Raw genomic sequence first — 127,149 nt, forward strand, 5'->3', positions numbered from 1 at the left:
ATAGATCTAGAAGCACATATATATATATATACTAACTCTTGTTCCTCTTTTACCTTCCCATATTAAGTGATCAATTTAATATGAGAAAATCATTTGGTAAAGTTAGATATTATATTTTATGACATGAGGTCACAATAAGGGAGCTTCAGAAGGACACTTTGTGCCTAAGAAAGAACACCACAATTGGTATACATGTCTACAAGAGAAATACATAGCACTATACTATGCTCCAACAACTTCATGCCTTAAAATCTTAAGTGAATTCAGTTTTTCATATTGATGGCTTCAATCATAGTGCATGCTTTTAGAATGCACATGTAGAACACTTCATATGGAGGCATGTCAAATACTAGAGCCTGTTTACCTTGCCCCTATGAATACAAATTGCAATCAATATATTCCATGAGACAATGTTGGGAGAAGAGAGCTTTGACGAAGACTACCACACTTGGCTCTACAAGAGCACCACCCAATACTATACTGAGACTATACTATGCTAGAACAATCCTTGCCTTGAAATCTCATCATAACTTTGCTACCCCTTCTCAACGGCCCCAATCGCAACACCCACTTTTAGGATGCTTGTTATAGGTCATTGCATTTGGAATGATGCCTTATGTCATATTTCTTCAACTCATTCTAGACCTTGTTTGCATTGCCTCTTTTGAGCATATCTTGTAATCAATGCACTCTAGCAAATAGCGTTGCGAGAAGGGATCTTCTTTAGAACACTTTATGCCTGGTAAGAGCACCACCCAATACAATATCATGTTTGAGCTACCCCTGCCTTGAGACCTCATCATGGGTTTGCTTGCTCTTGTAAATGGCTCGAACTATAACAATGCTTTTAAGATGCACACTAGATCATTGCATATGGGAAGATGCCGTCTTGCTTGCATTGAAAACAACCAGAGATTTTGGGCTCTACCGTCAATCTCCCTTTTATTTTCCTTGGTGGTAACCATTTTGAAATATAGGAGAAAATCCGTCACCATTAGAGTGTGCAAGATGAGCCTATGATTGCTTGTTTCCACTCTTATTGTAATCTTGGTTCATTCGGTACATGTAGAGGTTTCAATTCCATGTGCCCATGTAATTGTTTGGAATTTATGTCAAGAAGCAATGCGGAGGCTCTTTTCTTGGAAGTTAAGAAAAGTTATTGATGTCAGTTTTTATGAAAGTGCAAGAAGGTGATCATATGGATCTTCATCCCTCCAATTCTAAACTAGTAAAAGCTCTAGCATGTGACCATGCCAAGTTTACATCCAATGTGACCAACCAGAAGAAGAAAAACTACAACTTCTTCCTTTGATTGTTACAATTTTTTTCATCCCTTCGATGCCGGTCTTTGGGGAAGAGTAGGAAGATTTTCTTCATCTATATCCTTGATATAATCTTGCAATTTTTTTTGTTAAGTTTGATGCATCATTGCGTATCTTATGCATGTATACAACTTAAAGTGCACGAGTGTGTCACATGCATGTGGATGCATGTACTCTCTTGCCTTTTGGTCTACCTAGCCAAGGTGTAGGTAGGAAGGCTCTTATGAGTTTCTCCCAAGGTCTTAACATTGTTTGCAAGTCTTGTAGGTACCCCCCATTTATTTTTAATGAGGTTTTGGGGATAACCAATGCACATTTTCCTCATCCCCCATTCAAAACAAAATGCAACTCCCTCCCTTCCCTCTCATCTCTCAATGATGGTCTCTCTCTCTCTCTCTCTCTCTCTCTCTCTCTCTCTCTCTCTCTCTCTCTCTCTCTCTCTCTCTCTCTCTCGGAAAGAGCATCTTCCTAATCTTCCCCAAAGACCGACATTGAGAGAGAGAGAGAGAGAGGAGAGAATATCTTCCTACCCTTCTCCAAAGATCCACACACACACACACACACACACACACACACACACTAACCCACCATTTTGTGAGTCTATTAGAATAAGGGGGCCACTAAAGTGACGACACAAGTAAGCTTCTTCCTCAATGATGTTACACTCCACACTTGAAATCATGAGCGCCATCTCAGCTTAATGATTGATGTGATGCCCAGAAGGTGCTGGGCTCGCAATCGTGCCTATACTTATGCCTACATGTTCCTATCTCCTTTTACACCATAAATCCCTGCGGCCTTCAAGTTGCGAAAACAAGAGCTACTATATTTTTTTGAGCATTGACATTTCATCCTTGTGAAGAAGATGACTTGGGCAAAAATTCAACTCCACCTCATAGCATGAAAAGCGACGGCCTCAGTTATGCATTGGAAGTTGGCCCATTTACACTGTAAGGTGTGAGCTTTGTCCTCCTATGTTGGTGTGTATCTTAGTGGGATGCATATGTGGCACAAAACCATGTGGTAGCATGTGGAAAAGGTACTCAAGGGTATGGGTCATTACTAGAGGGTGTGGACTCACCTAGAGTTAGTTAATGGACCTCTAAAGTGTCATATAAGGTCACCCACGAGATTAAAACTTGTATAGACTGATTTGGAAGCCTTGTATGATGTCATAAGTGATGCCAGATGAGATGCCTCAGCCAGCTCTATATAATGAGCCCTTTGTACACACTTTCAGTTGAACCCATCAATCTAGTTTTTCCTACACTTTACTCTCTCCATTGTGTATTTAACATTTTCATTGGCATGTATTAACACCATGAATGCTAGTCTCAACGATCCACCTTGATCCTACAAGTGGTATCAGAGCAACTTTGGTGAGTTTAGCATTCCATAATCTCTCTTATTGCATACTTAATCACTCTTTTTCATCAAGTGTTATTAGTAAATAAGCTACACAATTAGGATGCAACTCTCATGGATTTTGGGTATCTTTATTGCGAGCCACTACCCTCATCCATGAGAGGAACATGTGATGTACTAGTCCGCATTTTCACTTAGGCTAATTAGCATTAAGGATCATTAGAAACACAATCTAGACCTTGCTTAGCATTTAGCCTAGATTTTGCACGTTTTCATCCCTCAATTAATCCCACTCAAAGCTTTAGGTTATTGCATTAGCTTTGCATGGAGTTAATACTCCTTGAGTTCTCTCCAATGAGTTCTCAAGCTCCCCGAACAGACACTTCCACCGTATGCAATTCATTTTCCATAAATAGGTGTGTGTGAGTTTTTTATGTGTGTGTGTGTGTGTGTGTGTGTGTGTGTGTCACTTCCAAGCTGGACAAAAGGGCCATTAAGGTTTGGAGTTAAAAAGGTTGACTTTTTTCCTCCTTTTGAAGGCTTCAAAATCGAAGGCCATCTTTGGGACATTGTTCTTTTGAAAATTGCAAAGGCCAAAATTATTTTCTTGAGTATTCAGCCAAGGTTCATCTGCACCTCATCAATTGCTCAAGCATATTTTGTTCGACGTCCCGGGCGCATCTTCGTGAGCCGCTTTCCTTAACCCTTTGCTTCGGCATATGCACCCGCTCTCCCTTACATTCTCTAGCTTGCTTCAACAAAGCCCTCTATACCCTCCCTCTCACGGCTCTGCTCGCTCAACCACAACCCATCACCCGCCCAATATATGCTCTCTTGCACCGTTCACCATCAACACCCTGCCCACCCGAGAGCTAAGCCCTGCAAAAGCAAAACATTGTTGTTCAATTCCTCGCCCTGATCATGGCCTTGAGTTCAATGAGCTATGCCATGGTCTACTAAATATTTGATGCACCCTGTCGTGGCACCCAATAGCCAAATCGCCCAGCTCGATTGTGAGTAGACGACTTGCACCTTGATCTTCTATAGTTCTCTTCCTTCGACGTGTAGTGCCTTGACCTGCATCCCCTCATCCCGTCTCAGTGCGCTGCTATCACACGTTTATTTAATGGTGGTATGCTTAAAGATTATTCTCACGGGCCAACTGCTTGAGGTCTTTAAACCCACCACAAACAAGGGCTCATTCCCATAGAGACAACAAACAGCTCGCCCCATCATAAAAAGGAGCATTCCCACATGCAGAGGCAATGAGCTTACCACCCATTGGTGGCCTGTTACACCCGTCAGAGCCTCGATGAGCTTCAAGGATTCTCAAAACCAAAGCATAGGAGGACTCTCTCTTTCACTTTGGAAGCAACAATAGAGCACTAGACAAGTTCCAAACCTATCAAAGCATTAAAAGAAACCTTTCTCTCACATATTCTCACTAAAATTCTTGTATTTCCAAAGCTTTAATTTTTTTTCATTTAAGCACAATCTTGTTATGTACGTTTACACATCCATCACTAAGGATATTGGCGTGTGTGCTTGTAAGGAGTTAGACATTGGCCTTGGGCTAAGCCTTGGGCTAAGACCACTCCATTGCACCATGATGGATTGGGAGATTAGAAATCTCTTTTCAAGGGGAGGAGCATTAGCATCAGCTTTTTGTTTGCATTAGTATTACTTAGCTTTGCATTTTCATTCAATAAAGCTCTTGAGCAAGCTACAACATCAACCACGGCAGCAACACCAAGATGGTGCGGATAGCAGAGTCGAAAGACGAAGATGTAGGAGTGGAGGAGGACAAACAATGAAGCTGTGGCAATGAAAGTTTTTGCAGACTCTTGGACTAGAGTTGTTTGTTGGACTCATGGATTGGAATGTTTATCATCATTGGTCTCCTGGATTGGAGAAGGTCCTCTAGATTGGGGATGATGGTCAACCTAGATTGGCGTAGCTATTTTCTATTGTCATAGTCCAAACCTCAAAGGGAGGATTGTAAGGTGTGAGCTTTGTCCTATGTTGGTGTGTATTTCCTCTATCCTATTGGGATGCATATGTGGCACAAAACCATGTGGTAGCATGTGAAAAAGGTACTCAAGGGTGTGGGTACCCATGGGGGTCATTACTAGAGGGTGTGGACTTACCTAGAGTTGGTTAATGGACCTCTAAAGTGTCGTGAAAGGTCACCCACGAGATTGTAACTTATATGGGTTGATTTGGAAGCCTTGTAGGATGTCATCAGTGATGCCAGATGAGATGCCTTAGCCAGCTCTATATAATGAGCCCTTTGTACACACATTTCTGTTGAACCAATCAATCTAGTTTTGCCTACACTCTACTCTATCTCCATTGCGTACTCTATTGTGTATTTAACATTGTCATTGGCATGTATTAACACCATGAATGCTGGCCTCAACTATCCAGCTTGATCCTACATATACTGCTCAATTCGAAAGGGCAGACAAAAAGTCAAATTTAAAAAAGTTTTGGGGGAGTAAGGGGGTACCCAAAGATGAAAAAGGTTTAAAAAAAGCGAATCTAAGCTAATCCGTCTCACAGCGAAGAGTGAAGCAGAGGCTTGAGGCAGCAGAGTATGTAAAAAAAAAAGGTGAATCTGAGCTGATCCGTCTCGCAGCGAAGAGCGAGGCAGTGATGATGGTGCTCAGAAGTTGATGTGAGGCGTCAATGAGGCTCGGGGCAGCAGAGTGCAGACCAAGAAGCTATAGGGCACGAGGGTCACACGCAAGCCTTCAGGACGCTTGTGCAAGATACACGCATGTGTTCATCCTTTTTTTTATTTTATGTTTCATTGCACCTGCAACATGCGTGTGCATGTTGGGTTTGGTTACAACAATGATCTGTAATGATGTCGCTGCAGCCCGTGTGAGTTCAAAACTTATAGTACATTTTAAACGGTTAATAGGACATCAAGGCTGCAACCCTTGCAAGAGGGAGGAATCTTCCCTACAAATGAATATAATAGCGAACCTACCAGTATGTGCCTACGGTTTAAAATAAATGTATGCTAGTAAGAATCATTAGCGGATGCTCTCTTTAAGCAATCCGTGAGGTTTAGACTAGTAAAAATTAATCACTCTTTGGGAAATTTAGACCAGCGGAACTGCAATTAATTGCATGAACCATTTTTGAGTACAGTGAAACCTCTCAAATAATCTCCTCATGAACACGCATGTGCATGGCCTGTGCTAGGTCGCAGAAAGCAAAGATGGGATAGTGGTTTCTTGTGTAGGGCTGCGGGCTGCAGGCTATTATGTGCAAATATGCTACCTCATGCACTCTATGAACGAGGGCTGCAGGCTATCAAATGCAAATGCGCTCCTTCTATGCTTGGAGGGAGGGAAGAGGCAAGGGGAAAAGAGGATTGAAGAAGCTTTGATAGGAAGGAAGTAGCAGGTGGAAGGGAGGATGGGATGGAAGCACGGAGGCATAGGGAGGGACGGACAGGTTCATAGAGGGGTAGGGGGGAATCTTTCGAGTATTGAATTTATTTAACTTCACACCAGTAGGCACCAGTAAAAGGGATCTACATAACGATATTTTTGGCTTTCTAAAAGAAATCCTTAGTGTTGTGTTGGGTTAGGGAGACTTTCATTGTTTTTAGTGCATGATACAGACTTACCTTCCATTTCACATCCTCACATGTCTTTACTTTTCTTGCATTCTATTGTTTTAGAATGTTAAAGTGAAGCTTCACCTTGCATAATTTTAGTAAGTTTTACACGCACACGCGCACACACACACACACATATATGTTTTTTTTTACATTCTATTGTTTTAGAATGCTAAAGTGAAGTTTCACCTTGCATAATTCTAATAAACTCTATACACACACACACACACATATATTAATTAGTTCTTTTTATTTCACCTTTATTTCACAACTTCACATGGCTTTACATTTCTTGTATTTTATAGTTTGATTTCAGTCAATGTTAATGTTTGAGAAAGTCTCTTTTATTAAGCGGCTAATGATCGAGTTTCCTCCTCACAAAGAAGAACGCCGAAAATACTAGCAAAATTTTTGAGATTTGCAGAATTTTTGGACAACTTTCTCACATATTTCATCGATTTTTCTTTAGTTTACCATGGTTTGCAGCTAGCTGGTCTCGATTTTCAATCAGCTCATGACTAAGCTGAGGCAATCCTTTTCCAAACACCGATACCAGTTTAATTCAACCAAACAATTTTATCACTTTCTTATTGTTTTTGAAAGCCTTCGTGACCCTTTCACTTGTTTTTCTAGTGACTACCCTAGAGCACGCATTGGTTATCAATCACATGGCTGCCTTCATGCCCCTCTCGTCTGCAAAATTTGTATCCACGAAGATCGCCATAGAAGCTCGAAGGAACTGCTCAGGTCAATGTGCTATTACAAACCCCCCCCCCCCCTCGCCTTCGCGGCGCGAAATATACACACTCCCTCAAAACCGACCCAACTTACCCAAACACACGTACGTTCTGACAGACAACGCGTATCTTCTTTCTTACATCTCATCGCTTCTGCAGGTTTCCTATTAACTTCTCTTGCCTTCCAGCGGTCCACCAGCCACACACATTTGCACCCAATCGCATGCAGCGCTGATAAGAAAGGTAAGTTTGTCTGAACGGGAGATTTCCTCATTGTGGTAATGCTGGTAGTATTCATTTAGTGTTCAAAAAATTTGACTTGATGTTTATTATCTCGATTAATAAATTGGTATTGCTAGAGATGTTCATTCTTGTCTGTGGGTCCATTTTGTGCTCAGCAGAATTGGCCACAGGGTTGATAGCCTAGTTGATCGAACTATGGGTTCTGCATATTGTTAATCTTGTTTGCTATTGTTTTTCCTTTGCAGTACATTTATATAGAGCGGGCAGCGCGCGCGCGCACACACACACACACAAGGAAAAAAGCAGACACACTCACATTGTAGTTAGTGTCCGTCTCTATATGTTTCTGTGCAAAAATTATTCAATGCCTATATATGCTTGCAATTTGATGCCTAGGTTTTGGAATGATGGCTTGGATGCAGAACAAACGTTCATCGATGTTTTTTACAAGTCGCTAGTTTCCCACAGAATTTTGGAAGAGGGGCTTCTTGTAGGCTACATTTCTGATAATATTGTGTAAGCTAAAAGAGATTAGGTGGGCTCTACAATCTGTCATGCGGTTGTTGCTTCTTGGCCTGCATTTTAACACGCTTATATATCTCGATTCCCCATAGTTTTACTCCTCATTGTTTGTTTTATTGCAGAGAGAGTTGAGACGGCAAGGAAGTTGCAGGTAAGTGCAACGGATCTTTTGGCCCAATTAATGAAAGCTGAGAATGCGGAGGAGTTTGCTAGAGAACATGTTGAGTCTCTAGACCAGCAGTTCTTTATGATTGCGTCAACATATTTATCGATGGTAATATTTTCCTTTTTCTCATGAGCTTGATCTTGGAATTGTAAAAAGGGAATTAGAACTGTGAAAAGGGTGCGACTGAGTGAGGAGATAGGTGAGGAAAGTGTCGTTCAACAAAACATTTCATTTTACTCGTCTTGCATTTGGGATCACTTTTTTTAGTTAAATCATTGAATCTTCGCTTAAAAAAACTCCTCGGTATTCAATGAGAAGCATGAAGAGGGTTATTGAAAATCTGAGATAGTATGTTTGTGGATCGGTGGTTTGGTTTTCATAAGTACTCACATACTACAATAACTTAGTAACTCAAGAGAAAACTGGATTTTGAGAATTAGGGGCACATGATCACTATGAAGTTGGGCTGGCCCCATTTAGGTCTGACATATCTTACGAAAGTACAACCTCATTAGATGTGGCAAAAAAGCTAATCAATGTGCCACTGTCCACATCAATTAAAAATATTGCACATCAGCTGCTATAAAAGCTAGTAGAGGGTAAAATGGACTAGAGATGCCATATGCAGGGCCATTGTGGCTGTGACAGGTTTTAGGGTTAGGTTTTTGCGTCAAGGTCATAGACGCAACTGATCATTGCATGTGTGTGTGTGTGTGTGTGTGTGTGTGTGTGTGTGTGTGTGTGTGTGTGTCTCTCTCTCTCTCTCTCTCTCTCTCTCTCTCTCTCTCTCTAGAAAGGTGGTCCATACCAATCTCTTTGTCAGAGCCAGAATCCTCTACGTCGCGCATTGATTTTCTCTCTCTAAACTTGAATTTTTGAATTTCTTTAATGCAAATTCTCTCTCTAGAACCTACGATTTTCTCTCAAACTGGATGTGATCGTCTCTCTAAAAGAACCAAGTTTCTCTCTCTTAAAATGTTATTTTTAAGGCTGCATCCCAAACTTATGTAAACGTATGCTTTTGGCTTGGGAATCGTAGAAAAGGGGATAGCCAGAATATGGTGCTCTTTGCTTTTCTTGCAGCCCCTCCTTCCTTTTTTTCACCACACTCAAAGATTGCTTGTAGAATTGACGCGTCTTTGCACAAGTACCAACTCTCGAATTTCAGCCCTCTGGCTCCTTGTACAAGAAGAGCTCAACTAACAAAGAAATACTTGATCGGGGGCGTTGACAGTGGCGGTTCAGGGCCACCAACTGTTTATAGGGGCATCCCGTTGCGACATTTGTAGCAGGCTTGGACACTCCAAGCAGGAAATCAATAGCAACACACAAACAGAAACTTCAAAATCACTGAACTTTACTAGAGAGAGAGAGTCTCGACACGGCACGGCGGAGTTCCGTGCCTAGAAGCACTGGCCCCAAAAACTGGCGCTCCTTTCGGTACTTCTTTATTATTGATCAATGCAAAGTACTACTCCCAAGGGTCCTCTGCTCTTAGACTTTGCATCCAGATGCTCTATGGAGTGTGAGGCCCAAGGGCTCTTTTATTCTTACAAGGGATACCCAAAAGCAAAGCCCCAAAAGCATCAGATGATAGATCAAAAGTAGTGTAAACCCAAAAGTATCAGCACCCAAAAGCTCCCCACGTAAAACAGTCAAAATAAGTCAACGCAATTTACGAAAATTCGTACAGGCTGCCATGTCAGCACAACAACACAAAATCTGGACGTTTGTAGAGTCTGCCATGTCAACATGTTAGTGCGTTTTACGGAAAACAGTCCCCGGGGTCAAGCTCTGGTTATTTTTGGGTTAGGCCACTCGGGAAGTGCTCCATAAGTTCTTGAAGTTGGTCGGTTCAGTTTCTCTTGTCCACTCAGCCACGTCATCATTTTGTGACATCTGTTCTCTCTCTCTCTCTCTCTCACTCTCTCTCTCTCTCTCTCTCTCTCTCTCTCCCCCCCCCCTCACTCTCTGTCTCAGTTCAATTATTCAAGTTGTTTTGAAGTGATAAAGTGTTCCAGAGTTTTCTAGATTCTAGTTGCCTATATGTTTTCGTCCGATCCTTGTTGGAAGTGATTATGGTGGTATCAGAGCTTAGCTTGCTTCCTTGCCCTATGCAAATCGAAGCACGATCCTAACAACATGGACGGAGAACATGGAGATCACCACGGAGAAGGCGGAAATCCATCGAGTCCTACCACCTAGAGTCATCCAAAGGAGACATGCTCACTACGTGGTTCTACAATTGGTGTATCTTGCCGAGCAATGAAAGTAGACCCTGACGGATGATCCGATTGATTTGGAGGCTTTGCACCATTATTTGGACTCTCTTAATCCTCATGTTATCCCTTCTATCCGTCAACAAGCTTCTTAGATTTACTCCTCTTCCTCGTGCACTCTCTCACAATCCCTTTGTTACCTCTTTATGTCAGCACTCGGGAGAAGTTTCTCAGTATTAGGAGGTATCTTCAAGCATATGGCTTTGGGAGAATGCCCACATGTGTAACAAACTTGGACACTCCAAGTCAAGATTCTACCGCGACACAATAGACATTCACTTCAAAACAGTTCACAAGTTTACAATTGATGCGACACGACCTGGTGGAGTTCCGTGCCAAAAAGTCTTTGGCCCCAAAGACTGGTGCCCCTTTCGGTGTTTCTTTTTATATTAATCTTTGAGCAAAGTACAACTCCCGTGGGTGCTCGCTCTCAGACTCTTCGTCCAGATGCTCTGCAGAGGGAGCCCCCTTGGGTTTCTTATAAAGGTTACATGGGATGCTAAAAGCAAAGCCCCCAAAAGCTTCAAAATCAAAAGCTTCTCTTAAAAAGTTCTTAAAATAAAGCAATGCCCAAAAAGCTTTTATTTTCAGTTTGCGTAGGATTTTGTTGCTTTATTTCCATACAACATTCAGTGCAAAAAGTGGGGTCCGTACGGCTTGCCATGTCAGCACCTTCTCCACAATTCTCGGATTTTCGTATAGTGTGCCATGTCAGCAGTTTCAACGCGTTTTCTGGGATTGCTTGCTAGAGAGAGAGTGTATCTGCAGCCACGCGACATACCCCCCCCTTGAAAGCATTGTAATCGCCCTCGATTACGCCTGCAAAACAGACAGAGGCCATAAAGCGCTAAGCGTAGATAACGTTGGATTAGGAACACACTGACTGTTAGTACCGATGCACTAGGAACACACATATAGCACGTACCAATCGACAGTCACATCACAGGACATCAGTTGACATCACATGACAAATCACATTTAAAATTCATTCGGATCTCAGACCATGATTAATTGGCAACGTATTTAGCAATCGCATCTAGATCCACTGGGGACCTCATAGATGCCCGATTAACTAATCCTTATTGCAATCACGTCTATCGAGATCTTTCAGATCGAAATGCTGCAGTCACTTCTTCTATCAGTTCCTGCACTTAAACAAGTCAATATCGGGAATTCCATTTCATAAAGTGATACAGTAGAATATTGTCAGCTCACAGTATTCCTAAAACTCAAAAGAGACATCAGTGACTGTAGTATCAAAATCGGGGCAATTTGTTGACAAAGGAGTGGAGCAACTCCCCTCTTGTGCATACCCACTGCACCAAATTCCGCGCAGCTGAGTTCGGGGTTCAATTTGGAATAGACTATGCTAAACCAAAAGCTTCAAGGTAAAGGTTCACAATCTCAGGAGTATCTGCAAGGTCCTCCTGCTCCATCCACTTCGCATCCAATGCGGGATAGTTCTTGAATTTAACCAAGAATCGCCTTATCAATTTACCTTTTACCTTTCTTTCTTTATGTGTCAAAATCTGTTCTGGAACGAGTATCTCCTCGTTTTCCTCCACTTCGGGTTGCTCATTAGGCTCCCCATCATCGGGCACATCGCCTTTAAAAGGCTTCAAGAGACTCACATGAAAAGCATTGTGAATCCTCCAAGTATCAGGCAGCTTCAGTCGAAAGGAGACAATCATTTATCTTTTCGACAATCTGGAAAGGTCCATAGTATCTCATGCTAAGCTTTGGAAAAAGCCGCTCCTTTCCCTTTTTCTTTCTCAGGCGTGCCTTCTCCAAACGTAAGAGCACCCAATCCTTCTCCTTTAATTTCAAATCGCGACGATGTCAATCTAGTGTCTTTTTCTGTCTTTCTTGAGATTTCTCCAAAGCCTTCGTGACCAAGTCCAAGTCCCTCGTGAACTGGTCGGCTTCAAAAGAAAATCTTATCTTTCGTGCTAAGGAAGGGTGGAGCCTTCATAGCAAATTCAATAATCTCAAATGGCGCCTTCCCCATTGAAGAGTGTATTTGTAAGGTGTAGCGGGATGAATGTTTGCGCTTTGCTCAAGATGAGTGCTCCGAACTGTGCTCAAGGTTCCTTTTGTTCTTATGAAAGATAGAGCCTTCGGTTCTTAATGAGAGAATGCTATGATCACAAACAAAGTAAATGGACACTGTGCGTGAAAGTGTATGAGACTGAGAGATAGAGAGATACGACACCAGAGACGTTGTAAAACCCTCCTCCGAAGGCCCCACTCTCGTCGACGAGAGTGGTCTACTTATGATTGCACAATCTGGTACAAATGCAATGCATGGATTGATGCAAGTCTAGGCTATGTCGACGATGACGACGAGACCGACCTAAGGGCTGAAATCTGCAATCTTTCTACTGTTGTCCAAAAACGCTATGGGCTGAAATCTGCGGCTAGTCGTAAAACTCTGATTCTGGGACTGTTTCTGTGGGTCTTTGATGCTGAAAATCTGCAGGTTTAGGGCCGAAAACTGAGGTTTCTTTAGGCTGAAAACTGATGGTCTTTCCGGCCCGAATCTGCTACCTCTTTTAGGGCTGAATCTACAAGTTGTTCATTGCTAAAAAACGCTGCAAGCTGTGGTCCTAAAAGCTGCAAATCTGCAATTGTTGGGACATTCAAAAACGCTAGGCTGATGTGTTTCAAAAACGATAGGGAAGGTCTTCAGAAAACGCTAGCTGATGGGGGGTTCCTGTGGCGATGGATGCTGATGCAAAAACGCCAGGCTTGGGCTTACTTGCGGTGAGGATCTGCTGATGCAAAAAACGCTAGCTTGTTGTGGATGAAGGAAACGCTAGGGGATGCTGCTTCTTCTTGCTTGGTGGGGAAAACCGCCAAGGTCTTGTTGAGAAGTTGCCTGTTGAGCTTGGCTCCTGTTGCCTCTTCTGCCAAATAGTGCTAGCCCTAGTTTGCTTATACAAACTTAGCAAAATTGCCCTACCTACTTTCCAACAAAAGTCACTTAAAAATAATAAGTGAAAAATGTCAAAAATAGGTAAATAGGCTAAATGCACAGGAAAATTCCCGTGAAGGATTCTGATGGGAATGCTTATAATCATGCTGTGTGCAACCAGAGGATATGCATCTACACTAAGTGATTGGGCATGCACGGTCTACGAATAGACTCACAAAAGTGCCAGATCACTTCTAAATCTAGACTGACTGGACTAACTGAACCCTTGCTATGCTGTAGCTTGTCCACTGACACATAGGGTTGGACGTGTCACGTGACATCCCCGCCTTTTCAAAGTGAGGTACTGGTACCGAACTGTATGGCGTCGAGGCAGATTGCCAATAGCATCCGGAATCCTGGAAGGGACTTTGTCGGCCCACTCTGATGTGTGGGTCGTGCGGTACTTGAACTTCAGAAAGGTCTGCAACGCTTGCTTCTTTGGGTCGTGCCGAAAGCGACAAAGTCTGTTGTGGCTCCTTTAACACTTCAACTTCGTCGAGAGTCATGCTTCTTTCTTCTTCAAGAATCTCCATGGCTGAAAATTCTTGAAACCATTTCCAACACAAAAACATGAATATACCCATTCCATGTAAAGTGAGTGGAAAAAATCTCGTCTTCCTCAAAGAGTGTGCATGCAATGTAGATGAACAATTAGACAGAGTGCCAAACCTTTCACCACACACAGGCAAACAATGAGATCGAATCTTTCTCTTATGATCTGAATCAATCCACTGTGGCAAAACACAATGGAAATGACCATGCTCGGTGCTCATACTTTCATGTGCTCTTTCTACAATTGTGTCGTGCCAAGGAAGAGACATGGAATGTGACTTCCTTGAATGCATACTTTTCAGCTTTTCATGAAAAATCCGCATACATTCGTGCTCATTCATGAGTGAAACGTGCTCAACGTACAATATGTCATGCCTAGTAAAAGGGATCACATAAAGACGCTGACTAAAATACAGGAAACGATCACGGATGAAACACTCGAACAATGCGTGCGTATCAATCATGCGAACAAATAATACTTCCTGTGAGGGTTCTATGGACCTAGGCTCGAGAGCCAAGGTCGGTTCTTCCTGAATGATCGAATCGTCCTGTGGGGGTTCTTTGGACCTTGACTCGAAAGCCAAGATCGGTTCTTCGTGATTGATCGAATCTACAACGAGGTTAGCTTCGCTAGAAAAAGTCCACTAACACATTATCCTTGTGAACAATCTCATCATCTTCGTGCAACTCATCATGCTTGTGAGAAATCACATCTTGATCATGCAAATCATCATGCTTATCATTGACATCCAAATCATCATGCTCATCGTTATCATTCAAATCATCATGCTTATCATTGTCATTCAAATCATCATGCTTCTTATAATCATGCAAATCCTGTGTGTCATGCTTGGGAGAAGAAGAGACTGAGAGAGTCTCCGTTCCCCAAATCTCTTGCATCTGTGCCTGAACTTGAGAAAGAGTCGCTAGAACTCTTTGTTGTGTCGGTCGCTCTGTTCTTGTCTTGCTTTGGCTTCCTTTCTTGCTGCTCCTCTTTCTGCTCTTCTTTCTGCGTGTCTGCGTTCCATTTCTGCCATTCTTTCTACATATCTTGCTTCGTGTTCTAACTTCCTTTTCATAAACATCTGATCCAACTCCTCCATAGGAGTTAGTGCAATCCTTGACGTAGATGGGGAGGGGGGAGGGTCGGAAAAATCTCTTGGTGGGGAGAACTCTTAGTCGCCTCTCTCATGCTCACTACCTGTATGCGAAGTATCCATTCCGCTTCGGGTGATGACCATGCACTATGATCTTTGGTTCCTAAGTTCATGAGGAACTTGGGTTCTTGAGGGTCTTGAGGTTCTTGAGGTTTCCTTTACCTTGCAAACCGTGTTCGAGAAGGATCTTCTCTTCACCCGAGTTCTGCTCTTTTCTGCGGGTGCACCCCTTGGTGGCCTTGCGCTCACACCAAGGTTGCTTTTTCCCACCTCATGTTGATTGGCCGGCCGTTAAGTGCACGGTCCGCTCTCAATGAGTGAAAAGAGACACAAGGGAAGGCTGGACAAACCCTTCTTTCTTGGGATTCCTATCACTCTTCAAAAACACAATTAGGAATCGACACGCCCAAGCGAACTTGGGTTGGTGCGACCGCAACAAGCAAAAAAAATTCTTGTGATTCTTGTGGTTCTTTCCTTGAGTGATACAGAACACTGCCAAAGCTCTGATACCAATGTAAGGTGCAGCGGAATGAATGTTTGCGCTTTGCTCAAGATAAGTGCTCCGAACTGTGCTCAAGGTTCCTTTTGTTCTTATGGAAGGTAGAGCCTTCCGTTCTTAATGAGAGAATGCTATGATCACAAACAAAGTGAATGGACACTGTGCGTGAGTGTATGAGACTGAGAGAGAGAGAGAGAAGAGAGATACGACACCAGAGACGTAAAACCCTCCTCTGAAGGCCCCACTCTCGTCGGCGAGAGTGGTCTACTTATGATTGCACAATCTGGTACAAATGGAATGCATGGACTGATGCAAGTCTAGGCTATGTCGGCGAGACCGACCTAAGGGTTGAAATCTGCAATCTTTCTACTGCTGTCCAAAAACGCTATGGGCTGAAATCTGCAGCTAGTCGTAAAACGCTGATTCTGGGACTGTTTCTTTGGGTCTTTGGCGCTGAAAATCTGCAGGTTTAGGGCTGAAAACCGATGGTCTTTCCGGCCCGAATCTGCTACTTCTTTTAGGGCTGAATCTGCAAGTTGTTCATTGCTGAAAAACCTGCAGGCTGAAGTCCTAAATGCTGCAAATCTGCAATCGTTGGGACATTCAAAAACGCTAGGCTGATGTGTTCCAAAAACGCTAGGGAAGGTCTTCAGAAAACGCTAGCTGATGGGGGGTTCCTGTGGCGATGGATGCTGATGCAAAAACGCCAGGCTTGGGCTTACTTGCGTGAGGATCTGCTGATGCAAAAAACGCTAGCTTGTTGTGGATGAAGGAAACGCTAGGGGATGCTGCTTCTTCTTGCTTGGTGGGGGAAACCGCCAAGGTCCTGTTGAGAAGTTGCCTGCTAAGTGACTAGGCATGCACGGTCTATGAATAGACTCACAAAAGTGCCAGATCACTTCTAAATCTAGACTGACTGGACTGATTGAACCCTTGCTATGCTGCAGCTTGTCCACGGTCACATAGGGTTGGATGTGTCATGTGATAGTATTGTGTTATTGTAGGCAAATTCCACCAAAAGTAAAGTACTGCAAACTTTCTAATGAAGCGCCTGTAGTAAGAACATAAGCCGAAGAAGCTTCTAACTTCATGGACATTCTTCAAATCGAGCCAATCACGGATAGTCTCTATCTTGGCCAGGTCCATCTGCACGCCTGTTGCTGCTGTTGAGACGATGTGTCCCAAAAAGTGTATCTTGGGTAGAAAAAAATCACGTTTTTTTCATTAATCACCAACTTGTGATCTTGTAATGCCTGCAAGACGTGTAGCAGGTGTTCTCTATGTTCTGTCTCATCCTTGGAGAAGACAATAATGTCATCGAAGAAAGTGCCCACATAAGATCTGTACTCTCTGAAAGTCCTGTCCATCATTCGGTTAAAGGTCATTGGAGCTTTGGTAAGCCCAAAAGGCAGAACCAAATACTTGAATAAATCGAAGGTCGTCCGAAAAGCTGTCTTGTAGACGTCTCCCGACGCGATTCGGATCTAATGATATCCGCTGTTCAAATCGATCATGCTGCAACAAGAGAATCCCTGTAGTCGGTCTAGAATATCATCGATCCTAGGAATAGGAAATCTGTTCTTGTTCTATAATCGATGCACATTCTCCAAGATCCGTCTTTCTTCAAAACCAATAACACTGGAGAGAAGTACGGTGAAATACTCGGCTGGACAAGACCCTTTTTCAAGAGGTCTTTCACTTTGTTCATAAATTCCTCATTTTGGGCTCGGTTCACACGGTAAGGTGGCCGGTTCGGTGGTGTGCTTCTAGGTATCAGATCAATGGTATGATCCTCAGGACAAGCTGGTGGCAACTCGCCTGGCAGGTCCTCTAAAAAGCAATCGCCATGAGTGTGGAGAAAATCTTGGTCAAAACATCTTCGACCTTCAATCATCATTCAGTTCTTTCCAGAAAAATCGAGTAGAGAAACTGAATTTCATCAAGCACAATCTCTGTGCCCTTCATTTGTCAAGGTTGCTTTCTTGACCCGGTAGTCAACCACGGCGTTGTTCTTGTGGTACCAATTTTCGAGTAGGACGTGACAATCTCCCAACGGCATTACGTTGAAGTTCTCTTGCCCTAAACACCCCTAACATTGCAAGCGAAGTTTGCCAATGATCGGTGTAATGGCATCATCCCGTTCGGGTGCCGCTAGAACTACCTCCGCCTGTGGCTTGCCTGTCGGGCGTAATTACTAATTCCAAATCGAGCTGCCCATTCAAGTGAAAAGAAGTGGGTCTTGGCTCCTCCATTAAAGAAAATGAGGGCTTCTTGATCTCTCACTTTGCCCTAAATGCGGCAAAGTTTTGTACTTTCATTCATCTGATTCGGTTCGGGCCCCACGCAATGTGGTACCAGTTCTGTTTTCATCTGCCTTTTCTGCCACATTCCTCTGCTGCTCTTGAACTCTCTTACCTGTCTTCAGTCTGTTCTTGCTGTGCCTTTGTGGGGCACTTTGCGGAGATGTTTCTATGTTCTCCGTATGCAAAACACTTCCCCTCTTTGAGATAGATAACCCTTTCTCTAAGAGTCTGTCGGAAACGTGTATCATTCTTTTCTTTGTTCTGGAACTCTTTCTCTTTCTACTTACATTGTGAGAGGTCTGTTGGGTTCTCTGAGTCAAGATCTCATCAGTGGGGTAAGTCAAATTTTTTTTTTTCCGAGAAAAAGATCCTTCTTTTTGTTAATGAAACTGCCCATAGGGCTACAACCACCTCTTCGAGAGAGGGCTACAACAACCATGATCGGGAGACTCTCCAAGTGAAAAAACAGCATATGTACAATGAGGCTTAATAAAGAAATGGGGGGAGGGAAAAGCCACAGGTGGACGGTAGTGCCATCTGAGTACACCTTGGACCATGGTGAAAAAAGACCCAGGACGCCAACGTCGAAGGAAGGCCTCTCTGCGCTTCCTCATGCGGTCGGAGCTGCCCTGAAGTCTCTCGAGCTGTCCTCTGAGGGTGTGGATCAGCTTTAACCAAAGATCGCGAACAGTCTCTGCTGGTGGTACAGGGATGCGGAAGCAGCGGGCCCGCCAGATGAACCAGAGTGTCAGGCCATTGATGAGCTCCCAACACTCCTCTCTCTCACTGCACCACTCCTGTGGAGTAAGCTCTGTGGGGCAGGGTGGAGTGTAGGTCGCCCCCCCTGCATCACTATCATCTTGCTGGTGGAAATAGCTCAAACTGAAGTGCCGGGTCCGTGAGAGTGGACCAAGCAGCTGCCTCCCAAGTGTATTGCCGAGCCGTGGAAAGAGCAGGCATCAGCCGAAGAACACGAAGCCACACCTGCTGTGCCAAGGGACAGTCCCAAAGACAGTGACGCTGACTTTCCACAAGATGGTCACAAGCTGCGCATGCGGCCGAGAGACCACTATGCACCAACCAGCTCCCAATTGCTGTAGCTTTGTGTGCGACCAGCCACTGAAACAAAGTGACTCACCTCGGCTGTCTGGAGTCCCACAACCTCTCCCAAAAAGCTGCCAAGAACTCAGCTGTGAGACCCTCCTCCTGTAACAGACTTGGACACTCCAAGTCAAGAATCAACCGTGAGAGCACCAAATAACCACTTCAAAACAATTCACAGATCACAATAGATTTGCATTGGCCCGGCGGAGTTCCGTGCCTAGAGATATTGGCCCCAAAGACTGGCGCCCCTTTCGGTATTTCTTTTTATATTAATCAATCATCAAAGTACAAGAGAGCGGTTAGGGTTTCACTCTCAGACTCTGCGTCCAAATGCTCTGAGAAGTGAGGCCCTCACCACTAATTTAAAGGTTACAAGGGATGCCCAAAAGCAGAGCCCCAAAAGCTTTTAAAATCAAAAGCATCAGTTCTCTCTCTCTCTTAGAGAGTCTTTTCTCTTTTTTTTATAAAAAAGAAAGCAAAAGCAAAATTCTCGTCGCTCATCATTTTCCAAATTAAAAAAAAAAAAGCCTCCGCGATTTTCGGAAATTAGGGTTTTTGGCAGAAATTAGGATTTGCAGGAATTTTAGGGTTTCTATCCGCCACGTCATCACTTTGTGACATACCCCCCGCTTGAAAGCATTGTAATCGACCGCGATTACGCCTGCAAAACAGACAAAAGCCATAAACCGTCTTAGCAGACACTGACTGTTAGTACCTACGTACTAGGAACACACATCTAGCACATGTACAAAATCGACAGTCACATCATAGGACATCACCAGACATCACAGGACATCACATGACATTCAACATTCATTCGGATCCTAGACCATGATTTATCGGCAATGTAGCTAGCAATCACATCTAGGTCCAATCGGGACCTCATCGATGTCCAATTGATTAACCCCTATTGCAACCATGTCTATTCGAGATCAAGTAGACCAAAATGCTGCAGTCATTTCGTCTATCAGTTCTTGCACTCACAAGAAGTCAAGAACAAATCAGTATCATAATCAGGAATTCCATTTCATAAAGTCATCCAGCAGAATACTGTCAGCTCTCAGTATCCCTGAAGCTCAAAGAGACATCAGTGACTTTAGTATCAAAATCGAGGCATCTGTTGACAAGGTAGCGGAGTAACTCCCCTCTTGTGCATCCCACTGCACCAGATCTTCGGCCAAGCTGAGTTTCTGGGTTCCGTTTGGAGTAGACTATGCTAAACCAAAACATCGAGGTAAAGTTTCACAATCCGAGGAGTATCTGCTAGGTCCTCCTCCATCCACTTCGCATTAAATGCAGGAAAGTTCTTGAACTTAACCAAGAACCCGCCTTCAGACTTTACCTTTCTTCGTATCATTATGTGCCAAAATCTGTTCAGGAACAAGGATCTCCTCGTTTTCTTCCACTTTGGGTTGCTCATCAGGCTTCCCATCATCAGGCACATCACCCTTAACAGAGTTCAAGAGACTCACATGCAATGCATTATGAATCCTCCAAGTATATGGCAGTTTCAATCAGAAATAGACATCATTTATCTTGTCAGTGATCTGGAAAGGTCCGTAGTATCACATACTAAGCTTTGGAAAAAGCCTCTCCTTTCTCTTTTTCTTTCTTAGGCGTGCCTTCTCAAAAGTAAGCACCCAATCATCCTCCTTCAATTTCAAGTCGCGACAATGGCGATCCGCTGTCTTTTTCTGTCGTTCTTGAGACTCCTGCAAAGTCTCGCGAACCTTGGCAAAAGCCGTATCCAAATCTCGCGAATATTCATCCGCTTCAAATATCTAATCTTTCGTGCTCAGGAAGGATGGAACCTTGGCAGCACTTTCAACAATCTCACATGGCGTCTTCCCCGTGGAAGAGTGTATCGTGTTATTGTAGGCAAATTCCACCAAAGGTAAGTTCTTTTCCCATTGAGTCTTCTGATCCGAGATACAAGACTTCAATAAATCTAAAATCACTGAATTGGCAATCTCAAATTGCCCGTCAGTCTGCAAGTGGAACGATGACAAGAACTGCAACTGCGTGCCAATGTTTTCCCAAATTGCCTTCCAAAACCAACTCATAAATCTGGGGTCTCTTTCGGAGAGAATCGTCTCAGACGTGCCATGTAATCGGAAAATCATCGTGATCATTCTGTATTCTCGGGAGATCAAAAAAATGAAATCCATTTCAATATTTTCCCAAGGGTGGGTGGGTATGGGTAAAGGATGTAACAATCCCTATGCTTTATGCCTGTCAAACATGACCTTCTGGCATACCAAGCAACTGCGCACAAACTCTTCCACATCCTTCTTGAGTCACGACCAAAAGAAGTATCTCTCTACCCCTTTCATGGTGGTAGCAATGCCACGGTGACCCGTAAAAGGTGGACAGTGGCAATCAGTCATAACCTTTTCCCTCAACGGCTGTGTAACGCACAACATAGTCTTTTTCATCAAGTAGCCTTTCCGAAGGGAGTGTCCAGCTATTGTCTCCCCATCCCGTGTCCGTGTGAAAATATCTGCAAAATTTGTATCTGTGGCACACTGATTGACCATATCCTCGAAGCTCCTATGATGTATCGCGGAAATAGCCAGAACCAACGGTTTCCGAGACAAAGCATCTGCCACCACATTCTTCTGTCCCTGCACATGGACAATCTCGAAGTGGAACTGTGACAAGATGTTCGCCCACCGCATCTGCTTTTCCGAAAGCTGCTTCTGTGACAAGAAGTAGTGCAAACTCTGATGGTCTGTAAAGACAAAAAAATCCGCTCCGAGTAGGTAATGCCGCCAGTGAGTAAGAGCATGGATTACCGCCAAAAGCTCTTTCTCATAGATCTGTGTTGTCATCTCCGGCCTAGAGAACAAACGGCTCTCGTAAGCTATGACATGGCCTTCTTGCATCAAGACCGCACCCAGACTATGACCACAAGCATCACAATATACTTCAAATGACTTCTGCAAGTCCGGCAAAGTCAAAATAGGTCCCGTAGTCAATTTCTCTTTCAATGTCTGAAAGGCAGTCACCTTTGTGGGTCCCCACGAGAAAGGGACTCCTTTCTGTGTCAAGATATGCAAAGGGGAAGCAACCTCTGCAAACTTTCGTATGAACCCCCTGTAGTACGAACACAGTCCCAAGAAGCTTCTAACTTCATGGACATTCCTCAAATCGGGCCAATCACGGATAGTCTCTATCTTGGCCGGGTCCATTTGCACTCCTACTGCTGACACAATGTGTCCCAAAAAGTGTATCTCTGGTAGGAAAAATTCACTTTTCTTTGCATTAATCACTAGCGTGTGATCTCGTAATGCCTGAAAGACTTGAAGCAGATGATCTTTGTGTTCTGCCTCATTCTTCGAGAAAACAAAGATGTCGTCAAAGAAAGTGCCAACAAATAGCCTGTACTCTCGAAAAATCTTGTCCATCATCCGGTTAAATGTCGCAGGAGCATTGGTTAAGCCAAAAGGCATCACCAAAAACTCAAATAACCCAAAAGTCGCCCGAAAAGCAGTCTTGTAGACATCTCTTGGCGCTATCCTGATCTGATGATACCCACTCTTCAAGTCAATCCTGCTGAAGCACGAGGATCCCTATAACTTGTCGAGTGTATCATCGCTCCTAGGAATCAGAAATCTGTTCTTGATGGTGATTTCGTTGAGAGTGCTATAATCGATGCACATTCTCCAAGATCCGTCTTTCTTCAAAAACCAACAACACTGGAGAGCAATACGGTGAAGTACTAGGTTGGACAAGACCCTTTTCCAAGAGGTCTTTCATTGGGTTCATAATCTTTTCATTCTGTACTCGGCTCACACGATAAGGTGGCCGATTCGGTGGCGTGCTTCCAGATATCAGATCAATGGTATGATCTTCAGCCCCTCTCAAAAGCAATCGGCATGAGCGTGGAGAAAAAATCTTGGCGTTCTTTTCTTCAGGTCAAAACATATTCAACCTTTATCCATCGTTCAGTTCTCCCAAAAGAATGAGTAAGAAAACTGAAGTTCATCAAGTACAATCTCTAAGCCCTTCATTTATCAAAATCGCTTTCTCGGCCCGGTAGTCAACCACGGCGTAGTTCTTGTGGTACCAAGGGATCCCGAGTAGAACGTCACTTGCGTGCCCTGAACACCCCTGTCATTGCAAACAAAGTTTGCCAATGCTCGGTGTAATGGCAACATCCCATCCGGGTGCCAGTCGAACTACCTCCGCCTGTGGCGTCAGTCTATCGGGCGTAGTTCCAAATCGAGCCGCCAATTCCAAGTGAAAAGAAGTTGGCTTGGCTCCTTCAAAAGAGCTTCCTGATCCTTCACTTTGCCCCCAAAAAAGCGGCAAAGTTTGTACTTTCATTCATTTGATTCGGTGCAAGTCCCACGCCATGTGGTACCAGTTCTGCTTTTCTATCTGCCTTTTCTGCCACATTCCTCAGCTGCTCTCAAACTCTTAGGCCTGTCGTCGTCTTTATCATTCTGTTCTTTCTGTGCCTTATCAGGGCACTTCGCGGAGATATGTCCATGTTCCCCGCATCCAAAGCACTTCCCCTCTCTGATGAAGCGAGCTCTCTCCTCAGGAGTAAGCTTGGGTTGTGCATCCTTTTTTTTCTCTGGGTTGCTCTTTTTCATTCTACTTTCATTCCCAGAAGTCTGTTCGGCTTGTTGTGTCATGGCCTCATCTGTGGGGTAGGTGAGACTGCCAGAGTGAATGGCAAAGCCCCGCTTCGCATGACTCATCAACTCCTGAATAGAAGCTGACTTTTGTTCCAAGCAGTGATCTCGGATCTCTGTAGGTAGACCCAAGGTAAACCGCTCAATCTGTTCTCTGAACGAGATCTTCTTGAATGAAGAGGCGGGTAGAAAAGAGTTCCAGAATCTTTCACAATAAGCATTGATTGTATCTTTCTTGGTCTTCCGAAGATGGTTCCAAGCAGCTCGTACATCTCGTTCATATTCTTGCGTCAACCAAGAAGAAATAAAAAGCTTCTTAAATTTCAGCCATTTAACTGGCGCACTCTTGTTAAAAGAAGCATGGACCACCAAGTACGAGCATTCCCCTTACGGTAATAGGTAGCTCTCTGAATCTTGGAGTGCTCTGAATAGCGTCCTTCGGCGAAAGCGATGTCAAACTGCTGAATAAAAGACAAAGCCTTCGAAGCATCTGAGTATCCTGAAAAGTATCAAACTTGATCGAGTGGCCACCTTCCTTAAACTCTCGGACTTTCTTGCTTTTTTCTTCGAGAAAGTCATACTGGTTGGTTTTGTAAAAATTCTTCTTGTTCGCATAAAACTTTCCGTCATTGGAATCTGAGCTGTCTGTAGACGAGTCTTTAGTAGAACTGTCAGTCTCTAGGCGAGATGTAGCCTTCTTCTTGACCTTTCCGAAGCTTTGTTTCTTGCTTCGCTTTTTACCTTTTCTGTCTTCTTCGCTCGAATCTGAAGAGCTAGAAGAACTGTCAGAAGAAGAAGAAGAAGAAGAAGAACTGGGAACTCCTTCAAATCGAACACGCTTCTTCTATTTCTTTGCCTTGTCAAATGTCGACCGATGACCCAAATATCCCGGGAAGTCAGTACCTTTCTTCTGCTTTTTGCCATGCTTTTTGTCTTTCTTTTGCACGTCGAAAAGCTGAGCAATCCGTGCATCAACCACGTTCTCCAGTTCCTTCTCCGTATATTTCTTGGAGGCAAAAAGGTTTCTTGAGAGCGGGTTTAGGGAGTGGTGTTGTGGTTCTCTGCCACTCCATCTGTACCTCTTCCAAAGAGGTTTGGTTCATATATTTTGCAATCTTCGGGTCCTTGGCAAAATTGAGCATCATCTTTGTTGCATCGCCGATCAACTGGCGACACTCGATCTCTCGCCGCTCCGCCTAAGTAGGCCAAGGCGGGCCGTACTCTCTGCCAGAATCTTCCTTGTGATCCCTGCCCGCATCTCCAAATGCAGAGGGAGTCGACTGATCATTGCCTGAAGCCATAGGTGCCGCGGAAAAAAAAATTTCGAGGATCGGATTTCCCATAGAAGAGAAATCGGCCGTGCTCTGATACCACTGTAACAGACTTGGACACTCCAAGTCAAGAATCAACCGTGACAGCACCAAATAACCACTTCAAAACAATTCACAGATCACAATAGATTTGCATTGGCCCGGCGGAGTTCCGTGCCTAGAGATATTGGCCCCAAAGACTGGGGCCCCTTTCGATATTTCTTTTTATATTAATCAATCATCAAAGTACAAGAGAGCGGTTAGGGTTTCACTCTCAGACTCTGCGTCCAAATGCTCTGAGAAGTGAGGCCCTCACCACTAATTTAAAGGTTACAAGGGATGCCCAAAAGCAGAGCCCCAAAAGCTTTTAAAATCAAAAGCATCAGTTCTCTCTCTCTCTTAGAGAGTCTTTTCTCTTTTTTTTATAAAAAAGAAAGCAAAAGCAAAATTCGCGTCGCTCATCATTTTCCAAAAAAAAAAAAAAAAAAAGCCTCCGCGATTTCCGGAAATTAGGGTTTTTGGCAGAAATTAGGGTTTGCAGGAATTTTAGGGTTTCCATCCGTCACGTCATCACTTTGTGACACCTCCTGCTAATGAGGTGTTGCAGCAGGGCAAGCCTCTCTCTGTGCTGCCCGTATGTGACGTCCCAATCGAACAGTGTTCTGAAAGAAAGGGACACCTGGGTGGTCTGCAGAAGAGAAAGGATCCCTCCAAAGCCACTCTCCAGGATCCCACTGTACTTGTGCCAGTGGACAGCACTCCCAAGCCCATAGTCTCCAATGTCCAGTCTCAAGAGCAGCTGGGTCAGGATCGATGACACAAGTCCTCCCACAAATGCCCACCACTCGGATCCTCTGAAAACAGCACTCTACCACGTGCGGGGCCTCTACTGTAACTCGCTGTAAACATCCCTCACCGTGTAACTCGAAAAATAGGGAGGGAACAGTCTCTGAGCAAGCCCGAACTGAGATGAGAACCTCTAGTCGCGTGAAGGCTCCCATCCATGTGGGCGCTGTTGACTCGAGAGTTGTGAGCCACTCAGCTGGGACTGCCTCTGAGATGTCTTGGCACATGCTGTGCACCCCTCTCATGCCCTGCAGAGCTGAAAGCCCTGCAGCTCCTCTGACAAGCCTGAAAACTGTAACCAGTCACCTAAAGAGCGTGCTGGACCCGCTGCCATGGGACCCTAGGAAACATGAGGCTGACTACCAACCAAGTGGCCTCTTTGAGTGATAACCATGGGGTTCCAAACAAGGGGCTGTCGCAGGCGCTCCTCCGTGCAAGTAGGCTGCCGCTGCTCCAAGCCTCGCTCCAGGTGCTCCGAAGATCGAAGCAAACCCAGAGGTAAGTGGCCCTCCAGTCTCCTGCTCAAACCAACTCTACGCATCTCTGTGAAGATTCATCTGGTCGAAGGTTGCCAGGGGCCTCTTGCCTGAGGCACCCTAGCACGAAGCCACTGTAGCAAGAACTCCTTCCAAGGCTCCTCACCTAGAAGTCCTCGGACGATAAACTTCCCAAGAAGGGCTCTGCTCTACTGTGTTGGGTCGATGATCCCAAGCCCTCCCTGTAAATAAGGAAGAGTGATGACCTGCCAAGCCACTTTGGCCCGGGCTGTCTGAGTGTCATGCCCTGACCAAAGGAAGTTCCTGATCAACCTCTCTACTTGGCTGATACAAGAACTCAAGAAGATCCAGCAAGAAGTGATGTACCACATAGTAGCCAACAACACCTGGTTGGCCACTACAACTCTACCAGCCAAAGACAGTCGTGCGGAGCTCCAATGTAGCAACTTCCTCCCGATAGACAGGAGGAGGGGAGCAATCTGCTGCTCGGGAGACAAGTCCAAACCAACTTGACAGCCCAAGTACCGAACTGCAGTCCCTGGGGAATCCACTTGAAACCCTCACCTGGCATCCGATCGGGTACAGGAGCACTACCAACCGAGAAAGCCACTGTCTTTCTCTAGTTGATCAGTGTGCCAGATGCACAACAAAAGGTCTCAAGAGCCTGCTCACAGCTATGAAGGTTGGCCTCGTGGCCATCCAAGTACAAGGGTGAGTCGTCAGCAAACTTAGTGTCCAGTAGCTCATCTCCCCGAATAGGGAGTGCTAAGCCCCGTAGACCAACCTGCTGCGACACCAAAACCTGCTCATTGCCTCAGCATAGAACAGAAAGAGGAATGGGGCAAGAGGGCAGCCCTGTCTGACCGAATGTGTGAGCATGAAACGATCACCTCTACCTCCTGACAAAAGTACCTGACTGTGTGCCCGTCTGTACAACGCTGACACCCTATGATCGAAGCATTTGAGAAGCCCATCCTGCGTAGAGTGCCCTCCAGAAAGTCCCAGTCAACTCTCTCGTAGGCCTTCTCAAAATCGAGAAGAAGAATCACCAGATCCTCACCACGGAGCCGCGCTAGGGCAGAAGCCTCCCAAAAAGTAAAGATGTTGTCAAGGATACTGCGCTCCTTGACAAAACTTGTCTTGAGTCCCATGTAAAAGGCTCTCTAGAAGTGGCTGGATCCTCAAACTCAGAGCCTTGGCAAGAATTTTGTAGGCTGAGTTGAGGATGGTGATGGGGCGCCAGTGTCGAATCTCATCCAAGGAGCCACCCTCCTTGGGAATGAGGTAGATGAGACCCTCACTCATGCTGTCAGGCATCTCTCCCGTGTGCGAAATGTACTGAAAAGCACTACAGAGATATGGGCCAGGCAAGTCCCAGTACTCCAAGAAAAAACTGGGAGTCAAGCCATCCTCACCTGGACAGCTACCACGGGGGAGTGCACTATGAGCCGTGTGCAACTCCTCAAGTTGAAGTGGCAGCTCAAGCCTGTGACGCATCTCTTCAATCACAAGGCAAGGCATTTGAATTTTGTGCCCACACCTGCTCTCTGCATGCATCCTGACGCTCTGACTGAGGCTCTGCAGATAGTAACTCATGGTAAAAGTCAGTAGCAACTGCACGCATGTCCTTTGGCTCAGAAGCAATTGACCCGTCGGGCCTCCTCTACTGACTGACCTTTGCATGCGTATGCCGAGGTCTCACTGCCTCGAAAAAAGCACCAGTCACTCCGTCACCCGCCTGTGTCCATTGAGATGCTTGTCGATGGAAAGCAAACTCATGGCACCCTCCTTTGTGCTAACAAGCTCCTAGCGAGCTTGCTTTAACTGCTGCTACAACCAAGGACTGTCCAACGTAACCGCGAAACGTTTCAGACCCAAAACGTTTCACCCCGAAACGTGGCGTTTCACCCCGAAACGTTTCACTCTAGGCTAAGGCCTCACTGAACGTTTGACCGAAACGCCAGTTTTGTGTATGTATAGAGTTATGTACTGACAAAATAGGTGTTCATAGTGTAGTGAGTAGAAACACATGCTATGTTAACATTGAAATAGCATATACATAATAAATAAATAACTATTTAATGGCCAAATTCTCTAAAGGAAATTTTTTATCTCAGGCGTTTCACTCTGGGCGTTTCACCTTGCAGGTGAAACGTTTCTGCCGTTTCACCCGTTTTGCGTTTCAGGCCTGCTGAAACGCGTTTCGCGGTTACGCTGGGACTGTCTGGATGCTGCTTCTGCATCCTCTGCAAGGAAGCAACGCCCCGTCTGAGACGCTACTGCTCCTCTCTCGCTGCAGCCAGGCGAGCCAACGACTCCTGGAGAAAGAAACGACTAAGCTGAGTTAGTCCTGAGGCCACTCTGTCAGCAAGAGAATCCTGCATCTCCAAGCTCTCTGTCCAGAGAGCCTCTACTTGCTCTCTGAGTGCAAAGTCCAGCAAGACCCTCTCAAGGATGCGAAACATCGTGCTCCCCCTCCTCTGTCTATCTGCCACTGTGAGGATCACTGGTGCATGGTCCGAGAAGGAAGTCCCTGCCAAAATGCCAATTGTCCCACCCAAGTCACAGAAATGGTCACTAGTGTAGAAGCGATCTATCCGCGATGGATTCACTCCTCCCACTCCGCGGTCCGAACGAGAGAAGGCCAGGCTGTCTGGGGGACCTCACAAAGCTAGAGTGCTGCCACACATCCGAAACCCTCAGAGTCATACAAAACCTCTCCCAAGCTTCCAACTCAACTCCATGCACAGTAGCATGGCTACCATCGATCCTATCAGAAGGTTCCTCCAACATGTTAAATTCACCCCCTATGCACCACTGCTCTGCCTGCGGCAGAGACTCAACAATCTGTGACCAAAACTCTGCTTGTGCACTCGCCACATTGGACGCATATATGTTCAGGAAGCTCACAAGGAAACCCTGAACCTGCATAGTGATCCACTGAGCCCTGTCTAGCACAATAATCCCTCTGCCCACAATGGCCTGCTGCAAAGAATCCGCAATAGTCATACATACCCTACCCTGGATTCCTCCAGGTCCAAAAGCAGCTGACCAAAAAGTATCATACCGTCCACGCAAGAGCTGACCACAACGTCTAATGCGGCTCTCACACAGATGATGCTCCTGTAGCATAAGGATATCAATCTCGCCTCCCACAAGGCAACGCTGAAGCTCCTGAGGCAGTCGGCCCCTCTGACGTTGAAACTGGGGCCCACCAAGACCCTGCACGTTCCATGAGACGATCCTCATGGGGAGCGAGAGAGAACAGATGCTGCCGCAACAGCTAAATGTGCTATCTTCGAGGCTGGCTTGGATGGGGAGTAATCTGCATCTTAGCATCCTCTAGATAGGCGTGACCGCAGAGAGTGCTTGGCCCAAGCCCAAGTAGACCAAGCTGTATGTAAAGCAACCTCCTCTATCCAGGAGTCCTCATGAATGTGTACATAGCATGGCGAGCATTGCGTATCAACAAAGAAGTGAACCACAATGTGTCTACATCCTGTTGCATCTGGGGGGGTCACCGCAAACTTGACCAATGGCCACAAAGTTTGAAGCATGTATGTAACTCCTAGGTCTCCCATGTGGTGAGAGAACTCTAGGGCCTGTGTATCCAGCCACTCCAACACTGAGTCGAGAGTCCACTCAGTCTGGTCCCTGTCGAAAAGGGGAAAAGAAAAGCCAACCACTGAGTCCAAGGCCTCTATCCCCATAGCTGCAAGGAATAGAACATGAACTCTGAAGCAGGCTGCCTCATGGTCTGCTGAAGAGTCGCCGAGAAAGTGTGTAAATTCGTACTCAAAGAAGTCCCATCGGCGCCGAATGTCAAAGCTCGTCAGACCACGAGGGATTGTTGCAAAGGGAGACGTCTGTACCTGTAAAGGGGGTCACAATAAAGACTGTCCCTCTCTCGCCAAGCGACTCGTGGCAAAGGCGCTGCCAAGAGATCTCCTAGCAGCCGGGGATGGCCATGCCCTCTAGGGTGACTGTGGAACTGGAGCGGGGGGGGGGGGGGGGGGGGGGGGGGGGGGGGGTTTGATGAGGAGGGGGGAAACTCGGGGGGAGGGGGGGTTGTCGAGGGTGAAGTTGAGGTGGGGGCTGGAGCAAGGACCTCGTCCTGCTCAAGAGGACCGAATCGGTTCCCCGTAGGAACCCACTGCTGCTGGGCAGGCGCCTGAGGACCACCCTTGTGGGGGAGCAGGAGAGAGAGCCCACTTGCTACTCTATGCAATGAGAGTGAAGGAGAAGAGGAGAGTGGCGCAGAAGAAGCACACGCAGAGAAAAATACGTGAGAGAGAGAACTCGTAGAAGTTTGGGAAAAGTCACGATAGTTACATTTTGGGCTTGACCTTTGAGTATATGAGTAAGTGACTAGGGGGCCATTCACACTTGGGCCCCCTCACTTATAAGTCTTTTAACTTATAAGTTAATAAGTACAAGGCACTTAGGCCTTTATTCCCTAACAACCTCCCACCTAAAGGCAATGTACCCTAACAACCTCCCACCTAAAGGCAATGTACCTTGGGAGATCAAAGAATCAGCTAACTATGATATATCAGCTGATCATGCACTTACTCATCCAACACCCTTCATCTGACGGCAATATGCAAATCGCTCTGCTGGAAGACTCTTGGTCAAAAGATCTGCAAGATTGTCATCTGTGTGCACCTTGACAAGTGTAATGCTCTTGTCATCAAGCACACTCCTGATAAAATGATACTTCACCTCTATGTGCTTTGTCTTGGCATGAAAAACAGGATTCCTTGCAAGCATAATAGCACTCTGACTATCACAGTGTAGCACAGGAACCGGTGACTTAATGCCAAGCTCTTCTACCAAACGCATGAGCCACAAAGCTTCTTTGCATGCCTCAGTGGCAGCCACATACTCAGCCTCAGTGGTAGACAAAGCAACACATTTTTGCAGTCTAGAAATCCAAGAAACTGCACCTCCTGTGAATGTAAACACATATCCAGAGGTAGACTTCCTGCAATCTGGATGTCCAGCAAAATCTGCATCTGTAAAGCCATGCACAGATGTCTCACTCTTCCCAAAACAAATGCACAAGTCTTTAGTGTCTTTCAAGTATCTCAAGATACACTTCACTGCTTCCCAATGCTTTTTGCCAGGATTGCTCATGTACCTGCTTACTACTCCCACCGCAAATGCAATGTCCGGACGTGTAGCAACCATAGCATACATCAAACTGCCAACGGCTGATGCATAAGGAATCTTGGCCATTTCAGCCCGCATATCATCTGTGTTTGGGCAGTCATGTGCAGTTAGTTTTACATATGGAGGCAGCGGAGTACCAAGTGCCTTTCCCCCATCCATATGAAAACGATGTAGCACCTTATTAACATAATCTCGTTGAGATAGATACAGACGCCTGTTAGGTCTATCTCGAGAGATACGCATGCCCAAAATATGATTAGCATCACCAAGATCCTTCATGTCAAAGCGATTCTTTAAGCTTTGCTGTAATGCATCCAACTCCGTGACATTTTTACCCGCAATAAGCATGTCATCAACATACAAAATCAGCAATAGAAGAGATCCATCACTTGCCGTTTTGATATACAAACAGTGATCAGAATTACTTCTTTTGTAGCCTTGAGACCTCATGAATGTATCAAACTTGTGATACCATGCACGGGGAGACTGTTTCAAACCATACAAGCTTTTCAAGAGTCTACATACTTTCTTCTCTTGCCCCTTTGACACAAAACCTTCTGGCTGCATCATATAGATCATCTCAAGCAAATCGCCATGCAAAAACGCTGTTTTGACATCCATTTGCTTTAACTCCATATCTTCAGAAGCAACCAGGCCTAAAACAAGACGTAATGTGGCAAGCTTTACAACAGGAGAAAAAATCTCATCAAAATCAACACCATGCTTTTGCTTGTACCCTTTAGCAACCAAACGTGCCTTGTACTTAGAAGAAGCATCAGAGGTGACCTTGGTCTTGTAAACCCATTTACATGGCAGAGCCTTATGCCCTTTAGGCAAATCAACCAAGTCCCATGTATGGTTTTTCTCCAAAGACTGCATTTCCGAAACCATTGCTTTGAACCATTTCTTACTGTCTTCCCGTTGCATAGCCTCTCTATAGCAAGACGGCTCACCACAATCAGTAAGCATGACATAGTCCAAAGACGGTTCATATCTATCGGGGGGCCTTGTCACCTGAGTAGACCTACGCACCCAATGATCCATAACAGGTGGATTTTCAGCCTGTAAACCATCAAAAACAGCAGGCTGTTCAGCCGGTTGCATCGCAACAATGGGCGGTCTAGGAGCATCAACCTGTTCCCCTACCTGTGGTGCATCAATGGCAACTTGTTGGGGCTGATTTTCAGCAGCTAATGGCTGATTTTCAGCACCATTTTCAGCATGTAAAGGCTGCTGAACATTGGGCCTTCTTGGCTGTCCATATGTAACATCTTCACGAAAAACAACCCGGCGCACTTCCTCGACCTTTGTGGGCTGTTTGTGCATGCAATTCTCATTGAAGATGACATCATTGCTGCGTATGATTTTCCGTAATGCGGGATCCCATAATCTATACCCCATTTCACCATCCTCACCATATCCTAGGAAAATGCATTTATGAGACTTTGGCTCTAGTTTGGTGCGCAGTTCACTCCGGATGTGAACATAGGCCTCACAACCAAACACTCTTAAATGTGCATATGAGGGTGGCTTGCCAGACCACACCTCCTCAGGCACCTTTCCACCCAAAGCCTTGCTAGGTGAGCGATTAATCAAGTGAATAGCTGTTTGCACAGCTTCTGTCCAAAAACCATGAGGTAATGCAGCATGTGACAGCATACTCCGAACTTTCTCTTGGATAGTCCGGTTCAATCTCTCTGCAACTCCATTCTGAGAGGGATTAAAAGGAGCCGTGAGCTCTCTTTTAATATCTTTAGTAGCACAAAAGTCAATAAATGCTTTTGATACATACTCCCCCCCATTGTCTGAGCGCAAAGACCTAAGCTTCTTGTCAGTTTGATTCTCAACAAACGCAAGAAACTTCTTGAAAGTATCCAAAACATCGCTTTTAGCACGTATTGGATACACCCACACCTTACGTGTAGCATCATCGATAAACGAGACAAAATATTTCTTTCCCCCTAAGGACAACTGTGGCATTTCACATACATCGGAATGCACTAAGTCTAACCTGTCAGACTTCAAAGAGAGAGACCTTTTGTGCGGTGTTTTACTGTGCTTACCATAAATACAGTGCTCACAATGAGAAAAATCAGCATACCTCAAACACGGCAAATAACCACAACGAGACAGAGTTTCCATTCCTCTTTTACTCATGTGTCCCAACCGGCCATGCCACAAAGAAACACTTGGCTGCTCGGTTACGGCGACAACATGGTCACGCACACTAGATACATGCAAAGGATGCAAAGTGTTCGATTTACAACCCTTGGCTACAATCCGGGCCCCTTTACAAATTTTCCACTTGCTATCACCAAAAGTGGTGTGATAGCCTGCATCATCTAGCTGCCCTGTACTAATCAAACTCTTCTTGAGTTGTGGCACATGGCGCACTTTGTGCAAAACAAAAGTCATACCATCAGCAAAGGAAAACTGGACACTGCCAATACCTGCAATGTCACATGCATAGTTGTCTCCCAAATAAACAGTGCCCTGCACCTCACCTGAGTACTGTGTAAACCAATCCCTATGAGGTGTTACATGAAAGGAGGCACCTGAATCAAGAATCCAAGTATGCATGTCCACATCAGAACCCATAGCAAGGGTATGTGCATCCACAGAAGAGGCATTGAGTACATCAGTGCTGCTGTCACTGTCACAACTACTAGCAACATTGATTTCCTCAATCAACACAGTGCTCTTCTTGGCATTTCCCTTGTCCTTTGCATCAGTTTCAGTGCCCTTGTTCTTCTCTTTCTTCCACTCATAGCATTCCCGTTTATAATGCCCTTTCTTTCCACAATGATGACACACAACATCTTTCCTACGAGATTTGCTGCGTGCCCTGTCCTTACTGTCAGATTTCTCCCTTTGTTGAGACCTGCCTCTCAAGTGCAATGCATTAGAAGACCCACCTGTGGTGTTCTTCCTGTTCATCTCTTCCATCAAGAGAGAACTCTCTACATCTGCATACTTAAGTGACGCACTTGAGTTACTAAGAGCTGTCCGGAATACATCCCAACTCTCGGGCAATGTGCATAGCAGAAAAGTAGCTTTGAACTCCTCATCAATCGTGAATTTCAGCTCTGTCAGTTGGCTGAAAATAGAATTGAATTCATTGAGGTGCACTGACATGTGCGTGCCCTCCTTCATGCGGAGATCCATAAGCTTCTTAAGCCAATACACTTTACTGGCAGCACTCTGCTGTGCATACAACTCGTCTAAACGCTTCCACATGCCCCATGCTGTCTGCTCATTCTCTACATTGAAGAGTAAATTGTCAGACACCGAAAGCATGATCGTGGAGCGAGCCAACTCGTCCACTTCTTCCCATTCTTCAACCTCCATATCAACCGGTTTCACACCCTGTAACTTAATAGGTTTCGCCTGTTTCTTCTGCAACATCACATTATAACATTGCTTCTTCCATATAGCAAAGTTATGGGCACCTTCAAGCTTGCGAATGTGCAACAAATTGCCACTTTCACTGCTAGAAGCCATTCTGAGTGATTGCAAACACTGAAACCCTGTTTTGCCGACCTAAACACGCCCAAATGTGCGCAATCGGGCAAAAAACAGCTTGCTGTTACAGAAAAACAGCGAGCAAATTTCACGCGAAATCACCCCAAAACGGCGTACATTCACTGCCAAACCCTTACCAAAGGTTTCCACAAGGTGTATACATCATTTGCTTGCTGAAATTCCCTGTTTTAGGGCAAAAATCAGACCTGTAAACACCTGTTTTGGTGAATTTTCAGAACCTCGTTGGTGGAAACACCTGTAAGATTGACCTGTGAGACTTGCCCTAATGAAATTGCATCAAATTGACCCCGAAATTGGTCAATTTCAGCAGAAATAGGCTGCTGTTCGCCAGTTTTTGAAACCCTAATTTTGGGGAAACTGTCACCGGAGGTCGATTCTACACGGTGAGAGGATCCCTTCGCGACACAGTTGATCGAAAACGGTTGAATATCCTTCCCGCAGCGAGCAAGAACAGAATTCTGATCTGTGTTGCGAAAATGGCTCTCTTGGAAACCCTAAAGCTCTGATACCATGTGTGGGGGAGCAGGAGAGAGAGCCCACTTGCTACTCTATGCAATGAGAGTGAAGGAGAAGAGGAGAGTGGCGCAGAAGAAGCACACGCAGAGAAAAATACGTGAGAGAGAGAGAACTCGTAGAAGTTTGGGAAAAGTCACGATAGTTACATTTTGGGCTTGACCTTTGAGTATATGAGTAAGTGACTAGGGGGCCATTCACACTCGGGCCCCCTCACTTATAAGTCTTTTAACTTATAAGTTAATAAGTACAAGGCACTTAGGCCTTTATTCCCTAACAACCCTGAGTGCCAGGCTGTCGCTGTGGCCAGGCTGTCGTCGTCGACCACGAACCTGCTGCCATCCCTCCTCTTCTGGAGCCCCAGTCTCGGAGGGTCTCTTTGCCTGTGGCTGCTGGCCAGCCCTTGCAGGCTAGGGCTAAGTCTGTGGTGTAGGTCGGGGCCTCCTCGAGGACAGGCCTTCGCAAGATGGCCCATTTGTCGACAAATGAAGCACTGGTTTGGGAGGCCCGAATACTCCACGCTCTGTCTAAACCAACCTCCACTCAACCGAGGAAGGAGGATGACCTTCGGGAGAGTGTGAGTGTCCCTAACCAGAACGCGAACTGAGGGAATGCCGGCCGCCTTGGCAGCTACTGAGGCTGCCGTGCAAGGTGTCTCCAGGACAGTCCCAATCACTGAGCCTATCCTGGACAAAAGTGGTAGGTACTCCCTCTGCAAACCAGAAAAGCAGACGGAGATGGGAATGTCTGCCTCCTCTACCAAAACATTTGAAGTAGGGTCAAAACCATGTCTCCACTGTCGAAACTCGAAAGTGGGCTTGAGCTGCTCGGATGGTCAAGGGGCTCATGGCGATGACCTTGGACACCATCTCGGAGGTCTTAAACTCGATCTGATAGTAGCCTCGTCCGAGGATCTGAACGTCCAAGATCTTGCCCACCTCTGCAAGAAGGCGGGCCTGGAGAAGGTCACGCAACTCTCCTCTGCTAGGTTTGGTGCCGAGAATCTTGCAGATGACAGAAGTCGCCTGCAAGCGCTCTACCTCTGCGGCTAGGCTCGCTTGCTCTGTCGGTGAAAGAGCAAGTAGAATGGTGGGCTCAGCGGGGTCGGGCGAGGGGACTTAAGTGGAGTTCCTCTGTGGCGAAGCTTGAGCCTCCATTTGTGTGTGTGCTGCTGCGGAGAAGAGGCGAAGGAATGAAGACGAGGGGGGCAGCTCCCGCTGGACCAAACACGCCAAGGTTATTAGTGAGGCTCGACAAGCAGGAACGGCTAAAAACTGAAGATGCAGGCGGGCGGGGTAAGGAGCCAAAGGCTGTAGGCAGGTAGGCGGGCGAGCAAAAGGAAGGCAGGAGGATAGGGCAGCGGCGGGGGTGGCTGGACGGGCAGCGAGAAGCTGGCAGGGCGCTCGATAGCCCGCAGAGAGAGGGGGGGGGGGGGGGGGGGCGCAAACGGGTAGTGGGTTGGGTTGAGCGAAACGGGGGCAGCCAGGTGCCTGCGCGCAGGTGGCAGCAGGGAGTGCACGAGGGCCGGGGGGGGGGGGGGGGGGAACAGGCGACGGGCAGCGGGTTGGGTTGAGCGAAACGGAGGCAGCGAGGAGGGGAGGAGGGGGGGGGGGAGCAGCGATGGCGAGGTGGAAGGTGCGGGCAGCAGCAGCGAGCGAATTCAGATTCCGTGTAAGTCAAATTTCCCGAATGTATCGCAAAAACCCCGTTTCACATGACCCATCAATTCTTCAAAAGAATTCAACTTCTGTTCCAAGCAGAAGTCTTGGATCTCTGTAGGAAGTCCGCAGCAAAACCGCTCAATCTGTTCCTTAAACAAGACCTTCGTAAATGAGAGGCTGGTAGAAAAGAGTTCCAAAATCTCTCGCAATAAGCGTCCAAAGAATCTCCCCTGGTCATTTGAAGATAATTCCAAGCAGTTCGTATATCTCTTTCGTACTCCCGAGTCAGCCAAGAAGAAATAGAAAGCCTTTCAACCATTTAACCGGAGCTTCCTTTCTCAGTAGAAGAGTGAACCACCATGTTTGAGCATCTCGGAAAGGATTCAAATTGAGTGTCTACCTTCTTTAAGTTCTTTTACTTTCTTGCTTTTATCTTCGAGGAAGTCATACTGGTTGGTTTTTAGAAATGCTTCTTCTTTGCATAAAATCTGTGATCGTCTGAGTCCGAACTGTCTGAGGATGACTCCTTTGTAGAACTGTCAGAAACTGGGCGAAAACTAGGCTTCTTTGCCTTCTTCTTGCCCTTTCCGAAGCTTTGCTTTTTGCTTCGCTTGTCCATGTCTTTCTGTGAGTACAGGTTCTGCTTTTTTGCACTCGTATGCCTTTTCAGCTTACTCCCTACGTGAGAGGAGAAGCAATGGCCATACACCGTCTCGAGTAAATCTTATCAATCCGGTAATTCTAATCTTTGGTCCTTGGAGCACTTAATCAATCTGTTCACACATATGCCAATCTGCATTTTGTACTCCTTTTCTTGTAAACTTGTCCGAAAAAAAAATTGCCCAAATCTTCATTCTTATCTTCAGTTCCCGCACCGGATCTTCAACTTTTCTTTGCCTTCCCATTGAGAGGTGTCGTCTCTGTCAGATTCTTCACCAGAACCCATGTGTAATTTGGGATTTTTAATGGCTGTATGCTTTGTAAGACAGAGCGATGAAGACGGGAGCGCGTCCGATGTGCGATGTATGAAGGGTTGGAGTGGCTAATAAGTCCGGGGTCGGGGGCCGAAGATTCTTTCCCAAAGCTGTGTGCGTTGTAAAAGGGATCGGATCCTCTGTAGAAGAAGAATCTTTCTGCGCTCTGATACCACTGTAATAAACTTGGACACTCCAAGTCAAGATTCTACCGCGACACAACAGACATTCACTTCAAAACGTTCACAAATTTACACGATGCGACACAGCTTGGCGGAGTTCCGTCCCAAGAGGTATTGGCCCCAAAGACTGGCGCCCCTTTCAGTATTTCTTTTTATATTAATCTTTGAGCAAAGTACAACTCCCGCGGGTGCTCGCTCTCAGACTCTGCGTCTAGATGCTCAGCAGAGGGAGCCCCCTTGGGTTTCTTATAAAGGTTACATGGGATGCTAAAAGCAGAGCCCCCAAAAGCTTCAAAATCAAAAGCTTCTTTTAAAAAGTTCTTAAAATAAAGCAATGCCCAAAAAGCTTTATTTTCAGCTTGCGTAGTACTTTGTTGCTTTATTTCCGTACAACATTCAATGCAAAAAGCGGGGTCTGTACGGCCTGCCACGTCAGCACAATTCTCGGATTTTAGAACAGTGCACCACATCAGCAGTTTCAACGCGTTTTCCGGGATTGGCTGCCAGAGAGGGAGAGTGTGTGTATCTCATAGTCTCATGGGGACGTGACGGGTCTCGGGGACGGGGACATGCCAAAACAGGGGACGGGGGACTGGCCAGGGGACGCGCATAAAAAAAAACTTGTTCATTCCACCATGCCTAGGTGAAGTTGGGGGAGGAAGGGGATTGAGAAGCCATGGTGGGGCAGAAGGGAGGAGAAGGAGAAGGGCTTAGAGAAGCTCTGGATCCATCTTGAGATGCCATAGAGATTAGAGAAAAATTAAAATGGAAGTTCGGAGATCCAGAGAGGAGGAGAGAGGGGTAGGCTTCAAGGCTTCAAATCTTGACTTCAAGAGGAGGAGAGATGGGAAAGAGAGGGGAAGGGGAGACTCGAGAGGGGAGGGCAAGGCTCAAGGCTCAAGAGTCAAGCTTGAAGCCCTTGGGTATGTAGTATGTAGTACGAGGCCTTAGCAAGTTAGCTTGAAAATGTGTCCTCCTTGGGCCTATTATATAGAAAGACCCCCCTAGTGAAACGGCCGCAAAACGGCTCCGTTTTTTACTTATATCTCCTAGTTTCCACCCTTAGAGACATTACTTTTGCATATCAGATTGAGAAGTACACTGTGTGTTTACCTTTTCGTTGCGGGATTACGACATAGGAAAGGTAGCTTCAAATATGCGTGAACTTATGTCACGTGCAAGAGTGGATTATCACATCATGAAGAAAGAGCTAATCTCTACAGACATTGCTATGATGTCACAAACTGTTGATGTGTCAAGCACTAAAGACCCGGTGGGTTAGGGTTTCCAAGACCTAACCCAAGCCAAATAATCCTATCCCAAGGGTTAGGATTAATAATCCTAACCCCATCAACTACCTATAGGACCCTGCCCGATGGGGCCTTAAATACTCACACAAACAAATTGCATAGACAAGCTAATGACATGGCACACTGTACGGAACCGCCATAAATCACGTTGACTGGCTGATGATGTGGCAGTTGTACAGACTTCCCCGTTTTACGTTGCTGATGTGGTAGGTTGTATAGAATTTCGCGAATTCTGTTGGCAGCTTTTGGACCAGATGCTTTTGGGACTTGAAGCTTTTCATGTAAACTGTTTTTCATGGCCAAGGCTCATTCGTTGGCATGCTCCTGTGTGGAGATTCAGAGCAGAGAGTACCTTGTATTGAGTTGAAACAATATAAAGACATACTGAAAGGGACGCTGAGGTCTGGGGCGAGTGCTCTCTTGGGGTAGAACTACGTCAATCCACGTCTTGTGTGTCGTGCATCTCTTTCAATTCAGTTGTCTTTCAGTTCAATTGTTTTGAAGGGTCTAAAGTCTATTCTTTTCTGTTGGCTTGTGGTACCCCTCTCGTTATTGTTCTGAAAGCATACCGGTCGTCTGAAGAGCAGATAGAGCAAGATGGCTTGTCCAAATTTCACAAGACATTTTTCTCGCTTTTCGGGCGAGAGAGATTCAAGGAAAGCTTTACAATTTCTGAAGTATTTCTATGCCATGGGGAATTACTTAGAAGACTCAAAGATTTTTTGAGCCATTGCTTTTCTCAAAGACATTGCCATACAGTGGTGGATGTTTATAGCTGGCAAGCCGCACACTCCAAGGACTTGGCAAGCTTTCAAGAAAAGTTTTACCCGAAGCTACATGCCATTTGACATCGTTCTTTGAAGTGCAGCTTCTGGTAGAGTGGGTATCCTAAAATGCTTGCCACGAAAATCCTAGCAGATTACAACTTGAAATTTCTCAACATCTCTCATCAGGTGTCTCTTCTCGAAACCATGACCTTGGAGGCCCAATGCGATTTCTATATCATTGGACGACCATCGCCGCTACGGGCACACTTTATGTCCAAGCGAGTTTCGACTATTCAAGAGCCTATGGAGCATGCTACGGTCGGCTACAACCTTTTGGAAGCAACCTAACCCTAATTTTGATGCAAGTCACAGGATGGAAAGCTAGTTGTCTTTTCAAGCTCGATTGACACCGAGAATGCTTTTCAAGTTGATTGCGACACTACTTGACTTTTGTTTGGGAATTTGTTTGAGAACTCTCTTTGGAATTTGTTTGAATCGGATGGTATCTGTTTTAAACCTGTCTTGGTGCCGATTTGAGAATGGTTCGACTCTGGTTTTAATATTGGTTTCAATGATTGGTGATTTACTGTTGGGTGGAGTATTGAAGAGAAGAATTGATGTTTGATACTGCCTGAACCTCGGAACAATGGGTGTATGGGGACTGTTTCGTTGTATGCTGGAAAACCTCGAAACGATGCAGACTGGGTGTTTAGGGAGCGTTTTGTTATATGCTAGAAAACCTCTAAACGACGCAGACTGTGTGTCTGGAGAGTTTGTTGTATGCTTGAAACCTCTAAGCGACGCAGACTGAGGTCTAGGGAGCGTTTGGTTGTATCAGTCCTTTGAGCTCATGGCTTGGACCTTTTTAGGTTATTTGCGGCGGGGGGGAGGGGGACGAAGTAGTCGTTGAGTAGCTTCATGCCGAAGACCATCTGTTTGGGAGGAGTGCTCAGCGGCACTGTTCGTTGTGTCTTGTAACATGGATATGTGAGCATTTGTGTTGCATTGATGTGCCAACCTGTGAATATTCCTAATTGGATGAGATTGCTTGGGTATGTAATTTTAGTGCATCGAGACACGCGTTCAAGTTCAACGCAATTTGGATGTGATGGCTAATTTTGCTATGTTGGAATATTAAGAGCTTTGATATCGAATGAGAAAACTAAATGTCCCTCGGAATGACCTTTGGATATTTTTGAGCTAACTTAGTTGTTTTGCAGGTATACTGTTATTGCGGACGATTACCCTTCTTTCAAAAAGGGGGGATGTCACAAACTGCTGAGGTGTCAAGCCACTAAAGACCTGGTGGGTTAGGGTTTCCTAGACCTAATCCAGCCAACTTGGAGATCCCGATCAAGGGGCCTAAACCCTAGAAGAAGCAACAACAGAAAAAGAAGTCTCTACCAACTTATCGATCCTCGTCGAGTGGCCCAAATAAAACGATGGGTTAGGATGAATAATTCTAACCCTAGCAACTTATAGGACCCCGTTCGATGGGGCCTAAAATAAAGCAGACTCACACATTAACAAATTGCGTAGATGGGCTAATGACGTGGCATATTGTACGGAACCGCCATAAATCACACTGACCTGTTGATGATGTGGCAGTTGTATGGACGTCTGCGTTGTATGCTGTTGATGTGGCAAGCTACACGGAGTTGCGTGAATTGTGCTGGCAAATTTTGGGGGCTAGCTTTTGGACCAGATGCTTTTGGGACTTGAAGCTTCTCATGCAAATTTCTTTTCATGGCCAAGGGGCCTTTAAATATGTGCCAAGGGCTCATTCTTTGGTGCTCCCGTGTGGAGATGCAGAGCAAAGAGTACCGGCGTTATACTGAGTTGAAGCAATATAAAGAAATACCAAAAGGGACGCCAGGGTTTGGGGCCAGTGCTTTCTTGGGGTGGAACTACACCACTCCCCGTCTTGTGTGTCGTGCATTTCTTCCAGTTTAGTTGTTTTGAAGTTGAGTACTTGTTTTAAGTTTTAGCCAAGTAAGCTACGTCAACTTCTTTTGTGCATGCCTTTTCTAAAAATATTTTTAAGTTAATAAAGTTTTGTTTTGTAGCAAATAAAGTGATTTAGTTTTTCTTTTCCCTTTTCTTGTGTCCCTTGCTTTTTTAGTTTTATGAGTGCTTTATCCCCTCTTATAATTCGTGAGTTCAGATGTCACGTGACACATCCAACCCTATGTGTCCGTGGACAAGCTACAGCACGACAAGGGTTCAATTCTGTTAAGTCAGTCTAGAATAGGAAGTGATCTGGCACTTTTGTGAGTCTGTTCGCAGACCGTGCATGTCCAGACACTTAGTGTAGATGCATATCCTCTGGTTGCACACAACATGATCATAAGCATTCCCATCAGAATCCATCAGAATCCTTTAGGGAATTTTACAGTGCATTTAGCCTATTTTTGACATTTTTCACTTATTATTTTTAAGTGACTTTTGTTGGAAAGTAGGTGGGGCAAATTGAGTAAGTTTGTATATAAGCAAACCTAGATTAGCACTAATTGGCAGAAGAGGCAGCAGGAGCACCTTGCTCAACAGGCAACTTCTCAGCAAGACCAACCCCCTCGACTACTCTGGCGTTTTTTCCACAGAAGACCGAGCGTTTTTGCATCAGATCAGCCTTGGTGATTTGGGCAAGCAGATCAGCCCCGGCGTCGTCAAGACACAACAGATCAGCCTAGCGTTTTGCATTGCAGACCAACCCGGCGACAGCAAGACACTATAGAAGCCTAGCGTTTTTGCAGAAGCACAAAATTCAGCCCTAGCGTTTTTGGTTTGCAGATTAACCTCAGCGTTTTTGCAGATCTTCACGACGGAATCTGTCCTAGACTCAGCGTTTTCAGTTTTTCAGCAGTCAGTACCCGCATCGCAGATCTCACCTTCCCGCAACAGATCCTCGTCGCACGGTCAGATCCAACGCAGTTTGCAGATTCAGCCCGGAAAACACAGATTTCAGCATCTGCGTTTTCAGCGCGTCGTCGTCGGATCGTCGTCATTGACATCGTCATCGACATAGAGTCAGAATTCAACAGATAAAGATTTGCAGATTTTAGCCCTTACCGTTTTCAGATTTCAGCCCGTCTCGTCGTCGTCCTCGTCGTTGTCGACATCGTCGTCAAGTCCAAGCATTGTAGAGATTTGTGCAATCATAAGTAGACTGCTCTCGCCATAGAGAGTAGGGCCTTCGGAGGAGGGCTTTACAACGTCTTTGGTGTCGTATTCTCTTCTCTCTCTATTTCTCAGTCTCATGTACCTTCATTCACAGTGTTCACCACTTTGTTTGTGTCCATTGCACTCTCTCACTAAAGGAACGGAAGGCTCTCCCTTCCATAAGAACAAAAGGAACCTTGAGCACGTTCAGAGCACTCATCTTGAGCAAAGTTCAAACATTCATTCCGCTGCACCTAACATTGGTATCAGAGCTTTGGCAGTGTTCTGTATCACCCAAGGAAAGAACCACATAATTTTTTTTGCTTGTTGAGGTCGCACGAACCCAAGTTTGCTTAGGCGTGTCGATTCCTAATCGTGTTTTTGAAGTGATAGGAATCCTATGAAAGAAGGGCTTGTCCAGCCTCCCCTTGTGCCTCTTTTCACTCATTGAGAGCGGACCGTGCACTTAGCGGGCGGCCAATCAATGTGAGGTGGGAAAAAGCAACCTTGGTGTGAGCACAAGGCCGCCAAGGGGTGCGCCCGCGGAAAAGAGCAGAACTCGGGTGAAGAGAAGATTCTTCTCAAACACAGATTGCAAATGAAAGAAAACCCTCAAGAACCTCAAGATCCTCAAGACCCTCAAGAACCCAAGTTCCTCGTTAACTTAAGAACCAAAGATCATAATGCATGGTCATTACCCGAAGCGGAATGGATGCTTCGCATACAAGTGATGAGCATGAGAGAGGCAACGAAGAATTTTCCCCATCAGGAGGTTTTTCCAACCCTCCCCCTTCCCCATCTACGTCAAGGATTGCACTAACTCCTATGGAGGAGTTGGAGAAGATGTTTATGGATAGGAAGTTAGAACGCGAAGCAAGAAATGCAGAAAGAATGGCAGAAATGGATCGCAGACACGCAGAAAGAAAAGCAGAAAGAGAAGCAGAAAGAAAGGCAGCCAAATCAAGACAAGAACAGAGCGACCGACACATGAAAGAGTTGTTGCGACTCTTTTCTCAAGTGCAGGCACAAATGCAAGAGATTCGGGAAAAAGAGACTCTCTCAGTCTCTTCTTCTCCAAAGCATGACGCACAGGAATTGCATGATGATAAGCATGATGATTTGAATGACAATGATTTGCATGATGATTTGGTTGACAATGACAAGCATGATGATTTGCATGATCAAAATGTGATTTCTCACAAGCATGATGAGTTGCATGAAGATGGTGTGATTGTTCACAAGGATGATGTGTTAGTTGATGCTTTTTCTAGCGAAGCTAACCTCGTTGCAGATTCGATCAATCACGAAGGATTGATCTTGGCTCTCGAGCTTAGGTCCAAAGCACCTCTTCAGGAAGAACCGATCTTGGCTCTCGAGCCTCGGTCCAAAGAACCCTCACAGGAAGTATTATGTGTTCGCATAATTAGTACGCACGCATTGTACGAGTGTTTCATTCGTGATCGTTTCTTGTATTTTAGTCAGCGTCTTTATGTGATCCCTTTTCCGAGGCATGACATATTGTATGTTGAGCACGTTTTGCTCATGAATGAGCACAGTTGTATGCTGATTGTTCAAGAAAAGGTGAAAAGTATGCATTCAAGGAAGTCACATTCCATGTCTCTTCCTTGGCATGGCACATTTGTAGAAAGAGCAAATGAAAGTATGAGCACTAAGCATGGGCAATTCTGTTGTGAATTGTCACAGTTGATTGCTTTAGATCGGAAGAGAAAGATTCGATCTCGTTGTTTGCGTGTGTGTGGTGAACGGTTTAGGACTCCGTGTCTTTGATCATCTATATTGCATGCACATTCTTTAAGGAAGACAAGATTTTTTCCACTCACTTTACATGGAATAGGTATGCTCATGGTTTTGTGTTGGAAGTGGTTTCACAAATTTTCAGCCATGGAGATTCTTGAAGAAGAAAGAAGCACTCTTGACGAAGTTGAAGCATCGAAGGAGCCATAGAAGACTTTGTTGTTGGGTTAAAGGTCTAAATAACCCCTTTTTGTACATTTTTATACTTTGTCCAGGTTCATATTGAACCTGGACACATTTTTTAAAGGTCACTTATAATAAAAGTGGGAAAACCCAAAACTCACTTATTGAGTTTTTCCCAAAAACGCGAGCTCTCTCTCTCTCTCCCTCTTTGTTCTGCTAGCGCTTCCCTTCTGCGCCATAGTGCCTCCTCTTCAAGCCTCAAGGCTTGCACATCTTCGCATGCTCTATCACTTGCACACACCGCCGCGCTCTCATCAACTAGTATCAGAGCCAGATTAGGGTTTCAGAAGCTTTGCGTAGGTGGCTGGACAGCAGGCAAAAGGCTTCTCTCGCATCAAATTTCCGCTTTCATCGCGAAGCCCCTTGCTTCCTGTGTCACCTAGGGTGATTAGGGTTCCCAAAACAGCCTAAAACAGGCTGAAATTAGGTCAAAACAGGTAACAACCAGAAAATTACAGGTCAAAACAGCAAAACGTAGGTGTTCTAAATCGATTCTCGTGAATGTCCCTTGCTTTTCCCACTCAAAACAGGTCCATTTGATGCAAATTGATGCGCCAAAATAGTAAATTTGCGGAAAATTCAGAATTGGACTGTTTTTATGTACACAAATTGAGGTTTATGTACGCCTTTTGTGGGTTTATGCAAGTACGCATTGGGGATACTTGTTAATTACTGAAATTTTTAGCACATTGTATGCAATGTGCGGTACATTGTGATCACTGAAAATTTTCAGATTTTGTGTAGACACTTTCTGTTGCATTTTTATCCGTGCAAATGGCCTCTACTTCCTCGTCGTCTGATGCCAAGAGCTTGATGGAAATCAAGCGATTTGACGGTATAGGTTTCGACCTATGGCAGGACAGGATGCAGGGGATTTTGTTCCTCAAGGATTGTGAGGAAGCCCTTTTGGCTGTAAAGCCTGAGGAAATGCCGGATGAGGATTGGGCCAAGCTCAACATGAGGGAAAAGGCCTACATCAAAATGGTTGTGACCGATGACATTCTGGTGGACATAAAGGGCTTGGAGAGTGCACATGCAATTTGGCATAAGTTGAAGGCCACTTATGAGAATGCCACCCCTGTGAATCAGGTGCATTTGATGCGTAAACCGGTGAACATGATGCTTGACGAAGCCAAGTCGGCTTCTGAGGACTTAGGTGCTTTCACCAGTGTTATGAGTCAGCTACAGGATACTGGGCTTTAACCTTTTGATGACAAGTTGAAAGCCATATTTTTGTTGATGACTTTGCAAGACTCTTGGGAAACGCTTGTGGTTTCTTTGAGTAATAGCCCCAACCTCACATATGATGGAGTGCGAGGCTCCATCTTAAATGAGGAAATTAGACGCAAGTCTAGTGGTGGGGAAGGTGGCAGTTCTGCTTACAATGCGAGAGGCAAAAGTCAAAAGCAAAATACAGGTACCAAGACTCAAAACAGGAGCAAAAGCAAGTCTAGGGATAAGGATGTGACTTGTTATCAGTGTGGCAGAAAAGGCCATAAGAAGCCAGATTGCAGGTATTTCAAGAAAGACCAGGAAAGAAAGAAGGAATCACAGGAGAAGAAGAAGACAGAGGATAAGAAAGGGGAAAAATCAGCAGGTACCTCCTCCAAGGATTCGGAGACTGTCAATGTATCCTCTAGTGTGGTTATCACAGAGTTATCCGACAGTGAAGAGATCTTGGTTGCAGCTTCATGGCCCTCAGATTTTGTTGTAGCAAACACAGTCTTGGATAGTAGACTCGGGTGCCTCATTTCATGTGACTCCATCTGTGGAGTGTTTTGCTTCTTATCATGCAGGCAAGTATGGCAAGGTTTACCTTGGGGATAACCATGCTTGTGACATTGAAGGAATGGGCACTGTGTGCTTGGCATTAAACAATGGCCAAGAGTTTATGCTTAAAGATGTCAGGTATGTACCAGGCGTCAAGAAGAGTCTATTGTCTGTTGGCCAGATGGATGCACAGGGTTATACAACCATTTTTGTTGGGGGTTCATGGAAGTTGCTTAAGGGATCAATGCTCATTGTCAAGGGATGCAAGAGTGGTACATTGTACTATTTACATGACAAAGCTTTGCCTGGCAAGTTTCTTGCAGTGGTTGAAGTTGCTTCTCATTTGGAGTTGTGGCACAAAAGACTTGGCCATATGAGCCAGAAGGGACTTGATGTGCTCTCCTTTTTGAAGAGGGTTGATGTAAAGGGCACCAAGTTAGATTTTTGTAATGACTGGTTGTATGGTAAACAAAATAAGTCTTCTTATTATTTTGGTGTCTTTCGCAAAGCTAATGCTCTTGATTTAATTCACTCCGATGTATGTACAATGCCTGTTAAGTCTTTTGGTGGTGTATTATACTTTGTTACATTCATTGATGATTGCACTAGGAAAGGCTAGGCATATTTGTTAAAGAATAAGAGTGAGACATTTAATGCATTTAAGAGGTTTCATGCTTTTGTGACCACGCAAAAGGGTAGTAAGCTTAAATGTATGAGATCTGACAATGGGAGGGAGTACACGTCTGTTGAATTTCAGCGTTATTGCGAAGAATATGGGATTAAAAGGGAGTTGATAGCCCCTTATAATCCATCTTCTAATGGTGTGGCTGAGAGGTATAACCGTACTTTTATGTGAGAGAGTGCGTTGCATGTTGTCCACGGCTAATCTCCCTCATAGGTTTTGGGGGGAGGCTTTGAAAACTGTAGCTCATGTATGCAATCGCTCTCCTAACAGTACGCTGAAAAATGACATTCCAGAGGAAGTTTGGTTTGTCAAACCTGCCTCTTATGATCATTTGAGAGTGTTTGGCTGCGAGGCTTTTGTCCATGTTCGTAATGACTTGAGGACAAAGCTAGATGCCAAGTCCATCCAAGGACTCTTCCTAGGTTATGGGGAAGAGGGTGAAAAGGGCTACAGGATATGGTTGCCTCAGTTTAAGAGGGTAGTACGCAGTCGAGATGTAGTGTTCAATGAGGCTAAATTGCTGAAAAATGCTACATCTTCTGAATTGACAAGAAATCGGTCAAATTTCAGTTTCTCTTGCCACTTATTGATGTTGAAAAAGAGCCTCATGATGCATTACCGCAAGCTGAAATTGATAATCAGCCGGTTAACCTTGAGCCAGAAAAGGTAGGACATGATTTAGATGCTCCAAATGAGGATGCACAACCACCTGTCATGGCTGAAAATGATTTTCAGCAGCATGAGCATGCTGAAAATGAGTTGCCTCCTGATGTAGAACCTGTGCCTGAGAATGGAGATCATTGGGTACGCAGGTCTACTCATGTCAGAAGGTTGATACAGCGCTTTGAGTCCTCTTTGCATCATGTTATGTTGACAGATGAGGGAGAGCCTCTTACGTATAAAGAGGCAAAGACACGTGAGTCAAGCAGTAAGTGGGAGCTTGCAATGCAAGAGGAAATGAAATCCTTGTATGCAAATGATACTTGGGATCTTGTGCCATTGCCTAAAGGGAGAAAGGCTCTTCCTAACAAATGGGTATACAAGATTAAGATTGTGGATGAAAAACTCAAGTACAAGGCAAGATTGGTTGCAAAAGGATATGCACAGAAAGAAGGAATTGATTTTCAAGAAATCTTTTCTTCCGTTGTAAAGCTTACAACTTTACGTGTCCTTTTGCTCTTGTTGCGGTGCTTGATTTGGAATTGAATCAAATGGATGTAAAGACAGCGTTTTTGCACGGCGACATTGAAGAGGACATATACATGAAACAACCTGAAGGTTTTGTAGTTCCTACACGTGAGGAACTTGTATGCAAACTGAAAAGGGCTCTGTATGGTTTGAGACAATCATCACGGCACTGGTATAAGAAGTTTGACACTTTTATGCTGTCTCAAAGCTTTAAACGCAGCCATGCAGATCATTGTTTGTATATGAAAAGGGATGAAGATGGTAGTCCCATCATACTTGTTCTCTATGTTGATGACATGCTGCTTGCCGGGAAACATAAGACTAGTCTTGATGCTCTGAAATGTAAGCTAAACTCAACATTTGCTATGAAGGATTTGGGTGATGCAGAGTATATTTTGGGCATGCGTATTAAAAGAGATAGAAAGCTGAAATTGCTGTTTTTATCTCAAGAAAGGTACATTTCAAAAGTACTTGATAGGTTTAATATGGCTGATGCTAAGCCTCTTGGAGTACCTTTACCTCCATACACTAAGCTTAGCAAAGCAGATTGCCCAAAGGATGAGGTAACATTGAAAGCAATGAAGGGAATCCCTTATGCATCAGCTTGTGGTTCTCTTATGTATGCTATGGTTGCCACTCGTCCCGACATTGCTTATGCAGTGGGAGTTGTTAGTCGATACATGTCGAATCCTGGCAAAGCGCATTGGGAAGCTGTCAAATGCATTCTGAGATATTTGAAAGGTACACAATCAAAGTGTATCTATTATGGCAAAAGTGACTTAGAGTTGCAGGGATATTGTGATGCAGACATGGCAGGTGACATGGATGCCAGGAAATCTACCATTGGATATGTATTTGCCATTGCTGGTGGTTCAGTCTCTTGGTGTTATAGGTTACAGAAAATTGTGGCATTGAGTACTACTGAGGCTGAATATATTTCAGCCACAGAGGCTTCAAAAGAGGCCATTTGGTTGGGCAGACTTGCAAAAGAACTTGGCATGCCTGCTCATACACCCGTGTTGGGTTGTGATAGCCAGAGTGTTGTCTATTTAGCAAAAAATGCCATGTTTCATGCGCGTACCAAACACATAGATGTGCGGTACCACTTCATACGACAGGTATTGGAGGGTGGTCTAGTCAGCTTGACTAAGATCCATACACAGGATAACCTTGCAGATGTTCTCACCAAGAGTCTTGCTAAGGCTCAACATGAGCATTGCATACAGACGGTGGGAGTTGGTTAACTTAAAGGCATCATTTATGCCTTTAAGTGGGAGGTTGTTGGGTTAAAGGCCTAAATAACCCTTTTTTGTACATTTTTATACTTTGTCAAGGTTCGACACATTTTTTAAAGGTCACTTATAATAAAAGTGGGAAAACCCAAAACTCACTTATTGAGTTTTCCCCAAAAACGTGAGCTCTCTCTCTCTCCCTCTTTGTTCTGCTAGCGCTTCCCTTTTGCAGCACAATGCCTCCGCTTCAAGCCTCAAGGTCTGCACATCTACGTGTGCTCTATCACTTGCACACACCGTCGCACGCTCATCATTTGTGTCGCTTTTGGCGCGGCCCAAAGAAGCAATCGTTGCAGACCTTTATGAAGTTCAAGTATCGTACGACCCACACATCGAAGTGGGCTAGCGAAGAGTCCCTTCCAGGATTCCGAATGTTATTGGTGATCTCCCTCGACGCCATACAGTTCGGTATCAGTAACTCACTTTGAAAAGGAGGGGAGGTCACGTGACACATCCAACCCTATGTGTCCGTGGACGAGTTACAGCACGACAAGGGTTCATTTCAGTCAAGTCAATCTAGAATAGGAAGTGATCTGGCACTTTTGTGGGTCTGTTCGCAGACCGTGTATGTCCAGACACTTAGTGTAGAGGAATATCCTCTTGTTGCACACAACATGATCATAAGCATTTCCATCAGAATCCATCAGAATCCTTCGGGGGAATTATCCAGTGCATTTAGCCTATTTTCCCTATTTTTGACATTTTTCACTTATTATTTTTAAGTGACTTTTGTTGGAAAGTAGGTAGGGCAAATTGAGTAAGTTTGTATATAAGCAAACCTAGATTAGCACTAATTGGCAGAAGAGGCAGCAGGAGCACCTTGCTCAATAGGCAACTTCTCAGCAAGACCAACCCTCGCGACTACTCTGGCGTTTTCTCCACAAAAGACCTAGCGTTTTTGCATTAGATCAGCCTTGGTGATTTGTGCACAGCAAATCAGCCCCGGCGTCGTCAAGACACAGCAGATCAGCCTAGCGTTTTGCATTGCAGACCAACCCGACGACAGCAAGACACTGTAGAAGCCTAGCGTTTTTGTAGAAGCACAGAATTCAGCCCTAGCGTTTTTGGTTTGCAGATTAACCTCAGCGTTTTTGCAGATCTTCGCGAGGGAATCAGTCCTAGACTCAGCGTTTTCAGTTTTTCAGCAGTCAGTACCCGCATTAGAACCCCCGAACCTCACAGATCTCACCTTCCCGCAGCAGATCCTCGCCGCATGGTCAGATCCAGCGCAGTTTGTAGATTCAGCCTGGAAAACGCAGATTTCAGCATCCGCGTTTTCAGCGCGTCGTCGTCGCATCGTCGTCATTGACATCGTCACCGACACAGAGTCATAATTCAGCAGATAAAGATTTGCAGATTTCAGCCCTTAGCATTTTCAGATTTCAGCCCGTCTCGTCGTCGTCCTCATCATCGTCGACATCGTCGGCAAGTCCAAGCATTATAGAGATTTGTGCGATCATAAGTAGACCGCTCTCGCCATAGAGAGTGGGGCCTTCGGAGCATAGTAACAGGGGACGCCCTTTTTCGGGCTTCCCGTCTCGACTTTTCCGTCCCCACTTGCTGTCCCGCCCTCTTTTTAACATTAAAAATCCATTTGAGCCTCGTCCCCCGTTCCCTGTCCCGAAATGCCTCCCTTGTGACTATGCCTCGGAGGAGGGTTTTACGTCTCTGGTGTCGTATTCTCTTCTCTCCATATCTCTCAGTCTCATGTACCTTCATTCACAGTGTTCACCACTTTGTTTGTGTCCATTGCACTCTCTCACTAAAGGAACGGAAGGCTCTCCCTTCCATAAGAAGAAAAAGAACCTTGAGCACAGTTCGGAGCACTCATCTTGAGCAAAGTTCAAACATTCATTCCGCTACACCTAACATCAGACTATTATGAACTTATGAAGGTATATATATATGTTTTGAAGTGTCTAAAGTCTGTTCAGTTTGTTCTTTGCCGTTGGCATGTGGTGCCCCTCCCTTTACATATGACTTCCCAGAAAGGAAACCAAAATTCTCAATCTTCCACTTAGGACACGTCACACCATCGAATTGCACATCCTCTCACACTTTTACCGGATGGTTGACCCTTGGAGAGATGGCACAATACTAATATGAAGGAAAGTGCTACAATTGTGGCATTCATGGCAATATTTCCTAGGATTGTCTGACAACCTAAATGACAAACGACCACTTCTATATGAAAACACAGATAACAAGAAGCCTCGACCTTTGGTTGGGTTAATTTTTGACTTGATAGGTGTCCGTACTTTTGATCCATGCAATGAACCATGTAAAGCTATGGGAAAAGTTAGAGATTAAGATGCCCTTATCCCCTTTGATCGAGGATCCATGCATAATTTTATCTCCCCAGTATTAGCTACAAGATGGGTATTGAGGAATATGCCAAGGAACTCAGATTGAAGCATAAATGGCCGATGGGACTTACACATATTGACACCATTGGTTGGAACACTTTGACTTCAAGTTCAGGCATTTTCCAATCAAGTTGATTTTCACAATATGGAGTTGGTAGGATGTGATGTTTTATTGGGCATGCCTTGGTTTTACAAGTACTATGCCAAGCTTGACGCAAGAGAACGAATGATCCAATTGAAGCACAGAAACAACGAGTTATTGTTAGACTTGAGTATACGAGCTGATCGAGGAGCGACGATGGCTTATGAATGCACCCTATAGTTTTTGGATTGTAGACATAAACCATGAATTTTGTTGTATGAATTTATGACAAATGATGATTATGATTATGATGATCTTGGGTGTGGGATCATCATCCAAGCATTAACTAATGTCTTTTTAAAGCGTTGGCTACGATACTGGCCACATGTATTTTCAAATGCACTCGAGGTGTTTGTAGCTAGCTTATCCCTTTTATGCACACCGCCATCACTGCACGTCTGCATGACTGGATGATCACTTGTGGGATTTACTTTGGGGAAACATTGTGTAAATGTTAACAAGTGTGGACATTCTTTTATTATTTCCTTCTATTTTGCTATATCTTGTAATCGAGAACGATTGCTTTGATTTTGGAGGGCGATATGTGGCAGGTTTTAGGGTCACGGTTTCTACGTGGAGGTCATAGACACAATTGATTATTGCGTTCTCTTTGGCCAATCACTGACTCTCTCTCTAGAAAGGTGGTCCATAACAATCTCTTTGTCAGAGCAAGAATCCTATGCCTGGCACTGATTTTCTCTCTCTAAACTCGAAATTTTTGATTTTCCCTCTACTGCATATTTTCTCGAGATAGAATCAACATGATCTTTTCTCTCTAAGAACTGAGTTTTTCTCTCTTGAAATGTTATCTTTAAGGCTCAAAAGTATCCCAAATTTATGTAGTAATATGCTTTTGGCTGGGGAATTGTTAAAAAAGTGGGGGATAGTCAGAATATGGTGTGCTTTTCTTTTCTGGCAGCCCTCCGACTCGTTGTGCGAGAAGCGTTCAACTAGTACAGAACTACCCGAATGGGGGCGTTGGCAATGGGCCACCAACTGTGTGTAGGGGCATCCCGTTGTGACATCTTCTCTCTCCTCCCCTTCACTCTCTGTTTCGGTTTAGTTATTAAAGTTGTTTTGAAGTGAGAAAGTGTTGCAGAGTTTTGCAGATTCTAGTTGCCTGTGTGTTTCCATCCGATCCCTCGTTGGAAGTGATTACAGTGGCCATACCACTATCAGAGGGAACCTAGGTTGCCAAGTTTTAGGTTTGTAGTGTTTGGAATAGATAAAAAATGTCACGATTGTGACTATGTTGCAGTATTACATTTACTCCTAGTTGCGGGTACGCAAAGTGCCACGCCAAGGAGAACCCCTGCGCTTGGATGGTCACGACCCTTCACTCAAGAGACATGCCTCTTCGCCAAAAGTGAAACCGGCCCGTAGGGCAGTAGACATTGGCTTTCACCCGAAATTCTTTACTCTAGACACACACATAGTACTTTGCAAAGGTAACGTGTAACGAGGATTAACACGTAAGTACACACACGGCTCAGAAGCTAGAATGCTCCGAGCAGACGGCGACAACTTGTAGGCCCCAAAATTGGTGCCCCTTTCGGTATTTCTTTATTCTTTAACAGAGGGAATAAAACCTGTGTTCTCCTACAAGCTGCCCCGCACAATCAGGCTAAGAAACACCTGTTCTGGCCCGATTTCGGCAGCATAACTGTACTAGGACGCTTCACAGTCAGTATCCCCACGCAATAGGTGATTTTCCCGACGCATACGGACACTTTGCAAAACCTGGCGAGAATCTGCAGCACGCTGAATTCTCTGTTTTCTGCCCCGAAAATGCGCCTATTCACATGTACAGCGGTCCCCTTGCGTCCCCGAACCTCCTGGGGTATTAGGGTCCCCGAAACCCTAAACCTGCAAAAATACACAGCAGGCTGTAATTCCCTGTTTTGGGCTCCGTTTCGTGTGCCGGTCGCATCTGTAGCAAGACCTCGAGCTCCCACACATGTAGGGCTACTTGCCCTTTGAATCGGACGAGATTTCTGGCGTGAAACCTCTCCGAATTCACCTATACCTGCGGGGGATTAGCCGCTAGCTAATCCAGTACCTGTGCAAGAGGCTCTTGCCTCGGCAATCGCGCATGAACCCACATAACTGTACATTGGTCAAATGAAAAGCCCACTAGTGGGGCATAACATACTGCTCGTAGGGGAGAGAGAGAGCAGTGCGTAGCGTGCAGGGCATCACTCCTGACACCGCACTGTACATAAGGGGGAAAGGAAGCACTCCATAGCTCTTAACCTGTGACAGAATGCAAAAGAGGCTCCTCTCAGCTTAAAAATCAGCGCCCATTTTTCCTTGGTGAGGCAAGTGCAGAGAAATGTGCCACTTGGTGCATTTACAAGCATTTTCCCGTTTCGGGTTCGTCGCTTAAAAATATCTCAACCGACGCGTCAGTTGACTTCGCGGCAGAGTTATAAAATGTTCCCCTAATCATACCGAAGGTAATGACGCGAACACATTTCTCGGCCCAAAATAGCAGTTCCCTAAATTTTAGGAGATGCTTCCGTTGGGCTCCCACTGGTCTTCTGAACATCTATCCTCATTGGGACCGCATCCAAAAATGCAATGTGGCCCAACTATCGGATACTTTCAGTTGGTAGTCACACCTTGACTTTAGGCCTTTATTGAGTTCACTTCCTAGTATCCACCAACTTGCTAAGTGCAATGGGGGAACCTATATGATCTTTGCTCTGAGCCTAGACATCCTCTTACCATACGAATTCCAGTGCCGACCACTACCCATCTGCGGGTGAAACTACCGTTCACATTGGCCATGCAATGTTCGACCGTTTGCTACTTCAAGAAGAGGGTGTCAAAAATAAAACAAAACCCCTTGGAAAGAAACCAACAACTAAAGTTAGCAGTTGCCACGTCCTGGTGACATAGTTAACAATTGCCACATCCCCGTGACATACCCCCCTCTTGAAATCGAAAACGTCCTCGATTGCATACCATAAATACACGCCACTGATGATCTTGTGCTATCAACACTCTTTTATCATCGCATGTATCCACAAGAAAGGTCATAACACATAGATACAAATGACTTAATGAGGCCTTCATACTTTTGTCATTTCCATCTATTACACTGAATTCATATGTACATTGGATGTACTAGCTCTATCATTACCCCTCCTTTGCACACGTTGGGTTGGGGCTTAAGTAGGCTGTAACCCAGAGGCTTCAAGGTAAAGCTGCAATACATTTGGTGACTCTGACAGTTCATGCTCTTCCATCCACTTTGCATCCATAGGCGGATGGTTCTTGAACTTCACCAAATAGTGTCTTGCAACTTGTGCTTTAACTTTTCTGTCCTTATGTGCCAAAACTTGCTCAGGTAGCAGGATCTCATCAAGTTCCTCAACTTCTGGCTGATCCTCATGTGGCATATCTTCTGGCACATCACCCACGAAGGGTCTTAGAAGACTCACGCGAAACGCATTATGAATCTTCCACGCATCAGGCAATTTCAGCCTGTGAGCCACATCGCTGATCTTGTCAAGCACTTGAAAAGGGCCATAGTAACGCATGCCTCAAGCTTAGGAAACAGCCGTTCCTTGACCTTCATCTTCTTTAATCTTGCCTTTTCGAACCTTAACAGAACCCAATCACCAGGTGATAACAACAATTCTCGACGGTGACGATCAGCAGTCTTTTTTTGCTTTGCCTGAGTCTTCTCCAAGGCAATTTTAATCTTCTTATACTTCTCATCCATGTTCTCAACATATCGATCTGTCTCAAAGATCTTGTCCTTTGTATGCAAAATGGAAGGAACCTTTTTGCCGCCTTCAACAATCTCAAAAGGTGCTTTGCTAGTAGACGAATGCACCGTATTATTGTACGCATACTCAAGCATAGGCAAATACTGTTCCCACTTGCCCTTATTATCTGACACATAGCATTTTAGTAGATCTAAGACAGTAGAATTAGCCTCTTCTAACTGTCCATCAGTTTGTGGATGAAACAAAAACGAGAACTTGAGCGTAGTGCCCATGTTCTCAAACAATCCTCTCCAGAACAAACTGGTCATGCGAGGATCATGATCACTGATAATTGATTGTGGCATACCATGATACTTAAACACATTGTACATGAACAAGCGTGCCATCTGATCAGATTTTATCTTCTTCCTGACAGGAATAAAATGGGCCTGCTTGCTGAACCTGCAGATAATGGTCCATATACCATCACTCCGTGTTGGCGTCCTTGAAAGATCAAAGATAAAGTCCATAGCAATGCTTTCCCATGGCCTATCCGGAATCGGCAGTGGTTGTAACAACCTTGGTGCCTTTTGCCTGTCAAACTTGACCTTTTGGCAAACTATGCATGCTCGCACAAAGGCATCCACATCTCTCCTCAAGGTAGGCCAATAGAAGAATGTCTCTACCGCTTTAACTGTTGCATCAATGCCACGATGCCCTGCATAGGGTGGGACATGACTCTCTTCCATGACGTTATGTCGCAGTGGCCTAGTGACACAAGGTCTGCCATGCATCATCATAAAACCATCTCTGAGGAGGTAGTGCTCGTGATGTTGCCCCTCTTGTAACTGTTCAAAGATCCTTGCAAAATCTTCATCAACAGTATACTGTTCCTTCATGTCATCTAACTCATGATGATAAGGAATTGACACAGCTGAAATTTGTGGATTTCTTGATAATGCATCAGCCATAACATTCTTTTTGCCTTCCACATGCATAATCTGGAAGTGAAACATGGAAAGAATGTTTGCCCATCGCATATGCTTTTCGGATAACTTTGACCGTGTCAAGAAGTATTGCAAGGTCTGATGATTTGTTTGGACAACAAAATCAGCACCTAAGAGGTAGTGCTTCCAACTAGAAAGCGCATGAATCACGGCCAAGAGCTCTTTTGCATAGTCCTCTCTGGCCGTTGCAAAATTCGGCTTTCATAAGCTACTACCGGTCCATCTTGCATTAGCACTGCTCCGATGCTACTGCCACACGCGTCACACTGGACCACAAATGACTTCCTGAGATCTGGCAAAACAATAACTGGATCTGAAGTCAACTTTTCCTTTAAGAGACTAAAAGCTGAAATGTCTTTTTGGGTCCATCTGAAAGTGATCTCTTTCTTTTGCAAAGCGTGAAGAGGTGATGCTATCTGTGCAAAATTTCTGATAAACCTTCTATAGTAGGAACACAATCCCAAGAAGCTTCTGACATCGTGCACAGTCTTCAAGTCTGGCCATGTCTTGATAGCTTCGACCTTTGCGGGATCCATTCTAACTCCATCCTTTGAGACTATGTGGCCAAGAAAGTGCATCTCTTCGAGGAAGAATTCACTTTTCTTATGATTGACAAGTAACGTGTGACTGCGCAGCTCTTCGAACACAATGGTCAAGTGACGCCTATGCTCCTCTTCATTCTTCGAATACACTATCATGTCATCGAAGAACGTTCCAACAAACTGTTAATGCGAGCGGAAAATCCGGTTCATCATTCTATTGAACGTGGCAGGAGCATTTGTTAGCCCAAACGGCATCACTAAAAACTCATAAAGACCAAATGTCGTTCTAAACGCAGTCTTGTGCACATCCTTTGGCCTTATACGAATCTGATGGTACCCACACTTCAGGTCTATCCTGTTGAAAATTGTAGCACCCTCTAAACGGTCAAGAATATCATCAATTCTAGGAATAGGGAACCTATTCTTGATGGTATTCTTATTCAACGCACGATAATCAATACACATGCGCCATGAGCCATCCTTCTTGTGCACTAGGAGCACTGGGGAGCAAAAGGGTGAAGAACTAGGCTGAATCAGCCCCTTCTCTAATAACTCCTCAACTTGGCCCATAATCTCTTTCTGCTGTGCCCCACTAACCCTGTAGGGAGGTCTATTTGGTGGGCTACACCCTGGCACCAAATCTATCCGATGGTCCTCAGGTCTCTCTGGCGGCAATTGCGACGGTAATGAATCAGAAAAACAGTCACTAAACTTTTGCAAAAATGCTGACCTCTCTTTATCTAACACAGATAAATTTGATTGATCACTATCTGAGACATCACGTGCAAAAATCAAGTACACAGAAAGATGATTCTTTATTACAGAAGTGATAGCAGAAGCAGATACAATAGGGACTGACTCTCCTTTAAGCTTTACATCCAAGATGTGAGTTTTGCCCCTATGCTGTATAGTGATCTTTTTGTTGTAGGCATCCAAGACTCCATGCACTCGGAACATCCACGGGATCCCCAACAAGGTGTCACAACCTTCCAGCGTCTTGATGTAAAACTCTTCAGTGTCCACATACGACTGAATATGCAGACGCAGTTTTCCAATGATGGGAGTAACACACTCTCAGTAGCCAGGACATGCCAACCCTGCCTCTGCTGTGTACCCCACCTCTTCAGCTCTGATGCCCAGCTTCATAGCTAACTCTGGTGAGATAAAGTTGGCTTTGGCACGTGGATCAAAGAAGATGAGTGCCATCTGATCCCTAACTTCACCCCATGCCCTGCATAACTCATTGGCATTTGTGCTTGGCCTGTCACCCACCATGTCTGGCACTAAACCTGCCGTGGGTTTAGGCTTCTTGCCTTTCTGGTCTTCTTTATCCTCTGAGTCAGCTTGTCTTTTCCTTTGTGGACAATTGATAGAAAAGTGACCAGGCTGCTCGCATATAAAGCATTTGGTCTCAGCCATTAGGACCTTCATTTCCTCGAGCGACTTGCGCACAAAAGGCTTCCTTTTCTGTTTCTTTGCCTGCGCTCCAGAAGTCCCGGCTGAATCCTTGTCTTTGGTGGCCTTTTCGAACCCCTGTGACGCATCAGGAGACGTTTTCACAAAGGGCTTCTTCGCTGAATTTTTCTTTTGCTGCCCTCCGTTGTCACTGCTCGGAAATCCACTGTCCTCTCCTTTCAACAAGGCAAGACCAGTGTTCGCAACTTCCATAAGCTAAGTAAGGGTAGCCACTCTGTTCTTTGTACAGTAATCGCGAAGCCCTTTAGGCAGCCCACAACAGTACTTCTCGATCTGCTCTGTCAATGGCACAAATCTGTAGGAGGTCACTGAGAGTAACGCTTTACAAAACCTCCTATTGTACTCCAACAAGCTCTTGCACGAAGCTGAAGTAAGCTGGTGCCAATCTGTCATGACGTCGGCTTCAAATTCATTTGACAGCCAAGCAGATGCAAACATTTGCTTGAAGTAAATCCAAGTGGCGGGTGCCTGTCCTTGCATTAACAATGTTGTCCACCATGTAAGCGCATTGTCCTTTAAGAAAGTGGCAGCTTTCCTGACCTTCGAGCCCTCTGTAAAATTCCCACCTGCAGAAGCTGTATCAAACTGCTGGAGGAAAGTGAGGGCGTTTGTCTTATCCTCGAAACCACTGAAGGTACTGAACTTTACAGCTGCACCACCTTCTTTGTAAGACTTCGGCTTCTCTAGTGCCCCCAAGTTGTCATAAGGGATGGTCTGCAACATGGGCACTGTGGTAGGCATGGTCGGCACATCTTGGCCATTCACATTTTGCGTCAGAGGTGCGATATCCGGCTGCTGTCCAGAAAAACCAGCCATGCCAAAATGACCCTGTGGCACCCCAAACTGGCCCTGGTTGCAGTGGAAACCTTGCTGCGTGCCGATACTACCATACATGGGGTTTGGCATGATGCCTTGCATACCCCCAAACACTGTTCCTGGCATGTACGGCTGACTTCCAGGTGAATAACCAGCCATACTTTGGAACATTGATCCACCCCCGAAATACCCAGGATGTACCGTGGGTGCTGGAAAAACTGAGTGCATTGCCTGGTATCCAACTCCCTGTCCATTCAAGACAGCATGCTGGCTCTGAAAGGTGGCGGGCTGAACTGGCATAACCTGTGGAATAGGCGTTCTAGCCACCTGTTCAAGCACGGGAGGAACCTGCTTTGGAGCCCCTGACTCCGCAACATGCGAGTGTTCCCTTTCCTCTTGCGCCACATGAAGTACCTGGGCTTGAGCATCAACAAGCTCCGTACGTGGCGTAGGTTGCCTATTTTGCTGTTGCACTGGTGGCGCTTGCAAGAACTCCATAAACCTCGGATTCTGCACCAGTTGCGAAAAGACATTCACCGCAACTAACTGAGTCTTGAACGCATCATCCCAGTCATAAAGCCTTGTACTACTGGAGGGACATTCACGTTGACAGGAGGTACAAACTGACGTGGCTTTGAGCTCTCGCCAATATCGAAAACCATAGGGATCTCCTGCCTGTCCTTTGAAGAGGAACCCCCTTCCATATGTCCCTTCCCCTTGTCGGCCATAGTGTAATCTCGCGTTCTTGCACTCTGTATCTTTACCCAAAACAATCTAGGCTCACTCTTTAAGGAAAAAGTGATTGATCTCCCGGCAATGGAACCATGAAACCGGCCCGTAGGGCGGTAGACGTTGGCTTTCGGATGTTAAACTGCCCGAGCCTCGTAAAGGGGGTATGTCACGAGGACGTGGCAGTTATTAACCATGTCACAGAGATGTGGCAACTGCTAACCTTGGTTGTTGGTTTCTTTCCAATGGGGTTTATTTTATTTGTTTAAGACCCTCTTTTTGAAGTAGCAAACGGTCGGACATTGTATGGCCAATGTGAACGGTAGATTCACCCGCAGACGGGAAGGGGTCGGCACTGGAATTCGTATGGTAAGAGGATGTCTAGGCTCAGAGCAAGATCATATAGGTCCCCCCGTCGCACTTAGCAAGTTGGTGGATACTAGGAAGTGAACTCAATTAAGGCATAAAGTCAAGGTGGGACTACCAACAAAAAGTATCCGACAGTTGGGCCACATTGCATTTTTGGATGCGGTCCCAATGAGGATAGATGGTCAGAAGACCAGTGGGAGCCCAACGGAAGCATCTCCTAAAATTTAGGGAACTGCTATTTTGGGCCACGAAATGTGTTCGCGTCATTACCTTCGGTATGACTAGGGGAACACTTTACAACTCTGCCGCGAAGTCAACTGACGCACCAGTTGAGATATTTTTAGCAGGGAAAGCCCAAACTCGGAAACTGGGCGACGTGTCAGCTTGTGAGCGATTCTGCCACTCTGGGAGGCAAAAACGAGCTGCATATCAACAAAGGGGGCGCCATTTTCAGCCACAGGCGGATTGCAACAGGTACAGAAGCTATGGAATGCTTACCTTGCCCTCTATGCACAGTATGGTGACGGGAGTGATGCCCCGCACGCTACATACTGCTCTCTTTCTCCCCTACGTGCAGTTATGTGATGCCCCACAAGAGGGCTACTCATTTGACTGATGTACAGTTGTGTGGGTTCATGCTTTTGTGCTGAGGCAAGAGCCTCCTTGAGCAGGAACAGGGGTAGCTAACTGCTGCTCCAAAGCAGGCACTGGTGAGGGTCATAACCTCACCGTACAGGTGCAAAATCAGCGCTGTGTATGCGCTGTAATTTGACTGTTTTTCAGCCATACGGACGCCAGGATCATTGGGAATCGTGCCCCATTGGCAAAGGACAGTTAGGGGACTGTTTGGGGCTGAAAACAGGGCAAAAACCAGTAAATACAGCGTGCTGAATTTACTGTTTTTGGACAGGAATCAGAGGGTATACGCCAGTGCAAGCGAGTTCCAGCAGGGGAATTGGTTTCGCGCAAGTTTTGGGGTTGTTATGCTGCCGAAATTTGGCCAAATCAAATGGTATCTAGGTGGATACACGTGAAGGATTCCCAGGACCTTACCTTGTAATTTACCCTCCTGAAGAATAAAGAAATACCGAAAGGGGCGCCAATTTTGGGGCCTACAGGTTGTCGGCGTCTGCTCGGAGCATTCTAGCTTCCGAGCCGTGTGTGAGTTGAAGTGTTAATTCCCATTACAGGTTCTCTTTGCAAAGTGCTCTGTGTGTGTGTATAAAGTAAAGAATTTCGGGTGAAAGCCAACGCCTACCGCCCTACGGGCCGGTTACATGGTTCCATTGCCGGGATCTCAATCACTTTTTCCTCAAAGAGTGAGCTTAGATTGTTCAGGGTAAAGACACACAGTGCAAGAACGCGGGGATTACACTATGGCCGACAAGGGGAAGGGAATTATGGAAGAGGGTTCCTCTCCAAAGGACAGGCAGGAGATTCCTATGGTTTTTGAGATTGGCGAGAGCTCACGGCCACGTCAGTCTGTACCTCCTGTCAACGTCAATGTCCCTCCAGTAGTACAGGGCTTTATGACAGGGCAACTTGAGGATGATGCGTTTAAGACTCAGTTAGTTGCCGCGGTGAATGTCTTTTTGCAGCTGGTGCAGAATCCGAGGTTTATGGAATTCTTGCAAGCGCCACCAGTGCAACATCAAAATAGGCAACCTACGCCGCGTACAGAGCTTGTTGAAGCTCAAGCCCAGGTACTTCATGAGGCGCAGGAGGAAAGGGAACACTCGCATGTTGCGGAGTCGGGGGCTCCAAAGCAGGTTCCTCCCGTGCTTGAACAGGTGGCTAGAACGCCTATTCCACAGGTTATGCCAGTTCAGCCCGCCACCTTTCAGAGCCAGCATGCTGTCTTGAATGGGCAGGGAGCTGGATACCAGGCTATGCACCCAGTTTTTCCACCACCCACGGTACATCCTGGGTATTTCGGGGGTGGATCAGTGTTCCAAAGTATGGCTGGTTATGCGTCTGGAAGACAGCCGTACATGCCAGGAACAGTGTTCGGGGGTATGCAAGGCATCATGCCAAACCCCATGTATGGTACTATCGGCATGCAGCAAGGTTTCCACGGCAACCAGGGCCAGTTTGGGTTGCCACAGGGTCATTTTGGCATGGCTGGTTTTTCTGGACAGCAGCCAGATATCGCACCTCTGACGCAAAATGTGAATGGCCAACACGTGCCGATCATGCCTAGTACAGTGCCCATGTTGCAGACCATTCCGTATGACAACTTGGGGGCACTAGAGAAGCCGAAGGCTTACAAAGAAGGTGGTGCAACAGTAAAGTTCAGTACCTTCAGTGGTTTCGAGGACAAGACAAAGGCACTCACTTTCCTCCAGCAGTTTGATACAGCTTATGCGGGAGGGAATTTTACAGAGGCCTCGAAGGTTAGGAAAGCTGCCACTTTCTTAAAGGACAATGCGCTGACATGGTGGACGACATTGTTAATGCAAGGACAGGCACCCGCCACTTGGGTTTACTTCAAGCAAATGTTTGCATCTGCTTGGCTATCAAATGAATTTGAAGCCGATGTCTTGACAGATCAGCACCAGCTTACGGCAGCTTCGTGCAAGAGCTTGCTGGAGTACAATAGGAGGTTTTGTAAAGCATTACTCTCAGTGACCTCCTACAGATTTGTGCCACTGACAGAGCAGATAGAGAAGTATTGTTGTGGGCTGCCTAAAGGGCTTCGTGATTACTGTACAAAGAATAGAGTGGCTACCCTTACTCAGCTTATGGAAGTTGCGAACACTGGTCTTGCCCTGTTGAAAGGAGAGGACAGTGGATTTCCGAGCAGTGATAAAGGGGGGCAGCAGAAGAAAAATTCAGCGAAGAAGCCCTTTGTGAAAACGGCTCCTGATGCGTCACAGGGGTCAGAAAAGGCCACCAAGGACAAGGATTCAGCTGGGACTTCTGTAGCGCAGGCAAAGAAACAGAAAAGGAAGCCTTTTGTGCGCAAGTCGCTCGAGGAAAAGAAGGTCCTAATGGCTGAGAACAAATGCTTTATATGCGAGCAGCCTGGTCACTTTTCTATCAATTGTCCACAAAGGAAAAGGCCAGCTGACTCAGAGGATAAAGAAGACCAAAAAGGCAAGAAGCCAAAACCCACGGCAGGTTTAGTGCCAGACATGGTGGGTGACAGGCCCAGCACAGATGCCAGTGAGTTATGCAGGGCATGGGGTAAAGTTAGAGATCAGACGGCACTCATCTTCTTTGATCCAGGTGCCAAAGCCAACTTTATCTCACCAGAGCTAGCTATGAAGCTCGGCATCAAAGCTGAAGAAATGGGGTACACAGCAGAGGCAGGGTTGGCATGTCCTGGCCACTCTGAGTGTGTTACTCCCATCATTGGAAAACTGCGTCTGCATATTCAGTCGTATGTGGACACTGAAGAGTTTTACATCATGCCGCTGGAAGGTTGTGACGCCTTGTTGGGGATCCCGTGGATGTTCCGAGTGCATGGAGTCTTGGATGCCTACAACAAAAAGATCACTGTACAGCATAGGGGCAAAACTCACATCTTGGATGTAAAGCTTAAAGGAGAGTCAGTCCCTATTGTATCTGCTTCTGCTATCACTTCTGTAATAAAGAATCATCTTTCTGTGTACTTGATTTTTGCACGTGATGTCTCAGATAGGGATCAGTCAAATTTATCTGTGTTAGATAAAGAAAGGTCAGCATTTTTGCAAAAGTTTAGTGACTGTTTTTCTGATTAATTACCGTCGCAATTACCGCTAGAGAGACCTGAGGACCATCGGATAGATTTGGTGCCAGGGTGTAGCCCACCAAATAGACCTCCCTACAGGGTTAGTGCGGCGCAGCAGAAAGAGATTATGGGCCAGGTTGAGGAGTTATTAGAGAAGGGGCTGATTCAGCCTAGTTCTTCACCCTTTTGCTCCCCAGTGCTCCTAGTGCAGAAGAAGGATGGCTCATGGCGCATGTGTATTGATTACCGTGCGTTGAATAAGAATACCATCAAGAATAGGTTCCCTATTCCTCGCATTGATGATATTCTCGATCGTTTAGAGGGTGCTGCAATTTTCAGCAGGATAGACCTGAAGAGTGGGTACCATCAGATTCGTATAAGCCCAGAGGATGTGCACAAGACTGCGTTTAGAACGACATTTGGTCTTTATGAGTTTCTAGTGATGCCGTTTGGGCTAACAAATGCTCCTGCCACGTTCAACAGAATGATGGACCGGATTTTCCGCTCGCATCAACAGTTTGTTGGAACATTCTTCGATGACATGATAGTGTATTCGAAGAATGAAGAGGAGCATAGGCGTCACTTGACCATTGTGTTCGAAGAGCTGCGCAGTCACAGGTTACTTGTCAATCCTAAGAAAAGTGAATTCCTCCTCGAAGAGATCCACTTTCTGGGCCACATAGTCTCAAAGGATGGTGTTAGAATGGATCCCGCAAAGGTCGAAGCTATCAAGACATGGCCAGACTTGAAGACTGTGCACGATGTCAGAAGCTTCTTGGGATTGTGTTCCTACTATAGAAGGTTTATCAGAAATTTTGCAGAAATAGCATCGCCTCTTCACGCATTGCAAAAGAAAGAGGTCACTTTCAGATGGACCCAAAAAGAGATTTCAGCTTTTAGTCTCTTAAAGGAAAAGTTGACTTCAGATCCAGTTATTGTTTTGCCAGATCTCAGGAAGTCATTTGTGGTCCAGTGTGACGCGTGTGGCAGTAGCATCGGAGCAGTGCTAATGCAAGATGGACGGGTAGTAGCATATGAAAGCCGAATTTTGCAAGGGCCAGAGAGGACTATGCAAGTCTATGAGAAAGAACTCTTGGCCGTGATTCATGCGCTTTCTAGCTGGAAGCACTACCTCTTAGGTGCTGATTTTGTTGTCCAAACAGATCATCAGACCTTGCGATACTTCTTGACACAGTCAAAGTTATCCGAAAAGCATATGCGATGGGCAAACATTCTTTCCATGTTCCACTTCCAGATTATGCATGTGGAAGGCAAGAAGAATGTTGTGGCTGATGCGTTATCAAGAAAGCCACAAATTTCAGCTGTGTCAATTCCTTATCATCATGAGTTAGATGACATGAAGGAACAGTATACTGCTGATGAAGATTTTGCAAGGATCTTTGAACAGTTACAAGAGGGGCAACATCACGAGCACTACCTCCTCAGAGATGGTTTTATGATGATGCATGGCAGACTTTGTGTCACTAGGCCACTGCGACATAAGGTCATGGAAGAGAGTCATGTCCCATCGTATGCAGGGTATCGTGGCATTGATGCAACAGTTAAAGCGGTAGAGACGTTCTTCTATTGGCCTACCTTGAGGAGAGATGTGGATGCCTTTGTGCGAGCATGCATAGTTTGCCAAAAGGTCAAGTTTGACAGGCAAAAGGCACCAGGGTTGTTACAACCACTGCCGATTCCGGATAAGCCATGGGAAAGCATTGCTATGGACTTTATCTTTGATCTTCCAAGAACGCCAACATGGAATGATGGTATATGGACCATTATCTGCAGGTTCAGCAAGCAGGCCCATTTCATCCCTGTCAGGAAGAAGATAAAATCTGATCAGATGGCACGCTTGTTCATGTACAATGTGTTTAAGTACCATGGTATGCCACAATCGATTATCAGTGATCGTGATCCTCGCATGACCAGTTTGTTCTGGAGAGGATTGTTTGAGAACATGGGTACTACGCTCAAGTTCTCGTCTTCGTTTCATCCACAAACTGATGGACAGTCAGAAGAGGCCAATTCTACTGTCTTAGATCTCCTGAAATGCTGTGTCAGATAATAAGGGCAAGTGGGAACAGTATTTGCCTATGCTTGAGTATGCGTACAATAATACGGTGCATTCGTCTACTGGCAAAGCACCTTTTGAAATTGTTGAAGGCGGCAAAAAGGTTCCTCCCATTTTGCACACAAAGGACAAGATCTTTGAGGCAGATCGATATGTTGAGAACATGGATGAGATGTATAAGAAGATTAAAGTTGCCTTGGAGAAAACTCAGGCAAAACAGAAAAAGGCTGCTGATCGTCATCGTCGTGAATTGTTACTATCACCTAGTGATTGGGTTCTCTTAAAGTTCGAAAAGGCAAGGTTAAAGAAGATGAAGGGCAAGGAACGGCTGTTTCCTAAGCTCAGCATGCGATACTATGGGCCTTTTCAAGTGCTTGACAAGATCAGCGATGTGGCTTACAGGCTTAAATTGCCTGATGCATGGAAGATTCATAATGCATTTCACGTGAGTCTTCTAAGACCCTTCGTGGGTGATGTGCCAGAAGATATGCCAGTTGAGGATCAGCCAGAAGTTGAGGAACTTGATGAGATCCTGGTACCTGAGCAAGTTTTGGCACATAAGGACAGAAAAGTTAAAGGACAAGTTGCAAGACGCTATTTGGTGAAGTTCAAGAACTATCCGCCTATGGATGCAAAGTGGATGGAAGAGCATGAACTGTCAGAGTCACCAAATGTATTGCAGCTTTACCTTGAAGCCTTTGGGTTACAGCCTACTTATGCCCCAACCCAACGTGTGCAAAGGAGGGGTAATGATAGAGCTAGTACATCGAATGTACATATGAATTCAGTGCCATAGATAGAAATGGCAAAAGTATGAAGGCCTCATTAAGTCATTTGTATCTATGTATGTTACGACCTTTCTTGCGGATACATGCGATGATAAAAGAGTGTTGATAGCACAAGATCATCAGTGGCGTGTATTTATGGTATGCAATCGAGGACGTTTGCGATTTCAAGAGGGGGGTATGTCACGAGGACGTGGCAGTTATTAACCATGTCACAGAGATGTGGCAACTGCTAACCTTGGTTGTTGGTTTCTTTCCAATGGGGTTTATTTTATTTGTTTAAGACCCTCTTTTTGAAGTAGCAAACGGTCGGACATTGTATGGCCAATGTGAACGGTAGATTCACCCGCAGACGGGAAGGGGTCGGCACTGGAATTCGTATGGTAAGAGGATGTCGAGGCTCAGAGCAAGATCATATAGGTCCCCCCGTCGCACTTAGCAAGTTGGTGGATACTAGGAAGTGAACTCAATTAAGGCATAAAGTCAAGGTGGGACTACCAACAAAAAGTATCCGACAGTTGGGCCACATTGCATTTTTGGATGCGGTCCCAATGAGGATAGATGGTCAGAAGACCAGTGGGAGCCCAACGGAAGCATCTCCTAAAATTTAGGGAACTGCTATTTTGGGCCACGAAATGTGTTCGCGTCATTACCTTCGGTATGACTAGGGGAACACTTTACAACTCTGCCGCGAAGTCAACTGACGCACCAGTTGAGATATTTTTAGCAGGGAAAGCCCAAACTCGGAAACTGGGCGACGTGTCAGCTTGTGAGCGATTCTGCCACTCTGGGAGGCAAAAACGAGCTGCATATCAACAAAGGGGGCGCCATTTTCAGCCACAGGCGGATTGCAACAGGTACAGAAGCTATGGAATGCTTACCTTGCCCTCTATGCACAGTATGGTGACGGGAGTGATGCCCCGCACGCTACATACTGCTCTCTTTCTCCCCTACGTGCAGTTATGTGATGCCCCACAAGAGGGCTACTCATTTGACTGATGTACAGTTGTGTGGGTTCATGCTTTTGTGCTGAGGCAAGAGCCTCCTTGAGCAGGAACAGGGGTAGCTAACTGCTGCTCCAAAGCAGGCACTGGTGAGGGTCATAACCTCACCGTACAGGTGCAAAATCAGCGCTGTGTATGCGCTGTAATTTGACTGTTTTTCAGCCATACGGACGCCAGGATCATTGGGAATCGTGCCCCATTGGCAAAGGACAGTTAGGGGACTGTTTGGGGCTGAAAACAGGGCAAAAACTAGTAAATACAGCGTGCTGAATTTACTGTTTTTGGACAAGAATCAGAGGGTATACGCCAGTGCAAGCGAGTTCCAACAGGGGAATTGGTTTCGCGCAAGTTTTGGGGTTGTTATGCTGCCGAAATTTGGCCAAATCAAATGGTATCTAGGTGGATACACGTGAAGGATTCCCAGGACCTTACCTTGTAATTTACCCTCCTGAAGAATAAAGAAATACCGAAAGGGGCGCCAATTTTGGGGCCTACAGGTTGTCGGCGTCTGCTCGGAGCATTCTAGCTTCCGAGCCGTGTGTGAGTTGAAGTGTTAATTCCCATTACAGGTTCTCTTTGCAAAGTGCTCTGTGTGTGTGTATAAAGTAAAGAATTTCGGGTGAAAGCCAACGCCTACCGCCCTACGGGCCGGTTACAGTCGCCCCCGCGACAAGCGCGTACGGGAACAATGGCTGTTCAAAACGGAGGTCTACTTGTCCAACACGGGCTTAGTAGAAAGTACTAGTTCTTTGCTCAAGGACACAACATTTCTTTGGTGGCAACGACGGGTTGTTGATGGTAAACACACATCTTGTTGGGATAAATTCCGGCGTGCTATTCTCAAGGTGTTCGAACCCGCCAATGCGGATTTTCATACCCGGTCCTCTCTTCGCCGCCTGAGCCAAACAGGTTCCTTGGCCGCGTACATCACAGACTTCCCAAGGCTAACTCTGGAGATAGAGACCCTTAGTCCCTCTGATAAACTTCATAGCTTTATCGATGGACTCGAACCCAACCTGAAGGACAATTTGCACAATACAACCCTACCACCTTGGATGCTGCAATAGTCTATGTGGAGCATCTTGGCAATAATCGGCGCCCTACACGGAATATCCTCACTGGCGATAGATCTTCAAATAGTGCTCGCTTTTTCGCAGCACAATCGCAGAGAAAGCTATAGCTGACGTCAACAACAACAATCTCAATTGAGATAGCAAGCCACAACGCCTCATTCAACTTCAAGGTTCTACTCTCAAGATCGACAATCTCAAAGCAGATCTTCCTCAAATGTTCCTCCACTTGATCGTGGTAAAGGACGTGATTTTTCTCAAGATTGGCATTCCAATAGTAAGCAAGGCTCTTCCTCAAATGCTTCTTCTACTTCAAAGAAGGATGGATTATGTACAATTTGCGGTGGTGACCATAGATGGTATCAATGTCCAAAGAAACCAAATCCGTCTAATTTGAAAAAAATTCCAACGCGGAAACATCATTGAATTCTGAACAACTAGATTCTGCTAAGGATAAATGAAAATTTGTGGTCAATACAATTCATGGCTCAACGGATACGACTATTCTAAAGAAGCATGCTCAATGTGGTTCTTCACTTTTGGAGCCTCTTTCAAAGCAAGTTTTGAGCCTTCTTAGAACTCTCAATGGTCGCTCCATCAAGATTTTGGTGGACACGGGATGCTCGAATAATTTCATCAGCACTTAGATAATTTGACAGCTTGGTTTGCCAATTCAGAAGACATCTCACTTTTATGATGTGGAATTATCAGATGGATCAATTTTAACTTGTGATGAGGAGTTCGGTATTCAAAATTATGCAGATCAATTGTGTCACAAGACGGGCACCACGTGCCAATAGAAAAGAACAGACTGAACAGACTTTTAGCACTTCAATAACAATTGAACTGAGAGAGAGAGAGAGAGAGACGAGACGCGTGTCACCAGGAGGTGTATTTTTCCTGTTGCCTTCCGTAAATAAGTACTAGATATTTTTATTTATTTTATTTTTACTTGTTTTCCTCGGAACCCTTGAAAAGGTGCAAGTGGACATTGCATGGCCAGTGTGAAACGGCTGCGGCCGAATAGGTTTCTCACAGCGGGAGTCTGGGTCAGTCGGTCTGGCACTGGTCGGGCCAGTGAGCACTGAATTCTGATGAGTATGGAAGCCTGTGTGCGCCAAATGAAGTCTGGGCCACTCAGAAAGCCACTTATAACTTTATAAGTCAGTGGGAACTAGAGAATTAACTCAAAAGGGGCAAACTGGACACATGGCGGCTCCAGGCAGTTTTGCCACTTCCAGCATGAAGAGGGGGCGCCCAATTTGACAGAGGAGGCTGATTTTTTATCATAAGTGAGCTACAGTGTGTGTGTGAGTAGTGGGTGCAGGTCTACAGCTTTAATGGAAAGCTTGCCTTCTCCTCTGTCTCATGTAGCGCGATGACTTGCTCTCGTGCATCTCTCTCTCCCCTTTGGCACATATGGGAATGCCCCACTAGATGGGCTACTCAGATGAACATGCATAGTTCTGGGGGTTTATGCGCGTTTGCCAAGGCAGAGCCTTCTGAACAGGAACCGGATTAGCTAATTGCTAATCCCCCACAGGTACGCACAGTTCCATCGTGAAAGATTGCAAGTTCGGAGAGTTTTGTCCATAGTAACAGGGAATGGCCGTTTTCAGGTCTCCGTTCCCCGTTCCCATTCCAAGTTCCCGTTCCGAATTCCCGTTCCGTGTTTCAAACGTGAGTACCCGTAACAGGGAATGGCATTTTGTTCCGTGTTCCCGTTCCGCGTTCACGTTCCGGTTACCCGTTTCTGGTAACTATGGTTTTGTCGCGTGAAAACTCGTCCAATTCACAGGGGAACTGTCCCATTGCGTGCGGGAGCCCTTGGGACACGCGTAGGCGTGTTCACTCCGCTAAAAACGATCCGAAACAGCGAATTACAGCCTGCTGTGTTTTTCTGCAGGTTTAGGGTTTCGCACCTAAACTGCAAGGGAACCCCGGGGGAGCCTCGTGAGAGCCTTGGGATGTGTGTACAGGCTTTTGGGCACCCGGCAGTGAAAAACAGGGAATTACAGCCCGCTGAAATTCTGTGACAGCTCACCAAAAAGCTTCCAGATATCGAGGGAATCCGTCCTAGACAGGTGCTTTTGACCTACAGGGGTTTTTGCGCCGCTATGTTGCCAAAATCAGGTCGAAAACCTGCATTTTGAGCCCTCGCCAGGTTTGGACAGCTTTGTGAAAGCTTGTGCGAAGTGGTCCGATCGTCTACTTTAATTTGAATAAAGAAATACCGAAAGGGGCGCCAGTCTTTGGGGCCTACAGGGTGTCGGTCTCGTGTGCGCAGTGACATTCTAGTCGCTGGACGCAACTGTGTTCTCTTCCCTTCTCAGTGCTCTGTGTAAAGTTAACAGGTAATTGAAATAGTACCGCCCTCTACGTTGTACAGGCCGGTTACATGGTTCCATCGACGGGATAGTCACTTTTTCTCCAAAAAGTGCAGCGTGGATTGTTGTGGGTGAAAGCAACACAGAGCTTGTCGTTATGGCAGAGAAGAGAGACCAAGTACCTGAAGAGGGATCTTCCTCACATGGCACGGAGAAAGTTCCTTCAACTCTTCAAGAAGAGGACAGGTTGTTTAGAACTCAACTGCGTCGCTGCATGGACATGTTTGAGCAGTTGGCTAACAACCCAAGGATGCAGGAGTTCTTACAGGCTCCGACACAGGGTTTTCAGCCTCCTACACAGGGCATGACTGAGCCGTTGCAGGAAAAGGAGATTTCCAATGCGCAGAGGACTCATGATGCTCGAGAGAAAGCCCATGTGGTTGAGCAACTAGCGGTGTCCAATGATCCAAAGCAACTTGATTTAGCTGGACAGGAACCAATTGTGAATGGTCAAGGGAGTAATGAACACACTATGCGTCAGACCCTTCCATTACCTAATACTTATCCTGGTTATTTTGGAGGTGGTTCAGTGTTTCAAGCTATGGCTGGACCTTCCACAGGCTATATGCCAGGGAATGTGTTCGGGACAATGCAAACAGGCATGGGTAACCCTATGTACGCGAACATGGGTGTCCAACCAGGTTTTCAGGGTGCCTATGGCCAGTTTCGAGTGCCTGGAACACAATTTGGTATGGTTGGTTTTTCGTAGCTATACGTACAAAATGCAGATATGACTGGGAAAACAGTTGATGCGAGTGCTAGAATGAACACTCATGGAGCACCACTGTTACAGACACCTGTTTATGATAATGTGGCTCCTTTGAGTCAGCATAAGGATTACAAGGAAGGTGGGCAGGGAGTGAAGTTTGAAACTTTCAAAGGAACTGAGGACCAATTGAAGGATTTGACCTTCATACAGCAATTCGATGCAGCTTATGCTGGAGGAAACTTCACGGAATCTTCAAAGATACGCAAGGCTGCCACTTTCTTGAAAGGGAATGCGCTTCAATGGTGGACCACATTGTTGAACCAGAGTCAAGCCCCAACAACGTGGGTCCAATTCAAACAGCTTTTGCGCCTGCATGGTTGATAAACACTTTTGAAGTGGATGTGATGACAGAATGGCACGAGTTGAATGCTTAACAGTGTGCGAACTTGGAAGAGTACAATAAACAATTTTGGGCCGCACTGTTGCCAGTCACCTCTTACAGGTTTTTGCAATTGTCAGAACAGATTGAGAAGTACTGTTGCGGATTGCCCAAGAAAATCAGGGACTACTGCACAAAGACTACTGTCATGAATATGTTTCAGTTGATAGAGAATGCAAGAGTGGCCAGCAATCTATCGGAGGGAGATTCCGATGGATTTAATAGCCACAAGAAAGGGTCCCAAGGCAAACAGTTTTCAGCCAAGGGCAATGTTGCAGCAAAGCCTTCTGAGCCTCCCACAAAGAAGCCCTCCACTGAAGAAGGTGATACGTCCAAGAAGCAGTCTAAGTCTTCTTCGGGACGAGGACAGGGATAAAAGAGACATTTTTCTAGCAAAACTTTTGAAGAACGGAAAGCTCTTAGGGAGGCCAAGAAATGCTACATTTGTGAATAGGAAGGACATTTTGCAAATGAATGCCCACAGAAGAAGTCACAGGATAAGGATGACAAGTCAGACCATAAAGGGAAGAAGCCAAAGCCAAGTGCAGGACTTGTTCCAGATTTGGTTGGAGACCAGCCAAACACAGATGCCACAGAGCTGTGCAGAGCTTGGGGCAAAGTTAGAGACCAGACACTGCTGGTTTTCTTTGATCCAGGAGCCCGTGCAAATTTCATATCACTAGAATTAGCATCAAAGTTGGGCATTCGTGCAGAGGAGATGGGTATGACAGGGGAAGTAGGTTTGGCATGCCCAGGTCATTCAGAGCCCGTTACTCCCATTTTGGGGAAGCTTCGTCTGCACATTCAGAGCTATGTGGATGCGGAAGAATTTCATATTATGCCACTTGAGGGCTGTGATGTGTTCTTGGGTATCCCATGGTGTTACAGGTTGCATGCAATGGTGGATACTTACAACAAAAAGATTACCCTTGTACATAGAGGAAAGACTCATGTCCTTAATGTAAAGCTTAAAGGCGAGTCTGTTCCAGTTGTTTCTGCTTCTGCCCTGTAATAAAGAATCATCTTTCTGCGTACTTGATCTTTGCAAAAGAAGTACCTCAAGTTGTATCTAATTTGTCTACCTTAGATAAAGACAAGTCAACTTTTTTGAGTGGTTTCAGTGATTGTTTTTTGGACTCTTTGCCAGGGGAGTTACCTCGTAAGAGACCTGAGGATCATACTATAGATCTTGTGCCAGGTTCTAGTCCACCACCATACAGGGTTAGTGCAGCCCAGCAGAAAGAGATTATGAGTCAGGTCAACCCCTTTTTGTTCGCCTGTACTCTTAGTGCAGAAGAAGGATGGTTCATGGCGTATGTGCATTGACTATCACGCCTTGAATAAGAATACCATCAAGAACAGGTTCCCCATACCGAGGATAGATGACATTCTTGATCGGCTTGAGGGAGTGCCATTGTTTACAAGAATAGACCTAAAGAGTGGGTACCATCAGATACGCATTAGGCCAGAAGATGTCCCTGAGACTGCGTTCAGGACAACATTTGGTCTCTATGAGTTTCTTGTCATGCCATTTGGTCTCACAAATGCTCTTGCCACGTTTAATAGAATGATGGACAGAATTTTTAGACCACATAGAAACTTCGTGGGTACCTTCTTTGATGACATGATTGTCTATTTGAAGTCAGAAGAGGAGCATAGGGATCACTTGACTGCAGTTTTCAATGAGTTACGTAAGAACAGGCTACTCATTAATCCGAAGAAGAGTGAATTCTTTTTGCAAGAGATTCACTTCCTTGGGCACATTGTTTCAAAGGATGGGGTACGCATGGATCCCGCTAAAGTGGAAGCAATTAGGTCATGGCCAGACTTGAAGTCCGTACATGACATTCGAAGCTTTCTAGGCTTATGTTCCTACTACAGGAGGTTCATCCGAAATTTTGCTGAGATTGCTTCTCCACTCCATGCACTACAAGGAAAAGGAGTTACTTTCAAGTGGACAGCCAAGCAAATTTTAGCGTTCAAACACTTGAAAGAGAAGCTGACTTCAGATCCGGTAATCATTTTGCCAGATCTTTCAAAACCTTTTGTGGTTCAATGTGATGCGTGTGGCCATAGTCTTGGTGTAGTTCTAATGCAGAATGGCCGAGTAGTCGCATATGAGAGCAGAATTCTTTTGAAGACTGAAAGAAACTTGCAAGTCTATGAGAAAGAATTGCTGGCAGTAATTCATGCTCTCACTAGTTGGAAACACTATCTGCTAGGGGCTGATTTTGTTGTCCAAACGGATCATCAAACCTTGCGATATTTTCTCACACAAGCGAAGTTGTCTAAGAAGCACATGCGATGGGCAAACATCTTGTCAATGTTCCATTTTCAGATTGTGCATGTGCAAGGGAAAAAGAACGTGGTGGCTGATGCCTTGTCACGAAAGCCCCAAATTTCAGCAGTGTCAATTCCGTACCATTGTGAACTAGACGAAATGAAGACACAATATGCTAAAGATTCAGATTTTGCAAGGATCTATGACCAGCTTGTTGATGGACAACATCATGAGCACTATATGCTTAAGAATGACTTTCTCATGATGCAACAATGAAAGGGGTTGAGGCATTCTTCTATTGGCCAGCTTTGCGTCAAGATGTTGACACATTTGTAAGATCATGCTTAGTATGCCAAAAAGTCAAATTTGACAGACAAAAGCAACCGGGATTGTTGCAGCCATTGTCTATCCCAGATAGGATGGGAAAGCATAGCAATGGACTTTATCTTTGATCTTCCAAGGACGCAAACATGCAATGATGGGATTTGGAATATCATTTGTAGGTTCAGTAAGCAGGCCCATTTCATTCCTGTGAGGAAGAAGATAAAGCCAGAACACATGGTCAAGATATTTATGAGCAATATCTTTAAATATCACGGGATGCCTCAATCAATTGTCAGTGACAGGGATCCACGTATGACGAGTCTTTTCTGGAAGGCATTGTTTGAGAACATGGGCACTACGCTAAAGTTCTCTTCTTCGTTTCATCCGCAAACTGATGGACAATCAGAAGAGGCAAATTCTACTGCTCTGGAACTGCTCAAATGTTATGTGTGAGCACAAGGCAACTTGGGAACACCATCTTCCATTGGTTGAATATGCTTACAATAACACTGTGCATACGTCAACAGGTAAGGCACCATTTGAGATAGTGGAAGGAGGGTAGAAAGTCCCGCCCATTTTGCAGACTAAGGACAAGATTTTTGAGGCAGACAAGTATATGCAAGATATGGATAAAACATACAAGAAGATAAAGATTGGTCTTGAGAAGACTCAGGCTAAGCAAAAGAAAGCTGCTGATCGTCACCGTCGTGAACTTGTATTTTCACTTGGTGATTGGGTGCTTTTGCGCTTTGAAAAGGCCAGGTTAAGGAAAAGGAAAGGCAAGGAACGCTTGTTTCCTAAGCTCAGTATGCGATATTATGTTCCTTTTCGCATTTCAGAAAAGATCAGCGCTGTAGCTTACAGGTTAAAGCTACCAGAAGGCTGGAAAATACATAATTCTTTTCATGTCAGCCTTCTAAGACCCTTTGTTGGTGATGTGCTAGAGAATATGCTTGATGAGGAACAACCCGAAGTGGAAGAATTGGATGAAATCCTTGTTCCTGAACAGATATTGGCACATAAAGAAAGAAAGGTTAGAGGAAAGGTTGCAAGACGCTATTTGGTGAAGTTCAAGAACTATCCATCGTTGGATGCCAAATGGATGGAAGAGTCTGAATTGGTTGATTCACCTCAGCTATTGCAATTGTATCTTGAAGCCTTTCAGATGGAACCTACAATGACTTGATGTAGCCTTTTCTGGAGCAAGGCAAGAGCATGGTTCATGATGCTCAAGAGAGTAGTTAAGCAATTGTATCTACTCTTTCCATACAGAATTTAGCTAGAGAAGTTTGTGCTTGAGAGTACACTAGAAGACTTCTATGCTTGATATATGTGTCGTAGCCAGGTTGGTGGGATTGTTTAATCGTCCAACGCTACATTTCCGGAAGCATGTATATCTTGGATTCCCATCATAGAATATGTGTGATATCAACAGATACCGCATGTATTATTGGCATGCAAGCGAGGTCGCTTGCAGTATTTCAAGGGTGGGGTGTGTCACCAGGAGGTGTATTTTTCCTGTTGCCTTCCGTAAATAAGTACTAGATATTTTTATTTATTTTATTTTTACTTGTTTTCCCCGGAACCCTTGAAAAGGTGCAAGTGGACATTGCATGGCCAGTGTGAAACGGTTGCGGCCGAATAGGTTTCTCACAGCGGGAGTCTGGGTCGGTCAGTCTGGCACTGGTCGGGCCAGTTAGCACTGAATTCTGATGAGTATGGAAGCCTGTGTGCGTCAAATGAAGTCTGGGCCACTCGGAAAGTCACTTATAACTTTATAAGTCAGTGGGAACTAGAGAATTAACTCAAAAGGGGCAAACTGGACACAAGGCGGCTCCAGGCAGTTTTGCCATTTCCAGCATGAAGAGGGGGCGCCCAATTTGAGAGAGGAGGCTGATTTTTGATCATAAGTGAGCTACAGTGTGTGTGTGAGTATTGGGTGCAGGTCTACAGCTTTAATGGAAAGCTTGCCTTCTCCTCTGTCTCATGTAGCGCGATGACTTGCTCCCGTGCATATCTCTCTCCCCTTTGGCACATATGGGAATGCCCCACTAGATGGGCTACTCAGATGAACATGTATAGTTCTGGGGGTTTATGCGCGTTTGCCAAGGCAAGAGCCTTCTGAACAGGAACTGGATTAGCTAATTGCTAATCCCCCACAGGTACGCACAGTTCCATCGCGAAAGATTGCGAGTTCAAAGAGTTTTCTTCCGTGAAAACTCGTCCAATTCATAGGGGAACTGTCCCATTGCGTGTGGGAGCCCTTGGGACACGCGTAGGCGTGTTCGCTCTGCTAAAAACGATCCGAAACAGCGAATTACAGCCTGCTGTGTTTTTCTGCAGGTTTAGGGTTTCGCACCTAAACTGCAAGGGAACCCCGGGGGAGCCTCGTGAGAGCCTTGGGATGCGTGTACAGGCTTTTGGGCACCCGGCAGTGAAAAACAGGGAATTACAGCCCGCTGAAATTCTGAGACAGCTCACTAGAAAGCTTCCAGATATCGAGGGAATCCGTCCTAGAGAGGTGCTTTTGACCTAAGAGGGGTTTTTGTGCTGTTATGTTGCTAAAATCAGGTCAAAAACCTGCGTTTTGAGCCCTCGCCAGGTTTGGACAGCTTTGTGAAAGCTTGTGCGAAGTGGTCGGATCGTCTACTTTAATTTGAATAAAGAAATTCCGAAAGGGGCGCCAGTCTTTGGGGCCTACAGGGTGTCGGTCTCGTGTGCGCGGTGACATTCTAGTCGCTGGACGCAACTGTGTTCTCTTCCCTTCTTAGCGCTCTGTGTAAAGTCAACAGGTAATTGAAATAGTACCGCCCTCTACGTTGTACAGGCCGGTTACAACGCGACCCGGAGTGGCGGAATTCCACCCCAGAGAGTATTGGCCCCAAACCTTGGCGCCCCTTTCGGTATTTCTTATATTGCATCAACACAGTACAAGCCGGTACTCGAGACTCTGCTCTGCAGCTTCTCCAAGAAGCATGCCAAAGAATGAGCCCTAACCTCATATTTAAAGGCCCTTGGCCTAAAAAGCAGTTTACAGTAAAAAGCCTTCAAACTTAAAAGCATCTGGTCCAAAAGCAAAGCCAAAAAGCTGCCAGCGTAAATCACGAGAATCCGTACAGCGTGCCACGTCATCAGCCAACGTAAAACGCGGAAATTCATACAGCTTGCCACGTCAGCATGCCAGCGCAATTTTCAGAAATCTGCCACGTCATTATTTTTTTTATTTTTATTTTTATTTTATTTTTATTTTTTTGCGTGTGTGCGGGTCCTGCTTTATTTTAATCCTTTTGTGTCACTTGGGGCCCCATCGGACGGGGTCCCCATAAGTGGGGAGGACTTCTTTTGCTACTTGTGCTTCTTAGGGTTTAGGTCCCTCGACCAACATCTGTAAGTTGGCTCCATTCTTTAGGGTTTTGACACGTCAGCAGTTTGTTACAAACTGGATTTTGCAGTCATGCCTCTATCTTATTACTACATGATTCATAGTCAGCAATGGTTATTTCAATATGCTCCAGCAATTAGCTTTCGAGGACATACTATCAATTTTTTCAAAGATGGACGTGAATTGATTTTATGTCACAAACTGGTGACGTGGCTGGCCCTTGCAGTGGTACACAGACACCCCCCCCCCCCCCCCAAGTTGTTGGTCCCGAAAAATCCGCAGGCAGACTGACGTGGTAGCAGTACGGCCTTCCGTGATTTGTGGCGGAAAGTACGTACAGCAGGCTGACGTGGCTGCGTACGGAAGTTCACTTTTTGCGCTGGATTGTACGGCAGTTGTATGGAAAAAGCAGGCTGAAAAAATTACTCAAGCTTTCCCACCCTTCATACATCGCGCACCGAACGTGCTCCCGTCTTCATCGCTTTGTCTTACAGGGCATAAAGCCATTATAAATTCCAGATTACACATGGTTTCTGGTGAAGAATCTGACAGAGATGACACCTCTCAGTGGGAAGGCGAAGAAAAGTTGAAGATCGGACGCGGGAACTGAAGAAAAGAATGAAGATTAGGCAAAAAAATTTCGGACAAATTTGCCAGTAAAGGAGTACAAACGTCAGCTGCATATTGGCATATGTGTGAACATATTGATTAAGTACTCCAAGGACCCGAGATTGGTGATACACCTGAAGAATTACCCAATTGATAAGATTTACTCGAGATGGCGTGTGGCCATTGCTTCTCCTCTTAGGTAGGGAGTAAAGCCGAAAAGACAGACGAGTGCAGAAAAGCAGAACCTATACTCGCAGTAAGACATGAACAAGCGAAGCAAAAAGCAAAGCTTCGGAAAGGGCAAGAAAAAGGCAAAGAAGCCTAGGTTTCGCCCAGTTTCTGACAGTTCTATCGAGGACTCATCCTCAAATACTTCGGACTCTGACATCACATGTTTTATGCAAAGAAGAAACATTTTTATAAAGCCAACCAATATGACTTCTTGGAAGATAAAAGTAGAGAAGTCAAAGAATTTAACGAAGGTGGATAGTCGATTTGAATCCTTTTCTAGGGTTCTGTTATCCTCAAACACGGTGGTCCATTCTTCTACTGAGGAAGGAAGCTCCAGTTAAATGGTTGAAATTCAAGCGGCTTTTTATTTGTTCTTGGTTGACTTGGGAGTACGAACGAGATATACGGACCGCTTGGAATCATCTTCCGATGACCAAGGGAGTTTCTCTGGACGTTGATTGCGAGAGATTTTGAGCTCTTTTCTTTCAACTTCTGCTTTTACAAAGGTCTTCTATATGGAACAAATTGAGCGGTTTTGCTGCGGATTTCCTACAGAGATCCGAAACTACTGCTTGGAACAACAGTCGAATTCTATTCAAGAATTGATAGGTCATGAGAAACGGGGTTTCTCCATACACTTTGTCACGAGTATGTGGCAACTTTACTTGTTGATTTCTTTTTGGGGGAAATTTATTTGACTTGTTTTAAAGCACCTCTCTGGAAATGCCAATGCCCGAGTTGCATGGTGTGAGGCTGACAGTGAGAGTCTAGGCCGGACGGCCAGTGAGCACTGAAGTTGGGCAATGGACTAAGGTTAGCCAGGGTGGGGCTACAAGTGTAAATCACCTGATAGCTGGCCGACATTGACTTTTTCGATGTGGTTCTAGTGGTGATTGATGGTCAGACGACCAATGTGAGTGTCGTGGAAACATCTCCTAAAATTTAGGGAATTGCTATTTTGGGCCGTGAAATGTGTTCGCGTCATTACCTCCAGTATGACAAGGGGAACATTTTTTTAATCTGCCCGCGTGAAGTCAACTGGGCAACCGGTCGAGAGATTTTTAAGCGGAAACCCCGAAACGGGAAATGGCTTGTAAACGCGCCAAGTGGCACATTTCTGTGCACTTTCCTCATGCAAGAAGAAGTGGCGCTGAATTTAGAGAGGGAAGGCTCATTTTTCAGCTTTTGTCACAGGTTAAGAGCTATGCAGTGCTTCCTTTCCCTCTTATGTACAGTGCGGTGCCAGGAGTGATGCCCTGCACGCTACGCACTGCTCTCTCTCTCCCCTATGAGCAGTATGTTATGCCCCTCTAGTGGGCTTTTCATTTGACCAATGTACAGTTATGTGGGTTCATGCGCGATTGCCGAGGCAAGAGCCTCTTGCACAGGTACTAGATTAGCTAGAGGCTAATCCCCCGCAGGTATAGGTGAATTCGGAGAGGTTTCACGTGCGAAATCTCGTCCGATTCAAAGGGCAAGTAGCCCTACAGGTGCGGGAGCTCGAGGACTTGCTACGGATGCGACCGGCACGCGAAACGGAGCCCGAAACAGTGAATTACAGCCTGCTGTGTATTTTTGCAGGTTTAGGGTTTCGGCCCTAAACGGACCCTAATACCCCCAAGAGGTTCGGGGACGAGAGGGGACCGCTGTAGAGGTGATCTGGCGCATTTTCGGGGCAGAAAACAGAGAATTCAGCGTGCTGCAGATTCTCGCCAGGTTTTGCAAAGTGTCCGTATGCGTCGGGAAAGTCATCTAATGCGTGGGAATACTGACTGTGAAGGGTCCTAGTACAGTTATGTTACCGAAATCGGGCCAGAACAGATGGAATTCAGCGTAGATTGTGCGGGGCAGCTTGTAGGGAACCACAGTTTTTATTCCCTCTGTTAAAGAATAAAGAAATACCGAAAGGGGCGCCAACCTTTGGGGCCTATAGGTGTGCTGTTTGCTTTGAAGCATTCTAGCTTCCCGGCCGTGCTATTTATCTTGAAGTGTAATTCAGTCTCAGTTACAGGTTGCTTTTAAGTCATTGCTTTGTGTTGTAAAGTGTAGTGTTGAAGAATCGGGTGAAAGCTAACGTCTACCGCCCCACGGGCTGGTTTCATGGTTTCGTCGCCGGGACAAGATTACTTTTTCCTTAAGAAGTGAGCCTTGGTTGGTTTGCGGCGAAGACACAAAGCACAGGAACTTGGAATTACATTATGGCTAACAGGACAGACAATGCTAGAGAAGAGGGTTCCTCTTCTTAGGGTAGACAGGTTATTCCTTTATAGCATGAAGTTGGCGAGAGTTCACGACCGCCACTATCTACGCCTTTTGTTCGTGTGAATGCACAGCAAGAACAGGTTCAAGGGTCCATGACTAGGCACTTTGAAGACGATGCATTCAGGACACAATTAGTTGCTGCTGTGAATGTCTTCACTCAGTTGGTGCAGAATCCCAGGTTTATGGATTATCTGCAAGCACCATTAAAGTCACAGCAGGCAAGGGAATGCCCTCAGCGGACAGAGCTCCTAAACAGGTCCCTCCTGACCATGAACAGGTGGCGAGGATCCCTACTCCACAGGTTTTACCAGTTCAGCCCGCCACCTTGCAGGGTCAAAATGTTGCATTGAATGGACAGGGAACCAGTCTCCAGGCAATGCGTCAGTTTTTTCCATCACCCACGGTACATCCTGGGTATTTCGGGGGTGGATCCGTGTTCCAAAGTATGGCTGGTTATGTGCCTGGAAATCAACAGTACATGCCTGTTCCGTTTGGGGGTATGCATGGTATGACGCCAAACCCCATGTATGGTAACATTGGCATGCAGTAAGGCTTTCAGAGTAATCAGGGCCAGTTTGGGGTGCCACATGTCAATTTTGGCATGGCTGGTTTTTCTGGACAGCAGCCAGATATGGCACCTTTAATGCAGAATCTCAATGACCAAGGGGCACAAATGGTCCCTACTACAGTGCCCATGCTGTAGACGCTTCCCTATGACAATTTGGGGCCAATAGAAAATCCAAAACCATACAAAGGAGGTGCAGCTGTGAAGTTCAGCACCTTTAGTGGCTTCGAGGATAAAGCAAAGGCTCTTACTTTCCTCCAGCAGTTTGGTACAACTTATGCAGGAGGGAATTTTACAGAAGCCTCTAAAGTTAGAAAAGCTGCCACTTTCTTAAAGGACAATGCGCTCACATGGTGGACGACATTGTTAATGCAAGGACAGGCACCCGCCACTTGGGTTTACGTCAAGCAAATGTTTGCATCTGCTTGGCTGTCAGATGAATTTGAAGCCGACGTCATGGCAGATTGGCACCAGCTTACTTTGGCTACATGCAAGAGCTTGTTGGAGTACAATAGGAGGTTTTGTAAAGCGCTACTCTCAGTGGCCTCCTATAGATTTGTGCCATTGACAGAGCAGATTGAGAAGTACTGTTGTGGGTTGCCTAAAGGGCTTCGCGATTACGGTACCAAGAACAGAGTGGCTACCCTCACTCAGCTTATGGAAGTTGCTAACACTGGTCCTTCCTTGTTGAAAGGAGAAGAAAGTGGGTTTCCGAGCAACGAGAAAGGAGGGCAGCAAAAGAAAAATTCAGCAAAGCAGCCCTTTACGAGAGCGGCTCCTGAAGTGTCCCAGGGGCCAGCTAGGTTCAATAAAGGCAAAGGTTCAGCCGAGACTTTTAGAGCGCAGGCAAGGAAGCCTTTTATGCGTAAGACGCCCGAGGAAAAGAAGGTCTTGATGGCTGAAAACAAGTGCTTTATACGCGAGCAGATTGGTCATTTTGCAACCAACTGTCCACAAAAGAAAAGGCCAGCTGACTCAGATGACAAAGAGGACAGGAAAGGAAAGAAGCCTATGCCCTCGGCAGGTTTAGTGCCAGACATGTTGGGCGACAGGCCTAGTATAGATGCCAGTGAGTTATGCAGAGCGTGGGGTAAAGTTAGAGACCAAATGGCACTTATCTTCTTTGATCCAGGTGCAAAAGCGAACTTTATCACGCCAGAATTAGCTATGAAGCTGGGCATCAGAGCTGAAGAGATGGGGTGTACCGCAGAGGCAGGATTGGCATGTCCTGGCCACTCAAAGTGCGTTACTCCCATCATTGGAAAGCTGCGTCTGCATATTCAATCGTATGTGGACACAGAAGAGTTCTACATCATGCCGCTGGAAGAATGTGATGTCTTGTTGGGGATCCCGTGGATGTTCCGAGTGCATGGAGTCTTGCATGGAGTCTTGGATGCCTACCACAAAAAGATCACTGTACAACATAGGGGCAAAACTCACATCTTGGATGTAAAGTTAAAAGGAGAGTCATTCCCTATTGTATCTGCTTTTGCTATCACTTCTGTAATAAAGAATCATCTTTCTGCGTACTTGGTTTTTGCACGTGATGTTTCAGATAGTTGCCAGTCAAGTTTATCTGTGTTAGATAAAGACAGGCTAGCATTTTTGCAAAAGTTTAATGGCTGTTTTTCTGATTCATTACCGTCTCGACTACCGCCGGAGAGGCCCGAGGATCATGCGATTGATTTGATGCCAGGTTGTAGCCCACCAAATAGGCCACCATTAGGGTTAGTGAGGCGCAGCGGAAAGAGATTATGAGCCAAGTGGAGGAGCTCTTAGAGAAAGGGTTGATTCAGCCTAGCTCGTCACCCTATTGCTCTCCAATGCTCTTAGTACAGAAAAAGAATGGCTCGTGGCGCATGTGTATTGATTACCGTGTGTTGAATAAGAATACCATCAAGAATAGGTTTCCTATTGCAAGGATTGATGATATTCTTGACCGCCTAGAGGGTGCGGTGATTTTCAGCAGGATCAACCTTAAAAGTGGGTACCATCAGATTCAAATTAGGCATGAGGATGTGCATAAGACTGCGTTTAGAACCACATTTGGTCTCTACGAGTTCTTAGTGATGCCATTTGGTCTTACGAATGCTCCTACTATGTTCAATAGGATGATGGATAGGATCTTCCGTCCATATCAAAACTTTGTTGGCACATTCTTTGATGACATGATGGTCTATTCGAAGAATGAAGAGGAGCATAGGCAATACTTGACCATTGTGTTCGAAGAGTTGCGCAGGAACAAATTGCTCATCAATGGCAAGAAAAGGGAGTTCTTCTTGGAAGAGATCCACTTCCTCGGACACATTGTGTCAAAGGATGGTGTTCGAATGGATCCTGCGAAGGTAGAAGCAATCAAGACATGGCCTGCTTTAAGGACTGTGCACGATGTCTGTAGCTTATTAGGGCTATGTTCTTACTACAGAAGATTCATTCGCAACTTTGCAGAGATTGCTTCACCTTTACATGCTTTGCAAAAGAAAGAGGTCACTTTCAGATGGACCCAGAAAGAGATTTCAGCTTTTATAATCTCTTAAAGGAAAAGATGACTTCAGATCCAGTCATTGTTTTGCCAGATCTCAGGAAGTCATTTGTGGTTCAGTGTGACGCTTGTGGCAGTAGCATTGGTGCAGTGCTAATGCAAGATGGCAGGGTAGTAGCCTATGAGAGCAGAATCTTGCAAGGGCCAGAGATGACCATGCAGGTCTACACTATGTGTTGGGTGCTGATTTTGTTGTCCAAAGGGATCATCAGACCTTGCAATACTTTCTGACACAGTCAAAACTATGGGAAAAGCATATGCGATGGGCAAACATTCTTTCCATGTTTCATTTCCAGATTGTGCATGTGGAAGGCAAGAAGAATGTTGTGGCTGATGTGTTATCAAGAAAGCCACAAATTTCAGCTGTGTCAATTCCTTATCATCATGAGCTTGATGACATGAAGGAACAATATGCAAATGACGAAGATTTTGCAAGGATCTTCGAACAGTTACATGAAGGACAACGTCATGAGCACTATCTCCTCAGAGATGGTTTTATGATGATGCATGGCAGACTCTGTGTCACTAGGCCATTGTGACATAAAGTCATGGTAGAGAGTCGTGTCCCACCGTATGCAGGGCATCGTGGTATAGATGCTACAGTAAAAGCGGTTGAGACATTCTTTTATTGGCCTACCTTGAGGAGAGATGTGGATGCCTTTGTGTGAGCATGCGTGATTTGCCAAAAGGTCAAGTTTGACAGGCAAAAGGCACCAGGGCTGTTACAGCCATTGCGGATTCCATATAAACCATGGAAAAGCATAGCTATGGATTTTATCTTTGATCTTCCAAGAACACAGACAGGGAATGATGGAATCTGGCTCATTTCATTCTTGTTAGGAAGAAGATAAAACCAAATCAGATGGAACGTCTCCTTTTAAGTACCATGATATGCCACAGTCGATTGTCAGTGACCGTGACCCATAGATGACAAGTCTATTCTGGAGAGGCATATTTGAGAATATGGGCACTACGCTTAAGTTCTCATCGTCGTTTCGTCCACAGACAGATGGCCAGTCAGAAGAGGCAAATTCTATTGTCTTGGATCTTCTTAAATGCTATGTGTCAGAACACAAGGCGAAGTGGGAGCAGTATTTGCCGTTGGTTGAGTATGCGTACAATAACACAATGCATTCTTCAAGAGGCAAAGCACCTTGTCGAAGGTCATATGAAAGTTCCTCCCATTTTGCATACCAAGGAAAAGATCTTTCAGGCAGATCAATATGTACAAAATATGGATGAAATGTACTAGAAGATTAAGCATGCCCTTGAAAGGACAAGGCAAAGCAAAAGAAAGCTACTGATCTCCACCGTCGTGAATTGTTGTTTTCACTTGGTGACTGGGTACTATTGCGATTTGAAAAGGCACGCTTAAAGAAGCGAAAAGGTAAAGAAAGTCTCTTAACAAAGCTTAGTATGCGTTATTATGGGCCTTTTCAAGTAACAGAGAAGATCAGTGACGTCAGTTATAGGCTGAAATTGCCTGAGAACTGGAAGATTCACAATGCTTTTCACGTGAGTCTTCTCAGACCATTTATTGGTGATGTGCCAAAAGATATGCCAGTTAAAGAGCAGCCAGAAGTTGAAGAGCTTGATGAAATTTTGGTCCCAGAACAGATCATGGCACACAAAGAAAGAAAAGTCAAAGGCAAGGTTACAAGCTGATATTTGGTGAAGTTCAAGAACTATCTACCTATGGATGCAAAGTGGATGGAAGAGAGTGAACCGTTAGAGTCACCAAATGTATTGCAGCTATACCTTGAAGCCTTTGGTTTACCACCTACGTATTCTCCAACTCAAGAAGAGCAAAGGTCAAAAGGAAAGAGACCTGCGCTAGAGAGGGGTGATCCAGGAGCTAGCACTACTCATGTATCTATGGATTTAGTGCAATAGAAGTGTACCCTGCTTGGCAATTGCCCTTGGGGAATAAAAGTTTTGTCCAAAAGTCTGTTGAGTGCTATAGAAGTAAGTATGTCTTGTCAGTTGTCAAGAGTACAGCAATTGCTTCTAATGAGTAGGGGGTATGTCACGAGTTTGTGGCAACTTTACTTGTTGATTTCTTTTTGGGGGAATTTTATTTGACTTGTTTTAAAGCACCCCTCTGGAAAAGCCAATGCCCGAGTTGCATTGTGTGAGGCGGACAGTGAGAGTCTAGGCCGGACGGCCAGTGAGCACTGAAGTTGGGCAAATGGACTAAGGTTAGCCAAGGTGGGGCTACAAGTGTAAATCATCTGATAGCTGGCCGACATTGCATTTTTCGATGTGGTTCCAGTGGTGATTGATGGTCAGACGACCAATGTGAGTGCCGTGGAAGCATCTCCTAAAATTTAGGGAACTGCTATTTTGGGCCGTGAAATGCGTTCGCGTCATTACCTCCGGTATGACAAGGGGAACATTTTATTACTCTGCAGCGAAGTCAATTGGGCAACCGGTCGGGAGATTTTTAGGTAGCAACCCCGAAACAGGAAATGGCTTGTAAACACGCCAAGTGGCACATTTCTGTGCACTTTCCTCATGCAAGAAGAAGTGGCGCTGAATTTAGAGAGGGAAGGCTCATTTTTCAGCTTTTGTCACAGGTTAAGAGCTATGGAGTGCCTCCTTTCCCTCTTATGTACAGTGCGGTGCCAGGAGTGATGCCCTGCACGCTACGCACTGCTCTCTCTCTCCCCTATGAGCGGTATGTTATGCCCCTCTAGTGGGCTTTTTATTTGACCAATCTACAGTTATGTGGGTTCATGCGCGATTGCCAAGGCAAGAGCCTCTTGCACAGGTACTGGATTAGCTAGCGGCTAATCCCCCGCAGGTACAGGTGAATTCGGAGAGGTTTCACGTGAAAAATCTCGTCCGATTCAAAGGGCAAGTAGCCCTACCAGTGCGGGAGCTCGAGGACTTGCTACGGATGCGACCGGCACGCGAAACGGAGCCCAAAACAGTGAATTACAGCCTGCTGTGTATTTTTGCAGGTTTAGGGTTTCAGCCCTAAACGGACCCTAATACCCCCAGGAGGTTCGGGGACATGAGGGGACCGCTATATAGGTGATCTGGCGCATTTTCGGGGCAGAAAACAGAGAATTCAGCGTGCTGCAGATTCTCGCCGGGTTTTCCAAAATGTCCGTATGCATCGGGAAAGCCATCTAATGCGTGGGAATACTAACTGTGAAGGGTCCTAGTATAGTTATGTTGCCGAAATAAGGCCAGCAGATGGAATTCAGCCTAGATTGTGTGGGGCAGCTTGTAGGGAACCACAGGTTTTATTCCCTCTGTTAAAGAATAAAGAAATACCGAAAGGGGCGCCAACCTTTGGGGCCTACAGGTGTCGCTATCTGCTTGGAAGCATTCTAGCTTCCTGGCCGTGCTATTTATCTTGAAGTGTAATTCAGTCTCAGTTACAGGTTCCTTTTAAGTCATTGCTTTGTGCCGTAAAGTGTAGTGTTGAAGAATCAGGTGAAAGCTAACGTCTACCGCCCCACGGGCCGGTTTCACACTCGGGCAATCTGACTTACCCCACTGATGAGATCTTGACTCAGAGAACTTAAAGACTTCTAATAATGAAAGTAGAAAGAGAAAGGTTTGAGATCCGAATGAACTTTGAATGTGATTTGTCATGTGATGTCCTGTGGTGTCAAGTGATGTGTGACTGTCGATTATGTGCTAGATGTGTTTTCCCAGTGCGTCGGTACTAACAGTCAGTGTCTACTAAGACAGTTTATGGCCTCTGTCTGTTTTGCAGGCGTAATCGAGGGCGATTACAATGCTTTCAAGAGGGGGTAATATCACAAGCTCGTGACGTGGCTGGCCCTTGCCATGGTACACACACACACCCCGGCTGTTGGTCCCGGAAAATCCGTAGGCAGGCTGACGTGGCAGCAGTATTGCCTTCCGTGATTTGCGGCAGGAAGTACGGACAACATGCTGACGTGGCTGCATACGGAAGTTCGCTTTTTGGGCTAGGTTGTACGACAGTTGTATGGAAAAAGCAAGTTGAAAAAAATTACGCAAGCTTTTTGGGAGGGCTTTTGGATAAAGTGCTTTATTTTAAGTTAATGAAGCTTTTGATTTTGAAGCTTTTGGGGCTCTGCTTTTGGCAACCCTTGTAAACAAATAAATAAGCGGGTAGGGCTCCCACTTCTTAGAGCATCTGGACGTAGAGTCTGAGAGTGAGAACCCTCCCACTCTCTTGTACTTTGACTCAGATTAATACAAAAAGAAATACCGAAAGGGGCGCCAGTCTTTAGGGCCAATATCTCTAGGCACGGAACTCCGCCCGGCCGTGTCGAACGAATCAATTGTGAACTGTCTTGGAGTGAATTTGTGTTGTGTCGCGGTAGAATCTTGACTTGGAGTGTCCAAGTTTGTTACATTTTACACGGGCTTTATCATGTGGATTGAAGCCTCTCGTGTACTAGTCAAACGGCATGATACAATGGATTATGAAGCGAATATGATATTTGATGTGGATGCAGAAATTATTATTGATGAATTTTTGAGCTCATTCGCTTCTCCTGAACCAATCGATGAAGACAAAGATGATTTCAAGCAAGAAGTTTTTCCAACTGATACATCGTACCAGACAAAGATAAGGATACTGTCACCAGCGTGTGACTACTATCTATCCTTTTTGTTGATTTCTTTCTTATTATCTATTTACTTTCACTTTTTGGAAACACCCCTCGGGAAATCTAACTGCCCTGCATTGCATAGCTAGTGTGGAACTGTCCAGAGGGAGTCCGGGCCTGAGGGCAAGAGAGCACTAAGGTTGGACAAGGACTATGGTTAGCCAAGTGGGGTCATTGACTAGCCAAAGTGGAATCCTTTGCTACAGAGGCTACATTTCAGTTCTGGATGTGGCCGCAGTGTACAAAGAGGGTCGGATGACCTAGAAAGATACAATGGCAGCATCTCCTAAAATTTAGGGAACTGCTATTTTGGGACCTGAAAATGTCTTCGCGTCATTACGTGCAGTTTGACATGGGGATCATTTTGTTACTCTGTGGCCAAGTCAACAGAGGCTGCAGGTGAGATATTTTTAGACCCGAGGGTCTAAAGCGGGAAAATGCACAAATGAGTGACACTTGGCACTCTGAGGCCAGTTTACTACTTATAGAGAAGGCAAAAACGTGATTTATAGCTGGGAGGCTCATTTTGCAAGTCTCTGTCACAGGTTAAGAGCTATGGAGTGCTTGCTTTCCCTCTTATGCACAGTGCGGTGCCAGGAGTGATGCCCTGCACGCTACGCACTGCCCTCTCTCTCCCCTTTGGCAGTATGTTATGCCCCTCTAGTGGGCTTTTCATTTGACCAATGTACAGTTGTGTGGGTTCATGCGCGATTGCCGAGGCAAGAGCCTCTTGCACAGGTACTGGATTAGCTAGCGGCTAATCCCCCGCAGGTACAGGTGAATTCGGAGAGGTTTCACGCCAGAAATCTCGTCCAATTCAAAGGGCAAATAGCCCTACAGGTGCGGGAGCTCGAGGACTTGCTAGGGATGCGACCGGCACGCGAAACGGAGCCCGAAACAGTGAATTACAGCCTGCTGTGTATTTTTGCAGGTTTAGGGTTTTGGCCCTAAACGGACCCTAATACCCCCAGGAGGTTCGGGGACGCAAGGGGACCGCTGTACAGGCGATCTGGCGCATTTTCAGGGCTGAAAACAGAGAATCCAGCGTGCTGCAGATTCTCGCCAGGTTTTGTAAAGTGCCCGTATGCGTCGGGAAAGTATGTCAATGCGTGGGAATACTGACCGTGAAAGGTTCTAGTACAGTTATGCTGCCGAAATCGGGCTGGAACAGTGGAAATTCAGCCGAGTTTGTGCGGGGCAGCTTGTAGGAACCACAGCGTTTATTCCCTCTTTTGAACAATAAAGAAATACCGAAAGGGGCGCCTAAGTTAGGGGCCAATCTGGTGTCCGTCTACTCATACAGGTGCAATCTAGCAGCCTGTATCCCTCTCCCCTTTGTTGTGTCTTGAAAGTACAGGTAAAATAGACGACTAATAATGGGTGAAAGCTAAATCAAGGTTTAAAGTAAAGTCTACCGCCCTTTTTGGATTGAACAGGCCGGTTTCATGGTTCCATCGACGGGATTAAATCACTTTTTCCCATAGAAGTGAGCCTTGGTCAGTTTTGGGCTTGAAGACACAGGGATCATAGACCAGACACAGGGAATTGCAATTATGGCTGACAGACCAGATGATGTGACTGAAGAGGTTTCCTCTTCACAGGGTCAACAGACACATGAAGTGGGTGAGTCCTCAAGACCACCACAGACTGATGATGATATATTCAGGACCCAGTTGGCTACTGCTGTGGCTATGTTCACACAAGTAATGCAGAACCCAAGGTTTTTAGCCTTTCTGCAACCTCCTGTTCCGTCTCAGCAAGTTGGGTCACTGGATCATATTCAAAAGCCTGTTAAGGCTCGAGCACAGGTGATTCATACCGCACAGTCAATGGAAACACCTGTACACTTGACGGAGAACATGCAGTCTCCACAACGTATGCCTAAGGTGCAAGAACAGGTGGCTGAGATGCCAGTTTTTCAAGCTGTACCAATTCAGCCCGCCACCTTTCAGCAGCCTATAGCTGGTTCTAATGGGCAGGGAAGCAACTTACAGGCTATGCAACAGGTCTTCCCACCACCTTCAGTACACCCTGGCTATTTTGGAGGTGGATCGGTATTTCAGAGCATGGCTGGTCATGCACCTGGAAATCAGTTTTATACGCCAGGAACAGTGTTTGGGGGTGCTCAAACGATGATGCCTAACCCCATGTACAGTGTCATGGGTATGCAACCAGGGTTTCAAAGCACTCAGGGACAATTTGGGATGCCACAAGCAAATTTTGGTATGGCTGGAATTACAAATCAGCAGCCAAATATGGCATTTCCAGGTCAAGTTAATAGCGGCCAAGGAACACAGATGAACCCTAATAGTGTTCCCATGTTTCAGTCACTTCCATATGACAATTTAACGCCGCTGGAGAGGCCAACTCCGTACAAAGAAGGTGGCAAAGGAGTGTCATTCACGACCTTTACAGGGTTTGATGACAGGAAGAAGGCTCTTTCATTCCTCCAGCAGTTTGACAAGGCCTATGCAGGGGGAAACTTTACAGAGGCTTCAAAGGTCCGCAAGGCAGCCACTTTCTTGACAGGGAATGCGGGACAATGGTGGACAACTTTATTGCTTCAAGGGCAAGCTCCGTCCACATGGATTTACTTCAAGCAGATTTTTGCAGCAGCATGGTTATCTGATGATTTCGAAGCAGATGTCATGACAGAATGGCACCAGCTAAATGCTGCCACTTGCAGAAATCTGGATGATTACAATCGGAAGTTTTGGAAAGCTCTACTTCCAGTAACTTCCTATAGGTTTGTGCCATTGACAGAACAGATTGAAAAATACTGTTGTGGCCTACCCAAAGGATTGAGAAAATACTGCACAAAGACCAAAGTCACTACTTTGACGCAGCTCATCGAGGTAGCAAACACTGGCAATGGTTTGCTCAAGGGAGAAGATTGTGAATTTAACACTGGCGTCAAGGCAGGATCAGGCAAGAAAAATTCAGCCAAGAAGCACGTTCCCAATGAGGCTCCTAAAGGGACTCAGGAGTCGGCCAACACAGGGAAAGACAAAGCTACGGCTGAATCAGAAAAAGGACCAGCAAAGAAATGGAAAAGACGTTTTCCTCGCAAGTCAGAAGAGCAAAAGAAGGTCCTGAGGACAGAGAACAAATGCTTTATATGTGAGCAGCCTGGCCACATCGCTTACAACTGTCCTACAAAGAAAAGGCGAGCTGATTCTGAAGACAAGGAAGACAAGAAAGGAAAGAAGCCCATGGCTGGTCTAGTGCCCGATATGGTGGGCGACAAGCCAAATTCAGATGCAAGTGAGCTTTGCAGAGCATGGGGAAAGGTTAGGGATCAAACAGTGCTTATCTTCTTTGATCCAGGTGCCAAAGCCAACTTTATTTCCCCAGAATTGGCTTCAAAGTTGGGAATCAGACCTGAAGAGATGGGGTATACAGCAGAGGCAGGTTTGGCATGTCCTGGCCATACAGAGGCTGTGACACCCATCATCGGAAAGTTGCGTCTACATATCCAGTCCTATGTAGATGCTGAAGAATTTTACATCATGCCACTGGACGGATGTGATGTGTTGTTAGGTATTCCTTGGTTATTTCGTGTACAGGGAATCATGGATGCCTACAACAAAAAGATCACTGTACAGAGCAGGGGAAAGACTCACATTCTGGATGTAAAGCTTAAAGGGGAGTCTATTCCTACTGTATCAGCTTCTGTTATTACTTCTGTAATGAAAAAGCATCTTTCTGCGTACTTGGTTTTTGCACGTGAAGTGTCAGATTGTGATGAATCAAATTTATCTGTGCTAGATAAAGAAAGGTCAATGTTTTTACAACAGTATAGTGACTGCTTTTCCGATTCATTACCGTCTCAATTACCGCCAGAGAGACCCGAGGACCATGCGATAGATTTGGTGCCAGGCAGTAGCCCACCAAACAAGCCTCCGTACAGGGTTAGTGCGGCTCAGCAGAAAGAGATAATGGGCCAAGTACAGGAGTTGTTAGAAAAGGGGCTGATTCAGCCCAGTTCATCTCCATTCTGTTCTCCAGTGTTGTTGGTGCAGAAAAAGGATGGCTCATGGCGTATGTGCATCGACTACCGTGCACTGAACAAGAATACCATCAAGAATAGGTTCCCTATACCTAGAATTGATGATATTATGGACAAATTAGAAGGAGCAGCTATGTTTAGCAGGATAGATCTAAAGAGTGGGTATCATCAGATCCGCATTAGATCAGAGGATGTGCACAAGACTGCTTTTAGAACAACGTTTGGCCTTTACGAATTTTTAGTGATGCCCTTTGGTCTCACAAATGCTCCTGCTACGTTTAATAGGATGATGGACAGAATTTTCCGTCCACACCAGCAGTTTGTTGGTACGTTCTTTGATGACATGATAGTCTACTCAAAGAATGAAGAGGAGCATAGGCATCACTTGGCCATTGTGTTCAAAGAGCTACGCAGTCATAGGTTGCTCATCAATGCAAAGAAAAGTGAGTTTTTTCTGGAAGAGATTCACTTTCTGGGACACATTGTCTCAAAGGATGGTGTCAGAATGGATCCTGCAAAAGTCGAAGCGATCAAGTCATGGCCAAATTTGAAGACGGTGCATGATGTCCGAAGCTTTTTGGGACTATGCTCCTATTACAGAAGGTTTATCCGAAATTTCGCTGAGATTGCTTCACCTTTACATGCTCTTCAAAAGAAGGCAGTCACCTTTAGATGGACACAAAAAGAGATTTCAGCTTTTAATCTCTTAAAGGAAAAGATGACTTCGGATCCAGTCATTGTGTTGCCAGATCTTAGGAAGTCATTTGTGGTCCAATGTGATGCCTGCGGTAGTAGCATTGGTGCTGTGCTAATGCAAGATGGCAGGGTAGTAGCCTATGAGAGCAGAATTTTGCAAGGGCCAGAGATGACCATGCAGGTCTATGAGAAAGAGTTACTGGCTGTGATTCATGCGCTCTTAAGTTGGAAACACTACCTGCTAGGTGCAGATTTCGTTGTCCAAACGGATCATCAGACCTTGCGATACTTCTTGACACAGACAAAGTTATCTGAAAAGCATATGCGATGGGCAAATATCTTGTCCATGTTCCATTTTCAGATTGTGCATGTGGAAGGCAAGAAGAACGTTGTGGCCGATGCCTTGTCAAGGAAGCCACAAATTTCAGCTGTGTCGATTCCTTATCATCATGAACTTGATGATATGAGAGAACAGTATGCAAATGATGAAGATTTTGCAAGGGTCTTCGAGCAACTAATGGATGGACAACGTCATGAACACTATCTTCTTAAAGACGGGTTCATGATGATGCATGGCAGATTGTGTGTCACAAAGCCATTGCGACGCAAAGTTATGGAAGAGAGTCATGTCCCACCGTATGCAGGGCATCGTGGTATCGATGCTACAGTTAAAGCGGTTGAGACATTCTTCTATTGGCCTACATTGAGAAGGGATGTGGATGCCTTTGTGCGAGAATGCCTAATATGCCAAAAGGTCAAGTTTGACAGGCAAAAGGCACCAGGGTTATTGCAACCACTACCTATTCCAGATAAACCATGGGAAAGTATTGCTATGGATTTTATCTTTGATCTTCCAAGAACGCAGACAGGAAATGATGGTATTTGGACCATTATTTGCAGATTCAGCAAACAGGCTCATTTTATTCCTGTCAGGAAGAAGATAAAGCCAGATCAGATGGCACGCTTGTTTATGAGCAATATTTTCAAGTATCATGGCATGCCACAGTCGATTATTAGCGACCGTGATCCACGCATGACTAGTTTGTTCTGGAAAGGCTTGTTTGAGAATATGGGCACCACGCTCAAATTCTCTTCGTCATTTCATCCTCAAACAGATGGACAGTCAGAAGAGGCAAATTCTACTGTCCTAGATCTGCTGAAGTGCTATGTGTCAGAGCATAAAGGAAAGTGGGAGCAGTATTTGCCATTGGTGGAGTATGCATACAATAATACAGTGCATTCATCAACTGGCAAGGCACCTTTTGAAATAGTTGAAGGTGGCAAGAAAGTTCCTCCCATACTGCATACAAAGGACAAGATATTTGAAGCAGATAAGTATGTTCAGGACATGGATGAAATGTACAAGAAGGTCAAAGTGGCCTTAGAAAGGACTCAGGCAAAGCAAAAGAAAGCAGCTGATCGTCACCGTCGTGAAGTGGTATATTCACTTGGTGATTGGGTGCTTTTACGCTTTGAAAAGGCAAGGTTAAAGAAGATGAAGGGCAAGGAAAGAGTGTTTCCAAAGCTCAGCATGCGTTACTATGGGCCTTTTCAAGTGTGCGACATAATCAGTGATGTTGCATATAGGCTGAAATTGCCTGACAGTTGGAAGATTCACAATGCGTTTCATGTGAGTCTTCTCAGACCCTATGTGGGTGATGTGCCAGAAGATATGCCAGCTGAAGATCAGCCGGAAGTCGAGGAACTTGACGAGATCTTGCTCCCTGAACAGATTTTGGCACACAAAGAAAGGAAAGTGAAAGGCAAGGTTGCTAGGCGTTACTTGGTAAAGTTCAGAAACTATCCACCAATGGATGCTAAGTGGATGGAAGAAGGTGAACTTGCAGAGTCACCAACTGTGTTATCACTCTACCTGGAAGCCTTCGATTTGCAACCTACCTTGACCCCTTGAGTTTCAAAGCTACATGGATTGTCAGTGTGACAATGGCTTTTGAAACAAATGATGTACATGGTATTTAAAGTGAGCTCAAATCAAATACCTGTTACATGAATGTTAGAGCTGTACAGATTGTCAGTTTGGCAATTGCTCTTATGGAATGTCCAAAAGTTTGGTTAGTGCTATAGAAGTGAGTATTTCTTGTCAGTTTGTCAAGCATACAATGATTGCTTCTATTCAGGAGTACATGTGTAACTGCATTCTTAAACTGTCGGTTTGGGTATGCTCGAAAGTGTTACGGGATCCAACGTGTACTATAAGACAGTGGCAAAATGTGCAGCTACCATTTTGTCATTGGAAAGTTAGTGACTCAAAGCAATGGCAGAGTGCGAAGCTACCACTATGTCATTGGGACAGGGTTCACACGCAGGCAATACATGTGTCGACGAGGTGTTGAATACACCAGGGTTGACAATGAGCATGTATGTGTCGTACATGTGTCGACAGGTGTGGAATACATCAATGTTGACTAGGAGCTTGTACGACATAGATGCAAACGAGGACGTTTGAGATTTCAAGAGGGGGGTATGTCACCAGCGTGTGACTACTATCTATCCTTTTTGTTGATTTCTTTCTTATTATCTATTTACTTTCACTTTTTGGAAACACCCCTCGGGAAATCTAACTGCCCTGCATTGCATAGCTAGTGTGGAACTGTCCAGAGGGAGTCCGGGCCTGAGGGCAAGAGAGCACTAAGGTTGGACAAGGACTATGGTTAGCCAAGTGGGGTCATTGACTAGCCAAAGTGGAATCCTTTGCTACAGAGGCTACATTTCAGTTCTGGATGTGGCCGCAGTGTACAAAGAGGGTCGGATGACCTAGAAAGATACAATGGCAGCATCTCCTAAAATTTAGGGAACTGCTATTTTGGGACCTGAAAATGTCTTCGCGTCATTACGTGCAGTTTGACATGGGGATCATTTTGTTACTCTGTGGCCAAGTCAACAGAGGCTGCAGGTGAGATATTTTTAGACCCGAGGGTCTAAAGCGGGAAAATGCACAAATGAGTGACACTTGGCACTCTGAGGCCAGTTTACTACTTATAGAGAAGGCAAAAACGTGATTTATAGCTGGGAGGCTCATTTTGCAAGTCTCTGTCACAGGTTAAGAGCTATGGAGTGCTTGCTTTCCCTCTTATGCACAGTGCGGTGCCAGGAGTGATGCCCTGCACGCTACGCACTGCCCTCTCTCTCCCCTTTGGCAGTATGTTATGCCCCTCTAGTGGGCTTTTCATTTGACCAATGTACAGTTGTGTGGGTTCATGCGCGATTGTCGAGGCAAGAGCCTCTTGCACAGGTACTGGATTAGCTAGCGGCTAATCCCCCCGCAGGTACAGGTGAATTCGGAGAGGTTTCACGCCAGAAATCTCGTCCAATTCAAAGGGCAAATAGCCCTACAGGTGCGGGAGCTCGAGGACTTGCTAGGGATGCGACCGGCACGCGAAACGGAGCCCGAAACAGTGAATTACAGCCTGCTGTGTATTTTTGCAGGTTTAGGGTTTTGGCCCTAAACGGACCCTAATACCCCCAGGAGGTTCGGGGACGCAAGGGGACCGCTGTACAGGCGATCTGGCGCATTTTCAGGGCTGAAAACAGAGAATCCAGCGTGCTGCAGATTCTCGCCAGGTTTTGTAAAGTGCCCGTATGCGTCGGGAAAGTATGTCAATGCGTGGGAATACTGACCGTGAAAGGTTCTAGTACAGTTATGCTGCCGAAATCGGGCTGGAACAGTGGAAATTCAGCCGAGTTTGTGCGGGGCAGCTTGTAGGAACCACAGCGTTTATTCCCTCTTTTGAACAATAAAGAAATACCGAAAGGGGCGCCTAAGTTAGGGGCCAATCTGGTGTCCGTCTACTCATACAGGTGCAATCTAGCAGCCTGTATCCCTCTCCCCTTTGTTGTGTCTTGAAAGTACAGGTAAAATAGACGACTAATAATGGGTGAAAGCTAAATCAAGGTTTAAAGTAAAGTCTACCGCCCTTTTTGGATTGAACAGGCCGGTTTCAGATACCGTTGCAGATTCCGGGTCTAAAGACGACTATGGTTTCTTTGATTCTTTGCTAGATGATGACATGCCAATTGCAAGTCATGAAGTGGCAGTTTCTGAAGATGATTTTGAAGAATTTTGGGATTTGTTATTGGAAGATGATTACAATCTCAAGCCAAAATCCTCTGGATTGATTCATAAAGTTGAAGTTACCCCATCTAAAGAGTGACTTGAGAATATTTCCTCTTCACCAAATATTTCGCAGTTATCGGAAGATCTTAAATCAGAAGTCTTACATCGCATGAAGAATTTTGAAGATCAATCTCTTGTGGCTGTCAACGTGATTATGCCAGATTCCTCAAAAGAGTCTTTGAATAATGCAATGACATGGGATATAGCAGTCAAAGCAAAAAGGTTTCGCAAGAAGCAAAGGTTCAAGACAAAGGTTTCAAATAAAGATTTTCGGAGATTCAATGCTTTTCCAGAGTTCTATCAACATCAGAAGTCATTCCTTCAACCAAGGCTCTTATTTTAAATTGGAGGGAATGTCACGATTGTGACTATGTTGCAGTATTACATCTACTCCTAGTTGCGGATACGCAAAGTGCCATGCCAAGGAGAACCCCTGTGCTTGGATGGTTGTAACAGACTTGGACACTCCAAGTCGAGAATCTACCACGACACCACAAATAATCACTTCAAACAGTTCACAGTTCACACTTGAGGCCCGGCGGAGTTCCGTGCCTAGAGATATTGGCCCCAAAGACGGGTGCCTCCTTTCGATATTTCTTTTTGTATTGATCTGTGTTCAAAGTACAAGAGTGCGGGCAGGCGCTCACACTCGGACTCTGCGTCCAGATGCTCTGAGTTGTGAGAGGCCAACCCGCATATTTAAAGGTTACAAAGGGATGCTAAAAGCAGAGCCCCCAAAAGCTTCAAAAGCTGAAAATTTAAAAGCTTTGAAAATAAATCAAAAAGAGTTTCTCTTTCAAGGTCTCTTGAGCCCCTAAATAAAGCAAAAGCTAGCTCTCTCTCTCTTGCAATTGCGTAGAAAAGCAAAAGACCAAAAGATGTTGCAAAAACTGCTATCTATCCGTGAAATGCGCCGCAAATCGCGTAGGTTTGTACATGCTACCACGTGTCAGCAGGGCGTCCGTACTGTAAGCCACGTCAGTAGTGCCACGTCACATTTTGTCGGTAATTTCCGGAACTACTACCACGGGTGTGTGTGTGAGTACTAGGCAGCCACGTGACCCCTTTTCTGCGGGCAGTGTATGTGTGTTCCGGGTAGCCACGCCACGAGTTTGTGACATACCCCCCTCTTGAAAGCATTGTAATTGTGTCACAAACTAGTGCCAGTACACACACACACCCGCCCTACTGCTGTCCCGCTGAATTGCAGTGTACGACTCTCGTTGAAAATGCTGAGTGTACGGACTGACACGTGGCTGGCAGTGTACGGAAGGCAAGGTGTTGCGTGGGCTGTTTTTCTACGCAAAGGGCTTGAAATTCTACGTAGCCTTTGGGCGATGCTTTTTGGCTACGCGATCTCAAATAGAGAGAGAAAGCTACGTAATGTTTTTAAGCCTTGCTTTAAACACCATAAGAGGCTTGTGAGAGGTAAAGAAGAAATAAAAAGCCTCTTGAATTTCAGCCATTTAATTGGCAGTCTTGTTTAATAGAAGCGTGGACCACCAAGTTCGAGCATTCCCCTTAAAAGTAAGAGGCAGATCTTCGAATCTTAAGAGTGCTCTGTACAAAAGACAAAGCCTTCGAAGCATCTCTACAACTTGAAATTGTGTCAAATTTAATTGACTGTCCACCTTCCTTAAACTCTCAAACTTTCTTGCTTTTGTTTTCCAGAAAGTCATACTGCTGTCATCAGAGTCCGAACTGTCTGTAGACGAGTCCTTTGTAGAACTGTCACTCACGGGGCGAGATTTAGACTTCTTTGCCTTTTTCTTTCCCTTTCCAAAGCGTTGCTTTTTGCCTTTTCTGTCTTCTTCGCTCGAGTCAAATGAGCTAGAAGAACTATCAGAAGAAGAAGAAGAAGAAGAAGTGGGTACTCAAATCGAACACGCTTCTTTTGCTTTCTTGCCTTTTCAAATGTAGGCTGACGACCCAAATAACCCGAGAAGTCAGTGCCTTTCTTCTGCTTTTTGCCATGCTTTTATCTTTGTTTTATGCGTCAAAAAGCTGAGCAATTCGTGCACCAACCACCTCTTCTAATTCTTTCTCTGTATACTTCTTGGGAGTAGGAGGTTTCTTAAGAGCAGATTTGCGGGGTGGTTTTGTGGTTTTCTGCCACTGCGTGTGCACCTCATCTAAAGAAGTCTAGCTCATATATTTTGCCAATTTCGGGTCCTTGGCAAAATTAAGCATCATCTTTGTTGAAACTGCTGCCTGTTCGTGGAATGCGCCGCAAATCGCGGAGGTCCGTACATGCTGCCACATGTCAGTAGAGCGTGCGTACTGTAAGCCACGTCAGTAGTGCCACATACATTCTGCTCGTAATTTCCGAGACTGCTGCCACGTGTGTGTGTGAGTACTAGGCAGCCACGTCATCCCTTTTCAGCGGGTAGTGTATGTGTGTTCCAGGTAGCACGTCACCAGTTTGTGACAATGGTCACGACCCTTCGCTCTACGGTTGCGACTCTTCGTCCAATGGTTGCAGCTCTTCGCCGAAAGGATGCGTCTTTACGTCTAAAGTGGCGTCGCGTCTCTTCACCATGAGACATGTCTTTTCATTTGTGCCTCTTCGTCTCCTATATAAGGAGCCTATTGTACTTAGTTTTCAAGCATGCATTCAAGCAATCAAACACACATTCAGTCGCTTGAGTCTCAATTTGATCTTAAGTATGAAGTTTTAAGTCTTAATTATAGGATTAGCACCACTAATCCTCACAAAAACTCACCATTTCATTGCACTCTGCTTGAGAAAAGATTGGAGATTGGATCACCTTGAATACATTGGTGAAGTCTCTTGAACAAAAGATGACATCAAACATGTGGTGTCACAAAGTGATGATGTGGAATGACCTAAAGGACAGACTACGGAAAGAGGTCACAGCCCTGTTGAAAGATGCAGAAGAAGTTGTAGAACCAAACCGAGAGGGCAAATGTTAAAGGACACCCAATTTCATAATTTGTACCAACTTATGGGGTACTGTCTGATGAGGCCAGAAGGGACAAAGGCTAAAAAGATTAAGACTGGCGCAAAGGATTGATGACGTAGCAGTAGGACGGATCCCCCCAATTCACGCTATTGACGTGGCTGCCATATGGATTTCTGCGAATCGCGTTGCTAACGTGGCGCACCCGTACGGAATTTCTGTGATCTGCGCTGACCAGCTTTTGGGACCAAGATGCTTTTATACTTGAAGCTCTTCATTTACACTGCTTTTGGGAAGGCCCAAGGCCTATAAATAAATTGCCAGAGCCTTAATCTCAGGTGGAATCCAGAGTAGCTTGGGAGCACTCCGGAGACGAGGACCCACGGACATTGTACTTTGTGAAGCATTAATAATGGGTGCACCCTAAAAGTAAGATTTGTGCAGAGAGTTTCTTTTTTATACAAAGTTTTAGATTAACGAGTTTATGCCCATGTGGCTTAGTTGTATCAGTCTTCTTCAGATTTGCCTTCAGGTTTTGCCTTGTACTGGCTATCAGAATCATGGCATTTTGAGGGTTCTAAGGGAGTCTCAAGTAATAGAATTCAGCTCTTTTTTGTCACAAAAAGAAAGAGAGAATCTTCCAAGAATCAGGTTTAGAGAGAAAATCAGCTTTCTAGAGAGAGCAGAGAATCTAGATGGAAAGAGTCATTGCATGACATGGGATCCTGGAGAGTTCTGCCTTTGAAAAAGAGTTTGGCATTGACAGAGTATTTGGGACTGGCAGACAGACAATGATCAGTAGGCGCAGACTTACCACGGTTCTGAGGTCTTTAATATTATGTCCACATAGCACATAACATGTGTGCATGTGACGAAAGATTGTCGACCTTTGTTAGAGACGTCGAACACATAGGTACATTCTTCTAAGCAGTGCTCCATTGAAACAACATCTTCATTTGGGGAGCTTACAACCTTGCCCAAGACCTCAAAAATATTTAACTTGTAACAAATCCTCTTTCTTCATGGCACCAGTCGCACATAGAGGAAATATGTATCACAACTGTGTATAGACATAGAATTCTTCAAAAGTGCAGTGAGTGTTTTAATTTTTCATATGCAAGAGAATTTAACAAAATATTAAACTGACCAAGTTATGGTTATCATCTTCAGAGTCTGTGTCTATGTATGCCTGCACACATGCCCTGATACTTACACTAGAAAAAGAACCACATGATGTATTTGTTAGTACCATTACTTTAGCAGTTGCAGGTTAGGTTGTGCTTTGTATGTATCAAGTGCAGTTCATCACGTGTGCAAATGCCAAAAGCTAATGTTGTCTTGTTCATTGTAGAAAGGCCAAGAAGGAAGGAAACGCAGAAGTCGTGAGCCGTATTGAAACAACGCTGAAGACAGCTATGCGAGAGAGGGAGAAAACACTACGTCCAGAGATCCAATTGCTAAACCAGGTCTTGATCTTCATGCCAAAGCTTGTCATTTGTCATGCAATGAATCCCCTTTCTTGGTGTCCCTTAGTTGTAGCAAGTCAATTTGAGCAGAGTGCCAATGCCTATTTTGCTTTTTTGGACCCTTAGCAAAGTAACTGAAAACGAGTGGTTGTCGTGTACATGCAGCTACTAAGAGACAAAACAGGGGCAGAACGAAGCAAGACCTTGGACAACTTTCTAGACTATCTCAAGTCAGATGGCTATTTCTTTCAGCTTTTGAACAGAATGACTCTGGATGTCGAGAAACAACCGACAGTGAGAAGCGACCCAGAACAGATGAAATTGTTAGCTCAACTTCGTGCTATCAGCAAAGAAGCTAGAGAGGTTTCTAGAAGCCAAAAGCATGCTGCCAAGGAGTAGAAGGTATCGGGTATTGTTTGATGAGCTTCTCTTACACACCTGTATCAGATATGAAGTGCAACAGCTGCAAAAAGGTCAAAAGCTGTAAGACGTGACGAGTGTCTCGACAAAGGTTGCAATCAAAGGCGATTTACAAAATTTCTGATTGGAAAGCTGAACTAGGTGTGGTGCTCTCATATGCTTGATTCGTCAACCTCCTACCTGTCTGGTTGAAATCAGGACCTGTAGATTTGCTATTTGCAATGTGTATGGCTTGACTAATTCTGGTATGAGGCATGACAAAACCCAAGTCATCATTTGTAAATTACACTTGCTTATCAGCTTTGATTTTACAGCCATGGGCTTGAATAGAGCCAATTTTGCCTCTATTGGTCGGTCTTGCAAATCTCGATTTTTTGGACTGTCTGGTGTTTCCTACGATGCTAAAGTGCTTCCTCTTCTTCTTCTTCTCCTTCTCTCTCTCTCTCTCTCTCTCTCTCTCTCTCTCTCTCAATTACACCTTTGCTATAGGAGTCACAGCCTGAATTCTGTTGCTCATACATTGTCCAAGCGAATGCGAAATAGAAGAAATCATAAAGGAAATGTGAGCTGTAACAGCAGAAGTTTTGTATATGGCACCATGATCACCTCAAGCATTCCCAACCATATTGATTGTCAGGGCTTTAGACATGTATGTTTGCTATGGCCTTATTCCACTCTCAGAAGTCATGCATATCACTTTTAGGGTTTCCACGACTGATTAGCACTTCTACATAGGGTTTCCACGACTATTTACGAGTATATCCTTCATTGTCTCCTACCCAAATTTGAGGCAATGTAGGCCATGTAACATGAATAAACTCATCTACTCATCCATCAAAATCTCTTTGCTTAAGACATTCTCTCAAAAAGTAAGCTTTATTTTTTGGCACATATTCTTCTCTACCAGACCGATTTTAGTCTAAGCTTTTTTCCAAGGCGATCTACCAAATATCTCTCTCTTTAAAGTTGATACCATCCACATCCATACACTTTTGCAGTTGATGAAGCAATAAAGATGGATAAAAGAGAACGACATACCTAATGCAAAGAAAAATTTGTAACTTATATTATTGCAAATGCGAGTACAAAGGAGGTTGGTAGGCATCTATGGTGGGCATACACAATGACTTAGGCTTTCAAATGCCTCAATATTTAGGTTTGGACTCTAGCACATGACATGAGGGATACAAACCCACATGCATGGCTAATCATAGGTACTCATGCATACATGCTCCGAGTTTGACACGATGATCAGGCATAGGCCATAGCCCATACCAACAACCCTTCCCTTTTGCTTTAGATTGCAACTAGCCTTTGATGAGGACACATTTGAAAATCCCATAGGATGCACAACCCATGCCTCTCAAAAAAGGTTATCAAAGATAAGAATTAACAAAAGTTTTCCTAAAATAAGGCACATGATCATCACATTGATGGTGCTTTTTGTAGTATATCATTGTGATACACATTGTAGGTGGTGGTGTTGCTTTGTTTCGTTCTCCTCCTCCTTATGTTACATTTGCTCTCTCTTTGTTGTTGGTACTACTTTGTTGCTCTCGTCTTTGAAATAACACCTTGATGGTGGGTGGTATTTTCTACAGTGTGTGGGTGGAAGCAAGGGAAGGTGGTACAAAAATGTTCACTTTTCAAGTACAAGGGTATAAGGAGTGGCTTGGTGGAAAAAAAAACTCATATTGTATGACTTTTCACTTGGGATCTAATATTCTAGGTACAATATTTTTTTGATTTTGAATTCAAAAAGCACTAAATACTTGGACATTCTTGATATTGCAGTGATTTACCATACTATGATCACTTCACAAATCAATTTCCAACAAGAAGCTAAAAGGAATTTTATGCCCACGGAAACTAGAGACCAAAATGAACCTAAAGGAAAGAACAATGCTCCAAAATTCTTTCTAAGGAAATTCTAGCAACAACAACAATCGGTCCAAGGAGAAGGGAGTTTAAAAGGTAAAATAAACTCTCTCCTGAAGAGCTAGAAGCTTTTCGTAAGGACCACAAATGCTTTAAAGTGTGGGGAGCAAGGACATGGCTACTGCTCTTGCCCCAAAAGAAATACCCGCAATGAGACTCCTAGAGCTTCCACGATCGAAGCTCCAAAAGAGGATGCTCATTGCAAAGGATCACCTCTCTCCTATGCTTGGGGAAAGGTAATGAGCATGATGCCTTCATCCTATTTGACAATGGCTCTACTCACAACTTTATATCAACAGAGTTAAGTTGGGAATTCAAGCTTTTGAGATGGGAGATATTGTAACTGCCGATGGAGCTTTCAAGGGACATCAAGCCTCTGTTACTCCTTTGATTGGGAAGTTGAGGCTTCATGTCCAAAGCTACATCGACAAAGAAAACTTTTTTATCTCTCCTCTCCAGCATGAGGATGTAATCCTAGGGGCACCATGGTTCACTCGCATGGCTGTCAATATGAAGTTCCCTGAAAGGAGACTTATTTCGATTACAAGAAAAAATCCATGTATATAGATGCTAATGAGTCGGAGAACACCATATCCCTGGTAAATATGCTTGTTTTTTATAAGTTCATGAAAAACTCTACTTCTGCGTATATGATTTTTGTTGGAGAATCTGTAAATGATTCCAATGTTTTCACAAGTAGTAATAAAGGGAATCAAGAGGAATTAGAGTTGTTTAATTTTCTAAATGGATTTCAAGATGTTTTCATCGATGAAATCCCTAGTGAGGTACCTCCAAAACGGGGAATGATGACCATGCAATAGAGCTTCTACTAGGAAGCTCACCGCCTAATAAACTTCGTTATCGAGTTTTACAAGCTCAACAAGAGGAGATCATGAGGCAAGTGCGTGAATTGGTGGAAAAAGGGATGATGAGGTCGAGCTCCTCTCCATTCTATTCACCAGTACTTTCAATGCAAAAGAAATACGGCACATATCACATGTGTGTGGCACTAAAATAGGATCACTATTTAAATAAATAAAGAAGATTTTCCGTGTCGCAAGTAGAAGATCTATTTGATAAGTTACAAGTTTTGGGCTAACAAATGCTCTAGCCACATTCAAATTCTTTAGGCCACTCAAATTCTCTTGAGGAGTACAAGTGGCACCTCCAGGTAATCTTTCAAGTTGTGAGAGAGAATAAGCTTTTCATTAATCAAAAGAAAAGTGAGTTTTTCCTACAAGAGATGCAATATTTAGGTCACATATCTCTAAAGATGGCACCCGTATGGGTCCAATAAAGTTACAGGTAATAAAAGGATGGCCTAATCCAAGGAATCTCTAGGAGGTACGGAGCTTTATAGGTATGTGTGCATACTATAGATGCTTCATAGAAAAATTCTCGCTAATAACAGGCCCATTACATGACTTAACGAAAAAGAACGTTTAGTATTCATGGACTGCAAAAGTGCAAGAAGCTTTTGAGAATTTTATCTCTCAACTTGTGCTCAGTGCTCACACTGCTAGATCTCTCAAAGCCGTTTGAGGTCCAATGTGATGCTTGTGGTGATTGCCGTGGAACAATCTTGCTTCAATAAGGGCATGCAATAGCATATGAGAGTTGAAGGCTCAATGCCAATGAACGGGTCTTGGACATATACAAAAAAGAGCTTTCAGCTATTCTACATGCCCTAGACACATGGAAGCACTATCTATTGGGGAATCCATTTATTTTGCCAACAGACCACCAAAGTCTCAAGTATTTCATGACGCAAACCAAGCTTTTCGACAAACAAATGAGGTGGGTAAATTTTCTTTTGCAATTTAAATTTCATATTGCTCACATTGCTGTCAAGCACAATCAAGTGGCCGATGCACTTTCACAACAGCCAAGGATAAATGTGGTGTCAACATCAACTCACAATGATCTATCTTTTATGATAGATGGTATGCTACTCATCGAAACTTTAAGTATGTAATTATAGCCTTTGCATTAGGGAAGGAAGAAGAACCATTCACCTTGGAGGATGGTTATCTTCTAAACGGAAGTAGGCTATGTGTTACCCAATCCCTTCATGAGAAAGTCATGTATGAATCCCATGCTCCTCCCTAAGCGGGGCAAAGAGGGATTCCATAATCTACTCTTCGAGGAGTAGTATTGTATCTCTGTTGGTCTTAGTTAAACATACAAGAGTATGTTTCAAAATGCGTGGTATGCCAAGAGTTGAAATTTGATCGTCTCCAAGAGGAGAGAGAGTTTAGGAGGTCTCTTGATGAGACTCCCAAAAGAAGACTCTCTCCCATAAGAGAGGACGAATCCAAAGAATGAGAAAGAAGCAAATACCTAAGTTCCTCTAAAGATGCGGCTCCATGAAGACAGTGGTCTAGACTATCGCCAACTCCTCCCAAGAGGAAATGGTCAACCATAATCCTTCTCCTCGTCATTCCGAAAAGGAAGAGAGGTAACGAAGGAAGAAAAAGGCAAGAAATAGGTACCCATGTTATCCTTCTTCTTCACCTTCCTCCTCTTCTGACGAAAGAAATAGTTATTCTCCTAGAGAATACAAGAGGAGAGGACATCGCAAAACTTATCCTACATGGCGAAGGTCCGAAAAGCTCAAGAAATTCAAAGAAGAGGAAAGAGTATCTCTTTTCTCACCTAAGATGGCACCTTTGGTGCCACAGATAAAGTATTGGCCTTCATCCAACAATTTGATGTGGCCTTTGGAGACGAGGGCTTCACGGAGTCCTCCAAGCTACACCATGTAGCTATGCACTTCCAGAAATCTGCTCGTCAATGGTGGGCTAGCCTTCATGAGACAACGATGAGGCCCCAAAGGCATGGAAAACTCTATGAGTTTCCATCATGAAGCAATTCCTTGCAAGTGATGAAAAGGACAAAGTGTTTACCGAATGGTGGAGCTTGAGTTTCTCTTCAACGATGCTATCCACAATCATGTAGACAAGTTTTGGGATTTACATCTCAAAGCTGTAGTCTTTCAAAGGATAGACATTGCCAAAAAAAAGCAACAATTTTGTGCAGGATAACCTGAAGAAATGGTCGAGTATCTCAACTCACAACGGCCTAGCACTATCACAGAAGTTATCTACCACACTATGGTTGCTTCAAGGATCAATTTTTAACAAGGGGCGAGAAGAAATTTCAAGCCCATGGAAAACAAGGATCGAAATGAAGCTAAAGGGAAGAGCAATGCTCACAACTCTTCCCAAGGCAACACCAACACCAACAACAACAAGGCCAAGGATAAAGGAGCTTACAAAGGTAAAAATAATCTCTCTCCCAAAGAATTAGAGGCTTTTTTTGTAAAGACCATAAATGCTTTAAGTGTGGGGAGCAAGGACATGGTTATCATTCTTGCCCTAAAATAAATGTACGCAATGACACTCCTATAGCTTCCATGGTTGAAGCTCCAAAAGAGGATACTCATTGCAAAGGCTCATCACTCTCCTATGCTTGGGGAAAAGGGAGCATGATGCCTTCATCTTGTTTGACCCTGGCTCTACATATCAATGGAGTTGGCCACCAAATTGGGCGAGATGGGAGATATTGTAACTGCCGATGCAGCTTTCAAGGGATAGCAAGCTTCCGTTACTCCCTTGATTGGGAAGTTGAGACTTCATGTCCAAAGCTACGTCGACAAAGAAGACTTCTTTTTACCTCTCCAACATGAGGATGTTATCCTAGGGGCACCATGGTTCAATCGCATGGCTGCCAACATGAAGTCCCCTGAAAGGAGAATCTATTTCACCTACAGGGAAAAGAGCATGTATATAGATGCTAATGATTCGGGAAACACTATTTCCCTGGTAAATACGCTTGCTTTTGATAAGTCAATAAAAAGCTCTATTTTTGTGTATATGATTTTTGTTAGAGAATCCGTAAATGATTCTAATGTTTTCACAAGTAGAAATAAAGGGAATCAAGAGGAATTAGAGCTATCTAATTTCCTAAATGGATTTCAAGATGTTTTCATTGATGACATCCCTAGGAGCTACCTCCAAAATGAGGGGATGATGACCATGCAATAGAGCTTCTACTAGGAAGCTCAACGCCTAATAAACCTCCTTATTGAGTTTCACAAGCTCAACCAGAGGAGATCATGAGGCAAGTGCATAAATTGGTGGAAAAAGGGATAGTGAGGCCTAGTTCGTCTCCATTTTTTTCACCAATACTTTTAGTGCAAAAGAAAGATGACACATATCGCATGTGTGTCAACTATAGAGCACTAAATAGGATCACTATTTTAAAAAAAAAGGATTTCCCGTGCCGCGGGTAGAAGATCTATTTGCAAGTTTTGGCCTGACAAATGCTCCAGCCGCATTCAAACTCACGATGGACAAAAATCTTCAGGCCACTCAAATTCTCTTGAAGAGTACAAGTGACACCTCCAGGTAATCTTTCAAGTTTTGTGAGAGGATACACTTTTCATTAATCAAAAGAAAAAGTGAATTTTTCCTACAAGAGATTCAATATTTAGGTCACATTATCTATCAAGATGGTATATTTATGAATCCATCAAAGTTGGAGGTAATAAAAGCATGGCCTAATCCAAGGAATCTACATGAGCTAAGAAGCTTTATTGGTATGTGTGCATACTATAGACGCTTCATAGCAAAATTCTCTCAAATAGCAGGACCATTGCATGACTTAACAAGGAAGAATCTCTCAAAGCCATTTGAGGTCCAATGTGATGCTTGTGGTGATTGCCTTGGAGCAGTTTTGCTTCAAGAAGGGCATGCCATGGCAATTGAGAGCCGAAGGCTCATTGCCGATGGACGGGTCTTGGACATTTATGAGAAAGAGCGTTTAGCTGTTCTACATGCCCTAAACGCATGGAAGCACTATTTATTGGGGACTCCATTCATCCTACGAATGGATCACAAAGCCTCAAGAACTTCATGACACAAACCAAGCTTTCCGACAAACAAATGAGGTGGGCATATTTTCTTTTGCAATTTAAATTTCATATTGGTCACATTGCTAGCAAGCACAATCAAGTGGTCGATGCACTTTCACAACGACCAAGGGTAAATGTGGTGTCTATAGCAACTCACACTGATCTATTTTTATAATAGATGAGTATGCTACTGACCAAAACTTTAAGTAGGTAATTACAGCCTTTGCATTAGGGAAGAAAAAAAAAACCATTCACTTGGAAGGATGGTTATATTCCAAACGGAAATAGGCTATGTGTTACTCACCAATACACTAAGAAAGTCATCTACGAATCCCATGCTTCTCCTTATGCGGGGCAAAGAGGGATTCCATAATCTACTCTTCGAGGAGTAGAAATGTATTTATGTTGGTCTACCATGAAAAATAAACATACAAGAGTATGTTTCAAAATGCATGGGATACCAAAAATTGGAATTTGATCAAGGGAAGCAACTTAGATTGTTTCAGCCGACAGGCTTAGCAACAAAACACACTCTATGCCTGTCAAAAAGACTATTAAGGCACATCAAACGACAACCCTCTTTAGATCTCTAATTTTCAAGTATCATGGCTTGTCAACATCCATAGTGTCCGACAAAGATCCTAGAATGACCAGTAATTTCTAGAAGGATCTCTTTGAGAATCTAGGAAGTAGATTAAATTTCTCTTTTGGCATATCATCCACAAACGGATCACCAAAATATCCACCAACGATTCTTGAATCTACTAAAAGCCTATGTCATGGAAGTAGATCAACGTTCTCAATGAGAGAAGTACCTACCTCTTATAGAGTATGCGTACAATGACAGTGTACATACTTCTATGGGGAAAGCACCTTTCGAGGTTAAAGAGGGAAGATCCAAAAGTCCCCTACTACTTAAGGTATATGGGAAGATCTTCACTGCTTATGAATATAGCCAAGACTTACAATAATCTTTTCCAAAGACTAAAAAGGGTTATATCCATCTTACAACAAAGGCAAAAAGGGTTGTTGCTAATAATCACAGAAGAGCCTTAGCCTTTAAGAAAAATGATTGGTTCTTGCTAAAGTTTCTCAAGGCTCATCTAAGGCATACTATGGGTAAGATTCTTACGGGCCACCAAGAGTATTATGCTAAACGAGCAAAAAGATACTATGATCCTTTTTAAATTCTTAAGCCAATCAATGAGATGGCTTATCAATTAAAGTTGCCCAACCAGTGGCTCATCCACAATGTTGACCATGTGAGCGTACTCAAGCCTTACAAAGGAGATCCACAAAAAGAACCAATAATGGAGGACCCGCTAGAGATTGAAGATCAAGAAGAGGTGTTGCAGCCTGAATCGATTCTTCGACACAGAAAGACAAGGTACTAAGAAACGGTAAGATTATCCAATGATATCTTGTTAAATTTAAGAATTATCCTTTTAAAGATGCTAGATGGATCAGGAACCTATCTTAAGGATAATGTGAACCTTGTCAATGCTTACAATGCTACACTAGAGTAAGCAAATGAAAATGCATTTTAAATGAACAATGTTTTTGTCTTATGAGACTCATTCTCTTTCTTTTATTGTGCACAAAATTTAAGAAGTATGCATGCTTAGGATCATGTTTGGGTGACGACATCTTCCAACCACCAAGTAGAACTTGTCACTCTACTTTAGAAGTATGATATAGACTAAAGAGTAACATGCTTGCGGCAGCTAAGTTTCCCGAGCACCAAATTGATTAGTCATCCATTCTGGAATGATGTCGTAGGGTGAAAAGGGATCCTCTACCCGCTATGAAACATGGACTAACGACTAGGCTTTATCTTCTCTACCTCATAGTCGAGAACGACTATGATTTCAAGAGAGAGGTAATGTCATAAAATATAATATGTAATTACCAAATGATTTTCTCATATTAAACTGATCACTTAATATGGGAAGATAAAAGGGGAACAAGAGTTAGTATATATATATATATATATATATATATATATATATATATATATATATATATATATATATATATATATATATATATATATATATATATATATATTATATATATATATATATATATATATATATATATATATATATATATATATATATATACACACTTCTAAACCTATCTCAACAAGGGTCCGAAAGGAGAAATGGTTGCATCTCAATAGGGGTCCAAAAGGAGACGACCTACCCAAGAGCAATGTGCAATAAGTGCTTCTAGATTTACCTCAGCAAGGGACCAAGAGGAGAGATGGTTACATCGCAAAAGGGGTCCAAACGGAGGTAGTCCATCAAAGAGCAACGTGCAAATAATGGAGCTTAAAATACCTTAGGGTTAGCTTCATTAAAGACCTCCATAAGTTAGTGTTAAAAAGTCCTTTGACCTTACGTAAACTAGGGCTAACCTCGAGGTGGGAATCGTACCCAAGCATGAGGTGCCAAGACGCTTAAAGTGGTTGTGGGAACCTTGCCCAAAGCTTGAGGTGATTTTTATGCTTAAATGACTAAGGTTTTTGAAATGTTAAATTCAAAGATAAATTCTCAAGAGGCATGAACGTCCATGCTTGATTGACTAAGGGTTGAAGTATTCCATTCAAAACAAATGACTTAAGAAGCATAAAAGACACATGCTTGCTTGATGATTAAGTCCTTGAAGTATTCCATTCAACCAAATGAATTAATAAGCACAAAAGACACATGTTCAAATGATCCTCCACATGTGACCCTCATGATGTGTGCTATTGGATAGGTTTCAAAGGGGTCCAATGAGAATTTAGATACATAAAAAAATTTATATAAATTCTTTCTCTCAAGAAGGAAAAAGAGGACACATGTCCAAATGAAGTAATAAAATAATAAGAGAGAGAGAGAGAGAGAGAGAGAGAGAGAGAGAGAGAGAGAGGTGGACCAAGCCATGAGAGAGGGGTATACTCTCCCACACACACACACACATTCTCTCATTATGTGGAGTGCAAAATGCAAGAGATCTATCTCCTTCTCCAAGTTTGTTGAGAAGTGGAGAGCCTACACCAACACTCTCGGCTATGGAATGTAAATCCAACCAAGAGCCATGCTTCAATGCTTAAGCTTTCCATGTTCTTTATCTTCATTACTATGCTATTATGCTATGCTAAGCAAGAAGAGTGATGATAAGTGAGGAGCTATTTCTTTCTCCTATGGAATGTTTCTTCTTCCTCTTCCCTACCCTCATTCCCCGCTAGCTCTCTCTACCTTCAAAGGTGTTTGAAGCCTTGGGATAGTTAATGCTTTTTGCAAAGTTTATGTTAAGCTTGTGATGCATGAAGCTTTCCATCTTCATAGCATCACCAAGGTCACAAGGAACACAAAAATTGTATTGTAACAAAGTCTCTTTTAAAGGGAGAATCTATAATACAAATGCCTTTTGGAGGGGGGACCGGCTTTAAGTAAATCCGGTCCTCAACTATTGTCATGTTCTCTAATACTCTCTCTCTTGCAATAGTATTGTTCATGCCAAGTTGATTAAGTACTATGTTTATGTTGCTACCATCAATTAAGTTCACCCTGTATGTTCTCAAAGTGATCTCACAAAAATGCTCACCTTAATTCTTTTAATTCCGCTATTCTCATAGGCCATTGTCATTACACCTCATCTCATGGAATGCATTGATTGCAAGGTTTTTTCAAGAGATGCATGGCCAGTAGACTCTAGAATGCTGCACATGCATTATGACTTATCTCCCTAGATTCCATGATCTATTTATCTATCATGAAAACGTCTATAGTGATGGGAGATTGACAAGGAAAGTTCATCCATGATGAGATTTTAAGGCAAGGGCTGTTCGAATTATAAAGAGAGAGAAGGAGAGATCTTAACCCCTTGGAAACACTCATCCACAAAACCAGATGAGCACACAACGGAGATGGAGGATGAAAGCTCCTCCTTCTTCTTCTCTACTCAAAATGATAAGATGGTCCACAAAACATAATGGAAATACAACGTAAAGAGATAACAATGTACAACGATAAGTGTGACTGCTAGTGAGTGAGTTCGCAAGATAAGGGCATCACTCTAGGTAGGTAGACCGTGTCGATAAAGTCCAGATTTAGTACCACTAGAGATGATCCTTGTGGTCATTATCTTATGCCAATACCAAATGTGGGCGAGAAGAGGGTGAGAAATCATCTATGCATACCACATGTTAAGCTTCATATCTCAACACTCCCTCTCAAACTCAACGCCATCTCTCACACTCCAAGCATAGCTTGAAATCACCTCAGCTTCTCTGCTACTGGGGCACGTGCCTAATCGGGTCCAAATCTAGCTTCCCTTGAGCCTACATAAATTGGCTCTCAAACCTAGCCATATAACTCGAATCTAGTTGTGGGGTTGTCAAGTAGATCAAGCTATCCACGATCTTTCTATACGCAATGACATTCTCAAGCACATCACCACATGAGCTCGCAACTTGAAATTATAATCCAAGGGCATAGCATTAGGCTTACAATCAGGCATACCATACTTTGACAACATATCCAATGCATATTTCCTTTGTGATAGTCGTATGCCCTCATCAAGAATCAAATTATTCACATAAATACATACAATCACATTACCTGCCTCATTCTCTCGCACATACAAAGAAGATTTTGCATCATCCATACATAAACCAATGGTAACCAAATAAGGTGCAATCCTTTCATGTCCAGCTCTCGATGCTTGCTTCAGCCCATAAAGTGCTTTTTCCAACTTACCTACATACTTAGGATGTCACACTCCTCATATCCATGTGGCTATCCCATATATACCTCTCCTTGCAAGTCACCATGCAAGAATGCACTCTTCACATCCATTTGATGCAAAACCCAACCTTTTGGTGCAAGCACTACAATAATGGTACAAAAAGTAGTCATAAGAGCCCAATGGTTTACAAGGTAAAAACCACTTACAAGGTCACTGATGTAAATCCATTTACATCCACTCACATTCTTTCCTTTTGGTAATGATACCAAATGCTATGTCTCACTTACATCAATCGCAACCATCTACTCATCCAGAGCTTGATCCCACTTTGGATCTCTGAAAACATCCTAAAACAAGTAGGCTCTACCATCTGCCACATAATTGTTATAAATCTCTACACTGGATTCTTACTTTCCAAGATCTACGTTATCGACGGGTTGAAGTAATAAAAATGAAAACAAACTCACAAGATACAATACATTGTGAAATAAAGTCAATTTGATTGATTGAATAGAGTGGATACAAAAATTGAGCTAGCTACATTGAGAATATTTATTGAACCATTCACCTAAACTGTTATTTGACTCTAATTAGGCCAAAGAACTCTCGATTATCTTTGAAGCCTTCAAATCAAGCCAAGAAGAGGATATTGGTCTCCCTTCATCTTGTTCCAATCCAATACCAAAAAGAGGTGTCCATGCTAAGATATTATACAAGCCACAACGCAATATGCATACTTCGCTGACACATCACAACATCTTTTCATGTTTATCATATGAGAGTGTTTTGCAGTAGCAAGTGAACAAGCTAAGAACTTAAGGGGTGTTACCATATACATGTGGTAGTGATGTGTGTGAACACACTTAGGACCGCTGGGGCATCTTTTCCATCACTAGGAGGTTTTTCCCCCCGTGCATTGTATATACGCCCATCACTCTAGGGCTATCTATCTTTCTATTACACACTAAGTAAAAGACTCTTTGTTGTGTGCCTTGAGCTTCCTTCATCTTCTCCAAGCTGTGTGTGTTTCCCTACAACCCTAATTCCAACAATTGGTATTAGAGCAGGTTGCGTCCTCCCAGGCTTAGTCGCCAACAGCTCCAGCACACGCCTGCTCACTTTCTCTGATTTTTATGAGCTTTGGCGAGCGTTCGCAGGTCGACAAATATTATGGGAGTATTCGTAGAGCTTGTTCTACTCAGATTTTTGATTTGGGCTCATTTTGGCCTCCATTTCCACTACATGCGTACTGCATAGGCTATTTCGTCATTTTGTGCAAAATTTTTGTCAGTGCCCTTACAGTCTTCTATGGTTTGTGCTATATAGCACGTATTGTTCTTGCTTTGTTTCTCTTCTTTCCAAGCAATTTTCACATCAAGTGCAGCATTTGCCATGGCTGACAACAACACAGAGGTGTTCAAGATGTTTGCTGAGGACACATTGGATGGGGACAATCACCCTATGTGGGCTTACATGATGTAGCATGTCCTTGTGTCAAAGGGCGTTTGGAACATTGTGCAAGGCACTGATGTACGTCCTAGTTCTCAGGATGTAGGCGATGTTGAGGATGTTGCAAGTTTTGGTGATAGGATTGCTGATGCCAGAGCTGTTTTGCTTACGGCTGAGCAAGCTCATTGGGATGTAAAAGATGCGTAGGCTCATGCATTGATCGCATTGTCTGTGAAGCGCACTATTACTCCTCACATTCATTCAACAAAATCAACAAAATAGGCTTTGGGATTTTATGGCTGGTCTTTATGCAAGTCGCAATGAGGAAAAAATTGCATTACTGCGTAAAGAGCTGGAGTCGAAGCTTATGCATGAGGAAGATGATATTAACACTATCCTTGTTGGTGTCAAGGACATCAATGAGCAACTTATTTCTTTAGGCAAAGTCATTTTTGACAGTTCCCTTGTGCAAACTTTTCTTGATGCTTTGCCAGATTCTTACCAAACTTTTGCTAGTACTTGGAGACTTATGACCCAAGGAATCCAGATTCATACCAACCTTTTGCTAGTACTTAGATACTTATGACCCAAGGAAATCTAGAAGTTTTCAAGTTTGATGCATTATGCACATTGTTGTTGCAAGAGTCACTTTCCAGAAAAAACAGGACTAGACAACATGCAACTGAACAAGCCTTTATTGCTGCTCAAAGAAAAGGTGATAACGGCAATGTAGCCACTTCTCATGGTTCTTCTATGAGTGGTAAATCACCTGTTTCTAATGCTTTTGTTGGCAGCAATTCGTTTGGGAATTCTAGTGAAAAGGGAAAAAAGAAGTTGTGTTGCCATTATTTCAAAGCTAATGATCACTTGATCAAGCAGTGTCCTAAATTGAAGGCAAAAGAGGCTAAGAAGAAAGAGATTGGTTCCACTACAAATGCAGCTATTTATGAGTCTTCTCTGAAAGGAGACTGTGATGTTGATGTTGATGCAGAATGGGCTTTCAGTGCAGAGTGCACTTAAGATCCTATTGTCCATGATGCATGCATATCAATTGCTGCAAATTTACATGTGTGGTATTATGAAAGAGGTGCTACAAAGCACATTACCTCACATCGTGATTTGTTTACCTCTCTTGAGTGTCCCTCATGGAAATTCAGTCACTTGTGCCAACAATGCCTCTTATCCAATTCAGGGAGTTGGAAAGATTGTACTTACTGCTGCAAATGGCAGTTCTTTCACACTTGTTGATGCATTGTATATACCTGGGATCAAGGAGAATTTTTTGTTTGTATCTGCACTTGCTAGACTTGGTCTTGTACTCAAATTTGTGCATGACAGGTGTACAACACATGATTTTAGTTTTGGTGATCAAATTGTTGCATCTTGCATTTTACGTTGTGGGCAGTATAAGCTCACTTTGTATGAGAAGTGAGGGCAAAATTTTGCAAATGCTGTTGTGGATACAAAGGCTATTTTAGATGCAAAACTTTGGCATGCACATTCTGGGCATGTGAATTTTTCCAGTTTGATGTGTTTGTAGAAATAAGATATGGTTGCTTCTTTGCAGCTCTTGAAACACTTGTCAAACATGTTTGAAGGCTGTATTTTGGGTAAGATGAAGCGTTCGAAGTTTCAAAAGGATGGTTCAATTAGGGCCACATGTAGGTTGCAGCTTGTGCATAGTGATGTTTGTGGGCCCATGCAAACTCCATCAATTACCTTTACCTTGTGACTTCCATTGATGATTACTCTAGGCATGCATGGGTGTATCCACTTAAGGTGAAGTCCGAAGTTTATGTGCTTCTAACAATTTTTGGCTATGGCTGAAAATGTCTCGAAATGTACTATGGCACCCGTCGTTCAGATCGAGCGGGAGAATATATGTCTCATAAATTTAATGCAATTTTGGCTAGTCATGGGATAAAACACCAACGTATAGTGCCTTATATGCCTTAGAAAAATGGTATTGCTAAGAGAAAAAACAGGTCACTTACAAAAATGGCACAATGTATGGTCAAAAGTCAAACTTCGCAATGTTTTTTTTGGCTTGAGGCAATCATGTGTGCCACTTATGTACTGAACATGTGTCCTACAAAAGCTTTGCAGTCTATGACTCCATATGAAGCGTGGCATGATAGAAAGTCTTCTATTGAGCACATGCATGTTTTTGGTTGTTTGGCATATGCTTTCGTGCCACAAACGCAGCACAAAAAATTGGATGAGCTGTCAAATGTATTTTTGTTGGTTATAGTCCTGAAAGCAAAGGTTACATGTTGTATCATCCTCAAACAAAGCGTATCTTGGTTTCACAGGATGTTCTATTTGTGGAAGATTATGTTCAGCCCTTGCTGTCATGTACTAGAGACAGTATTGTAAGCTCACAAGACATTTATGACACTTTGTTGCCTCTTTTTAGTGGCGGAAGTTGGAATGTAAATTCCAATGAGGCAAATGTACAGGTTAAGGGGGTTTTTGAAAATGTTGAAGATCAGCCTATTACTGATGCAAATGTACATGATGTACTTGATAAGTAAAGGGTTGAGAATGAGCATGCTAGAGGTATGGCAAAATGGTATACTTCACGTGATAGTAAATTGGATGCACCTTTGTCTAGTTGTTCTCGACATGCATCTTATGCATCAAATTGTTATGCTTTGGTTGTGTCTAGATTATGTGATATTGAGGAGCCTCTTTTGATGAAGCACAAAATTTAGAAAATTGAATGGCTGCCATGCAATCAGAATATGGTGAACTTATAGAAAATGACACATGGACTTTATCTGATTTGCCTCCTGGCAAAAAGGCCATTCGTACAAAGTGGGTTTACAAGTTGAAGCGCAAGCCGGATGGTGAGACTGATCGCTATAAGGCTCGACTTGTTGCAAAGGGTTATGCACAACAAAAAGGCATAGATTACGAAGAAACTTTTGCTTCCAGTTGTGGTATGACTACTGTGCATTTTTTATGTACATTGGCAGCTCATTTTGGTTGGGATGTACATCAATCAGACATTGTTATTTCTTTCTTGAACGGTAACATATTTGAGGAAGTTTATGTAATGCAAACTCGTGGTTTTGTCATTAAAGAGCAGGAAGATAAAGTGTGCAAATGTAAGAAAGCTTTGTATGGGTTGAAGCAATCTCCTCGTGCTTGGTATGAGAAGGATGACACTCATTTGGTCAAACGAGGCTTTCGTAACAATCCAAAAGAAAGCACATTGTCTGTAAAGCGTGAGGGTGATGTACTTCTCATTGTCGTTCTCTATGTGGATCGGTTGTTGATCACCGAACCAAATGAGAGACATATTGCTGAATTTAAGGCTTATTTGAATGCTAATTTCAAGATGAAATATTTGGGATTGTTGCATTATTACTTGGGAATACAATTTAACCAGTGTGATGGTGGTATTGCCTTGTGTCAGACAAGTTATATAGAGACATTCTTATGTAAGTTTGGACTTGAGGATTGCAGACATATTGCCATTTCCATGGAAACAAGTATGAAACTAATTCTTCATGATGCTAATGATCTTGTCGATGTCACTCTTTACCAAACTGCTACTGAATGCCTCATTTATGTATGCAACATGAGGCCATATATTCAATTTGCAGTCTCATAGATCAGTAGATTCATGCATGGCGCAGGGTCTACGCATTGGTAGGTTGTCAAGAGGTCTTTTCGCTACTTGAGTGGCACTTTACATCTTGTCTTGTTTTATCCCAAGGGGGGATCATTGCCGCCATACTTACATGCTTTTTTGGACTCAGATTGGGCTGGTTGTTTTGACACGCAAGTGTCCACAAGTGGTTTTTATTTCATGCTCGGCAGCTCATGTATCTCATGGTTGAGCAAGAAGCAACCTATTTTGGCCACTTCTAGTTGTGAGGTTGAGTACACGTAGGCAATCTTCACAGCTATGGTTGAGTGTGTATGGCTCAAACGCCTTATGGTTGATTTGGGTGTTCGACATTAGACTGCCAACACTATCTACATTGACAGTCAGAGCGCATTGGCAGTTGCGAGGAGCCCAGTTTTTCATGCTCGCACAAAGCACTTGAGGTGCATTACCACTATGTCAGGGAGAGGCTCTCAACAGGAGAGATCATCTTGGCTTATGTGCCAACACAGGATGAAAACCTTGCAGATCTCTTCACAAAGGCATTGTCTTGTAAGAAGTTAGAAGCTTTCCGCAAAGCTTTGGGCTTACTCCCCTTTGTGGACTGATCATGTCCTTAGGGCATGGCACTTCCCTATACTCTATGTGCCAGCTCTCGTTCACCACATATGCAAGTGTTGCCAATCCTTCCTCTTGAATCTTCCTTTGAATATGCAAGTGTCATGTATTGGGAAGATACACGAGAGCTACTAACTACCTCTATGTGTCAACCAACTTTTGGATCCCATGAGCTAGCCAAAATGAACGGTAGTATCAAGGGACATAGGGTAAGAATCTTGGTAGATGATGTTCTTAGCTTAACGTCTTCATCACAAGCTAGTTAAAGAGTTATGTCTACCATAGTTTTCAAGTTTCCACAGCTCTAAGTTAACTACGATCAATGAGCAATTTGCTAAGATTAGAGATACTAAGTGCAAAATGTTTCACCGAGTGCAAAGCCACATCACTTAGATTTCCAAGTCATGAATATGGAAGGACATATATGGTCCTCAATCGGGTGAAGAAATTTGATCAAGCACCATAGAATTACTCTACTTATGGAAGAGGGCTCTATGCAAATGCTTTAAAAAAGTGGAGACATTATTTTTATGGAGCCCAGTTCAACCAGTAATATGAAGTGAAACACACATTAATTGACTTAAAGGGTTGAAAGACAGATGGGATGAGATTCTTCAAGAGAATGATTAACGCTACGCTATTGCATGGGATGTTACTTCTATGGGATACTACCCTAGGCTAGCTCTTTATGCCTAAGAGAGTCGAATAGGCCATTGCAAACTGACTCAAAGAGGTCACATGCATCATATTGTGGCTCTATAAGCCACCTCTCTTATACATTCTATGGTTCACTTCATTGAGTTAGTGATTTGCTCCACCTCTGTCTTGTGTCTTGCCTTCTCTCTCTTTCACTTCCCTTTATTTCCAACACGGTATTAGAGTGGGTTTTGCAATAAATAATTAACTTAAATTTTTAATCTCTTTGTATTTGTCAATGCTCTAATAATCTTATTGCAATTGGAGGCTATATGGTTCAAAGCATAGGCCTTTTTAAGCCATTTTATAAAAAATGAGGGCATTCTTCTTTTCCTCTTCTTTGAGGGTGGTTGCTCACCATATTTATTAAGCTCTCAAGACTCACACCACACCCCTCAAGGGGGGAGCTACACTCATTGGCCTCTCACAGCTCTCATAGTGTCATCATCACTCCTTGCCAAGCTGTCACCTCCAAGCTGTCACCTCATCTTCACCATGGCTAGCCATGCCATGCAGTGCACATAGTAGCCTCTTGACACCCTCTACAGGCCCTCAAAGGGTGCTGATCACTTTTTCCAAATATTGGCCGCTCATCCATCCCTCCAGCGCTCAAGCTCATCACCTTCATCGCCTCCAAGCACAACATTATTGTCTATAATAATTTATAGTATCTAAAAACTTAAAGGTTTATAAAATTTTCAAGTTATTGACCCTCTACGACTTTGTTCATATGGCAATGGAAGATAATTACTCAATTATGTTCATTTAGTTTGATGATAGAAATCCTTCCACAAAATCTACAGCTTGTTCAAAACACAATCATCAAGAGCTATAGAGACCATGATATTTGTAAGCTAAAACCTCAACAGGAGCCTACTTGCCAAACGAATGAAATTATGGATGAAGAAGAATGAGAAGGGATCAACATTCAATGTGCCTTTCCAACTTAAGACCTGGCACTATGATTCTTTGGCTATAGGTGTCGAGCTGGGTCCACTTTCCATCAAGCTTTAGTCAAGTGGAAAGACAAACTTGAACAAGGTGCCATTGGTGAAAGCATTAGTGTTCTTAAGAACTAAACTATAATCACAACTACTGCAAAGGTGGTTCCTTTTTTGCAAGTGGCTCTTCCAAGGATAGTGACTGAAAAAAGAGCAATAAAGATAAATTCAAAAGTTAATGCTTATAAGTGCAAGAACCATTTTCATAAATGAAGAATTTCACATAAAGAAGTTTGATGGAAGTATGGCACATTACAAAGGAAAGCAATTGTAAAGGTTTGGTCAACATGATTGAAGCAAATCTAGAGCTATTGGAAAATTTTATTCCTTGGCTAGAAATATGTCAATGGATGATTCAAATGATTCATCTGTGTTTTTTATAGTATTCTCTCCCATCATAGATTAGCAAGAAGAGACTCTGCCTCCATGCAACCGACCTAGGAACCCATCATTGTGAAGAGCGACAATAGTGCAAAATTGCCTTAATTGAGGACACTACTATTTTATGTACCACACATTAGGATTTGCCGAGCAAAATTACCTTAATTGGACACTACTGTTTCATGTACTACACATTAGGATTCGCATCCTTGCAAGAGCATTTATTTATTGAGACCAAATTCATGAAGTATCTTTTAGCAAGATAGAGATCTCTCATAATCAACAATGATGAAAATAATTTTGGAGTTTGTTAAAACCATGTTAAAGTCTGCACAAACAAGTTATGGCAGCAAATATTTCACCATTAGACTTGATATCTTAACGGAGATACACAAACAAGGTAATAGTGTCTTAATAGTGTCTACGGATATGCAATATCAAATATGAAGGAAACATTTCAAAGGCAAGAATCAAGAAAAAATGAGAGCCAAAGTAAAGAAATTGTTCCTCTAGAGTGAGTACATGTTGTCTTGTGCAATCAATGAATGCATTAGGAAGATGTGGTTGTATTTTCTTCATAATAAAGCCCCAAATTTTGGTAATTTCAAAGAATGCCACAACTTGTAGACAATGAATCAAGGAAAACTAGGAAAAAACATGGAGTAATGGCATAGGTGAGATATGTGAAACACAAAACAAATCCATACCATTCACAAAATATAATTACTGAACATTAGAGTTGGATCATCGTGAAGGAGAAGAGGTTGCCAAAACATTTTTGGCTAGGCATCTTAACATTATAATGAACATCCTAAATCAAAGCTACAATAAGACAATTGATTATGAAATGCTAAATAAGCCCTATAATGGTAAAAGGCCATATATTGTTGTAGAGTGTTCGAATGTTATTATGTCATCTTCTAGTAAGGAAAGAAATGTTCAAGTTTCAACCAAAAAACACCTAATATATCATCTTTCTTTATCAAAAGATGAACTTAAAACTACATGAGGCTTAGAAGATCATAGTGAATTGTGATGTGGTGTTCAAGCACAAGAAACCACATGTAGTGGAGGAGTAGCATAGGTCATTCACCATCTCATCAAGGGGAAAAGGAATATGCTATGAAATGTGACCCAAAGCTTATCCCTATCATAAATGAGAACGAAGCATCCGTTCCAAGTGATTAATCAAACACCCATTTCCACACCCACAAAATAAAAATAAAAAAATCCATGGCCAGATAAGGTGAAGCAACTCTATGATAGGAGTAGGGAGAAGTGAAGGAGCACGTGAATGTGGAGGAAGCACTCAAAATACCTAGATTGGGATGTCATGCAAATAAAATTTAACAATCTTATAAACAATAAAACTTGGGGGACTAAATGTCTCATCTGAGGAACAAGATACACAAGCTAGAGAACACGATGTGTACAAGAGGACATTGAGCAAGGCTAGTGCAATTGTCCTATATGTGGACGATCTTATGGTGACCACAAAAATATCATTCAATAAATGATAGGGGCTTTGAGCAGAGTTTCAATTGATAGACTTGGAATTGATGCACTACTGTTTTTGGGATTGAAGAGGAGGAGGAGCCAAGTAAAATCTCACCGCGTTGTAAAATATGCTAGGGAGGTTTTAAAGGTGTTTGGCATAGCACACACGTATACATGTTTATTCAAAGTTGTCTATTGGGGATACTTGATCACTGCCATTTATTTGCAACTATAGATAGTAACCTTATCTACTTACATAAAGTGTGTTAGATTTAAGTTTATTAGTTGGAATTTTGAGTAAGTTCTCTTAACCCCCGTTAAGAGTAGTGGAATACGGAGATGTGGAATATCAAAGATAAGTAAGGGCACTCTTGATTATGATAGCACCTGCAAGTCTTAGCACCATTTTGGTTGGGATTGTAACTCAACTTGGTTAATAGATATTGATTCTATGAAGTACTATTCTAGATACTAGTTTTTCTTAGGGTTGGGACCTCTGAAGAAAAAGCAACTAAGGGTGGCACTATCTTCTAATACGTTCGAGCACAAGGGATGGCACGGCCAGATGGGATAAGACGACCATGTTTGCTAGATTTTTATTGCGTGTGAGACAATGCGGTTAATAATGAGGATTTGATTGCACTTCAGATTCAAAAGGAAAAGGCGCACGGTGCATCTTGCAATGGAGATGAACGGAACACCTTGAATGATGCTCTTCAAGGAGATGTTGCTTGAGCAACTTCCACAACTCATAGAGCATAGAAAAGAAACCAAGGCATGTCTTCCAATTGAATAGTTCCAAGCAAGCTTCAAGAGCTCAATATTGCAACATACATCAGTTCCTCATTGGTCTTGTGCAAACTAAACTGTGTCAATTATGATCTTGAACCTCATAATTTTCCCTCTATAAGACCTTCATGAAACCTCGTGTAGTTAGGCTTTCGAGTACAAATGTTCAATCTTCCTAGCTTTCGTAATCACATTTGTTTCAACAATAATCTGCCCATTGATCTCACATGCTCTCTTCTCTTTTGGCACAAAAGCAACACACAATAGGATGCACCAGAATTAGAGATTTCAACATGTTATAGTCCACAAGAGCTTGTGCATTGGAATCATGCAGAATTTGTTGCATGATTAGCATCATAGTTATGGACCACACACACACACACACGCATGCACGCAAAATTTAACCTCTTAATTTCTTAGCTTTTATGACTGCATCCAAGGCTTTTAACCAATTTTATTAACCTCTGAATGCATGCACATAATTAGAACCTGCTTTAACTAACACTTTCTGTACACTACTGTTTTGCTTTGCCCCATCATAAAGACTGTGAGTTCATTATAAGAAAGTCAATTACATAATATTAAGCAAGAACACATTTCCCACACTGAAGAATCACACCAAATTCTCCTAAACTCTCTCTCTCTCTCTCTCAAGGTGCAACCACTAAAAGTTCCCTTACAATTGATACAAGGATTTCCTAACCCCACATGGATGAGATACTAGAGGGAGACTAATTGCTAATAGCTGTTTTTTAGAGATAAAATGCTCCTCCAACTTCTTTTGAGTATACATTGTCAAGGCAATAGAATTCTTTTTCACAATTTCAGAGGGTGGCAGAGCATCATTCACTACCACACTAATTTTGGTGGAGCGCTATACGGATGGCAAAACCTTGACAAGAAGAAAGCAATATCCTCCATTGTCCCTTATGATGAAAATGAGCGGCCCCAGGAGGGGGGGGGGGTTGAATGGCAATAAGCATCGAAAGTTACCAGGGACAATGTTAATGGGTGTAGTAAAGTGCCCATCATTTATGTTTTTCATTGCATATGCTACACATAAAGTTGGCCATGCAAACTGTGGCAAATCTGGGACATGGAGCTCGCTTAGCTGATAAAGTTTAGTCACAATCTCTCAGAGCAGTCCAAGATGTTGAGTTCTTGATATGTTATGCACAAATTTACAAGCACAGTGACTAAACGGAGAGTGCTATTCTGCTATCTAGGTAAACTTTGGATATTGCAATTCGGCCAAGAACATCTGCAAACCATGAGACTGCGTTCTTCCGAGATTAACTGGTACGCAGTCCAGCAATAAAAATTGAACAACAGAAGACCAA

General features: G+C 44.2%; 1 protein-coding gene across 1 annotated transcript; it reads left to right on the forward strand.

The window, feature by feature from the left end:
• Nucleotides 1-6,911: 6,911 nt before the first annotated feature.
• Nucleotides 6,912-104,519, forward strand: LOC147431663 (uncharacterized). Its single transcript, XM_086494178.1, has 5 exons — nt 6,912-7,068; nt 7,218-7,301; nt 7,946-8,097; nt 103,642-103,752; nt 103,918-104,519. The coding sequence occupies exons 1-5, from the start codon at nt 6,990-6,992 to the stop codon at nt 104,149-104,151; spliced, it is 660 nt and encodes a 219-aa protein (XP_086350304.1). The 5' UTR covers nt 6,912-6,989; the 3' UTR covers nt 104,152-104,519.
• The last annotated feature ends 22,630 nt before the right edge of the window (nt 104,520-127,149 follow it).

This window comes from Adiantum capillus-veneris, chromosome 21 (assembly GCF_014529385.1).
Source record: "Adiantum capillus-veneris isolate H3 chromosome 21, ASM1452938v2, whole genome shotgun sequence".
NCBI lineage: Eukaryota > Viridiplantae > Streptophyta > Polypodiopsida > Polypodiales > Pteridaceae > Adiantum > Adiantum capillus-veneris.

Coding starts and splice junctions, on each gene's coding strand:
- LOC147431663 (XM_086494178.1), top strand. CDS start 6,990: ATGGCTGCCTTCATGCCCCTCTCGTCTGCAAAATTTGTATCCACGAAG. Junction 7,302..7,945: donor ATGCAGCGCTGATAAGAAAG/GTAAGTTTGTCT, acceptor GTTTTATTGCAG/AGAGAGTTGAGACGGCAAGG. Junction 8,098..103,641: donor CGTCAACATATTTATCGATG/GTAATATTTTCC, acceptor CATTGTAGAAAG/GCCAAGAAGGAAGGAAACGC.